A 144,179-nucleotide genomic window follows, 5' to 3' on the forward strand; every position below is an offset into this window, starting at 1 on the left:
TTGGTCAAGTCTCTTAGTGCAGGGGTTTGGATGGAGCCATCATGCTGAGAGTTTTTGCAGTTCTCAAGCCTCTCTGCACATGGTATCTCATCCTCCAACAGGCTCAGCCAGGGTAGTTCACATGGTGTCAGAGGATTCCCAAATAAAAGAGAAGGCAAGTTCCAGAGCATAAGCATATTTTAAACCTCTGCTTGCTTACTAATGTCTCATTGGCCAAAGAAAGTCAGATGGCCAATCTCAGATCCAAGGGGTGGAGAAATAGATTCCTCCTCTGGATGGGAGGGGCAGCAAAGTCACATTGCAGAGGTGCATGCATACGGGGGGGAGGAATCCTTGCAGCCATCTTTGCAAACAATCTACCCAAAATTTCAGTTTATCACCAATCTGACAATCTGACCTTTCTCCCAAGTCCCTATTCCTGTGTGTGTGTGTGTGTGTGTGTGTGTGTTACGCGGGCCTCACTGTTGTGGCCTCTCCCATTGCGGAGCACAGGCTCCAGACGCGCAGGCTCAGCGGTCATGGCTCACCGGCCCAGCCGCTCCGCGGCATGTGGGATCTTCCCGAACCGGGTTATGAACCTGTGTCCCCTGCATTGGCAGGTGGATTCTCAACCACTGCACCACCAGGGAAGCCCCCAAGTCCCTATTCTTTAAGCAGGAATAATACAAATTTTAATCTTATGGCTTTCTCAGCTTAATGCTTAGTGCATCCTGGTCATTGAAATAGCTCATTTAGGTAAACTGAGTTTCTCTGGAATCCAAATGCTCATAGGTAGCCTCTACTCCTCCTAATTCTAAGCTGATATCTGGGGGTAAGGAGGTAGTCAAGAAGAGGTGGGGGTCTAGCTGCTGTGGTCAGTCCATTTGTGTCTTGAACAAAGGGGCCTCAGTGTGCTTGGGGTGGGTGTTCTGTTCTAGCCCATGCCCTGCTTGCCAAGCCCTGACTGGCTGGAACTGCATCAGCCTAGAGAAGGGGCGATTCTTCCAGCTGAGCCTCTCAGAGGAGTGCCTTTTGCCTTGCCTCTGCCCATAAATGCACCTTATTCTAATATGCACAAAGTCACCATGCATGTTCACAGAGGCCCAGGAAACACGTTCTCCACTAGTCCCCTGGGTGGCATTCCTTAATTAGCTAGTTACATCCTGCTCTCCTGGCCCCTAGTCATCCCAAATGACACTGAAGCACCAGGATGCATAATTAGCTCCTGGGGGCTGGACCATCTTTTAAAGACCTACCAGGATCCAGGTTCCTGTGCAGGCTCAACTGTTTCTCACTAGGTTTGCTTAAAAGCACGACTCTGGCCTGAGACGGCAGCGTCGTGGGACCTGGGCCCTTCCTGCACTGGTGCTCCATAAGCACTGCATAAGGCCTGATAGGCCCACAGCCACTTCCCTCCCATACATGTTTCTGCAGGACAGAATTAGAAGAGTAGGAGGCAAATGAGTCATCATGGGACCATAATCTCCTCTCTGAATAACAGAAATCCCCTAGATTATGGTCTGACCTCCTTTTCTTGTATCACCCTTTGTCCTGAGAGAGACCTTTGCACAGAAGAGAGAGAAAGATCCTTTGTTTATTGCATTTGCCATTTGGGATCAGTTATTGAGAGGTGGTTTGTGAGTAGACAGTCACTAACAAGTAGCACTGTACTGATCCTCATCCCGAATGATCCAGCATTTTCCATGAGCAGAGTATGAGAATCTCTGAAGCAACAAATTAAAACAAGGCTCCACCTATGATCTCAATGAGAATGAACAAGTCCCTAGTTCCACTGATAATAAGGAAATTATTCACTTACGCGTGTCAGCCACTGAGAGAAGTGGACTTTCCTTGACAATTTGCATCTTATTTTCTGCTTGGAGGCTGGGGTTCTGGTACCCTGGATTCCCAGTATGGTAGTCATTCCCATTTGAGCAACAAACCTGCAATTGTGTCATGCTGCTATGAGAGTTGCCAAACTCTCCTTATTTGCATGAGTAATGCATTTTTCTCATTTGCATTTTTGAGCACAGTACAAGTCCTATATCCTAGTCCAATGTTTCGCAAACTTTATATTGGGCATCAGAATCTCCTGGAAGAATTGTTAAAACAGATTCCTGGGCCCTATCTCCAAAGATTCTGATTCAGTAGGTCTGATGTGGGGCCTGAAAATTTGCATTTCTATAAGCTCTCTGGTGATACAGACACTGCTTGTCCCTGGACCTCACTTATAGTAGCACTCCTCTAATATACCTTCCATCTCCCAGGAGAGAGGATGATGGAGATTTAAAAAAAGAGGGCAGTCGTAGTAAGCTTCCGCTATGCAAAGTACAATTATGTAACAAGACAGCAGTTTTACGACCTGCTGTTAGCACATAAAAACAAAAATCAAACTTGAAGCACTTAGCAGATATACTTGTCTATAGAATAGAGGGAATTGCCATAACCACCATGTAGACTTAGGTGGAATCAGAGAGTAAGGAGGATATGACATAGGGAAGCCTTGCCCATTATCAGACCCAGGGATTGTGTTACCATACCTAACTTGGGTCCATTTGCCTATGAGTAGCAAGGCCAATCTACTGATACTGGGTTGTGGTAAAGGAAAGTACAGCATTTATTGCAGGGCATCAAGTAAGGAGAACGGGTGGTCAGCTAATGTTCAAAAGACCCAAAATCCTCAATGGCTTTCAGGGAAGGATTTTAAAGTCAACATTTGGGGTAAGGGTTGAAGCTCATGAAATTTCTTCTGATTGGTTGGTGGTGAGGTAAAGGGTGATGTTTTGGGAATCTTAACCATCAGCCTTCTGGTTCCAACCAGTCTGGAGTCTTTGTGCTTGTGGTCTGCGTGCAGTCACCATCCTCCACCTGGGTGGGGGAGTCTTAGTTCTTGCCGAACAACTCAAAGACATGCATCAGAGTGTTATGTATATCCTCTGAGGAGGAAGTAGGACTATGTTTTATTACTGATCTATTGTTTAAGCTATTATTACTTTTCTTGTTTGATTGCTTTTCCTTTGTTTCTGCATTCCTTCACTTCCCTAATTAGTAACTGTTTGAGCTTGCTCTTTGGAACTCAGGGAAGGCTTAGGAGACTAAAGCATTTTTCGACAAATAAGAAACAAGGGACATGTAGGGGATTTTACCTGGGAGGGCACCACAGGGTCCGGTTCAGTTTCAGCTGTAGAAAGAAGTTGGGAATTGAGAGATATGTGTTGTTAAGAAGAAATAACTAGCTCAAAATGACATCATTTGTCCTCCCTCCCACACCCCCACTACAGCAAAGCAAGACAATTCCAGTTTCAACCCCTCCCAGAAATGTGACCTTTAAAACAGTGAATCTGAAATTTCTTGATCAACACTAGTGAGGTGATCTGCATGATAAAGATCCCTGCTGTTCCCTTCTCCCAAAAGATGATGGCCTGGCCTGGAATAATCCTTTCTTGTCTTTTGCTAATATTTTCTTGCCCCCCCCCCCTCTCTTTCTGCCTATAAAAACCTTCATTTTGTACAACCCCTCAGAGATGTGCCCTTCTAGTTGGTAAACGGGATGCTCCCTAATTGATAAATTGTTGAATAAAACCAATTAGGTCTTCATATTTACTCAGTTGAATTTTGTTTTTTAACAGTTGTGTCCCTGATTTCCCCTCTCTGAGCTCCAGACTAGAGTGTCGGATAAATTGAGGGGAGCACCCGAGGCAGGGAACATTTGTTTTTAAGGATGATGGGAAGAGCCCACTGGCAGGGGCCTGCCCTGAATTGTCTGGGGAGCAGCCACGTCAACTGGAAGCACACAATCATAGGTCGGGGTTCTGCTGTAGCACAGACGGGACACAGAAGTATCTGAGAGACTGGTCACCATAGCAGGGTCAACATAGCTCTTCAGAAAATACTATCCAGGATTGAGCAAAGGCCCAAGAAAGGTTCTAGTTCAAGATCATAGCCAGGCCTCAGAGAAGTCTTTAGTGCCTGCAAGAGGTGGTCGGGAGGGGTGGGGAGGAGGTGTACCCAATCAGGTCAGCACACGCTACTGGGTCCCACCAGGCTGCGAGAGGCTGGGTCATGAGCAGCTGTGTTCTCCAGCCATAGGGTTCCACTGCAAGGGCAGTGGTGTCCCCCAGAAGGCTGGGATGTGTAGGGCCCCACTATGGGAGGGGTTTGCAGCCCAGGGTAGCAGAGCAAGGTGAGAAAAGAGGGCAATGACAAAGAAAGAGGTCAAATTTGACAAGTCAAAACACAAGAGTCGGGGCCTGGTGCTGAAATACCATTAAACTCAGGGGAAATTTTAGAGGCCAGAGCAAGAGCCTCCAGGATCAGAGAAGCCAGAACCAAGGTTAGAAATGCAGAGAGAGGAGGAGACCTGTCAGCCAGAGGGAGGCCGGGGCCAGAGATAACAAGCTAACTCCTGTCCCAGATGATGGGCTGTGTGCCCTTGGGGGGTCTCGGGGAAACCCAGCTCTAAGAACATGCCTAGCTCCTCACACAAGTTCTGCCTCTGAATTTATCCTTTTCTTAGTTTGCTCTCTGACAATACGCTGTGTTCCTACTGCCAACTCATCTGTTTCACCACAAGAAGTCTTAGAACTTAGTGATGCAAAGCTCTTTAGCAGATCTGAAATGGAGGTAACCCACTGTCAGAGGCTGCTCCCAGCCAGCCGGTGCCAGGCAGAAGGGTGGTCCCAACACGGGATCTGTCTTAGGGTCAAGATTAGGGGAAAGACCTCCAGGGACGCTGCAGCTCTGCTGCTGGAGAGGCGTTCCCCAGAAAGGTGGTGCAGTGGTTAACAGCACATATTTGGAAGGCTAGGGAGGAAAGTGTACAAAGTATAACCCCTGTGTAGATGTGTCACTGCGCTGCAGGGTGACAGGTTGTGAAACATCAGTTTCAGGGGTGTGGCCGTATGCAGCACAGCCTTCCTGAGTCTCCTTAAAGGGAAGATGCTCTTTCTTGATTCAAAAGCTCTAGCAAACACTCCTGTTTTCTCTTCCATTCCCCTCAGTAGCCTAAGAATAGTGCAGTAAGCAAGGGAGCACTGTCTTACACATTGGCTAATAAAACAAGAAAGAAAACCAAGAAAGGCACTATTCCTAAATATTACTGCCAGGAAGCCTCCACAAATGACACAGAATCATTTCAGTGACAAAATGAAGTCTGCTCAAGGAGAAAGCACCCAGAGAAGCAGCAGGCTCTAAGTGCCTCTCACCTCCTGCACCCTCCCTCCCACGTGTAATGACTTTGCATGGCCCCCAGAACGTAAACAAGGCTAGCATTCCAGCCAGGATGCCAGGGAAAGCAAAGCAGACAGCTCTGACTCTTGGCAGGAAAACCTACATCAAATGTTTATCTAATATTTTTGTTTAGCTTTTCAGGAGCATTTAGGATCTATGCACAGAACCTCAGAGCTACAGACCAATTCAGCTAATGCAGTAAAAAAAAAAGGTATTAGTCTTGGGAAAAAGTAACCAAACCAATTATTTGATATACCACTAGGAAAACCATTAAAAATTTTTCTTTTTTACGTTTGCCAGCTAATCATTTCAATGTCTGCTTTAATATGACATCAGAACATAAAGGCACCTACCATACTTTTAAATGTAAAAATAGTTGTACCCACACAGTGGAATACTACTCTGTTATACAATTATGAGTGATAGTAGTATATTTGCAGATATAGGAAAACATTTACTTGGATATTATTAAATGCAAAAAGCAAATCACAAAATAGTTTGCATTATATGAACCCTTTGTAGGGAGAGACGGAAAGATTTACAAGGACACGAACTAGTGTATTAACCAGGCAGATAAGATTATGTTTCTTGTTTTCTTCCTTTTACTTGTTGACTTCTAATTTTTGTAAAAGATAATATACCCTTTTGTAAAGTTAAAAAAAATCATTTTTTAAATAGTCAAAGCTTCAGGGAGAGGGCTGCTGCAGCAGAATTTTTCACTCATGACAAGGTCCAGGATTGCTTCACAGGCCCAAGTCTCAACTATCAGCAGGCGTTCAGATATGAAAAACATTACTTCTGGAATAGCAGGAATACTTCTTGTGATAAGCCAGAAGCCCAAGGATCTCCGAGAAGCATTTGAGAAAGAGAGAGCCTGTGTTTTGAGAGAACTCTGACGTGCAGCATGTACTCTGAGAAATGCCATCCAAGCGGCACAGGAGGGAGCCTGCCTGCTACCTGTCACCCTCAGAAACGAACAGTGCCTGGACTCCTGGGACGTGCCCTCAGACAGTGTCGTTTTTTTTTTTTTTTTTTTTTTTGGTGATATGCGGGACTCTCACTGTTGTGGCCTCTCCCGTTGCGAAGCACAGGCTCCGGACGCGCAGGCTCAGCGGCCATGGCTCACGGGCCCAGCCGCTCCGCGGCATGTGGGATCTTCCCGGACCGGGGCACGAACCCGTGTCCCCTGCATCGGCAGGCGGTCTCTCAACCACTGCGCCACCAGGGAAGCCCCAGACAGTGTCTTATTCTTTTGGTCTGTTTCTGCTTCACTGTGGCAGTTCACTCTCATTGTTCTTAGGACTTCAACGAGACCAGTCCACCAGATGTGGAGCTAGAAGTGGCAACAGAACGGGCCCGGAGTGAACAAGAGCACCCGAGGGTGGACTGAGCCCCCTTCAGGGGCTGGGTCGGGCCCTGGGCCAGTCCTCTGCTTACATGTGTTTTTGGGCTTCATACTCTGTGATCCACATGGACCAGGATGGCTTTTGCTTCCCCATTCTATACTCAAGACCATAGAGGTGGGATTTTAAAATTGTAATGCATTATTGAAAAATACCTTGTAAACTGCTGAATGGAAAATTCTAGAAGTAGCTCAGAGATGGTATATCTGCCTTATAAGGATGTTGGGAGGATTAACTATTTCATATAAAGGATTTAGCATAGTACCTGACATATAATAAGTATTTTATAATAAATGCTAGCTGCTCATCATTTCTAACTCAATTTTCCCCTTTTTTAACATAAAATAAATGTGCTTGTATCCCAAATCCTATTTATTTTGAATAGTTAAAAAGTTAGTTTGATTAATTCTTGTCTTTTGGAGATAGAGAGAAAGAATTCTCAATCATCAACGAGAAGATGATGAAGCATCTCAATCGGGCCTAATTTGGTTCCGCAGGCATAGACGCCTTTCTTTTTCAAACTGATTACTCCACTTGATTTCATTCAGGGTTCAGAAATTTGAAGATTCCTTGCAGTGCTACCTGGCTCTGCCAATCTTAAAATGGGTCTTTTGTGTGCTAGGACCCAATGAGGTTCATTCTTAGTGCTTTTATTCTTTTAAATTTCCATTAGTGTCTTTATTCCTTTGGAGATCCTATAGTTGTATTCTACTGGATTATGCATATGAACCCAGGGAAGTTTGCTCCAGAAAAGAGCTGTGGCCGATGCTTTGCTCTCTTCTGACTGCTGAATGACAGAATGAAACTTCTAGGGACAACAGGGGAAGCTATAAAAAAAATCTGAGCAATTACCAGCATGGCAATCCATTCCAAAGGCGACTCCAAATGGCAGCTTTAGGCAGGTGATGGATATGTTTTTTGTTTGCTGAGATCTCTTGAGAGAAATATCCCACCCATTCTCCATCCTTATGGTTTAACCACATGTGACTTGGGTCCTTCCAGTGTTCTCCACACCCCACCACAGTTATTGTTACCTGGGATAAGTCAGAGCTTTACACTCGGCTTTTTCTGGAGCTAGTAAGAAAGAAGCACTCCTTGCTTCTTTCATTAGGATCCTTAACTGCAAGAATTATGTAAGCCTAGAGCTGCTGGCAACTCTCTTTGCCTTTACAGGGAGAGATGAGAGAAAGGTACCCACAAATAAAGCTGACATGGAGCTGAAAAATGGAAAGACAGTCCCCTGCGAGCATCTTCTGAGTCCCTGAGTCTGGCCCTTTCAGAAACATGCTGTGTCCCAGTCTTCACAGTTCTGTGAGCCCATAAAAGTAAGTTTAAATTGGCTTCTGTTGCTTGACAACTGAAGGAGACCCATCTACTGCAAAGCTTATTGAGCAATATTTATTGATCTCTTTATTTGTGCCAGGCACTGAGCTGTGCCCTGTCTTTTTTTTTTTTTTCTTTTTTTTTTTTTTTTGTGGTATGCGGGCCTCTCACTGTTGTGGCCTCTCCCGCTGCGGAGCACAGGCTCCGGACGTGCAGACTCACCGGCCATGGCTCACGGGCCCAGACGCTCCGCGGCATGTGGAATCTTCTTGGACCGGGGCACGAACCTGTGTCTCCTGCATCGGCCAGCGGACTCTCAACCACTGCGCCACCAGGGAAGCCCACTGTACCTTGTCTTGAGAGACTTTCATTCTCCTTTGAGGTAAATGAAACAGAAAATCTTCAACAGGAATGAGTCAGCTCCTAAGAGCCCATAGAACTCAGAAATATTGTTTGATGTAATCCTTGAATATTTAGTGAATCTTGAAATATTAAGGATGTACTTCTCATCAGCACCATCTTATTATTCAATTTTACCAAAAAAGAAAGTCACACCTGAAACATTGTTATTTCCACTGCAGAGCTTCTACACTATTGTACCACATTGGAGTTCCTTAAAGAATTCTTAGCTGACTCTGCTCCATTACCTTGGATATGAAGTTCTCCATTAAGCCATCTGTATTAGTTTCCTGGGAATGCCATAACAAATTAGCACAAGCTGAGTGACTTAAGACACCAGAAATTTATTCGCTTATAGTTCTGTGGGCTAGAAGTCTGAAATCAAGGCATCAGCAGAGCCATGCTCCCTCGGAAGGCTCTAGGGAGGAATCCTTCTTTGCCTCTTCCTAGCTTCTGGTAGCTCCCAGGGATCTTTGGTGTTCCTTGGCTTGTAGCTTCATCACTCCAATCTCTGCCGCTGTCTTCGCATGGCCTTCTTTCCTCTGCATATGTCTGTGTCTTTGCATGGCCTTCTTATAAGCATACCCACATTGGATTTAGGGCCCACCCCAATCCAGTATGACCTCATCTTTACTAACTACATCTTCAAAGACCCTATTTCCAAAAAGTCACATTCTAAAGTTCTAGGTGGATATGAATTTGGGGGTAAATATATTCAACCCAGTATACTAGCTTACAAAAGCTCTCTTGGAACCAAACTTTCAGAAATAATGGCCCCAGGAAAACTCCTTCTACTGAGATGATTTCTCTTCATGTCTCAAAAAGTAAAGGTAAAATTTCTAATAGAAATTCTATGCTTTTTAAAGTTCACTTTAAGTGAAGAAAGAACTTTAAAAAACTGGGCCAGCAGAATGCAAGAAATATAATGATACCTGCATCTAGTTTAGTTAAACTAACTCTGGTCAACCAACAAATAGTCTGCTTACAGATGTGGGAAAGAAAATATCATCCTGAAGGAGATTTTATTCCATAATTACTCATCAGGGAAATACAAATTAAAACCCCAATGAAGTACCATTACACACTAGACAGAATGGCTAAAACCAAAAGACTGACAGTACTAAGTGTTGTCAAGGATATGGAGCAACGAGAACTCTCAGTCACTACTAGGGGAAGTTGTAATGGTTCAACTATCTTGGAAAACTGCTTAGCAGTGTATACTAAAGTTAAACATATGTCTACCCTGTGACCCAGGAATTCTACCCTAGGTATATACCCCAAAGAAATGAATGTGTTGTCATCAAAAGACTCCTATAAGATACTTTACTCATTGTGACTAAAACTAGAAATGACTCAAATGTTTATATACAGGAAAATAGTACATAAATTGTGATATATTCACATAATAGAATATTATATACTAGTATAGGGGAAAAACATCTGGAGACATAGAAAAATATGGATGAATCTCAAAAACATTTATATTGAGTTTTTTAAAAAGCTGGACATAAAAGAGTATATATACTGTATATCTCCATTTACATGAAGTTCAAGAACAGGCAAAATTAACCTGTAGTTATATGTCAGAATACTGACTTGAAGTGACATTAAAAAACTTTCTGTAATGATGAAAATGGTCTATATCATGACCTAGGTGGTAGATATGTGGGTGTATATGCACATAAAAATTCATCAACCTGTGTACTTAAGATTTGTGTATTTTTATATAGGTAAGTAATACTTCAAAAACAGTACCAATAATAGTGAAGGATAAGTTTCCTGCCCTCTTGGAGCTTCCTGATGAGTTGGGGAGGTGAACATTAATGAATAAGCATTCAAACACATCATTAAAATTATAAATGCTCTGATAGGAAAGAATAATGTACTTTGAGAAAGTAACAGAAGAATACAATTTGAACTGGAGTGTTATTTTCCAAATAACTCATATGTTACTATTTCTATCTCAGATATCTACTGCAATCTCAGATGGAGTCAGTTATCTGTAAGCATAATAGGAAGTTATTGAAATCCAGCTGACCCCTGCCTGTTTATTGGATCCCAGGAATTCTGGATCTAAAATACAGGATCATTTCTAACAATGAGTCAGCATTTCATTCCAGGAAGTTGAAGAAATTTGCAAACAAGAATTTTACACCAGTTGTCACTGACCCATCTTCTCTCCTTGAGCAAAGGTTAGATAAGAGGGAAATGTCATTTGACTGAGAGCCATGATATGGACCTTTGGAGGAAACTGGAAGAAATTATTTCCATTATGCTCTTGTTAAACATGCTCATCTATACTCAACAAAAGGATTAACTTCCATTGAATCATTCATGGAGCAATATCTTAAGACTTAACTACTTCCAAGAGTATCCACGTTGCAGGGGATGAAATGGCCACTGACATACTTGACAAGAAGTTGTAGATTATTAACTACATTAAATGCTTAGGTGAAGAAATAAAAAGCACTACATAATTAAAGTTTTAAAAGGATACCTCCTCATAAAATGTATACAAAAAAAGAAACAAAAATACTAAAGCTAAAGAAGGACATATCCCTGTAAAGTGTTTGGCTAAAAGAAAAAGACATTTTAAAAATATCATATAGAGGGCTTCCCTGGTGGCGCAGTGGTTGAGAATCCGCCTGCCGATGCAGGGGTCACGGGTTCGTGCCCTGGTCCGGGAAGATCCCACATGCCGCGGAGCAACTGAGCCCGTGAGCCATGGCCGCTAGGCCTGCGCGTCCGGAGCCTGTGCTCCGCAACGGGAGAGGCCACAGCAGTGAGAGGCCCGCATACCGCAAAAAAAAAAAAAAAAAAAAAAAAAAAAAAAAAAAAAAAATATCATATAGAAAGTCCCAGAAGATGGGAGAAAATTTGGAAAATCCTGTAGGCATGACAGGTGAAATCTGTCTAAAAGAAGATACCCAATCCAAAAATGCTACTCTGATTATAATATCTGGAGTGGAAGCACTATGGAATCTCAGTCAAAAGTCTGTTATCTGATAACTTCAGTATCTCATAATCCCAGGTATTCTAAGGTGCCCCTTTGGATTTGGTGAGTAAATCCTGTGAATTAATCACAGTATATATTTGGTGTTAGCTTTAGAAATGGACGGTGTCCTTTTAAAATTTTGTGTAATCTCTTGTATATTTTTGAGAATACTGAAAAAAATGGTTATATATATATATGTGTGTGTGTAATGTATGAACACTTGTTATTACAAGTGTTCACTAATGGCATTAAGTGGGCACCCCAAGGGAAAGCTAATGAATCTGTGACATGGACTTTTGGGACCAAGAAAGATGCGTTCTGGATGGTATCTTGACTATAATACACTGCTTTTTATTTTTCTGCAGGTGTGAGGGTTTGCTCTCAATCACAGAGTTAGATTAAGAAAGAGGATTCTTGCCTCCACAACTAATACTGCTTGCTAGTGTTATACAAGTTCAGAACACTAATGATGACGTGATATCACCACACTGATCAACTTCAAAGGCGAGAGTGACCTGCCCACAGGAGAATCATTGAAAGCAACATATCTTGATGAGATTTCTGTTGGTTGGTTGGTATGTTTTGCTACATTTCAAAAGGCAGCAACAAATTTCTGAATACCTCTGTCTCTGTCACCTGGTATTTCTATGAAATTACTAGGATAACATCCATTTAATTAGAATGAAGTTTCCAATTAATAAAGTTGGTTGCACCTACCTCGTTTTCTACTTACCACATGTATAATTACTATAGTGTTGTCCTTGGCATAGACATATATGGCAGAACTTCCACCCACCCTGAAGGAAGGGTGAAATAAATAATAGTAGGCAAAGGGAAAGCAAAGACAGGTTGAGAGAAGAATACAACAAAAGCAATGAGACCAGAGGAAAGAGTGAAGGAATCTAGTGTGGGTGAAGAAGAGCACCTTCACCAGGGAGTTATTTTGTCATGCTGTTTTCCTTTACCCCCAAGTGGGAAATATGAAGAACGTGTCTTTTTTTTTTTTTTTTTTTTTTTTGTGGTACACAGGCCTCTCGCTGTTGTGGCCTCTCCCGTTGCGGAGCACAGGCTCCGGACGCGTAGGCTCAGCGGCCATGGCTCACGGGCCCAGCCGCTCCGGGCATGTGGGATCCTCCCGGACCGGGGCACGAACCCGTGTCCCCTGCTTCGGCAGGAGGACTCCCAACCACTGCGCCACCAGGGAAGCCCCAAGAACATGTCTTCTTGAGAACAGGCATTTGAGCAAGATGGCCTTGTAAAAAAAAATAACCCATTCTAGGCTTTGGAATGTTCTAATGTGGAAACTTATATCCAAGAATGAGCTATGACAAACAGTATCTTCACTATTTTTAGGAGCAAACCACCCTCTTTCTCTGAGTAGTAAGCCTAGTGCCCAGACTTATGACACAAGGACTATAGGCAAGTGAAAAACTATATCAGAATCATATTTTCAAAACAGTGTCCCTATTGTACTTGCAGTTTTGCTCAGAATAATTCTACCAAAAATGATATTGAGGATCACAAGCTCATGGTTCCATTGCTAGAAAGAGCTAGCAAATAAAGAGGAGGGAGGGCCCTGGGGGTGGTGGAGAAGGCCATGAGCTCACAGGCTACCGGGCCAAGCTCCTGCAACAACAGAATAACCTGTGAAGGGATAAAGACACAGACGTAGAATATGGACTGGAGGACAAGGGGAGGAGGAAGGGTAAGCTGGGACGAAGTGAGAGAGTGGCAGGGACATATACACACTACCAAATGTAAAACAGATAGCTAGTGGGAAGCAGCCGCATAGCACAGGGAGATCAGCTCGGTGCTTTGTGTCCACCTAGAGGGGTGGGATAGGGAGGGTGGGAGGGAGATGCAAGAGGGAGGGGGATATGGGGATATATGTATATGTATAGCTGATTCACTTTGTTATAAAGCAGAAACTAACACACCATTGTAAAGCAACTATACTCCAATAAAGATGTTAAAAAAAGAAAAAAAGAATAACCTGTGAGGACTGTGCCAGGCCCTCCGCTCCTCCAACACAGCAGCCACAGCAAGAAGCCTGAGGGGCTGCTTTGAAGACACCTGTGACCAACGTTGGTCCTAAGGAGAATTCTGTACAGTTGTGATTTGAAGGGTTTTGTGTCCCCTCTGTTTAAAAGTCTTGTCCTCACAGTTCTGCTTGATACCAGAAACTGCCACATTTGTAGTGTCTGTCTGATCACACATCTGGATCTTGAGGATGAAAGATCCAGGATAAAGAAGGTTTGACAGGAGAAGAAAGAAACAAAGAACAATACTAATGGGGAGCATTTATTAAGCACTCACTACCTGTGATACTGAGATATAATAAGTATGTATTTGGTCTTTGTCCCTGTTCCTGGTACAAAGCTCCTAATACCCTTGTAATTCCCTAAGTGATAAGTGCTCTAAAGGCTACAGGAGCATCATCTGTTATTCACAACAAGCCCCTTTAACCACATCTGAGTTTATGTTAACGAGGTGACTTTCAGAAAGCCCCTACCTATGGGGGCTGGCTGCTGAGGGAACCAGCTGAGTGATTAGAGGGTTGGAATTTTCAGCCTCACACCCCTCCACTTCTCAGTAGGTGAGGGGCTAGAGATTGAGTTTAATCACCAGTGGCCAATGATTTCATCAATCATGCCTGTGTAATGAAGCCTCCATAAAAATCCCTAAAGTATTGGGGTTCAGAGAGCTTCCCAGTTGCTGAACCCATGGAGGTGCAGGAAGGGTGGTGAGCCTGAGAGAAAAAGGAAACTCCATACCCCTTGCCTCATACATGACCCTACACATCTCTTCCACCTGGCTGTTCCTGAGTTGTATCCGTTTACAATAAACCAATAATTCATAGTAAGTAAACTGTTTTTCTGTGTTCTGTGAGCCACTCTAGCAAATTATCAACCGAAGGAGGGATCATGAGAACCTCCTATTTATGGCCCTTAGGCCAGAGGCACAGTGGATAACCTAGACTTGAGATTGGCATCTAAAGTGGGGAGTGGGGCAGTCTTCTGGGACTGAGCCCTTAACCTGTGGGATCTGATGCTATCTCCAGAGAGATAGTGTTGGGATCGAGTTCAATTTGTAGCACACCAAGTTTATGTCCGCTGAAATTTGGAGAATTGCTTGGTAAGGGAAAAATCCCTCCCTACACTTGGAGTACAGAGGCCTTCAGTGAATAGTGAGTTAAGGGAACAAGTGTTTTCCTTTTCATCATCTTATTTTCTTTAACTTTCACATATCCCTGGTAGCATCCTGGCAGGAGAAACTCTCGGTTGCCCACCCAGCATCCATTTTCCCCTTTCTTCTAACTGAATCACAGTTTTGTTCTTCCCCAGTGTAGCCTCAGGAAAGCCAAATGCATTCCCACACCAATGATAAGCTGGCTTCATTTCAGAGTAATCTTGTCTCCTTCCCAGAATTCTTCTGGATGTCCTATTATATAAGATAACCTTACTGCTTAAGCCAGCTTGAGTTGGATTGTTTTGCTACTTGCAGCCCAAAGCTGATACATTGCTATTATTTTTTTCCCCACTTGAAAATCGGGACTCAGACAGCTAACTAACTAGCTCAAAAGTTGGAGAACAGAGTTCAAAACAGGGTTTCTCTGACTCTGATGCCAAGGTCTAACCTGCTAACTAGTCTGAGAAGGGACCATTCATGGAGGGAAGGGGAGCCAAGGAAACAATGATCCAGACTCTCGTGGGGGATGCAACGTCATAAGGGAGTGAGTATAATTCTTCTTTGAATATTCCTCATCGGATGGGGGAGGGATAAGAGGCCAGAGTGGCATAACACCCTAGTCTTTTAATGGGGGTGGGGTGGGGAGGATGTGTAGAAGAGGACCCCGGAGGTCCCTTTAAAAGCATGAAATTTGTCCCTTGACCAATTTCACAGCATTAAAAATAATGTTTTCAGAGGTTTTCAGTGTACAAAGTGCATTTCTGATACATGATTTTAGTTGATTTGATTCTTTTAAGGATACTATTGAGGCAATACATTCACTTCCAGAGGAAACTGAGGCTTTGCGAAGTTACAGGACTTGCCCAAATTCTTTCAGCCAAGCGGTAGAGCTGGGGCTTGATCCAAAGTCCATCTGATTCTAAATCCATGCTCTTCCCATGTCACTGTGTTTGTCAATATGACTCTTGTTCCTGCAGGTGACACACTCAAGACCATTTACTTTTAAAAAAATGTGGCAGGACTTTGGGAATGGTAGCTTGCATGGTTTTTGCAATGACTGTTTGATTTAGAGGGAGGTCTATACTCTCACCCTTCTAGAGAGCACAAAAGGAGCCAACTGCCTTGAGAGTTCACAAGAAAAATTCAGCCCTGGAGCCAAGAATCCTTATCGTCTGGAAACAGAAGCCCTTTAGGGCAGGTCTCATAGACAAACCTCCCACAGGATTAAAATTCTGCAGTGCTCAACCTCTAGATGAAAAGTTCTTCGCCTTCCACTAGTACCCTTCCGTCATGAGAGAAGACATTCCCAGTATCTCTCTTGCTACCTGGCAAAAGAGTAATGCTGAGAAAAGCTATATCATAAATCAGTGGAGAAATTCAAGCTATTGGCCTCCTAATGTTACTTGCTGAGGATTTGGCTTGTTTATAAAGATGATTTGGTTATTTATAAAGATGATTATAAATTCGGTTTCCTCAAGCAAGCACACACCTACCCAAAACTATTCTGTTTTCCTTACCAGCAGCTGTGTGCACTGGGGGATTCTGTGTGGGGCCCCTCCCTGATGTTGCTATGAAACCACAGAAATGCAGCTCAGGGGGCTTCAAGGAGTTCCAGTTCTTTCTGTCTCAATGCAGAAAGAATTCAGCAAGAGGCAAAGTGATAGAAAAGAAGTGATTTATTAGAATAGGACACTTGTGAGGTTTACAAGCATGTAGGCAAGAGGGTGCCACCCCAAGAACTTAGTGGGCTACAGTTTTATCATCAGAGGAAAAGTGGTGGGGGGGGAGGGAGAAGACTACCTTCTTCCTCATTCTTGTGTAGACAAGCTTCCATTATCAGTTCTTCCTCCACATTGGGTGGGGGAGTTTTCTTGTCCCTATATGGTCAAACTGGGATTGTCGCGGTGCAACCAAGATGAACAAAAAGGCAAGTAACATATACTAAAATATGGTAAACCATCTCAGGCTTCAGTATAATGTCACCTTTTCCTTATATTTTTGTTTTTAGTGTGCACAGAGGAACATGTCCTAGGAATCATTAACTACTGACCTCACTGAGCACAATGTGCATCTCATTCCACCATTGTTTAAATGTTTCAGGGCATGTCTCATGCTTCTGTTGCATGGTTTTATTGCTAAGCAAGCCTACTTGGTTTTGTTGTTAAGCAAGCCTGCTTTCTTGAGTGATCATTAACTTACAGGGGTCTCACATACTTTTTTTTTTTAATTTATTATCCCTTAGTGGGATTAACTATTTAATCACCTACTTTGTCCCTTTACTCTGTCCCTATCAGCTATGGGATAATCTACTTGTGATTCTAGTTTCTTAAAACATTTATTGAGCACTGACCTAGTACCGAACACTAAGCATACCTTTAATCCTAACAACACTGTGACAGCAGGTATTCCCACTGAATAGACAAAGAGACTTGGTTCCATGCTGACTTGTTCAAAGACTCCCAGCTAGAAAGTAGTAGAGAAGACACTGATTCTGTGATGATCAGCTTCCATTGCAGGTGCATGCACTAACTCCATGACTAGCCCATAGCGACCAGGATGGCAAGAGCAGATTTCATGGCAGTTCTTGTTTATGAACCAACTATGCATACATATTATGCTATTACTTAGTGGAGTAAGTGTTGCCAAAGACCCGGTCTTCCATGAGCTTTCAGTTTATTGGAAACAGCTGTTGTAAAACAGACTTCCAGATGAAATCCAAAATTCATTCTCCCCTTCTCCTAGGAAAGAGAATGTTTATTTGGATACATTATAACCAAGCTAAACACTGTATTTCCCAGCCTCCCTTGTAGCTAGGAATGGCCCTATAACAAAGTTCTGGCCAATGGAATATTAGAAGAAGTGGTCTTCACAATTTCTTAGTTATGCCTTTAAAAAGAAGCGATGATGGCAAAGTAGAAAAACCCTGAACTCACCTCCTCTCACAGGCACACCAAAACCACAACTATTTGCAGAGCAACCATTGGTGAAAAAGACCATAACCTACCAGAAAAATATCTCCTACAACTAAAGATAACTAAAGGAACCACAAGAGATGGGTAGGAGGGTGGAATCACTATGTAGTCAAGTCCCATACTCTTGGGTGGGCAACCCACAAATGGGAAAATAATTACAATTGCAGAAATTCTCTCCAAGGAATGAGAGGTCCAAGACCCATGTCAGGTTCTACAGCCTGGGGAGTCCTGTGCCAGGAAGATGAACCCCCATAGCATTTGACTTTGAAGGCCAGTTGGGCTTGCTTTCAGGAGTCCCAGAGCTGGGGGAAATAGCGACGTCACTCTTAAAGGGCACATACTAAACCTCAAACGCTCTGGGACACAGGACAGAAGCAGTAGTTTGGTAGGATCCTGGGTCAGACCTTTCTGCTGATCTTGGGGAGTCTTCTGGACATGCAGGAGGCAACTGCAGCTCATCCTGGGGACATAGACCCAGGAATCTGTCATTTTGGGGAGCTCCTCTACCACGTGGACAATGGTGCTGGCAAATGTCATTTTGGAATCCTCCCTCTAGCTCATTAGTCCCAGGACCCAGCCCTGCCCTGGCCCATCGGTCTGTAGGTGTCAGTGTTGGGATGCCTCAGGCCAAGCAACTAAATGGGCATGGACACAACCCCACCCACCAGCAGACAGGCTGCCTTAAGACCCTCCGAGCCCACAGCTTTCTCTGGACATGACCCTGACCACCAAAGGGCCCAGGACCTGGCCACATGCACCAGTGCACAGGCACCAGACATGAGACCACACCCCCCCCACCACCAGGGCCCTCCAGCCAGAGACCCCAGGACAGAGCTCTACCCACCATCCTCAGTCCTCAGCCCTAGATCCCCTGGGTCCTGGTCCCACGCTCCAGGGAACCTGCTCTAGCCTTGGGACAAGCCTTACCAAGGGGCAGACACCAGCCACAAGAAAACTGCAGCCCTGCATTCTATGGATCTGTCCCACTGACCAGCAGGCCAGATCCTGCCCTGGGACCAACTGGGCCCTGGCCCCGCCCAGTAGCAAGGCAAAATAATCAACTTCAAAGAAACCCCTGCAAAAACACAAACACATGGAGTCTAAAAAGTGTGCTACTAAATAACCAATGGATCACTGAAGAAATCAAAGAGAAAATCAAAAAATACCAGGAGACAAATGAAAACACAATGATCCAAAATCTATGGGATGCAGCAAAAGCAGTTCTAAGAGGGAAGTGTATAGTGATATAGGCTTACCTCAGGAACTAAGAAAAATATCAAATAAACAACGTAACCTTACACCTAAAGGAGCTAGAAGAAGAAGAAACAAAACCCAAAATTAATAGAAGGAAAGATATCATAAAGAGCAGAACAGAAATAATAGAGACTAAAAAGCAATAGAAAAGATTAATGAAACTAAGGGCTGGTTCTTTGAAAAGATAAACAAAATTGATAAACCTTTAGCCAGAATCATCAAGAAAAAAAGAGAGAGGACCTAAGTCAATAAAATCAGAAATGAAAAAGCAGTTACAACCAACACCACAGAAATTCAAAGGATCATAAGAGACTACTACAAACAACTATTTGCCAATAAAATGGACAAACTAAAAGAAATTAACAAAGTCCTAGAAATGTACAGTCTCCCAAAACACAACCAGGAAGAAATACACAATATGACCAGACCAATTACCAGTACTGAAATTGATTCAGTAATAAAAAAAACCTCTCAACAACAGAAGTCCTGTACCAGATGGCTTCACAGGTTAATTCTACCAAACATTTAGAGAAGCATTAACACCAATCTTTCTCAAACTATTCCAAAAAATTGCAGAGGAAGGAACACTTCCAAATGTTCATTCTACAAGGCCAGCATCACCCTGTTACCAAAACCAGACAAAAATATCACAAAAAAAGAAAACTATGGGCCAATATCACTGATGAACATAGATGCAAAAATTCTCAACAAAATACTAGCACACCAAATCCAATAATACAGCGGTCTGCAACCTTTTTTGGCACCAGGGACCGGTTTCATGGAAGACAATTTTTCCATGGCCTGGGTTGGGGGGTGGTTCAGGCAGTAATGCCAGTGATGGGGAGCACCAGATGAAGCTTTGCACACTCGCCCACTGCTCACCACTTGCTGTGTGGCCCAGTTCCTAATAGGCTGCAGACTGGTAGCTGTCTGCAGCTCAGGGGTTGGGAACCCCTGCAATAATATATGAAAAGGATCATACACCATGAGTAAGTAGATTTACTCTGGGGATGCAAGGATATTTCAATATCTGCAAACTCAATCAGTATGATATAACCACATGAATAGATTGAAGAATAAAAACCATATGATCATCTCAAATGATTCAGAAAATGTTTTTGATTAAAAACTTGCCCAAAAAATGGGCACAGAGGGGATGTATCTTAACATAATAAAAGCCATATACAACAAACCCACAGCAAACATCATTCTCAATGGTGAAAAACTGAAAGCATTTCCTCTAAGATCAGGAAAAAGACAAGGATGTCCATTCTCACCACTATTATTCAACAGTTTTGGAAGTCCTAGCCACAGCAATCAGAGAAGACAAAGAAATAAAAGTAATCCAAATTGGAAAGGAAGAAGTAAAATTGTTACTGTTTACAAATGACATGATACTATACATAGAAAATCCTAAAGACACCATCAAAAAACTACTAGAGCTCATCAGTGAATTCAGTAAAGTCGCAGGATACAAAATTAATGTACAGAAATCTTTTGCATTCCTATACGTTAACAACGAACTCTCAGAAAGAGAAATTAAGGAAACAATCCCACTTACCATTGCATGAAAAAGAATAAAATACTTAGGAATAAACTGGCTAACGAGGTAAAAGATGTGTACTCAGAAAACTATAAGAGGCTCATGAAAGAAATTGAAGAAAACATAAACAGATGGAAAGATATACCATGTCCATGGATTGGAAGAATTAATACTGTAAAAATGCCCATAATACCCAAGGCAATCTACAGATTCATTGCAGTCCCTATCAAAATACCAGTGGCATTTTTCACAGAACTAGAACAAATAGTTTTAAAATTTGCATGGAAACACAAAAGACATTGAATAGCCAAAGCCATCTTGAGAAAGAAGAACAGAGGTAGAGGTATCATTCTCCCTGACTTCGGACAATACTACAAAGCTACAGTGATCAAAACAGTATGATGTTGGCACAGAAACACACACATAGATCAATGGAATAGAACAGAGAGCCCAGAAACAAACCCAGGCATTTATGGCCAATTAATCTATAACAAAGGAGGAAAGAAAATACAATGGAGAAGACAGTCTCTTCAATAAGTGGTTCTGAGAAAACTGAACAGCTACATGTAAAAGAATGAAATTAGAACATTTTCTCACACCATATACAAAAATAAACCCAAAATGGATTAAAGACCAAAATGTTAGACCCAAACCATAAAACTCCTAAAGGGAAATATAGGCAGAAAACTCTTTGATGTAAATCAAAGCAATCTTTTTTTGGATCTGTCTACGAAGGCAAAGGAAACAAAAGCAAAAATAAACAAGTGATACTGAATTAAACTTAAAAGCTTTTACACAGAAAAGACAAAACAAAAACACAACCTACTGAATGGGAAAAAATATTTACTTGCAAATGATAAGACTGATAAAGGTTAATATCCAATATATATAAACAGCTCACACAACTCAACATCATAAAAACAAACAAACCAATTTTAAAATGGGCAGAAGACCTGACTAGACATTTTGCCAAAGAAGACATACAGATGGTCAGCAGGCACATGAAGAGGTGCTCAACATTGTTAATCATCAGAGAAATGCAAATTAAAACCACAAAGAGATATCACCTCACAGCTGTCAGAATGACTGTCATCAAAAAGAATACAAATAACAAATGTTGGTGAGGATGTGGAGTGTACAACAACTCTTGTACACTGTTGTTGATGGGAATATAAATTGATGCAGCCACTGTGGAAAACAGTACAGAGGTTTTTCAAAAAACTAAAAAAGAACTACCATAAGATCCAGCAATTCCACTCTTGGGTGTATATCTGAAAAAAATAAAAACACTAACTCAAAAAGATACATGCAGTGATTAATATAAATAGCATTACAGGAATAATAAGAGGTACTGTTTATTGAGCACTTATGGTGGGTCATGCACATCAAATGAGACACGCTTTAAATCAATTTATGTCACTCAATCCTCACAGCAACTTTTGTGAGGCAGGTACTATTATTCATTTTTCACAGACAAGAAAACTGAGGGTAAGAGAGGCAAGTTGACTTGCCCATGCCTACAACCACTCACTAGCAGTCTGGCTCCAGAGCTCACTCTAAACCATTATCTTATTGTTTCTCAAAATATAGTCTGCATAAACCACCTGAATTAGAATCACTTCAGGTGCTTATAACAAACCGTTGCACCCCATGCTACCTTAGCTGAATCAGAATCTCAGAGAATTCAAGACATGGTCTCTGCCCTATAATACTTACAATTAAGAAGATTAAAGCACTTGAAGAAACTAGAGGACAGTTAAACATGTTAAACTGTGGGATGCTGACTTTAAGAGTAAGTAGTAAATAGGAATCTTGAGACAAGTGACTGAGAACCAGGAAAGGTTTAGCACCTTGTTTGGAGGGCTTCACTGTGACCAGGGACTGCTAATAGTAACATAAGTGTAGTACTACAACTGCAGGCACACCTAGTGTTATTGCACTTAGCTTTATTGTGCTTCAAAGATATTGCATTTTTTGTTGTTGTTGTTGTTACAAATTGAAGGTTTTTAGCAACCCTGCATTGAGCAAGTCTGTCAGCACAAGTTTTCCAACAGCATTTGCTCATTTCATATCTCTGTGTCACATTTTGGTAATTCTTGCAATATTTTAAACATTTTCATTATTATTATTATACTTATTATGGTGATCTGTGATCTTTGATGTTACTATTGTAATTGTTTTGGAATTTTTAGCAATAAAATATTTTAAAATTAAGAAAAAAAGATACATGCACCCCAATGTTCATAGCAGCATTGTTTATAATTGTCAGGATATGGAAGCAACCTAAGTGTCCATCAACTGATAAATGGATAAAAAGAGATGGTATGTATACACAATGGAATACTACTCAGCCATAAAAAATGAAATTTTGCCATTTGCAACAGCATGGATATATTGTACAACACAAGGAATATAGCCAATATTGTATAACTATAAATGGAATATAACCTTTAAAAATTGTGAGTAACTATGTTGTACATCTGAAACTTACCTAATATTGTACATCAACTATATCTCAATAAAAAAAAGTAAATATAACAAATAAATTTTAAAAAAGAAAAAGAAGCAATGTCCCCATTCTTTCCCCCTCCTTTTCCTTCCTGCTGCTTGGAATGCAGACATGATGGCAGGGGCAGGAGGTGCCATCTAGAATCATGACGTGGAAGCCACGTATTCAGGATGGCAGAGCAGCAACATAGAAGGAGCTAAGACTGTGATGATTATGTAGCTGCCATACCAGCCTTGGACTATCATCTCCCTGTACTTTTACCTGAGAGAGAAGTCAACTTATCATTTAAATCACTGTTATTTAGGTCTCTTTGTTAAAGACACCAACTAATAGAAATGTGAACACAAATACCTGTAAATCAGTGCCCAATAACTGGGAAAGCCCCGTTTGCGTAATGGTGTCCCCACTTACTCCTGGGAGCCCCAGAAGGTGCTTTACAAGTGGCCCACAACTAGTTTGTTAATGTGCACACTTCTTCTCTCCGTCCTTTTCTGCTCCCTGTCACCCACATTGCCTTCAGCCTGGCCTGCCTTGCCAGAGTCACAGCCCATCACAAGATGGCCACTACCCAGGCCAAGAGACTATTTCCCCCACTTCCAACCTCTCCAGCCTTCTGGGTAAAGAGCGGTGCCAAAGTTCTTTACAAAGGTAAGTAGAGACTCTTTTGCAACTCTGGCCACCTTGAGTCTCCTGGGACATCTGGGCAGCTCTACCCAGAACCCCTCCAGACATTGGAGGGCTCAGCTTCAGGCTCTCCCCCTTCACCGTGAGGCACACTCAGTCCATAAGGCCATCCCTTGAGGAAGAGACCAAATCATCCTTTCTAATGTCCTCCTCCTCCTCTTCTCCCTGCCCCCACCAAGGCTCCTCCTCCTCTACTGCTCACCAACCAAAAGCTCAGACACATATGAACAAAGGGGAATGGGCCCCAAGATGCAATCATGGTGTAGGCAGTCAAAGTTAAACCATATATATAGCCAAAGCTGACTGAAGAGTGTGTGTGTGTGTGTGTGTGTGTGTGTGTGTGTGCGCGCGTGCACACGCGTGTGTGTGTGTATGTTGAGTTTGAGGATCCTGTATTAGCAGGAGCAACCATGGAAGACTTCATGGAGGAAGCATTAGCTCCAGATCCTGGACAGTTACAGGAAGCTCAGAGAGACTTACAATTTGCCATTCACTCCAAGTTCCTAATAGATAGCCAGAGGACAGAGCTGATAGGAAAACTGATGGAGAAATTGAAGAGTGTATCTCTCCTTGATCCAATTGTCTTGGTTCATTTACCAAGAGTTCATAAAACAAAAGTACCTAGAGGGTCCATGAAGGAAATGTCAATGAGTGAAGTGGAAAACCGGGGACATGTGTCCTCCCCATGGTGACAGTGGATGCTCAGATCCTCTAAGTGTTGCCATATAGGAATAGGGACACAGATCAGATTAGATCAGATTTGTCAAAAAAATGACCAAAACATATGAATATTTGATGTGAAAAATCCCAATTTTAAAAAGCTGATTATTAAATCTTTTAAAGTAACTAAGTGGGACAAATTAAATTAAACTTTGGGCCACATTCAGACTTTGGGCCTGCATCCTGACATTGTGAGGCCATGTTTCTATCTGTGCTCATTGTTGCTAAATACTAGCTTTGAGCAGGGCACTGTATTAGCTCTAGGTTGTATGTGTATATATGTATGTGGAGAAAGAGATAAAAACAAAGTCACTGCACTCAAGGAAGTAATAATCTAGAACAGATACGACATAGACACATGCAATTGCAGGAAGGAGGAAGTCACATCTCATTTGGGGAAATCAGGGATAGACAGCTACCCCAAGGAAGCACCTCTGTCAGGAAGAGGAGCCAGAAGAAGGAAGAGAATTTCAGGAAGGGTGTGATGAGTAAACAACACAAAACAATACCGAGTACTTAAGGAGGACAAAAACCAGGGAAAGGTTGTTGACTTTGACAAGTAGGAGGTCATAGGTCATCAAGGAGAGGGTATTCTTAAAGGGAAATAAGACTGAGGCAGTGGTAAAGCTGAAACTACAAGTGATACCACTTGGTGAGAACTGATCACCGTGGGAAGGAAGTAAGAAGACAGCAGAGAGGGCGAGTGTGCTAAAGGGACAAGAGGTCAATGAGACTGTGGGAAGTGGGGACACTGGAGAGGGAGAGCTGGATGATGGTGGAAGAGAAGAGGAAGAGTAGACTCAAAGGGGAAGAAGGAGAGGAAGGAGCCAAGGGTGTGCACAGGAGGTCAGAGGGCAAGACCTCTGGGAAAGGAAGGAGTCATGTGTCTGAGAATATTGCAAATCACAAGATAGTTCCCAAAGGTCCCATTTCTAAAATATATCAGAACAGAAAGCTGTGTTGGAGAGTTGTAAAAAAGAAAGAAGAAAAAACCTTAGGGCTTCCCTGGTGGCGCTGTGGTTGAGAGTCCGCCTGCCGATGAAGGGGACACGGGTTCGTGCCCCGGTTCGGGAAGATCCCACATGCCGCGGAGCGGCTGAGCCCGTGAGCCATGGCTGCTGAGCCTGCGCGTCCGGAGCGTGTGCTCCGCAACGGGAGAGGCCACAGCGGTGAAAGGCCCGCGTACCGCAAAAAAAAAAAAAAAAAAAAAAAAAAACACCTTAAAATTAGTTCCATGAAGTTCATTAAGGAATAAATCTTTTGGGTTGCAGAAAAAATCTTTGAGAAAATAGCTCAGTGAATAGTTCTAAACTGGGTTGGAGGCGATACAAGTAAAGATGCATAAAATTCAGCTTGGCTAAAGATGAAATCAAGAGTGGATTAACATTAAGTATATCTTGGGGAATGGAAAAAATGTTCTAAGAGTCCATATTAATAGAAGGGGTTGTCTAGGGAGCAGAAAGATAGCCAGTGACTCTTTAATTATGAAATAGAAAAACAGAAGGATTAGATCACTGTAGATTATTTTGGAAAGAAGTGAGAATGTGTCTGTTACAGGGTTACCCACTTTACATTCTCTTATAGCTCCCCTGCCATTGTGAGAATTCAACATTTGTTTCTCTCCTAAGCTTGACTTTTGTTCTCCATTGACAATGGCTCTGTATCTGGTTTGTGCTGGCTGCTTCTCCCGAAAGGCTTCCAAGAAAACTATTACAACTGCCTTACCCAGCATGTTCCTATCCCACTAACTTGGTTTCCAATGAAAAGATTCAGTGCTTTTATTTGTGGTACTTTCCCTACTCGTGGCCTCCAATAGATTCCTATAATTGTTTCTAAGGTGACATCGTGGGCAAAAGGTGACCTAGAAATAACAACTAGCATTTATCATGGCACATACCTGCTACGTGCCAGGCAGGGCTTTACATACGTACATCATTGCATTCAGTCCTGACAGTCACCCTCTATCTAATCTCTGCCATTTACCAGCTCTGTGACCTCAGGAAAGTTCTTACCCTTCCTTGAATTTTTTTCAACATAAAATACAACAATGATAATAGAGTCTACGTCATAGAGTTGTGAAGATTACAGGAGTTTAACATACTTAATGTGCTTAAAATAGTGTTCTGTATGAAGTAAATGCTCAATAAATTTAATATTATTGTTATTATTATTATTATTATTGTGGGGCTATTATTATCCTTATTTTACATATGACAAAACTGAGACACAACTTGTTTTTCCCCAGTATCAACACAGCCGGCTGGTAAGTGGTGGAGCTGGGTGATGTCAGAGCCCTTCTTTTTATACAAGAAACCAATTAGACTAGCAAGCTAACAGAGCTCCATGCTTCAAGAAAGAAAGGTAAGGCACCATGGTTGTGTGTATTCCAGTCTTATTACCTTTCCTTTTCAACTGGAAGTGGCGCATGACTGTGGCTTGCTCTGTTTGCTTACGTGCCCAGTTGGTTTGCATGGATTTCCCTGGGCAGTTGCAGTCTTCTGAAATTCCATGAGCCCTCCTTTCCTCCAGCTGGATAGAGCACAAGCCATTTATGGGCAAAAATCTTCTCTGAACCTTGACCACAAATATCTGCTAAACAAGGAGTTATTCTGGGGGAACCCTGGTGGTTTGTCATGTAAAAAGAAACACGGATCATGGGATTTGCAGTGAATCACAGAGGCAAAGATTCCTTCATATGAAATATTGTCACAGGCTTCTGTTGGGGAAGCACTGAATGTGCTTAATTTACTTTTCCTGCTCCTCTTAGGAGCTGAGTCCTTCTTAGTATCAGCGCCTCTAAAAAATTTCAAGACTCTCCATGTTCATGCTGAAACCGATGCTTAGTGAAGTTTTATTATGCCACATGGAGAATCACAGCCTAGATTTAGCAATTCTGATGTGTAAAAAATTCCTGGATTGACATACTGTCTTTCTTTCTAGTGGCCAAAAGGGATTCTGAAGGCTCTTATTTGTTCCCTCTCTCAGCACTGTTTTTACTAGATAGCTATTATTGTTGTTGTTATTATTTTTATTAATCTATTGGTGTCAAAACTCAGGTTCACTGATGCTAAGTAATGGTTCTAAGATTTTGTAGCCAGTCAAGGGAAGAACTGAATGATGGCTCCCTTTTTGCCTTAGTTGTTTCCTTTGTTATGGGGGTATATAAATGTGCCCTAGTCTTCTTTGGTTAACACTGTGTTTAGTTGCAAGTAAATGAAAGCTCAACATCAACTGTTTAAATAAGTATTTTTCTCACATAACTACAATAAAAAATCAATAAGAAGGCCATTATTTCCATTACTGATTCAACAGCTAAAAGATGTTAGGACTACTGTCTCTGCAATTTCTCATTTGCAAGACGGCTGCTGAACTTTGTTTCCATTTATCAGGTGTTTCCCCCACCCTCTAGCAGACATCTGCTTATAACTCTTGCCAGATTGGTACATATGGCCACCTTTATTTAGCTGCAAGGGAGGCTTAGAAAATAAGCAAGAGGGAAGGGGACAGGCTGTTGAGTAAGCCACACGGTGCCTTCACATCTAAATCTTGAAGGTTAGGTTTATAAAACTCCTAAATAACTAACTCAAGTTGTTCAGCAACTCAATGAAAAATATTTGATTTGTTTGGTGGTGCAGCCATCAATTGCATTGTATATTTTATTATTTAATGGGTTATTTGGCTTTATTTGGACACCCTGATCTTGTTCAAATCTTCTGTAGTTTTGGTCCACTGATATATTTAGATAAAATCTGATCAAAACCAGTCATTTTCAATAGCATTCAGTTAATCAGTGCTAGGTTGTCTCCATAAGTATCACCTACTTATTCCTGAGTCAGTTTTGGTAATTTGAGTCTTTCAAGAATTTGTCCATTTTGTCTACATTTTTTAATTTGTTGGTATAAAGTTGCCCATAATATTACCTTATTATCATTTTAATGTCTATAAGATCTATAGTGATGTTCTTTCTTTCATTTCTGATATTGGTAATTTGTGTCTTCTCTCTCTCTCTCTCTCTGATCAGTCCAGCTAAATGTTTATCAGTTTCATTGACCTTTTCAAAGAATCAGCTTTTACATAAATTGATTTTTGCTATTTCTTTCCATTTTCTAATTTATTGTTTTCTGCTCTTTATTATTTTCTTCCTTCTGGTTACTTTAGGTTTAACTTACCCTTCTTTTTCTTGTTTTTTAAGGTGAAATTTTAGATCATTGATTTTGGCCCTCCTCTTTTATAATATAAGCTGTAGAGTTATAAAATTCCCTCTTAGGAGCTGCTTTAGCTGAATTCTACACATTTTATAGTTGTGTTTTAATTTTCATTTAAATCTAAATGTTTTCAAAATTTTTTGTAGTGGTGTCTCATTGATTTTTAATTTGCAATTCCCTAATGACATATGATGTTGACTATATTTTCATGTACTCTTTTTTCTGTATATCTTCTTTAGTGTGGTTTTTATTTAGGTCTTTTGCCCACTTTTAAATCAGGTTCATTTTCTTATTGTTCAGTTTTATGGGTTATTCACGTATTTTGGATAACCATCCCTTTTCATATATGTCTTTTGCAAGTATTTTTTCACAGTTTGTGACTTGTCTTTTCATTCTACTGAGTTGCTCATTTTTTATAGTCTTTTTTCTCTCTGCTTCAGTTTGTATAGATTCTATTGTTATGTCTTCAAATTCACTAATCTTTTCTTCTGTAGTGGCTAATTGGCTATTAATATCATCCAGTGAACTTTTTAAAATTTCAGATATTGTGGTTTTTATCTCTAGAATTTCCATTTGAGTTCTTATTTATAGCTTTACTGATCTCAATATTTTGTCTTTAAATACTCAAATACAGCTGTTTTACCATCCTTGTCTGCTAGTTCCTTGTAATGTAAAATTTTACATTTTAAATATCATTCTGCAATACTGTGAAGTTGTCATCCTTACCCAATCCCCAAGTTTCATCCCATCATCAACTCGTACCTGGAAATTAAGATCAAAGTGATCTAGGATGGGGGAGGATCAGAGTAGAAATATCCACTAATTTATTGGGTATATCAGTTGGTAATTTAAAAAAATAAACAGTAATTTTTCATTCTGATGAAGCAACAGAATACTGTGATCAAAACGGTTACATCAAAATACTTCCTATATCAAAATAACCACAACCAAATGGCTGTGTTAATCAATCCTGTTAAAATGTTTTTCTTCAGGTATTTTTTTTTCAAAAGAGAAAGTGACTTTAAAACACATCCCATTTTAAAAGATCACAATTTCTGAAGTATTTTGTTTTGGCTCTTAGTTATCTATTTTATTTAGTCAAAACAGTTTGGAATTTTCTAAATGGACCTTGAAGCAATAGGTGAAACCATGAATTGGGAGACTAAAGAGTAAATTGAATGTGAGAAGACATACATCTTCTTAGCTCAGTCATTTAGGAGGGATGTCTTCCATAGTTATCCTTAAGCCCATAGGGCCACCACTCTTTGCTGTTAGGTGAGAGAATGGCTACCCTGTGATCTTCAGCAATAGCATAGCAGTACTTCTTGAGACCAATGAAAATAATCCATGTCTATTAATACATATTCCTAACAGAGCAAGTGACTGCAGAAATGTGCTTGGGTACATATAGCTGCTGGCAGGCCTCAGGTCCACCCTGGCTATTGGCCAGAAACATTAGGGGTTTTGTCATGTGACTCTCTCCTTAGGACAGCTCACAACGTGGCAGCTGGCTTCCCCAGAAAAAGCAAATCAGAGAGTGAGAATGAGAGGGCAGCCCAAGAGAGAAGCCATAGTCTTTCCGCTACCTAACACCAGAAGTGACATCCATAACTTCTGCCAGATTCTATTATTAGGATTCTGTCACTAAATCCAGCCCACACTCCTGGTAGGGGATTATACAAGGGTGTGAATGCAGGAAGTTGGAGGTAGTGGTAAAGGCTGCCTACTTAATTGGTCTTATATGCAAATTGCAACTATCATCATCCAGGTTACCACTTTGTTATTAAATCCACTTGACACTTATCAGTCCAAGGCATCTCACTACATTTGATTTTGTCAACCACTTACTCCTTTTTATAATTTTCTTCTCTGATTTTTGTCAACGCTTTAGTCTGCCAGTTTTTGTCTTATTTTTTGACCTCTGTTTTTATCCTCTTTCATAGGGCTATCTTACTCTGCCAAACTTTAGGAGTTTTCACCTTATTCTCTTCATCAGATGTTATTTATCCATGTGTTTATGTATCAGTGAAATGAACATTACTGAACATCTACCACGTATGAAGTGTCCTGACATTAACCACTCTAATTGGCAGAACCATTTGAAGATTAAACTCCTTGGAATCAGTGGTCCAAGCTTATTCACATTCTTGGTGCTGAGGGCAGACATACTGGAGATTTCTTTGTATTAAATCTGAAATCACCTGCATAAGTCAGTGGGGGAACAGACCTTTCTGCTTTATTGTTTTCCATTTTACTTTTGGAACATATGATGCAGTTTAAAAGCTTGGTAATGTTTGCTCTGAATTGGCTCATCTGAAAGTGATTTCAGTTGAGTAATTTAATGATTGGAACATTTCAGAGCTTTTTCCAGGGCACCAAAGTTTTTAACATGGTTTATGAATTCTGCATCACTCTCTGGCTGACTGTTCCCAGCTGCTGGGGAGAATTTACCAAGTCTCTCTGTAATTCCATAGTTCTGCCCTCACAAAGGGATTTTACCTTTTATTTCTTTAAAATGTTTCCCAATTGATCTTAGGATCAGGCTCTGATTGTGGTGAAATACCAGAGATAGGAACAGTCCAAAGTGGGTAAATATTACTGCAAACATTTACTTAATAATTGCTTGGTGGAAGAGTCCTTGAACCCGGAGTCTGGGAACATCCACAATTCCTTCTGAAGACTTGACAGGGTTCTGTTGAATGAGAAGATTAATGGAGAGGAAACTGCATGAACAAAAGGTATAGGGGTTGTTACCACTGCTTCTGTCTGCTTCGTAGGAATAAAAAAGTAATAAATAGTCATTTGTGGATTAAGTGAATAATGCATGAATCTGAAGGAGATAATCCTTAGCTAAATTCAGAGTGTCCTAATTCAGGGAGCAAATGTCATGTCAATCATTGGGATGACTCTTTGGATAAGGCTTTCATTGACAGAGCAGTCTCATCATGCACTCTCAGGGTAAATGCTCACTCATCCTCAACAACTGCTTTTTTCCTTACTTTTCTCTCCTTTCCCTCACTCTGAGAATTTTTCCATGCTTCCTTTATATTCTAAACATGATTTTTATAAACAAACTATGAGCATTACTAATGTTAAGCTGTATTAAAGAGCTGGACATATGTCAAGAAGAAAACTATTCAGGGCACAGTTCCAGAAAACACATACCAAAATGACTTCATTCCTAGCTCCATTGCATGGTGTTGTCCTTGGCTGAAAAGTGGTGATTAATATTCCCTACAAATTCTGAAATAACCAGATGCTTTTTAAAGGGTTGAAGTTTATGGCAAAGAGTTTTACTTAAATTTTTAAATTGTTGTTCCATTATAGCAGAAAGTTATTTTAGTTCATTCTTCTGTATTCTTGTTCAATAATGTCTAATCTTGGGTAAGGCAAGGCTTCCCAAATTAAGTCACAGATCAATTAAAGCTAAAATGAGATTTCTGCTCTTTAATAGTCTTTGACAAGAAGGACACGAATTTGGTTTATATGGTTAACAGGCAACAACCTTGGGCTCAGGTGAACTGAGGCAACTTGCTCCGCTAAAAAGAGAACTGAACTTCTGGAAGGTCTTGGAACTCTTCAATTTAATTCAACATTTACGAAGAAACTTTTGTTAAAGATGCTTTGCTGGCAGCAGAGTTACAATGATAATAAGACATGGTCTTCTGCTCTCAGGAGGTGGGGTGAGGAGAGGTAAACACATCGATAAATAATAAAAATAAGACTTGATACTCTATAGACAGACATCTTTCTAGACATGTAAGATAAATAAGGCAAAACGTGTATAAAATGGTAACAAATCTTGACCTTCAAAATTTATGATGTGGAAATCCATGAAATTCAAAGTTGTACAAGTACAACTATTAAGAGAGTGAATCAAATGATGTGCTCTATTAGGTCTGTGTGAGTGGGTGGAGGGGGGACAGGAAGAGCTGACTGAAGACAACTGTAATTGTTGAGCTATATCTCTGCTTCTAAAATTCTTGAAGGGATTCTAAAATATGGCCATCTGAGGTCCTTTCTGGACATTGGGAATCACTTTGTTCATGATGCTCAAAGTGAGAACCGCATCCATAATGGTTTCCCCCAAACATCCTCATTCCTAGGCTGAGGAGCCATATGAGTGTTCAGTCTCAATGTTGTGTTTGGTCCCCGAAGGGAGTCCACCGAAGCAGTCTGGGGACAACTGGCCTCCATGCCTCTCACCCATGTTACAGTAAGTTGAAGGAGAGCTCAGGAGGTAAAGAAAGCTAGGGTGATCCCAGATACTGAAAATAAAGGTGCTTCAAAGCTGCAGGAAAGAGAAAACTATTTTTTATTCTCCCACAGACTGCATTATCTCCCCCAGCTGGTTTTTCTCCAAGGCCATCCCTAAGTCTCTGAATTCTGCCCACCCTGTTCAATGCTTGCGTCTCCTTGACAGTTTCCACCCACATCAACTCTCCATTCCTTGAGAAGTTCAGCAGCTATTTTCTGTATCATAGACGTACCTCTTGCCTCCATGATTAGATTCTAAGCTAAGCCATTCATCCATTCAAATAGGGAGTGTCTACTATATGCCAGCACAATGCTCAGTGCTGGGACACAACAGTGAACAAAATTTCTGCCCCCAAAGATGCAAACTCATAAAGGACATATCATACACTATGAAAAGTGCTAGGAGGAAAATTAACAGGTAGAAAATAACTGGCAGGACAGCTCAGAGGAGACCAACTTTACAGAGACCTAAAGCAAGAGAAAAGGCAAGCCATACAAAAGAGGCTGGAGCTGGGAGAATGTTCCAGACAAAGCACGCATAAAGGAATAAAATGGAAGGCATTCAGCTTCCTCAAGGAAGTGCCAGCTGGTCAGTGTGGCTAAAGCATGGTGAGCACGAGGAAGGAGGCAGGAGACCAGGTCAGAGTGCCACACCAGGTGGGCCTGCAAAGGGATTCAACGCTATACTTCTTTCATTCAACATTGGCTCTCAGGCCACGACTTCCTTCTACAGTCCCCTTAATGCCCGGAACAGACCTTTGCTCAGGATGAGATTTCAGCAGATACTTGATAGTTGAAATGACTGAGGTCCCAGTCTTGAGCAACCCTTCCAGAACCTCCCACCCATCAGTCATTCTCTGCCCAACTTCAGAGTCAGGTCTCCCAAAGGTCTCTCTTCAATCCTTGTGTTTGACAAAGTCCAGCCCTCACTCGCACTTATCCCAGGAAATGGAGAGCTCAGTGGATGAGAATGACTTTGGTGAGCATGTCTCATCACTAACTCTCTTCTTTTTCTTTTTCTTTTTTTCAGTATATTGAGATGTATAGTAATTGGCAAATAAAATTTGGTTGGCCAAAAAGTTCGTTCGAGTTTTCCTGTAAGATGTCACAAATGAACTTTTTGGCCAATCCAATATTCAAAAGTGTACAACGTGATGATTTGAGTTACGTACACATTATGAAAGGATTACTCCCATTGAACTATTTAAATTAACAGAATCATACCTCATATATTTACCTTTTGTATGTGTGTGTGTGTGAGAACATTGAAGTTCTACTGTCTTCCAAATTTCAGTTATACAGTACAGTGTTATCAGACTAATTTACTTCTGAGAGGCGGTCCAGCAGTGTGGTTAAAGTCTGAAACTTGGGAGTCAGGCTTCCGGAGATCCTTACCCTGGTAAATTTCCCTCTAGCTGTGCCCTGCGAGATGAATCTGAATCCGTTCACCTCCTTAGCCTCGGGTTTCTTCCTGACAAGAGTGCTTTCTCATCGAGTTGCTGTGGGGATTAAATGGGATGGTGCATAGAAAGCCCTTAGGCAGTGCCTGGCACACAGTGAGTGCTTAATGATTAGCTATTGCTATATTATTAGTATTAGCATTATCAACCATGGACCTTAAAATGCCCCAGATTTACCTTCTGTATTTGGAGAAACGCTAAGGCACAGCTGGGTGTCACTTCTGTGATGGGTTCCCAGACCCTCAGGCCAAAGTGAAGGTCTCTCTTCTCTCATCACCGCAGCAATCTGTGTGCTCCACCTTGGTGATACCTGATGCTCACCTCATTGCGTGATGACTGTTTAGGTTGTCTCTCCTGTGCAGTTGTGCAGCCCATGAGAACAGAGACAGTGCCTCTGTGTCAATTCAAGACTCACATTTTTTCACATTTGAACATCTCTGAAGTTGAGGATGCAATCATATAATGGTACAGCGAAGTTAACTGATAGTGTGCTCTTCTCTTTCTTAGTGTCACATAAAATAACAACACATCTTACAATATATGTTTCCATAGATTAGATGAAATATGGTAGCTTTGGGCATGGCCTTCAGAGTAAGACTTCTGGGATAGTTTATTTGTGACCTTGAGCAAGTTACATGCTTAAGCGTTCTCTATCACAGTTTCTGATCTGTACAATAGACATAATAATTGTATCTCACTCATACAGTTGTTCTAAGGATTCAATGACAATATATTTTGTAAGGCATTTAGAATAGTTCAGGGCACATTATAAATGTTGTAGAATTATTAGCTACTGCTCTTTGTGTTCCTAGTGACCAACTCAGTATCTGGCCATGATGCGGGTTTGATAAATATCTGACAAATAAGCAAAAGAGCAAAACAGCAAACTAACTATGACAGCCATGGGAGGGCAGGCTCAGACCTTCCCTCAAGAGGCCCCCACTGCAGGAGCTGGCTGATTACCATCTTCACCTTCAGGATCACACCCCTAGTCAACGACCTGGCAGAGTAGGGGTTCTAAGATCAGTGGTTTCTGCCCAACATGGGCTCCTCCATCAGTCTTTGCTTCGGGGCTCAGCTGCCACTTGGCCCAGGCTCTCTCAGAGCTGTATAATGGGCCTGAGGCTCTTCGCATCAATACCCCCTCCCTCCTTCTCTTCTTTTTTTTTTTTTTTTTTTTTTTTTTTTTTTTGTGGTACGCGGGCCTCTCACTGTTGTGGCCTCTCCCATTGCGGAGCGCAGGCTCCGGACGCTCAGGCTCAGCGGCCATGGCTCACGGGCCCAGCTGCTCTGCAGCATGTGGGATCTTCCCGGACCGGGGCACGAACCCGTGTCCCCTGCATCGGCAGGCGGATTCTCAACCACTGCGCCACCAGGGAAGCCCTCTCCTTCTCTTCTTTAACACCCGCCAACCTTCCATCACGGCTCAAGGTCAAAATCCCTGTGCTGGGATTTCTGCGAGCATACACCAAGCCATGTTTGCTTACTCAGAGGAATCCCTCCCCCTCGTAGGCCCCAGGAAGGCTGTCTGAGATCCCACCACAAAAGGCAAAACTCAGCAGGGAACCTCAGCTGGGGCGTCTCCCCTCCTGCCCCACAGTGGACCTTTCCCTGGTTCTTTGTGTCCACCGCCAACCAAGGCCATGGCTGACTCTGATTGTCCCAGAGCAGAGGCCCCGGAAACTCTGCCTCCGAGATCTCTTCTTGGTCAGGAGCCAAAGAGGCTCAGTTTAACTTCTGTTACTAAAAATACATTGTTTCCTCCCTTTCCTGTGCTTAATTCAAGAGACTAACTGAAATGCTGGGTACACACAGGGGCTATTTTTATTCCCACCTCCTTCTGCATACCCTCCTCCCCTTCCAAATGCAGCCCTCCAAATCCTGGACTTACCCTCAGCCCAAGTGCTGCAATGGAAAAAATGAGAACTCTTCCTCTCAATCAGATGAACACTTGTTTCCATAACCGGCCATTCCTCACACCTCTTCCTGTCCCACTGTGCACTCAATCGGCCCTTCCAGGATAAGGATCACATGAAAAATATATGGGAGTTTTGATTTCCATCCAAAGAAACCAATGACTGTTCGAGGCAAGTAACTTGTGGAGGCCTAAAGTGGGACTTGTGCTTCAGCCATCGGCATTGTTAGCCCTGGATTCCAGGGCAGCCCCTTACCTTTTAGAATTATCTACCATCTCAGGAGGCCGTCCTCCTTGTCTTAAGGGCCCAGATGGCTGACACATGACTAACACATAGCATATAGTCACTTTGAAATGTTGAATGGAGCCTGAACTATGCTAGGAGGTAAAAGTGGAAAACCAATAAAACGGGAAAAAATTGTTTGTATTATAAAAAAATGTTATTTATTTTTGTTAACACTGTCAGGAATTTCCCTTTAAGTAGCCAGTTCTCCAAGCACAAGCACAAGAAGATCACTTGACAGAAATGTGTGTTTTCACAGTAATTTTTGCTCTGGTCTACAAAGGGGCTACTCCCCTGCAGGTGAAACCAGCTTCTTTCTTCTTAGCTTCGTGGAGCTTAGGCTCCAATGTGCTGGCAAGGGTGACCTGGGTCTGGAACCACCAGGCTGCTCTTAGCTGAAGGATCTCTATGGGCCAAGAAATGACTCTCTTGACAGCAGCCCTTCCTACCTTCCCTGAACTCTGGGCATGGCCCATGTTTGCAGCTGACAAAGGGTCTAAGCAGGCCTGGTTAGGATTAAAGGTGCCCAGAAAGTTGAGAGGATTGGGAAGGTGATATTCTGAAGAAAGATGCTGATTCAGACCCTACAAAAAGATCATATTCCACACCAGACTGGTACTAACCCTTCTGGGGATTGTCTGGAATAAGGGATCTCAGCTGCGGTTGCACATTAGACTCACATGGAGATATTTTTTCAGAATATTAAAGCTAGGGCGCCCTTCCCAGACATGCTGACTCAGTTGGGGATAGGGCTCTGGAATGAGTATTTTTGAAAAAGTCCCCCAGATGTTTCCAACCTGCATCCATTGAGCACTCCTGTGGTAGAGAGCCGGGCATCCAACACCTGACCACAGTCTCGGGACTCAGTCAGAATGAGACAGGTTTTGGTGAGAAGAAATTTAGGAGCAATGAGTGATGTTTGGAGAACACACCTGCATTGTATATACATTGTACGGATATCTTCACAGGTGTGTAAAATGTATATTTAAGTATATACAATGTGTGACACGTTTGAATGCAACAAAATCAAAAATAGCATTAGTCTTGAGAGAGTCTCCTCATAAGATAACTTGTAGGTTTGAATGCTATTTTTTTCTCTCTTACTATTTTAAAACCTGTTTTAAACCATTGATATTATGAACAAATATTGTATGATTCCGTTTATACCTAGCGCACTCAAATTCATGGAGACAGAAGGTTAGAATAGTGGTTACCAGGGACTGGAGGTAGGAAGGAATGGGGAGTTCTTATTTAATGAGTAGAGTTTCATTTAAGAAGATGAAAAGGTTCTGGAGGTGGATGATCGTGGTGATTGCCCAAAAACGTGAATGGACTTAATGCAACTGAACTGTACATTTCAAAACAGTTTAAATTTTTAAAATCAAATTGTAAGATATTATATCTTTTCAGGTAACTTTTAAGGTTCCAAGTTTAACAAGTTCCCATGATGCATATGGCATTATACAGAATCTTGGAAACAAATTATTTCCTTCTTGCCCTAGATACTTCAGAGGTAATCTCAGCTTCCTGCTTGTGAGTTATCTAGACCATGGGCCAGCACCCTGAGATCTCTACTCTTAATTTACTGCTCTCCAGAACCCTTGAGACTTTCTACGTAGCTGCTCACAGGAGCTGTCCTTATACTTCCCATCCTCACCCTGAGACCCTCTCACTCTCCCTGCTATTTCTTAACCATCCAGAAATTCTTGAGGGCTTTGTCACTCACAGCTTCAATCACCACTGCATTCAGCTCTGAGGATGTTTGAACGGAGCATCAGAGTTTGTATGTAGGGAAACGGAGTGTAGTGAAGTGGGAGTTTAAGGCCTCTTTGAGGATATTGTAACTAAAAACAGAGAGTGGATTAGTTTCAATTTTGTCAAGTGGGTGGCTCTAAGATGATAGCAGTATAAGTGGCCTACATGAATCAGCTATTTCATGTATTCATTCTTCAAAAACTTATAGAGGAGCCACTATGAGCCAAGACTTGTCATAGAGACATTGAAGGGATTCCAAGAAGTCCCAGACTAGTTGGGGAGATCAAATGGGCTCTAATTGTAGAATATAAGGTCCATAAGCAAGGCACAAATGTGCACTCTTGGTTGCAAGGGCAGAAATATATTGAGCTTTAAGTAATAAGGAATGTACTGGCTCACAGGATAGGAAAGTCCAGGGCAAGGTTACCTTCAGACACAGCTGGATCCAGGCACTCAACATCTTCAGAATCTTCTCTCAACTCTCTGTGGTCCTTGTTCTGGGGTAGGCTTACCTTTTGTGGTAACTAGAATGCTCTGAGTTTACTTTCTACTAGTTTAGCAAATTCCACTTAAAGAGAGCTATTTTCTAAGAGTTTCAACAAAATTCTAGAAGTGAGAGATGGGGAGATGGGGGAAAAGAGGAAGTTGACTCTACTCAAACTATACAGACTAGGTGTGGAAGAGCCAGGTGAAGGGGAGGGGAAGATGTTTCCCAGTGGAAATGGAACCTTCTTTACCAGAAGAGGGAATAGATCCTAGAATTTTCCTCACCACAGTATAGAAGTTTAGATGAGGTAGTGGCCTGGGACCCTGTAGTTTCCTAAGAGAAGGCTTCCCAAAGGGACCAGTATATAAATTGGTCTTTAAGCCTTTAGGAATCTGGTCATGGAAGGAAGAGAAGGCTTAGAGGGAAGGCCCACCCAGAGGAAGAACAGCACAAAAATGTGAATACTAATCAGTGATTTTAGACGAGAAGGTTATGTGTGCTCAGTCTATTATTAGGTGATACAAGTTGGTCCAGAGAGAACAGCCCTGAACTGAGGCAGGAGGCATCCCTAAGCCCTCTGAGCAGACCTGTCTTGGGACTGCCTCAGTCTTTCAGGAATGATAAAGTGATTTCCAGAAAATAAGCAGGGCTAGCAATGATGCAATTTTAAGTGAACTAAATGTCATATCACAGTCACTCTCGGTCAAAAACACACAAGAAAATACCTATAGAAGTTGCTGAGAAAGTTAAACCATTCCTTAGGTTGGGATATAATTTGCTGTTGGTGCTCTTAGATTTTTGTTTTCTTGTTTTGTCTTTCAGCGTATGGTGAGACAAGAGAGAACCTCTCCCATTACGAGATTTCCGATGAGCCTTGTGTGGAAAAAAAAAAAAACAGGTAAAAGAGCTCAGCATTATCCTGAAACACAGGATAACATTGTATCAATACAAGAAAGTAATACTGAGGTCTTAGAAATAGAGTTTGGATATCTTCTTCTGTTTGACTTTTTTGCCTTTAAAAAATATAATAAAAGCCCACAAAGAGGATTATTTATGAAAAACAGAACTCCATGGCCTGCTTCAGCCATCATTGTAGGAGCGCCTTTTCAGATACAAGTTGTTTTCCCCAAAATTCTTGAAAATTCTGAGAGGCTGTGTAATGTTGAATGCTTTCAAGCCTCAAATCAGAAGCCAGAAAACAGCTCCAGGGCCTCGAAATGCTTCCAAATCTCTAAGGTTTTCTTATTTAAAATTTTAAAATTCCTAGTGTATCTGCCTTGAACACCCCAATCCACAGTCATGAGCACAGGGAATTTTTATTTCATTGTGCACCCCCTCTTAATGGGTTAATTCTACATGAGAGGCAATTTTGATAAATGATAGATAACCATGGTTATCTAGTCCTTCCCTCAACAAATGCAGAGAACCAGGAAGCAGAGACAAAGAGATCCAAGAAACAAAACCAAAGCCAATGTTTATTCTTGATTTTTGTCACTACATCTTTTGTGCTTCCTTATCGTCCTCTACTGTTAAATATATAATAACCGAAACTTAATTAATATACACATAAAGAAAACATGAGCAGCACGTGAGCATGGTAGGTAGTGAGTAAACACGGTGAGTGGCTGGTGTTTGCACCAGGGTTTATGAAGCAGGCCTCTGCGTGGTCTGCAGTGGGCTCATGAAGTTCCCAAGTGCAAAATCCTCCAACGAAAAGCAACATAAGCTACATGGGGCTAAAGGAGGCTAATAACAACAAAGAGTTTCTGCTCAAACTAAGGGACAGGTCTGTGCTTTAATTTTTTTCCTGAGACTTAGCTTTGTTCTTTCCTCCAACAAATGTTTTAAAATTAGTGAAATACCAAAGGAGATATGGAGGAAGGAGACACGGGATGGAATTAGAAAAAGCATAAATGGAATCCAGGATGTGCTATGATGGATGACTGATAGATCTCTTGATGAAGAAAAAATGAACAGAGTATTTCCTCAGCCTCTCTTTCCCTAAGAAGGAAAAGCACATACATTTTTGTGTTTGGATAAATAGCTAAGGCTTTTGCAGAGTGGAAAAGTATCATGAGAAAATGGAAAATATCTCTAATGTCTACAGCACATGAAATATCTAAGAGTAATAAAATAGTAAAGGGCAAGAGGGTATATCGTAAAAAATGATAGTGCACATGTTGGATGCAAAGCAAAATTATGGGGTTAAATGGTTGTGTTACTGAAATAGCACTTGGTACATAGACTCAAATATTCCTTTTCACATTCAGTTTCTCAGAGGCTTGACTTCAGATGCCTGAGCACTTTCAACATTATGTTGGCCTTTATTCTTCTTTATCTGGAAAAACACAACGGCTAAAATTATACCTAAAAGAGAAAATTCAGAGTCAAATAGATGGAGTCTTAAAATGTACTGTCACATTCATTTATAAAGCAGCACCTGCATAGGAAAAAATGATTCGTATAATTTCATTTTTGTTTGTGGTTCAACAAAGTTTCATTGTCCTGTTGATCAAGAGATTGCAGGCATGGGCTTTCTTGGATAAGTAAGCTTACCACTTATCTTGTTGTCAGTAAGTATGTAACAAGTCCCAAGTCATATCGAAGCTGGTGGCTATCGCTGGGTCTCTATCAAGGAATATAGGACCTAATGCCTACACGACCCTGAAGACTAAGTGTGTGAGCATCAGACAGAATTCCTGAGCTTCAGACACAGTCAGTAAATGTGGATTCCAGTTCTTCTTCCTCTTCCCTAGAGGAAGTAGTCCAATGAGAAAAACCAGAAAGCTGTTCTTAGACCAATTCACCTACCTAAAGCCTATTTTCACCATATCCACATCAAATATTGCATTTTCTTTGCTGTCTTCCTCATTGCTCCAGCTTGAGTAGACTACCTAACCTCCCTGGTTTCCCCCATCTTTGACCTACTACAAAATTACATTGTGCATTTTAGCACTAAATGTATACTATAAATCAGAGACTTATCTGGAAAAGTAAGTTGTTTTTAAGAAATTAACCTGGCAGTAAGTTTACAAGAGGAATCATGGCAAAAAAGACTGGATGCTCAGAAGCCCATTAAGAATCTTGCAATAATCCCAACCCTCCTATTTTGAAAAAAGTAAGGATATGAAACTACAAGATCCTATTACTTCTATCTTTAGATCACCAAACTCATCCAATCTTTAACTTGTGGTAAAATTATGAGAGTAAATGGTCATGTTAGAAAACCATGGCATAAAAACTCAAAAATCCTTTCAAGATGAGAGGACAAATAGAATAAGAAAAGGTACAGAGGTAGAGGGGAGTTTGATAAGTGAGTAAACCTCAAAAGCCAGCTCAATTAGTATAAAAGGTGTGCACCAAACTGTGGTTCTCAAAGAGAAATGATGGTCACCATGCAATATTAGGATGCGGAATGGTCATGTCACAAAGGCCCTTCTGTGTCATAATAATGAGGAATTCGAATGGAAGGGTATAAGGAAATGAGATCCCTTTAGAGCTGTGAATCAGAGTCCAATGTAGTAGACTGGATGGTGGCAGAAAAGACCAGATGCCAAGAGAGCAATTGAGAAGACTTAGAATAATCCCAGCTCTTCCTTTAAAACAGAAAGGATGTGGAACTGTATAAACCCCTTTACACAGGTGAATTGATGAAGTATCTACTTTTTATTTTTAATACATCTTTTTTGGAGTATAGTTGCTTCCCAATGCTGTGTTAGTTTCTGTTGTACAATAAAATGAATCAGCCATATGCATACATATATCCCCATATCCCCTCCCTCTTGCATCTCCCTCCCACCCTCCCTATGCCATCCCTCTAGGTGGTCACAAAGCACCGAGCTGATCTCCCTGTGCTATGCGGCTGCTTCCCACTAGCTATCTATTTTACATTTGGCAGTGTATATATGTCCACACCACTCTCTCACTTCGTCCCAGCTTCCCCTTCCCCCTCCTGTGTCCTCAAGTCCATCATCTGTGTCTACGTCTTTATTCCTACCCTGCCACTAGGTTCAACAGTACCATTTTTTTTTTTTTTTAGATTCCATATATATATGTTAACATACAGTATTTGTTTTACTCTTTCTGACTTGCTTCACTCTGTATGACAGACTCTAGGTCCATCCACATCACTACAAATAACTCAGTTTCCTTTCTTTTTATGGCTGAATAATATTCCATTGTATATATGTGCCACATCTTCTTTATCCATTCATCTGTTGATGGACACTTAGGTTGCTTCCATGTCCTGGCTATTGTACATAGAGCTGCAATGAACATTGTGGTACATGTCTCTTTTTGAGTTAGGGTTTTCTCAGGGTATATGCCCAGTAGTGGGATTGCTGGGTCGTATGGTAGTTCTATTTTTAGTTTGTTTTTTTTTTTGCGGTACACGGACTTCTCACTGCCACGGCCCCTCCCACTGTGGAGCACAGGCTCCGGACGCGCAGGCCCAGCGGCCACGGGCCACGGGCCCAGGCGCTCCACGGCACGCGGGACCCTCCCGGACCGGGGCACAAACCCGTGCTCCCCGCATCGGCAGGCGGGCTCCCAACCACTGCGCCACCAGGGAAGCCCCGGTAGTTCTATTTTTAGTTTCTTAAGGAACCTCCATACTGTTCTCCATAGTGGCTGTATCAATTTACATTTCCACCAACAGTGCAGGAGGGTTCCCTATTTACCACACTCTTTCCAGCATTTATTGCTTGCAGATTTTTTGATGATGGCCATTCTGACCCGTGTGAGGTGATACCTCATTGTAGTTTTGATTTGCATTTCTCTAATAATTAGTGATTTTGAGCATCTTTTCATGTGCCTCTTGGCCACCTATATGTCTTCTTTGGTGAAATACAAGTAGCTCATGGAGCTCAACAGCAAAAAACCAACAATTCAATTTAAAAATGGGCAGAAGAAGTATCTACTTCTAATACTTAACTTGTGGTGAGGACACCAGTTGAAAGAGGGTAAGGACTACAGTAGGCACTGAGCTGTTTACAAAAAAGAAGACAGGGAACTCTGCTGTCTAGCCAGCCCAGGGGCCATGGCAGAGTGAGGCCTGTGATGCGGTGGAATTATTCTGAGATTATAAAGAATCAAGGGCCACAGTCACGAACATAAAATGGGGAGTTCTGCAACATTTCAGGTATGCCAGCATCTCCACTGTAAGGCTAGCTTCTTCATATTCCAACAATGGCAGGCTAGACCATAAGCTCTGTGAGTAAAGGATCTGTGTATGTCTGTCACTGTGTTCCCCACCAAGCACAGTGCCTGACACATAGCAGAGGCACAGCTACTGCATTTCTTTCTCCTTCATCATGAAATCTTAGTAACTAGGCATAAAATACAATAATTTATTCTTTAAAGCCTCTTATGTTGTATTTCCCAAACTAACCAGCAAGGCAGTGATAGGTAGAGGGTGGTACTAAGGCAGTAGCTCCCAATCAGGAAAGTTGGATATGGTTTACTGGTGATCTATATTCTTGGTTATTGCCTAGATTGCCATTTGAGCAGCCCCAGACCAGTCCATGAAGTCAGACCCTGATGTGAGCTTATGTTTCCAAGGCCCAGAACAGAAATCCTTGAATCTGAGAAATCATACTCACCGATGACCAAAAAGGTGCTAAGGAGTATACCAACTGTCATGCCCACAGTGGGTATCCCAGGCATGTGACCTGCTGGCTGGAAACACCTATCTTCCACACACTTGCAGAAAGTAACTGAAAAACAGAACAATATTTTGTAGATAAATTTTCGAGCAAACAATTGCAGAATCCCATCTCAAAGACAAGAATTCCAACAAACTACCATATTGACACATTATCCCAAGTTGCCTGCAGCAAAATATCTACCTGCTAAAGAGACGGTCCCTTCCAAGGGTGGCCAACCACCATCACTGATGCGGACTGGGATGTGGTAAACTCTCTCTTCAAAGCCCGTGTGCTTGGTGGAGAGGCTGGCATGAGTTCCTGTCAGAATAGAGAAAAAATGACTGACATGAAAACACAACTGCAGGCCCCTGGATGAGCAGGAATAAAGCTCATCTCTGTATCATATAATACTAAAGTTGACTAGGAAATGGTTAGATATAAGTATGAGTTAAACTACCAAAAGTATTATCACTCCACAGGTACCCTCCATAATGTCAAAAAGGATGCTAAGCATCCTTCAAGTTCTCAATTCATGACTTCTCTGTAGAAATGAATACTAAGTAGGTTGTCATTACTCGTGGTAGTTATGTTCCATATAGTGGCTGCAAACACTGAATTAGAAAGAGAAAACATATTTGAAGAAATAACTGCTAACTTTTTTCCAAATTTGATGAAAAGTCTAAATCCTCAGATCCAGAAGACAGACAAATCTTAGGAAAAAGAAAAAATGAACAAAACTACACCAAGGCACACAATACTCAAATTACTTTAAACTAGTGAAAAAGAAAATCTTAAAGACATCCAGAGAAAAAAGACACATGACATTCAAAGGAACAAAGAAGAAACAATACAATCCAGAACACAATGGAGAAATACCTTTAAAGTACTGAAAGAAAAAAAGTATTCCAGTCAAATGTTCTCTGGTCACTATAGAATTAAATTAGAAATCAGTAACCAGGAATATGTGGGAAATCCCCACATATATGAGAACTAAATAACCCACTTCTAAATAACCCATGTGTCACAGGAGAAATCTAAAGGGAAATTAGAAAGTATTTGGAACTGAATGAAAATGAAAACATATCAAACTTTATAGAATACAGCTAACATGACACTAAGAGATAAATTTATAGCACCAAATGCCTATGTTAACAAAGAAAAAGTTCTCAATTGCCTCAGCTTCCAACTAAATAAAAATAGAACAAGCTAAATACAACATAAGAAGAATAAAGGAAATAACAAAGATCTGAACAATGAAATACAAAACAAAAAAATAGAGCAAAATCAATGAAACCAAAAGCTGGTTCATTGAGAATATATCAACAAAATTAATAACCTCTAGCCAGCTTGATCAGGACCAAAATAGAAGCAAAATTTTCCAATATCAGAATGAGGTGATATCACTACATATTCTGCAGATATTAAAAGAATAATAAAATAACATTATGAATAACTTGCGCCAATAAATTAGACAAATCAAATGAAATAGAGAAATTATTTGAAAGATACAAACGAACAAGCTCAACCAAAAATAAATCTATAACTTGAATAGCCCTATATCTATTAAAGAAATTGAATTTGTAGTTAACTTATGGTAAGGACACCAGTTGAAAGAGGGTAAGGACTACAGTAGGTACTGAGTCCTACTGTAGAAAACTTTGGGCCAGAAGCCTTCACTGGTGAATTCTATCAAACATTAAGGAAGAAATAAAAAACAATTTTATACAAACTTCCAGGTAATTGAAGACGTAGAACCCTTCCTAACTCATTCTATGAAGCCAGCATTACTTCTGATACCAAAATCAGATGAAGACACTGCAAGAAGAGAAAAATACAGACCAATATCCCTTATGAATATAGATAGAAATATCCTTAAAATTTTAGCAGATCAAATCCAACCGCATATAAAAATGCTAATATTTCACCACCAAGTAAGCTTTATCCCAGGAAGAGAAGACTGAATTAACATCCAAAAGTTGATTGATATACTTCTCCAATTAACAGACAAAAACAACAACAACCAAAACCCCAAATCAACCATACAATCATCTCAGTAGATGCAGGAAAAAAACACCTGAAATTTTTAGCACCCATTCCTAATTTTAAAAACTCAAAAAACACCTCTCATCAAGTTAAGAATAGAAGATAAATTCCTTAGTCTGATAAAGGGCATGTACAAAAAACCTATAGCTAACTTTTTACTTAATGGTGAAAGACTGTGAATGCCTTCTCCCTAAGATTAGGAACAAGCCAAGTTGTTTCTGCTCTCACTACCTTCATTCAACATTGTCCTGAAGATTTTAGCCACTAAGAAAGCAAACTAAAGATATAAAAGCCATCCAGACTGGAAAGGAAATAAAACCTATAATTCACACACAACATGACTGTCTATGTAGAAAATCTATGAAAACGTAAGAAAAAGAGGGAGAGAGAACTTACAAGTGAGGTCAGCAATGTTATAGGCTACAAGATCAATATACAAAAATCATCAATTATATTTCCACATCCTGGAATTACTTAAAAATTCAAAATTTTTAAATATTTAAAATAGCACAAGCATATGAAATGCTTAGGGGAAATTCTATAAGAACTATACATTGAAAATTAAAACACATTGCTCAGAGAAAGTAATGAAGACCTAAATAAGTGGAGACATAATCATATTCATGGATTAGAAAATTCAATTTTGTTAAGATGTAAATTCTCCCCCAAATTCAGCTATAGATTCACACAATCTCAATCACAATCTGCATAGGTTTTTTGGGTAGAAATAGACAAGCTCAATTCTAAAATTTATATAGAAATGCAAAATAAATGTTTTGAAAAAGAACAAAGTGAGGACATTTACACTACCTGATTTCAAGTCTTATTATTGAGCTGCAGTAATCAAAACATTGGAGTATTGCTATAAAGACAAAGAGATCAATGAAACAGAAAAGAAAGTCCAGAAATAGTCTCATATATATGTGGTCACTTGATTTTTGACAAAGCTGCCAAGACAATTCAATGTGAAAAGGATATTAAATAAATAAATAGTGTTTAAACAATTAGATAGCCGTAACTGTAAAAGCTAAAACTATAAGAACTCTGGGAGAAAAAAAATAGAAAAATTTAGTGACCTTGGCAAAAATTTCTTAAACAATACACAAAATAGTCACAAATTATAGAAGAAAAAAATCAGTAAACCAGATGTCATCAAAAAAAATTTAATTTGCTCTTCAAAAGGCACTGTTACAAAATAAAAATGTAAGCCATGGCCTGGGAAAAAATATTTATAAACATATATCTGACAAAGAACTTGAATCTAGACTATACAGAGAATGTTTATGACTCAACAACAGAAGCCAAACTGCTAAATATTTGAAGCAGGCACAATATTTGACCAGACACTACACCAGTGAAGATATATGGATGGCTAATAAGCATATGAAAAGATGTTCAACACCATTAGCCATTAAGAAAATATAAATTAAAACCATAATGACCCAGCAATCCCACTACTGGGCATATACCCTGAGAAAACCATAATTCAAAAAGAGTCATGTACCGAAATGTTCATTGCAGCTCTATTTACAATAGCCAGGATGTGGAAGCAACCTAGGTGTCCATTGACAGATGAATGGATAAAGAAGATGTGGCACATATATACAATGGAATATTACTCCGCCATAAAAAGAAACAAAATTGAGTTATTTGTAGTGAGGTGGATGGACCTAGAGTCTGTCATACAGAGTGAAGTAAGTCAGAAAGAGAAAAACAAATACCATAGGCTAACACATATATATGGAATCTAAGAAAAAAAAAGGTCATGAAGAACCTATGGGTAAGATGGGAATAAAGACACAGACCTACTAGAGAATGGACTTGAGGATATGGGGAGGGGGAAGGGTAAGCTGGGACAAAGTGAGAGAGTAGCATGGACATATATACACTACCAAACATAAAATACATAGCAAATGGGAAGCAGCCGCATAGCACAGGGAGATCAGTTCAGTGCTTTGTGACCACCTAGAGGGGTGGGATAGGGAGGGTGGGAGGGAGGGAGCCGCAAGAGGGAAGAGATATATGGGGACATATGTATATGTATAACTGATTCACTTTGTTATAAAGCAGAAACTAACACACCATTGTAAAGCAATTATACTCCAATAAAGATGTTAAAAAAAAAAACCAAGTTAATGAATATGTGAACAACTCATATAACCATGTATATATTAAAAAAACATAATGAAATACTACACTCCCACTACAATGGCTAAAATTAAAAAGACTGAGCATAGCAAGCATTGGGAAGAATACTAAGCAGCTAGATTTCTCATTCACTGGTGGGAATGTAAAACGTTACAGACTATTCGGGAAGCAATTTGATATTCTCTTACTGTATAGCTACCATATGATGACTTGTAGGTATTTAACCAAGAAAAATGAAAGCATAGCTCCTACAAAACACTTGCTCACAAATGTTCATAGCAGCTTTATTTGAAAAAGCAAAAATTGGAAGCAATTTAAGTAATAATTAATGTGTTAATGAATAATAAATCATGATATAGTCATACAATGGAATACTATGCTAGAATATAAAGGAGTGAAGTGTTGATATATGCAACAACATGGTGAAATTCCCAAATAAGTATACTAAGTGATATTCACCAAACAAAAAAAGAGTACATGCTGTTATTTTATTTAGATAAAATTCTTGAAAATGCAAACGAATCTATAGTGACATGAAGCAGATCAGTGATTACCTGGGGGTGAGGGATGGACAGTGTAGGGTGGAAAACAGGGATTGTAGCAGAGCATGAATAAAACTTTGGGGGTGGTGGAACTGTTCTTATCTGATTGAGCTGATGGCTTCAATGGTATATACATATATTGATTTTTATAAAATTGTATGCTTTAAATATGTGCTGTTAATTGTAAGTCAATTATACTTCAATAAAGCTCTTTTTAAAAATCATGATGAGCGGGTTTCCTTAGTGTGCAGTGGTTAAGAATCCACCTCCAATGCAGGGGACATGGGTTCAAGCCCTGGTCCGGGAAGATCCCACATGCCGTGGAGCAACTAAGCCCATGCGCCACACTACTGAGCCTGCACTCTAGAGCCTGCATGCCACAACTACTGAAGCCCTCATGCCTAGAGCCCAAGCTCAGCAACAAGAGAAGCCACAACAATGAGAAGCCCGCGCACCGCAACCAAGAGTAGCCCCCGCTCGCCGCAACTAGAGAAAGCGCGCGCGCAGCAACGAAGACCCAATGCAGCCAAAAATAAAAATAAATAAAATAAATAAATTTATTTTTAAAAAATCATGATGAAACCTGTTTCTCAGCTGCCATTGGAAATTTTGCAATGTTGCTCTGATTGTCCAACTATTCATGTACACTAAGAGAGATGTGTATTAACAATCTTTCTTTCCTCCAAACCCCGGGGGCTTTCAACCCTCTGGAGAGCTTGCCTGTGCAAGTTTCCATCCACAGCATGAACTTCCTTCCTGGAGCGTGGAAGAAAGCTCTGTGTTGAGTGCTGCATGCATACCAAAGCAAATAAAAACTCATTCTATCGCCCATCAGTGTTTTTCTCGGTTCTTTTGACAACTCACCATTGATTTTGGAAACTTCCCAGTCTTTTTGTAAGCTTTCACTGCCAAGGGAAAATGTAAAGTGTCGACCCCGTAATGACTGCTGATCATCATCAGTGGCCTCGAAAATGAGACTTCCGGGTGCTTTCAGGGGGTAGCAGAAGAACAAGCCTGTGTACTCCTCGACCAGCCGCGGCGGGTTGTCGTTCACATCCGTGAGGGTCAGGTGGAATTGCGCCGTGGAGCTCAAGGAGGATCCACCTAAGGAATTGAATCATTGAAATACGGTATCTGCTTTCTCATTCTCCTCTCAATAAGAAAGGATATTTCCTTTTCTTTAAAAAATAATTACAATTCAGACCTAGTTTCATTTTCTGCTTAGAAAGTCGTGATAATAATAAGAATTATGTGCTAATATTTTATATACATTACTTCAAAACAACACTGGTGTACATTTACAGATGAGAAGACTGAGGTTCAGAGAAGTTGTGTGACTTGCCCAAGGTCACATAGTGGTAGAGAGGCTTCCAACCCAGGGGATCTGACTCTAGAGCCCACACCTTTCATTGCTCAACACTGACTTAGGCATGTTCGTTACGTTTTCTCAGGCTCATTTCTTCAGCTGTAAAATGTGACTTTATGAGGATCTGACATGAATTCTTAGAAAATTGTACAGAGCTGTACAAATGTTATTTGCTGTTGTATCGTGGAGAAAATTTTGACCCCTGTAGCCTGAACAATTGGTAACTGTGTGACCATGGGCAAGTTACTTCTCAGTACCTTGGATTCTTCATACATCAAATACGGTCAATAATAGTACCTACCCCGTAGTGTTGTATGAGGGGTAAGTGCTTAGAACAGGACGGTCAGAAGAGCCTAAATACTTACTGTTCGCATTGTCCCTGATGTTTCTACAATTTCTGACTCCAACCTGCTTCAATTCCAGTAAACCCTATTTGCCTGCTTTTCTTGTCGGCTGTTCCCTAACCAAAGGAGGAAGTCATTTCATCAGTGTGTACCATTTCAGGGCCAAGAACTGCAAACAGAGCAGGGTTTTGAACGTGGTTTTGATTCATGAAACTTCTAAAATGTGAGAGGCCTTTAGGACACATCCAAAGTGGAGTGCTGACCCCACAGTGCATTTTAGCAGAAGGCACAGCACAAAGGCTTAGCCAGAAACTTCCTGCTGATAAAATCAGGAACTTTTAAATTGAGAGTTAAATTCATGGAGTGTGATAGTGGTATGTGCTAGAAGCACATGAACTAGGAGTAAGAGAGAGAGCCAGTCCCCGACCTGCCTCAGTGAGGCCCGTCGGCTCACACACCACCATTCCAAGTTCGACACACGCTTCTGCATGTCTACCCTCATCGGTTTAACGTGACTGCAGTACTTTTGTTTTTCTTCATCTTTTCACAGACAGGGACCATTTTCATGATTCCCACCTATTGGAATGTTCCGCGTTCCAGTTCCCAACCCTGGGCTTCACATTTTGAAAGTTTCCTTCTTTGGTATAAAACTATATTTATTTAGTCATAATTTGTTCAATTCTAATTTTTTGGTAAGCCAGGCAGATATATTTATTATCTCATTAAAGGCTCTGACCAGCATAAGATCAACAGAATCCCAACTCCAAGTTGAAAATTCCATTTAAACATAAAGAAACTCAGTGTTTTAATCACGAGCCTTATCACTGGTAAGCATAATATTCCTGTGCGTTTATTTTTATAGCTATATAAGATTCAGACATCCTTGGCTTATCTCTATAATAAATCTTTCCTTTCAAAAGTTCACCTGGTTTCATCAAAACAGATATCCAGGGCCACCCAAATCTACCAAATCAGAATCTGCAAGGTGAATTCCTATCTGTATTGAACAAGCTCCCGGGTGATTCTGGCAGTTATAAAGTTGAGAACATTGAACAAAACATTTTAAGTTTCAAAAGGATGAGACCTCGGTCACTGCAATTTAAGCCTGAAGGAGAAAGTAATAGTCTAGGTCAGCAGGGCAGTGGTTTGACCCTGCTCCCTGGAGAAACCCACAGCCACTTTGGAGGAAGGGAGGTAGCTCAGTGGGGACACAGGAACTTTCCTAGAAGCTGTGGTCCCTTCAGGACACCACAGAGTGAGCAGCAGCCCTGAAGTCTAGCCAGCCTCCAGGTGCATCCCTGCCTGAAAGAGCCCTGCTACCGGGCAGGGGGGTTCTCATCTTGAACAAAACCGAGAAGGTGTGAGCACTTCTCTCCACTTACGTACCCTTCTCATTTTTCCACCGTAAGATATTCTGACAATTTGACCCAGTTTCCCACCTACCTCACCCTCCTTCCCATTTCTACTGATGTAGCCCCTAATCATTTGTGTTACCTTTTATTTATTATTTTTAAAATTTATTTATCTATTTAGGCTCACCTACTTCTGTTGCCACCACTTGTACCTGATACAGACTTTCAGCTTCCCTGTCCAGCGGAGCCACACTAAAGATCTCGCCGGTGACGGGGTCAATTTTTAGCCAACCTCTCTTGTCACCTCTTAATGAATAACTTTAGTAAGAGAAAAGAGCAAAAGGAAGCCCACGTTACTCTGCATGAAAATGAAAAGATAGTTTATGCATCACTATGCTATTATATCAGCACCATCCCTTGCATATTACTGACAACATATTTAAAGAAGCATGATCTAATATTATTACTGCTTTATTTGCATACCATCTGCCTTCAAAGGGAGGATTTGTTCATCCTTAGAAAGCAGTTTTTGTACTTGTTTTAAAAGAAAAGGTATAGTCACAAACGCTAGCAGAAAAAAAAAGTTAAACTTTTCTGCCAATCAAAGAATTTCAATTAAAACAACCTGGAATTATCTATTAAAATTGATTAGCAAACCGCCCCCTCTCGGAAAACTTGAACACTCATTGATGGAAATGTGTGAATGGGTGGATACTCCGAGGCTTCTGGTGGGTGGCGCAGTGAATTCCTCATTCAGCAGACATCTACTGAGGCCTTAGCAAGGATCAGGCTGTGGACCAAGAGAGGAGATTACAAAAAGGGGTTCTAGGCCAGTGGAGGAGACAGACACAGAGACAGATAATTCCAGTAAAATGTGGTGAATACAAAGAGGCCATGTGGAATCCCAAATAAGTTAATGGGAATCAGAGAAGTCTTTCTGAAAGAGTAGATGTTAACTAAAGCAAGAAAAAGAAGGATGCTTTAAGCAGAAGGAATTGTACGAACTAAGGCTGAGAGGCCAAGGAGTAGCTTAGGGTGTGGAGGCATCAGACATTCCAGCAGAGGTGGGATAAAATATCAATAGGACGCAGTGGATGGCAAAAGATGAAACCAGAAGAATTGGAAAGAGCTGCATGAGAAGCAGTGGGCAGCCTTGCCTAAATGATCACTCAATGGGAGGCAAAACTTCCCTTAAATGTTTAGAGGCACTCAAGGAATTGTCATTCATAACCACATGCATGGGTTTTAAGTCATGCTAAAATATTTGTCATGCCATGGACAGTAGGACTGATGTTATACAATAGAAGCAAAAGATCTGGGTTCAAGTCCTATCTGTGTGCTTATTAACTAGATGATCTTAAAAAGTTTATAGATATTGATACAGATATGGATACATACACATACGTATGTTATCTTGGAAAAATTAATTATCATTGTACATATTTAAGGCAAACCTGTGTGGGTTCTATTGCACTGGAAAAAAAAAAAAAAAGATTGAGAATTGCTAAGATAGAAAGAGTTACACATCTTGTTTAACCTTCTCAGCCCATGTACTCATCTCTCCAGGGCTGAGTTCTGGAAGGAGTCTTGTTGCCCCAGACCTGCTCTCTGCAAAGCTAAGGATCCTGTACAACCCCCTTTGAGAAGATTCCCTTCACCCTGTCATGTGGCTGAGTCCGCCCAGTCAGGTTTTTGCTTTATTCTTCTGTTTAGAACTCCAGTCCGCCTTAGGGGCTGGAACTCTTCCCCAGACCCTGGTCCCATGATTGGTCCAGCCAGAGGGCCTAGCTTTGGACAGCCCAGTCTCTAGACCCCCACCTCCTGAACTCACCAGCTCTCAGCTGGGACCTGCAAGTAGGCAGGCTGGGGTGGAATCTGACCCGCTTCCCGCTTGCCTGAGCCTGGATTCTCACTGATGTCCCCCAGGGTACTGGCACCTGCCAGAACCAAGGGCAGATTCACCAAGTGCACTGGGACATGGCCTCAGATTGCTGGCTGCTCCCCTAGGGGAGAGTCCTGGAGTCAGGCCAGCTTCTCTGCCCCTCCCAGCCCTCCTTCCTCCCCAGCATCTGTGGTCACGGCACACGGCTAGGCCTGCCCAGCACTGATCTCCTCTACCTTATGTCCAGACCTTCCGGATCCTTGGCAGTCACGTTGCCCACTTTAGTGCCTTTAGCCACATCCTCACTGACTTTTGCTTGGTATACTTGTTGGGAAAATTGTGGTGCTTCATTCACATCTGTCACAATAAGTCTGAATGTAGCAGAAGAGCTGGCATTGTACTGTACACCAAGCGCCAGAGGCTCAGGATTTTCTGCTTGGAACACAATATTGTGAACGGCTACTGCTTCAAAATCAAGAGGCTGTGTAGGGAAAAAAAAGAAGGAAAATTTAATTGGGGGATAATTAGCTCTCTTAAGATTCATTCCCTATGTTCCTTGAAAAAAACGCTTACAGAGCAGCAGTTCTTAATCTAGGGTCAGCAAAAACTTACTTTTCAGGATAATAGAGGCATGGAAAAGTTTTTGCTGCAGGACTTCTCAGGACTTTTAATATGCTAATGTGTGTTCTGACTCTCCTAGAAGAGGAAATCAATGCAGCACTCCTCAAATTTATTAACCTTGGAGTAATTCATTCATTCAGCAGAAACTTACTGATTCTCTCAAGACGGTTCTCAGAGGTCACTGGGAAATGCTTATGCAGAGATTTTCACATTGGTGGAGGATGATTTCCCAGAAACCTCAGGACTCAAACCTCAAAATAAAAGACTTGAAACTCATGGAGGGTGGGAGAGGTTAGCAGAGACAATCAAGAGATCTATAGTCTGCTCTGGTTCAACCCTTGTCGGACAGGACCCGGAATGAAAATCAAGAAACTAATTTTGGTTTAGTCTGAGGAAGAATTTAACGGTTAGGGCTACCCAAGACAGAAAGAGTTGCTTCAAAAAGCGAGTTCCTAACTCTGGAAGCTTTCAAGAATAGGCTTAAACAATACATGTCAGGCTAGCATAAAAGGACTTAAGTATCATTTAAGCAATTGTTTTTTTTTAAAAAATATCACCCAAACGATTGGTTTACATTCTTTTAAGGTTCCTCCTCTCAAGGCAGAATCCATAATTCTATGGGGAAAAAGTCCTAATCCTAGAGACCTGCTGAGGAATGAGACAGACCCTAAAGTAGGTCTTCTAAAGGGGGAAAAAGGGGGTTTTCTGGAATCCATGAACTCCTAGAAACCAAAATCTAAATATTATATTGTTAAAAAGAAACAGGAGGCCCCAAACGGGGTCACTTGTGCTAAACCCCATGTCAACAAACCAAACTTAATACCTAACCTAATTACAGTCTCAACCCCTACCCAGAAATGTAACCTTTAACCAATCAACCTGGAATTACCTCATCAGAACCAGTGAGATAATCTGCCCCATAGGCCCTTTTGTTCCCTTTAGGAGGGCAACCTTGCCTGAAACAATGCATTCTTTGCTAATAATTTCCTTTCTCTGCCTCCTTTCTGCCTTTAATAACCTCTCCTTTTCTACAGCTTGGCGGAGGTTCTTTCTATTTGCTAGATTGCTAATGCCCGATCCATTAATTGTTTACTAGAGCCAATTGGATCCTTAAATTTCCTCAGTTGAATTTTTGTTAACAAATTTGGTGGCAGTGGTGGGATTGAAGGAGACTTACAACAGCTTTGAGGACAATGAGAAACACAGGTGTGGTACCCCTCAAAAACTCTAAGTTCACTGTCCTTCTTGCCATTTCCAAGAGCTGGGGGTAAACCCCGCTGAGCTCCACTCTCTTTGTGTTTAGCTCCTGATCCAATCAGCTTTCCAGTCCAGGGCTCAGTGGGTCAACTTGAGCTGGCAGATGGTTGCATGCAGAATCTGAGTCCCTAGCCCTTGGTTATGTCTGAAGTTCCCCTCGGCTGTATAGAATCCCTTTCCCTAGTTCCAGTCCACAGTCCCCATTTACTGGAGTCTGTTGACTTAATCCATGCTGGGAATTGCTGATGGTGTGCACAACCTTCTCTTGGTCAGTCTGCAGTAACATCTCTTGGTTACCTCTGGTGTGTTAAGGTGTACATGTTTGTTTGTCTTATTTTGTGTAGGTAAGGGCTATTGCTAGCAGAGATCTCAGAAGCCAAAAAAAAAAAAAAAAAAAGCTGCAAAATTTGGTAGGTACAGATGGAGCATTTAAGGGCTGTTAGAGTGCTCACCACCTAACTCAAAGACCCCCGTATTAGGATAAGTTGGTCATAGAACAGGTTAGATTGATACAGACCACCTGCCAACCTAAAGAAAATTTCTGTGCAACAAGATACAATACACGGTAAAACAATGTACAATCCCCAAGTCAGTGGCACAGCCCTTTTAGGTATTAGTTCAGTATAGCTAATGGGATCCATAAACTCTAAAGAGTTAAGTGTGCCACCTTCCAGCATACCTGCTTATTTTACGTCTAAAAACTATGTCTCAGGAGCTATAAATACCTACCAAAAAATGGTCAACATTTTACTGAAGACAACCTAGAATTTTGTGCATGAGAACTTGGCTTGGTAACCATCAGACTGAGGTCCAAAATATGGCTGAGCAGAAAGTAATGGAAGTTGAACTCCATTTGCTGCTAAGAGTCCCAGCAAACTGCTTCCAGCCCTCAGGGGAATGACAATGACCATCATGATGAATGTTCCAATTAGAGAAAAGCATTTAAGAATCGCACTTAAAATCAAGGCATACCTATTTTAATTGGCATGCAGAAGCCTCCAAAAGACTTAAAAATTCCAAAATAGTGTCATTGAAAATTTCATTGCAAAAGGCTAATAAAAAATTAGAGATATAAAAGGTACCTGAAAAAGACTATAGGGCTAACATAATTCCTACCTCTCCCCTCCATCCTCCTTTATTTGAATATTCATTCTGGTAATCTTCTGTCTGAATTGCCTCTCCACTCTGAAGAAACTATTAATTAGTTACATTTTATTAATAAAATAAGAGCTTGGCTTGGCTTTGCTTTCTCCCTACCTAGGGCAAGCAGGCTGTCAATTTTTTCCTTTCGCTATCTTTGGGAGGAACTCTGGATCCTGGAAGGGTAGTAACCTTTGCACCCTCTTTGAGGATACCTCTTGGATCCATGGAGTTCTTTAATACTGCCAGAAACATTTACCATTTAAACAGGCTGAAAACTGACAAGCTATTTATGATGTCATTTAGGTTTCAACCCAATTCCTTGAGGAATCAAGAGCAATTCTTTTCATCTTACAAATCTTTGCAAAACTAGATATGCAGCTCTAGAGGCGATTCAAAGTTCACCTATTCCTCTTACCAATCTCCAAACCTGCCTATTTTATCTTAAAAGGCTTATAACTTGCATTCTTTCCCTGTGCCTCTGAGATAAGTACAAACTTCAGGGAGGTAAGTTTTATCAGAAGAAAAACAAAAAGGGGAAAGGTCATTTGAAATTTAGGACCAAAAAAAGCAACTTAAATTCAACTCTTTTAATAACTAGTAAAACAGAAACGATAAGGTCTCTGCATCCGTCTGTATGTTCGTGTGTGTCTACATATACGTGTGTTGCAGATGTATGGTATTGCTAAAACCCATTTACAAAAGATTTCTATTTAGCTGGCTTAAACAAACAAGCATGTATATAAATTTAGTCTTCATAGAAAGTCTCAAAAATATAATAGAGGCTAATCCAAATGTTTTTCAGGTTTATATATTCTGGGAAAATATTTTATATCAAAGTTAACTTAAAGTTGCTGGTTTGATTAAAATAGAATGTGTCTAGAATTACACTGAATATAATACAGGCACACAAATTTTATTCTACATGGGTTTATTAGGCAAATAATCCATGCTATTTCTGTTAAAAAATTTGTCAGCCAAAAATTTTAAAAAAAAATAGCTTGGGGTGATGGCTGACTTTGTCTAATGTCTCATGAAGTTTTCATGGGTAATCTAAAATAATAGTTGGGAGCAAGTGATTTAGATAGATGTAACTGGGATAAGAGTTTTTAGGTAAACTTTTTTCTGCAATAATTATATTTTATGGTATGTGTACTTAGTCTCCCAAATCTCTTTAATAACTTATACCCTTAGCATTTTGTTAAATTAAATGATAGAAGTTCATTGAATATCTAGATCACTTCTAAATAATATAAAATACTAAAACATTAATTAGTGAACGTAGATTTTTACCTACTTTTGGTTTCCTTTTTCAGAGGAACTAAAGATATTTGGCTCTATTAGTATATATGGTTTGTGCCACATTAAAAATTTTACTATGAAGAAGCATGTATTTCTAAAAATTATGAAATGTATTCACAAATTTGCTAATCTAAAGAATGCTAGTATAATAGTTCACAACTGCTTACTAAGTTTTCACTATAAATTAAGGTTTCTAAGGGTTAAGAATTCTAATATACGCAATTTAAAATAATAAGAAACAACTCTGTATGCAAGGAAAATTGGATATGTTTTTTGTTTTGGAGTTGGTTTTTTTTTTTTTGGTTAAAAAGGGTATGAAGTATGGAGATACATTTTGTTGAGGGAAATAAAAGTGATTTTGCTCTGAAGTAAAATTAGTTATTTCAAAATAGGAAGAAAAAAAGGACAAACTATGGACATAGGAAGTTAAGAAGAATGAAAGAGAGAAAAAGAGAGGAAAAAAGAGGAAATCTTGTGTGGTCAAGTTGGCTAAAAATTAAATTGTTATTATAAGAGTTTTAAAATAAGCTTTAATACCAGTAGTATACTTACGTAAAACTAAAACTGAATTTTCTTTCCTCTGTGAAAAGGACAAAGTTTTATTAGATTTACTAATAAATGAGATCTACTCTTAATAAGAAATTTAAACAAAGATTTTTCTTTATCTTTAAAATAACCTTCCTGGAAAGCAAAGATTTTGTGTTTTATCAAAATAACTTTTTGTTTTTTATATCTTTATTATCAGGTCTTTGATTACTTAAGTAAACTGAGTCTTTTCAATATTAAAAGAGCAAAGTTTGGCTCAGAAGTATGTAACTTTTTTTTTTTTTTTTTTTTTGTGGTATGCGGGCCTCTCACTGTTGTGGCCTCTCCCGTTGCGGAGCACAGGCTCCGGACGCGCAGGCCTAGCGGCCATGGCTCACGGGCTTAGTTGCTCCGCGGCATGTGGGATCTTCCCGGACCAGGGCACGAACCCGTGTCTCCTGCATCGGCAGGCGGATTCTCAACCACTGCGCCACCAGGGAAGCCCGAAGTATGTAACTTATTGCATTTGCTCTTGAAACCTTTTATTGTCACTATGGATAATTAAGTGGATAATTAAGTATTGTTTCATAATGATCTGTGATCCTTTTTAGCCAAGTGTCCAAAACCTTTTGAATTTTTTGGCAAACTTCCCCAAATCAAATTCTAAGTGAAGTTTTTTTGACCTGGAAATAACTTTGGGATTTTCCAGAGGGCCTTTGGAAAAATCAGAAAAGATTTCTTCTTTCTCCTTATAAAAAGAGAGATGTTACACTAGTTAGGCTTATTTGATATGTTAAATTACATGGGAAAAATCATCAAACAAGTAATACCGAGCCTTCTTTATGTTATATTTGTATAGGTACATGTTGTAAGTGTTACAGAAATGGGATAAAATTCCTGGAAATCTATTATTTCCTGGTATGATGTTATCAGTCATAATTGTAATTATTATCTTAAACATTACATATTACAAAAATAACTAAATTTCCTTGTCAATTCCATTATAATGAATTCTCATCAGATCTTTAATAATGGCCATTTAAAGGATTTTGTCATTTACAGATAGTTAATTTTTTTATTCTAATGCTTTTGTAAAAATGTTCCTACAAAATTGCTTCATCTTCAGAGAAATCCATAAAAAGGACTCTGACAGGTATTCTAGAATACAGGTTTCTGCTCATTTTAAGATCATAAAACTAAACTAAGAATTTCCAGAACTAGTGGAAAAACTAGATTCAAATAGAGCAAGTATTAATTACATTGGATTAAATAAACTGAGGAGGATGATTGATTATAATTTGTATGACTTTTAAAACACTGCTGGTTTCTTAATGTTTTGGTTTTCCAGATTTAAAGAAATCTTTTCTCTTAAGCAATCAATCACTTACAGCAATTGATACACTATACCTTTGTAAACAAAAATGACATTTTTTTCTACATGATCTCTCCAGAATTCAGAAACTCTTAATGTATTCCTTTCATGTCAGTATAGGTAGTCATTCACATAAGTTCAATAAGAATCTGTTCTCCTTTAATGGAACACAACTGGAAACATTGACCATATTACCAAGGCTTGGACTGAATTGTCACATTTGAGAGAGATGTACATAGACTCAGAGAGTACCTTGCTTCAAGGTTCCAGCAAAGCAATCCTAAAAAGAGCTTATATAGTCAATCACTATTCTTGCTGCACTCATGTAAATAATCAAGGCAAACTTAATGCAAACAAATTAAGTTTTAGTGAGATTATCCTTAAAAAGAATTTTTTTAAAAGCAGGAATAACGGCTTAAATTTACGAACTGCTTAATAAATTATGTTTGCACTTTTATCTATATTAGATTCTAATCCTGCTAATTATCTTTAAGGATTTGTTATATACCTGTAAACTGGACTGGATCCTTAATTCTTCTACTTTCCTCAAATATCTGGCTACAACTTTCCAAACTAATGTTTCCAGTTTTCTCCCACTCTTCTGAATTGGAATCACTAAGAACAAAGACTGCCCTTGAATCTCCTTGAGGGACTATACCAGGTCCTCCTCACTACCCAGATGGCAGCCAAACTTCAGGGTCTTAAATGTTGGATACACATCTCACAGCTGAAGAAGACTCCACCTGACATCTGGTCTTATACAAATGCTGGAAATCTCCAAATCAAATTGACTGGGAAGAGAAGTAGCTGACACTGAGGTAGATGCTTCCTTCCAAGACACGACATCAAGACTTCACACTTCAACTGAACAATAAACTTTTTTTTTTTCTTTCCCTTTCTTTTACTCTGGCATTGGCCTGGAAAGGTAACACCATCATCTGTATCTTCCAGGCCATTGCTAAGGGAGGTAACCTCTAAAATTTAAAACAACTACTATTTCAGGCTAGGAGAAAACCTAACTTACATCTAGCTTGAACAGGCAAATGCAACTATCCCTGCAAGTGAATCTGTTAACAGTGCCACCTTGGTGGAAGTGATTTGTGTCCCGACGGGATTTATCTTTGTCTGTGGTGGTTGTCATTCTTCTTATGTACCTAGATGGCTGGTACATATCAGGCAATGTCTCTTAGGTTATCTAACTGTTCCCCTAACTGTTCACAAACTGAGACACCTCATTGGTTGACTCCCCTGGATTTACACCATTGAGTTAGAAAGGAATTATCAAGAGGTATTCATGACTCAGGATTCACTTCCTTTAGCTGGGCCATACTTCCCCGGTTCTTCCCCGGTTAAGAGTATATGTAAATGAGAGAAAGAAAAAAGAGTATATGTAAATGAGACTAGATCAGGAACTTTTCCTTAACTCTTGAAAATATTGAAAAATCCTCTGTTAGAGCAACAGCTGTCCAACAAAATATCTTTAGACTTTCTGGCCAAAGTTGTTCTTGATAATAATGTAGCCTTTGGTTCTCCTTTAGCTGAGCAAGGTGGTGTCTGCACTGTGGCCAAAACCACATGCTGTACCTGGAGTAACACTTCTGGGGAAGCTGAAATTCAGTTCCAAAAGATCACTGAGCAAGCCACTCCTCTTGGCTTAAAAGGGTGACTCCTGCAATGAAGTCTTTCTTTGACTTATTTGATTTGATTGGTTTGGGTCTTGGGGACCATGGCTCCAAAGTGCACTCCAAACATTGGGAATTACCCTGCTTGTTAGAATCAGAGTACTCTCCCTCATGTGCTGTATTCTCTCAAAAGCATTAAATGCATGCTCACAACTGCTAACTACCAAGTCTCCCTAAGACTAGAACATCAGAAAAGAGACAAAGAGAATGACCAACTTAAAAATTGTGAACCTGAAGCTGATGCCTGTGACTATCACAGAGATTAAGCAACAAAACATTATGACTTGTGAATACCACACAGAGGATCAATAAAAGCTGAGAGAACTACACAGAGGTATGTGATAGTGGCATTTAGTGCCTTAAATTTTGATCACATCTCTCAGATAAGCTGAGAGTCTGATCAAAAGGGGAAAATTGTTAAAAAGAAACAGCAGGCCCAAAATGGAGTCACTTGTGCTACACCCCATGTAAGCAAATCAAAACTTAATAACTAACCTATTGCAGTTTCAATTCTTGCTCCAGGAATGCAACCTTTAACCAGTCAGTCTTGAATTATCTGGTCAGCACTAGTGAGGTAATCCACCCCATAGGCCCTTTTGTTCCCCTTAAGGGGGCAACCTTGTCTGAAACAATGCATTCTTTGCTAATAATTTCCTTTGTCTGCCCCCTTTCTATCTTTAAAAAATCTTTTCTTTTCTACAGCTTGGTGGAGCTTTTTTCTATTTGCTAAATGGGATGACACTTGATTTATGAAGTATTTAATAAAGCCAATTTGATCCTTAAATTTACTCAATTGAATTTTTGTTGTTTAACAATACATATGTTCATATGTGAATCTTTTGGTAGGGAGAGGATATGTAGCTTTTGTCAGAGTCTCAAAGGTACCCATGACCTCAAAAAGATGAAGGAACCAAAGTAAAGCCCAAAAGGCACATTATAGATTATGGGAACTGCACTGTTTTATTCACTCTTCCAGGCCTGGAGGACCCAGGATCTCCTGGTGAGCTGTCAGCTCTTTAACTTGAGTTTATGTCAGTTTCTCATCAGTTAAACAAAAATGGTAGTATCCTTTCATGAAGAGAAAAAATGACACATGATTACATTAGCTTGGCCTGCCCTTCCCCAACATCTGAAATAATTCTGCCCCTCAGTCAAAAATTGGCTCAATGCTGTCCTCTCTGTATTGGCTTCCCTGGACCTTCCTCTCTATCCCCAAATGGGTGAGTTCCATGTCCTCTGTAATCTCATCGTATGTAACTCAGGATTCTAATTGTTTGGTTATGTATTCTAGATCCTTATTGACCATGAGCTCTCTGAGAAGAGGAATTGTGTTATATTCTTCTTTGCTTCTCATCACTTCCCTGACATGCAGTGCCCATAGTATATCCATTAGGATAGATTAAAATGAGAAGGCCTTGATCCTTCTCAAGCTCTTGCAGACTCCAGTGGGAAAGAGATTCTGGAGAAAATCCCCACTCTCTAGAAACCCTCTCCTCCATGTACACACAAACACATACAACATCACAACCCAATTTCTAGCTCAAAAGAAAGTATAATAGAAAGTTTGCCCATATGGAAGAGAAAGAATTATGTATGAAGACTCAAGGTCATTTGAGATAGAAAATAAGAATCAATTGACCTTTGTTAAAATACAGGATATAAAATTTCATAAGCTAGCTAAGATGTAAAAAAAGAGGTTTTTCATAGAGATAAGCACCCACTGCCTGCAGGGCACAACCCCATGATGACCTCTTGATCACTACCACATGGTCTGAAAGGGCCCCTCACCTGCGGGGTTGTGAGGAGGTGTGTGCAAGCTGGAGCTTCTGACTCCCAGGGACCCATTAATCATCTCAGGGGATAAGGGTAGGGGTGTCAAACTGAGAAGGTCTGGTTGATGGAACAGGAAGGCAGCGGCCCCCAGAGCAAGCCTGCTGTGTGGATAAAGGACACAGCACTCTGTTCCTTGTGGGTCCAGCCACACCCAAGCTCAGACAGGCAGCACAGCATTCTATGTGCTCAGGCAGAGGATGCACACCCCCCATTCTTACCATCAGGTCCTAAGTTCCCTCCCTGGCTTTTCCATCCCTTCATGTGGTCACCAGACGTGAGGGGTAAAGAAGTGAGATGGTACATCTGCAGATGAGGAGCAGCCTGTGTTACCAGAACAGAACATGTGAAGCTGAGAGAAGAGAGAGATGACAGATGCACATCAAGCTAAGAAGTTGGGAATTTATCCTTGATGAGCAGAGAGAGGAGGTGAGCACAAGACTGACAAGGGTGGGGGTTGCATTGTAGAAAGTTCACTCTAGGAGCAGCCATGGGAGGGATGGATTTGAACTTATCTGACCTGGGCAAGGAGACCAGTGTCCATCTCCTGGGAGTCACCCTCCTAGGAGAGGGTGTCAGTGCTCCTGAAACACTTACTGAATGGAAGAATCAGCCTGCCATCAATCAGTCTGCTTAACTTTCACACCAGGAAAAACACTGAACCAAATTTTCCAGGGATAAAATTAGAAATGGAAGATGCTAAATTTACAAATGATAATCAGCAGAGTTTAATCAAGGACAAGCCTTGTCAAACCACGTATACTGTCTTTCATGACATGGCAGGCCTGCAAAGCCAAGTCAAGAGACCCTCACGGCCTCTTGGGATTACCTCGGGCCCATCTGGGCAACTTACTCATCAGGTAAGCTGAAAATACATGCTCGTGCCACAATCCCTCTTCTGCATACAACTGCTCAAAAGGTCAAACCCCATGATTTAGACTCAACCTGGAAGCAGAGATGAAGTGCTGAAGGAAAAGAATTGAGACTGGGGATATTTAACATTTTCACCAATCATCAGTGATGAGAAAAAGGTGCACATTAGTTTCCCAGATGATACTCTGGCTGGTTAAAAGTAAGTCACGTACTAAGAATTAAAAAGGATCAGCCATAATGAAGAAGTGACAAAATTTGTATTAAAAAAATATTAAAGCCAAAACAAACCCCTGAATTTCAAGAAAGGGGGTGCCAGGAGAGTTATTGATGAGCCAGGCAGGGCTCAAAGAAATAGCCTTCCTGGCTCCTGACACCTGCTTGGTCCCAAGAGTATGATGATCTACCACATAACAGGTGAGAGCTTGGGGCAGCAGTAAACAGAGAGAGGACAGCACTTCTAAAACTTGCTTAATCCTAAACATCACTTGGGGCAAGTGAAACAATAAAAAATGTATATATTGGTCTCTGCCTCTGGTTCCTGACACTGAGCTCCTAAATCCCTTGGAATTTCCTGGATGATAGGAGCGCCTTTTATTCTAATGAGGTGACTCTTGGTGGCTCCTTGGATGGTTTCAGGATGGGGGCTGGTCACCAGAAAGACCAAGCCATGATTAGAAGCTTGGAACTTTCAGCCCCACCCCGCCCCACCCATGGAAAGGGAGAGGGGCTGGAGATTGAGTTAATGATCAATCATGTCTATATGAGGAAGCCTCAGTAAAAATCCCCGAAGTAAGGCCTTCAGAGAGCTTGTGGGTTAGTGAACACATCCATGTGCTGGGAAAGTGATACACATCCTAACTCCATGGGACAGAAGCTCCTGCTCTTGGGACTCCCCCAGACCTCGCCCTATGTATCTCCTCATCTGGCTGCTCATCTATATGCCTTATCATATCCTTTATTAAATAAAAATTGTTCAGTATGTTTCCCTGAGCTCTGTGAGCTGTTCTAGCAAGTGATCCAACCCAAGGAGAGAGTCAATGGGAACCTCTGATTTATAGCCAGTCAGTCAGAAGTACAGGTGACAACCTAGGACTTGCAATTGACTTTTGAAGTGGGGTGGGGGGAACCTTGTGGGACTGAGCCCTTAACCTGTGGGGTCTGATGCTATCTCCAGGTAGACAGTGTCAGAACTGAGTTAAATTGTAGGACTTCAGGCTGCTGTTGGATAATGGCTTGATGTGTGGAAAACCCACAAACCTGGTGTCAAAAGTGAAATGTGGTAGTAATGCAAGAGTAAAGGAGAAACACTTTGCAGGGCACTAAAATTACTGATTTCCAGGTCCTCCCATAGAGAGGCTGAGTCAGCAGTCATTTGACTCTTGGATTAGACAAGTTTGGTCCCCTTGGCAAGAAGCAAAAACACATCTATCCACAGGCAGAATCCTGGCTTCTGCCCTCACTCTAATTAATTAGAATTAAGATAATGCTGGACATTTATTAAATTGACTGCTACCTGCTGGGGGCTGTGTTAAGAGCTGTATATGTATTTTCACAGTGAATCCTCCAATGTCCTTATAAAGAAGGTGCTGCCATTTCACCAGTGTTTCAGATCAGAAAACTGAGGTCTGAGGTTACAACATGTGGTCAAGGTTGCAGAGCTAGTAAATGGCAATGCCAGGCCCCAACAGAAATCATTTCCTGAAGGGAGTCAGAAGCCTGGGGTCAAGTTCCCAACTCTGCCATCCCCGGGGGACTGACTGTATCTTGCTGTGGGCCTGAACCTCATCTGTACAGCGGGGCTATTTCTGCCTCCCTCAGAGTCGGCGTGAGAGGAAAAGGAGCATGTGCAGAAGTGCTTCATGAAGCACAAGGGGCCTCAGTTGTGGAGTGTGTGCTCCTCGGTGAATTTTACCTGCCGTTAGCACATTTGTAATTCAAATGAACAGGTGCTGATAGAATTCTGATTAAGAAAATATCAGGGAGAGGGCCTTCAAGATGGCGGAAGAGTAAGACGCGGAGATCCCCTTCCCCCCACAAATACATCAGAAATACATCTACATGGGGAACAACTCCTACAGAACACCTACTGAGCGCTGGCAGAAGACCTCAGACTTCCCAAAAGGCAAGAAACTCCCCACGTACCTGGGTAGGGCAAAAGAAAAAAGAGAGACAAAAGAATAGGGGCGGGACCTGCACCACTGGGAGGGAGCCGTGAAGGAGGAAAGGTTTCCATACACTAGAAGCCCCTTCACTGGGTGAGACGAGGGAGGGGCGGAGGGGGGGAGCTTCAGAGCCATGGAGGAGAGCACAGCAACAGGGGTGTGGAGGGAAAAGTGGAGAGATTCCCGCAGAGGATCGGTGCCGACCAGCACTCACCAGCCCAAAAGGCTTGTCTGCTCACCCGCCAGGACGGGCGAGGGCTGGGAGCTGAGGCTCGGGCTTCAGAGGTCGGATCCCAGGGAGAGGACTGGGGTTGGCTGTGTGAACACAGCCTGAAGGGGCTAGTGCACCACGGTTAGCCGGGAGGGACTCTGAGAAAAAGTCTGGACCTGCCTAAGAGGCAAGAGGCCATTGTTTCAGGGTGCGCGAGGAGAGGGGATTCAGAGCACTGCCTAAACAAGCTTCAGAGAGGGGCACGAGCCGCGGCTATCAGCGCAGACACCAGAGACAGGCATGAAACGCTAAGGCGGCTGCTGCAGCCACCAAGAAGCCAATGTACAAGCACAGGTCACTATCCACACCTCCCCTACCGGGACCCTATGCAGCCTGCCACTGCCAGGGTCCTGTGATCCAGGGACAACTTCCCTGGTAGAACACATGGCGTGCCTTGGCTGTTGCTACATCACACTGGCCTCTGCCACCACAGGCTCTCCCTGCATTCCATACCTTTCCCTCCCCCTGGCCTGAGTGAGCCACAGCCCCCTATTCAGCAGCTCCTTTAACCCCCTCCTGTCTGGGCGAAGAATAGACACCAGAGGATGGTGTCTACATGCAGAGGTGGGGCCAAATCCAAAGCTGAACCCCAGGAGCTGTGCAAACAAAGAAGAGAAAGTGAAATTTCTCTGTGCAGCCTCAGGAGCAGCAGATTAAATCTCCATAATCAACTTGATGTACCCTGCATCTGTGGAATACCTGAATAGACAATGAATCATCCCAAAATTGAGGTGGTGGCCTTTGGGAGCAACTGTAGATTTCGGGTTTGTTGTATGCGACTGATTAGTTTCTGATTTATATGGTTATCTTAGTTCAGTTTTTAGCACTTGTTATCATGGGTGGATTTGTTTATTGGTTTGGCTGCTCTCTTCCTTTTTAAATTTTTTTAATTTTAATAATTAAAAAATTTTTTTTAGTTTAATAATTTTATTTATTTTTCTTTCTTTCTATTTTTTCTCCCTTTTCTTCTGAGCTGTGTGGCTGGCAGGGTCTTGGTGCTCTGGCTGGGTGTCCAGCCTGAGCCTCTGAGGTGAGAGAGCTAACTTCAGGACATTGGGCCACCAGAGACCTCCTGGCTCCACATAATATCAATAAGCAAGAGCTCTCCCAGAGATCTCCATCTCAACGCTAATATCCAGCTCCACTCAATGACCAGCAAGCCCCAGTGCTGGATACCCCCTGCAGAACAACTAGCAAGGCAGGAACACAACTCCACCCATTAGCAGAGAGTTTGCCTAAAATCATAATAAGTTCACAGACACCCCAAAATACACCACTGGATGTGGTCCTGCCCACCAGAAAGACAAGATCCAGCCTCATCCACCACAACACAGGCACCAGTCCCCTTCACCAGGAAACTTACACAACCCACTGGGGGCAGACACCGAAAGCAACAGGAACTACAAACCTGCAGCCTGTGAAAAGGAGATGCCAAACACAGTAAGTTAAGCAAGAGAAGACAGAGAAATATGGAGCAAATGAAGGAGCAAGGTAAAAACCCACCAGACCCAACAAATGAATAGGAAATAGGCAGTCTACCTGAAAAAGAATTCAGAGTAATGATAGCAAAGATGATCCAAAACCATGGAAACAGAATGCAGAAAATAAAGAAAACTTTAACAAGGACCTAGAAGAACTAAAGAGCAAACAATGATAAACACCACAATAAATGAAATTTAAAATTCTCTAGAAGGAAACAATAGCAGAATAACTGAGGCAGAAGAACGGATAAGTGATCTGGAAGATAAAATAGTGGAAATAACTACTGCAGAGCAGAATAAAGAAAAAAGAATGAAAAGAGTTGAGGACAGTCTCAGAGACCTCTGGGACAACATTAAATGCACCAACATTTGAATTATAGGGGACCCAGAAGAAGAAGAGAAAAAGAAAGGGAGTGAGAAAATATTTGAAGAGATTATAGTTGAAAAGTTCCCTAATATGGGAAAGAAAATAGTCAATCAAGTCCAGGAAGCACAGAGAGTCCCATACAGGATAAATCCAAGGAGAAACACTCCAAGACACATATTAATCAAACGATCAACAATTAAATACAAAGAAAACATATTAAAAGCAGCAAGGGAAAAGCAACAAATAACATACAAGGGAATCCCCATAAGGTTAACAGCTGATCTTTCAGCAGAAACTCTGCAGCCAGAAGTGAGTGGCAGGACATATTTAAAGTGATGAAAGGGGAAAACCTACAACCAAGATTACTCTACCCAGCAAGAATCTCATTCAGATTCACTGAGAAAGTAAAATATTTACAGACAAGCAAAAGCTAAGAGAATTCAGCACCACCAAACCAGCCTTAAAACAAATGCTAAAGAAACTTCTCTAGGCAGGAAACACAAGAGAAGGAAAAGACCTACAATAACAAGCACAAAACAATTAAGAAAATGGTAATAGTAACATACATATCAACAATTACCTTAAACATAAATGGATTAAGAGCGCCAAACAAAAGTCATAGACTGGCTGAGTGGATATAAAAACAAGACCCATATGTATGCTGCCTACAAGAGACTCACTTCAGACCTAGGGACACATACAGACTGAAAGTGAGGGGATGGAAAAAGATATTCCATGCAAATGGAAATCGAAAGAAAGCTGGAGTAGTAATTCTCATATCAGACAAAACAGACTTTAAAATAAAGACTATTTCAAGAGACAAAGAAGAATGCTACATAATGATCAAGGGATCAATCCAAGAAGAAGATATAACAATTGTAAATCTTTATGCACCCAACATAGGAGCACCTCAATACATAAGGCAAATGCTAACAGCCATAAAAGGGGACAGTGACAGTAACACAATAATAGTAGGAGAATTTAACACCTCACTTTCACCAATGGACAGATCATCCAACATGAAAATAAATAAGGAAACACAAGCTTTAAATGATACATTAAACAAGATGGGCTTAATTGATATTTGTAGGATATTCCATCCAAAAGCAACAGAATACACTTTCTTCTCAAGTGCTCATGGAACATTCTCCAGGATAGATCACATCTTGGGTCACAATTGAAGCCTTGGTAAATTTAAGAAAATTGAAATCGTATCAACTATTTTTTCTGACCACAATGCTATGAGACTAGATATCAATTACAGGGAAAAGACTGTTAAAAAATACAAACACACAGAAGCTAAACAACATGCTACTAAATAAGCAAGAGATCACTCAAGAAATCAAAGAGGAAATTTAAAAATACCTAGAAACAAATGACAATGAATACTCGATGGCCCAAAACCTATGGGATGCAGCAAAAGCATTTCTAAGAGGGAAGTTTATAGCACTACAATCCTACCACAAGAAATAAGAAAAATCTCAAAAAAACTATGTAACCTTACATCTAAAGTAATTAGAGAAAGAAGAACAACAACAAAAAAAAACCCTAAGTTAGCAGAAAGAAAGAAATCATAAAGATCAGATCAGAAATAAATGAAAAAGAAATGAAGGAAATGATAGCAAAGATCAATAAAACTAAAAGCTGGTTATTTGAGAAGACAAACAAAATTGATAAACCATTAGCCAGACACATCAAGAAGAAAAGGGAGAAGACTCAAATCAACAGACTTAGAAATGAAAAAGGAGAAGTAACAACTGACACTGCAGAAATACAAAGGATCATGAGAGATTACTACAAGCAACTATATGCCAATAAAATGGACAAATTCTTAGAAAAGCACAACCTTCCGAGACTGAGACAGGAAGAAATTGAAAATATGAACAGACACATCACAAGCACTGAAATTGAAACTGTGATTAAAAATCTTCATCAAGGGCTTCCCTGGTGGTGCAGTGGTTGAGAGCCTGCCTGCCGATGCAGGGGTCACGGGTTCGTGCCCCGGTCCGGGAAGATCCCACATGCCGCGGAGCGGCTGGGCCCGTGAGCCATGGCCGCTGAGCCTGCGCGTCCGGAGCCTGTGCTCCGCAACGGGAGAGGCCACAACAGTGAGAGGCCCGCATACCGCAAAAAAAAAAAAAAAAAAAAAAAAAAAAAAAAAAAAAAAATCTTCATCAAACAAAATCCCAGGACCAGACTGATTCACAGGCGAATTCTATCAAACATTTAGAGCAGATATAACACCTATCCTTCTCAAACTCTTCCAAAATATAGCAGAGGGAGGATTACTCCCAAACTCATTCTACGAGGCCAACATCATCCTGATACCAAAACAAGACAAAGATGTTACAAAAAAAGAAAACTACAGGCCAATACCACTGATGAACATAGATGCAAAAAATCCTCAACAAAATACTAGCAAACAGAATCCAACAGCGCATTAAAAGGATCATACACCATGATCAAGTGAGGGTTATCCCAAGAATTCAAGGATTCTTCAATATATGCAAATCAATCAATGTGATACACCATATTAACAAATTGAAGGATGAAAACCATATGATAATCTCAATAGATGCAGAAAAAGCTTTCAACAAAATTCAACACCCATTTATGATAAAAACCCTCCAGAAAGTAGGCATAGAGGGAACTTACCTCCACATAATAAAGGCCATAGATGACAAACCCACAGCCAACATTGTTCTCAAAGGTGAAAAAACGAAACCATTTCCACTAAGATCAGGAACAAGACAAGGTTGCCCACTCTCACCATTATTATTCAACACACTTTTGGAAGTTTTAGCCATAGCAATCAGAGAAAAAAAAGAAATAAAAGGATTCCAAATTGGAAAAGAAGGAATAAAACTGTCACTGTTTTCAGGTGACATGATACTATACATAGAAAATCCTAAAGATGCTACCAGAAAACTACTAGAGCTAATCAATGAATTTGGTAAAGTTGCAGGATACAAAATTAATGCACAGAAATCTCTTGCATTCTTATAAACTAATTATGAAAAATCTGAAAGAGAAATTAAGGAAACACTCCCATTTACCATTTCAACAAAAAGAATAAAATACCTAAGAATAAACCTACCTAAGGAGTCAAAAGACCTATAGGCAGAAAACTATAAGACACTGATGAAAGAAATTAAAGACAACACAAACAGATGGAGAGATATACCATGTTCTTGGATTGGAAGAATCAACATTGTGAAAATGACTCTACTACCCAAAGCAATCTACAGATTCAATGCAATCCCTATCAAACTACCAAAGGCATGTTTCACAGAACTAGAACAAAAAAATTTCACAATTTGTATGGAAACACAAAAGACCCCAAGCAACAAAAGCAATCTTGAGAAAGAAAAACAGAGCTGGAGGAATCAGGCTCCCCAACTACAGACTATACTACAAAGCTACAGTAATCAAGACAATATGGTACTGGCACAAAAACAGAAATATAGATCAATGAAACAGGATAGAAAGTCCAGAGATAAACCCACGCACATATGGTCACCTTATCTTTGATAAAGGATGCAAGAATATACAATGGAGAAAAGACAGTCTCTTCAATAAGAGGTGCTGGGAAAACTGGACAGTTACATGTAAAAGAATGAAATTAGAACACTCCCTAACACCATACACAAAAATAAACTCAAAATGGATTAAAGACCTAAATGTAAGGCCAGACACTATAAAACTCTTAGAGAAAAACATAGGCCGAACACTCTATGACATAAATCACAGCAAGATGCTTTTTGACCCACCTCCTAGAGAAATGGAAATTTAAAAAAAAATAAACAAATGGGACCTAGTAAAACTTAAAAGCTTTTGCACAGCAAAGGAAACCATAAACAAGACAAAAGACAACCCTCAGAATGGAAGAAAATATTTGCAAATGAAACTAGTGACAAAGGATTAATTTCCAAAATATACAAGCAGCTCACGCAGCTCAATATCAATAAAACAAACAACCCAATCCCAAAATGGGCAGAAGATCTAAATAGACATTTCTCCAAAGAAGATATACAGATTGCCAACAAACACATGAAAAGATGCTCAACATCACTAATCATTAGACAAATGCAAATCAAAACTACAATGAGGTATCACCTCACCTGGGTCAGAATGGCCATCATCAAAAAATCTACAAACAAATGCTGGAGAGGGTGTGGAGAAAAGAGGACCCTCTTGCCCTGTTGGTGGGAATGTAAATTGATATAGCCACTACGGAGAACAGTATGGAGGTTCCTTAAAAAACTACAAATAGAACTACCATACGACCCAGCAATCCCACTACTGGGCATATACCCTGAGAAAACCATAATTCAAAAAGAGACATGTACCACAATAATCATTGCAGCACTTTTTACAACAGCCAGGACATGGAAGCCACCTAAATCCATCAACAGATGAATGGATAAATAAGATGTGGCACATATATACAATGGAATATTACTCAGCCATAAAAAGAAACAAAATTGTGTTATTTGTAGTGAGGTGGATGGACCTAGAGTCTGTCATACAGAGTGAAGTAAGTCAGAAAGAGAAAAACAAATACCATATGCTAACACATATATATGGATTCTAAAAAAAAAACAAAAAAACAATAGTTCTGAAGAACCTAGGGGCAGGACAGGAATAAAGATGCAGAAGTAGAGAATGGACTTGAGGACATGGGGAGGGGTAGAGTAAGCTGGGACAAAGTGAGAGAGTGGCATGGACATATATACACTACCAAATGTAAAATAGCTAGCTAGTGGGAAGCAGCCGCATAGCGCAAGATCAGCTCAGTGCTTTGTGACCACCTAGGGGGTGGGATAGTGAGGGTGGGAGGGAGATGCAAGAGGGAGGGGATATGGGGATACATGTATATGTAGAGCTGATTCACTTTGTTATACAGCAGCAAATAACAAAACAATGTAAAGCAATTATACTCCAATAAAGATATTTTTTAAAAAATAAAATATTAGGAAATAAAAGTAGTCTACATTGGGATTTTAAATTTTCAAAATATGATCAACACAAAGATTCTGAAGCAATGGATGGCTTAATGGGGAAGGAATTAGAAGTAAGGCTAAGCTACACACAAAAAAACCACATAATAGAGTCTAATTTATTTAAAATACTAAAAACTGTATGAACACAAACATCTGTCAATGTGAGTACACACATCCTAGGGGCAGTTGGCTAACATCTAGTGTATCCTCATGAAGAATCCACACCTCTGGGCTGGCTGTCACTTAGCATTTGACAGATCCTAATCAGAGATCCACACTCCAGAGGCAGCTACTATAGGCTTTGAGCTCACACTATCTCAAGCTGCACTAGAAGGTTTGTTAATTAGCAAAGTGATCTTACAAAGAGGTTTTGTGATATTAGTGGTATTCAAGACATGCAGTTTGGTTAAAAATATAGTATATCTCTTGATCATTAAATGAACAAGAGTGTAGCATCTGGCTAGTCCAGCAGCTTTTACCCTTCACAGTTCCAGGATGCCAGTTCTGTTGTGTCTATCAACACCTTTTCTGTGGACAGTCAGCTGAATCCTCTCACTAGAGTACTGTGCCCACAGTGCCTGAGGGACAGAGAGCTGGGACATCACAAGCCTAAAGCACAAGTTGGATCCCTGCTTGTTATTAATTGTACATGGCACAGAATTCAATTATTTATTCAATGCAACCAATATTTATTGAACCTCCACTATGTGCCAGGCAATATTCTGGACACTTGGAATATAACCACAAACAAAATAAGGATGTGACAAAGATTTTGGCCATAGGCCTGCTGTACTGTAACATACCTCCTCATGTCAAGAGCATGTGGGAGGATACTTACAGCCCTCACATACTGCTAATTATCAAGGTTACCAATTTTTCCCTATAGGTGCCTTTTAGCCACAAATGGTCCAATTAACTTAAGTTGATTCACAACAAGCCACCATGAAAAATTACTGACCTGTGGGACTCATTCATACTGAGATGGACAGGGCTTTATCTTCTCTTAGATGCCTAGAGAGCTCTGGGCCTGTGGGAGGATAGAAGCTATCTGCCCCGCCTCCTGCAAAAAGATCACGTATGTTGCCTGGACCACCCACTGCAAACTCTGAAAACTGGCCTTTCCTTCTGGGTTCTGTGTCTCCATGTAGGCAGCCATGAATAGAGGGGGAAGATGTTATGGCAGCTTTTCCAAATGTCAGACTCACACAAAATACTAATGGCTTGAGTAGGTCCACACAAAAACCTCGCAGCTAAAACCCAGCAAGGCCCTTTGTCAGAAGTGGGTTATATAGTCATAATGGTATCAGAATTCTGAGATTCTGCCCCAGGGCTTCCTTCAGCACTAGCACTTTTCTCCCTGTGCTTCTATCCATTTTCTGTGAAATTATTCTATTTTGTCTTCATTTTTAGCCTCTACTTCAGCTTTCCTTTATTCTGGGTCAAAACTTTCCTCCAGAGCTTTCTTTTGCATCCTCCAACACACTGCCCTACAAACCTTCAGCATTCAACCATGACCACAAAGTCTCTATTGCTGTAACTCTGACCCCTTTTAATTCTAACTACATTGGATGACAAGTGCTGCTTCCTATTGAGTCATCTGGTAAACGGTTTACATGCTCTAAAGCATAAATGAGGCAGCCATGGAGGAAAGGGTCAAACTTCAGCTGTACACAGTGGGGGATGGGAGTAGATTGAGAGAAGGATGGGAGGACCCTCTATTAAAAAGCAAGTATCATGGGCTTCCCTGGTGGCGCAGTGGTTGAGAGTCTGCCTGCTGATGCAGGGGACACGGACACGGGTTCATCCCCGGTCCGAGAAGATCCCACATGCCGTGGAGCGGCTGGGCCCGTGACCCATGGCCGCTGAGCCTGCACGTCCAGAGCCTGTGCTCTGCAACGGGAGAGGCCACAACAGTGAGAGGCCCACGTACAGCAAAAGAAAAAAAAAGCAAGTATCATGGTAATCAAGAGTTTGGCTCTAGACTACACAGTCCTTACAAAGGGAGAGACGAAGCAAGAGCCACTGGACTCAGTAATACCATAAAAGATGAAAGTAAGGGGTAGGCAGGGAAGAAGCCATGAAAGAATAAACTTGTTTATTAAGACTTGTCTATTAAAGGAGACCTACCAATTTCCAGTCATTATTAAAGAGGAGCCAATGGCTGGCCCATTAGAATAAAGAGTCTACAGCCTAAAGGGCTCATACCGTTCATCTAGTCTATCACCCCATACTTGCAAAGAGAGAAATAAAGCCTGGAGCACCACCTTGCCCAGGATTTAGCAAATAAAAATATAGAACAACTGGTTATATTGGAATTTCAGGTAAACAACAAGCAATTTTTTTAGTATAAGTATGTCCCCAGTATTTCATGGGACATATTTATACTAAAAAATTTTCTATCTTGTAGTTTATATATTTTATATGTCAATCCTACCTCACTATACAAAGGCTATTTGGTCAGTTAGTGACAGACCCAGAACAAGAATCCTGCCTTCTGTCTTTCGGGAGGATAGGAATGACTGAGAGTGTTCCAGGAGTCCATCACACACCCGAGAGGTCACTGCTGATATGTCACCTCTGCTTATAGGTCCTTGAATGGTCCTAAGTAAATTAACCTTTTTAAAAGACAAATTCTGGGCTTCCCTGGTGGCGCAGTGGTTGAGAGTCCGCCTGCCGATGCAGGAGACACGGGTTCGTGCCCTGGTCCGGGAAGATCCCACATGCCGCGGAGCGGCTGGGCCCGTGAGCCATGGCCGCTAGGCCTGTGCGTCCGGAGCCTGTGCTCCACAGCGGGAGAGGCCACAACAGTGAGAGGCCCGCATACCGCAAAAAAAAAATAAATAAATAAAAAATAATAATAAATAAAAGACAAATTCTATTCAATGTGCCATTTACCTTTTTAACCTTGACATATCCAGTATTGGTTTGGGGATCTGTTTCAATCTCCAAACATCCCTCACTGTCTCCCTGTGTAATTCGGTACAGGATTTTAGAACTTCCCGTATATGGTTCATCAGCATCGGTGGCCTGGATGGTTAAGATGACAGTTCCAATGGCTGTATCTTCAGGGAGAGTTAGGTTTCCATACTAAGAAGGAAACAGGGGAAGGAAACAATGAGAATGTCCATTGTCATCGAGTACAGTTGTCAAAGGGCAAACTTGTCTCCTTGGTCTCAGAATGGACACAAGTCACAGTTTGCATCAATACTTACCAAGCATGTTTTTTCTATTAATGAGTGGGTTACAGTTGATTTTGACATCAGTCATACTTGTAGACTGATATCCATTGTACCAGGAAACACAACGTCTCAGAGATCTACTGATAGGATTCTAAAACATATCCCTCCACTCACATCCAATATGTTTAATAACTGTTGAGACAAATAGATAGCTACTATGTATTGTGTACCTTCAATGTGGCAGGCACTCTACATTATTTTAATTAATTCTTAAATCAATCAGAGAATAGTGGTTAAGAGCCTGAACTTTGGAGTCAAATGGCCTGGGTAGGCCATTTGACAATCCTAGGCTTGTCACTTATGAGCTGGGTGAACTGAAATATGTTATCTAATTTTTTTAAAGTTGCAGGTTCATCATCTGTCCTTGGAGATGATGATGATGATAATAATAATAACAGAACCTGGCACATAATAAGTGCTCAATAAAGATAAGCAACAAAACAAAGTACCCTACTGAGTAGCTATATTATCATCTCCATTTGACAGAGGAGCAAAAGACTGGAGAGGTAAAACCCACCCAAGACCACACAGCTAGCTGGTCACAGAATTGGGATTCAAACCAATGTTTGTCCAACTCCAAAGCAGGTGCTCTTAATTAACACTGACCTAGACCATCTCCCACTCCTCCACTGAAAATCCCCCAGATCATGTCTCTTGGCATGATGGTCATGAAGATGGTAACAGGCAGGGTCCTGGAAAGGACCACGGCAATGAAAGAAGTGGACTTACCTTTCTAAGGCCCAGTTTGCCTTTCCAAGCTCTGAGATTCCCAAAGCAGGACTCTTACCCTCAAAATAAAAACACTGCCTAGATGTAATGCAAGGAAACTACAACACACAGAAAGGATCAAATGCCCAGGAGAATGGAGGCAGAGTAGAAACAAGCTCTTAGTCTCATGCTTGCTTAACCTCAGTGCCTACTATACAAGTTATATTGTCACACTTTTTACCTCCTCAAACCCTCCCATAAATCAATTCTTGTTCTTTGTCACTGCCTTATCCCTATTGTGATTTATGAAAATCGTCACAAGGCTCTGGGCCGCCTCATAAACTGACTTCAAAGATAACAATCTAGCCAAAAGGGCTTCTCTCTTCCCCAGAATAAATAAATAGATGCATCCATTTTAAGGGAAGCAATGATCAAACTACCCCCACATTAATAATAAGTTAACTTGAATTCTTCTTGATATACTCAACTGATCTTTTTACTCCTGCTCTTTTTTCCCAATTCTAATTGTTGCAGATGTCTTGGGCACATTTTTTGGCATAAACCAGAGATTAGTTTTTTCTTCCCCTTTTCTCTTATCCAATAATTACAAAATGAGTTTAAATGTCAATATTCAAAATTTTAAATTCTGACTACACATGCTTGTTTGAGACCTAGCAGTAATCTATTTATTGTCCTGCTACACACAAAATATATAGTGACAAACTGCAAGCAACCACTCAACTCTTTTCAATTGGACAAAGATTGTGGCTGTAGCTTCCAAGCAGTCCTTGAAATAAATGAGCTGTTGGCAGAAGTTTTTAATAAAAAAACCAGATGCTCCCAGATACTATAACAGTGAATGTTACTGTTCCCTGAAGATTTCCACTGAAGATGATGTTTGGTACCTCTGGCATTTTCCCTAACTACTGTTTGTGTCTTTATTCCAGAAGTAGGGGTCAGGTAGTATGAACAAAGTGAAGAAAAGCAAGGCGATAACGACTCACATCTGATTCTTCAAAGATGGGGATCTGATCATTGATATCAATAATGTTGATCTGCACAAAGCAGAGGGTCTTGAAATCTGAAAATCAAAGTCATATCACAAAAATTTTCACTGAAAATCATGCATTAAAATCAGAAATCTGCAAGAAAAACAGTTGGCAAGTAAAGTAACAGCCATAGCCACAATTTTACTACTGACATGCGATTTGTGTGGTGAGGGGATTCTCTGCTCCCCACCTGCACCCATGAGCAGGTCACCAAGGGCTGAAGAAAACACCACGAGAGGCTCCCCTGGGCTTCCCACTCCATCTACCTGCCCCCTCCTCAGTAAGGCTTGTCCCTGAGCAAGATGGCTTCTTTTCTGGCTAGTGAAACTTATGTAGCCTTCAAAGCCCAGTACAAAACTATCCTTCTAGAAGGACTTCTTTGAGCATCCCAGAGGGTTGTCTTTCCTACTCTGAACACTTCCAGAACTTACTGTCCTGTATCCCTTCTGCTCCCTTAAAGGGAAGGCCCAAGTGAGGGAGGAGAGGTATAATTAGCCCTCTTCAAAAGGTCTGGCTGCCCAGCCTACAGAGGCAGAAGAAGCTCATAGAACTCTGGGAGATGGCATAGGCTTTGAGGGGTGGGTTTGACAATTCAGAGACCTAGTCAGAGACAGCAGGTTCAACCTAGGTCCAAGATAAGCATGAAGTACAGGTGGGGATGGGGTCCCCAGGGAAATATCCACAGTGAGAACCAACATGATAGGTTTTTTGTTGGGGTTTCCATTGTTCTAGCTATGAAATAGCGTATTATACAAGGGCTGAGACTCTGGGCTTTGGAACCCCACTGTTCAAATTCTGTCTCTGCTATTTATCAGATGTGTGAGAGCTTGGGAATGTCACTCAAAATCTCTGTGCAGTAGTCAGTTTATCTAGAAAATGTAGATTGCAGCAGAGCCAAGCTTCTCGTCCTAACTGACATTGTTAGCACTCTCTGTAACAGGCATCATATTAAATGCTTTGCCTGCATGACTCATTTCATCTTCATTCTAACTCCGTGAGGTAGGTACAATTATCATTCTCATTGAGTTCCTAAATGAGGAAGCCAAAGGACAGAGAAGTTGGTGACCTGACCAAGGTCATACAACTAACTAGTGGTCAAGCGAGAATTCAAATCCATGCGTTCCTTTTCCCTCTCTGTCCACTCTCCGCCCTTCACCCCGCCTTGTGCCCTGGAGGTTGACCTTAGGAACGGCATCAGTGGGCATCCTGGCCCTCTGGGTAGAAGTTGGGTTCCACCAGTGGGAGCCCTGGCTGGAGATCTAAGGCAGGGCAGGAGGGACAGGATCAGGGTCCAGTTCCCCACGGCCAGCAGCCTCTTCTATAGTCACAGGAACAGGCCTTGCTCCTTCAGGAAATGTTACCTTCCCTCATCCCTCTCACCTTCAGGTAAGAAAGGCTGCCATTGTGCTTCACACCCCCTGTTGGTTTCCCATAACCCCTACCCCCAGCCTTTACAAATAATCCCCTGTCTAAACACTTTTTGGTTACTTCTTTTGAGGGGGCTGTCTGTTTCCTGCTGGGATCCTGACAAATACACTCACACAGCCTAGCTCTAAAGCTTGCGCTCGTCGCACTGGACACAAAGCCAGGCATGTAATCTAATAATAACAGTATTACGAATAAGTGGATGTTAACTCAAGTTGGGTCCAGTCCCCAGAACATCTGTAGACAGCAAGAATGGCTGAAGATTTCCAGAGGTCCCAGGGCCTGAACTCCCTGGCTTCCTGCTCTGCACAAACCTTATTTGGGCCAGCAGTGGACCTCCTGGCTCACAGATCTTCCCTGATTTTATGTAAAACTATGTTAATTACAGCCTACCGGTCTAATTTTCTATAGTACACAACTGGATGTTTAACTCAATCAATATACATACATAGTTATACATAAATATACTGTATAATCTGGTCCATCTAGTTTATAGATGTACTCGGGTACATAGACAATTTGTAATCTGACGCTCTTGCAGCCTCAAACTGCTTCAGGTCCCCATGCATTTTCACATGAGCTTTCTTCTCCTCTGTAAGCCTTTACACTATTTTGTAACTTGTCATATTCATCCGTTAAAATTCAGATCAATGACGCCTCTTCCAGAAAGCTTTATCAGCTCTCTCCCTCTCCACTGAGTCACTCATTGCCTTCATGAGCTACCTTGTACATATTTCTTACAATTTATTTATTCACATGTCCATCTCCTCTACTACGAATGCTCCTTGAGGACAGACACTGGGTCTTCTTCATTTGTGTATCCCCAGTACCTTGAATGGTGCCTCAATCATGGTAAATGCTCAATAACTGCTGAAAGAATGGCTGGCTAATGGTGTGAGATTGTCAGCTCATCGTGGACAAGGATGATTTATTATACCCACTTCTGTTGTACCTCTTAACATAATGCTAGACATTATGTTAGCCCCTCAATATTTGCCTAATCACTATGTCTCAAACATGCTGCTTCAGGGGCCTGCTAAACGCCAGCTCTCTTCAGTATCTCAGCAACTGTGTAATGAAAAAAAAAAATGTGAAGCACAGTATGAAATGGTCCTCTTTACTTCAGCACACCTGTATAATCTCCCTCTCTTGTAGCATAACAATTACTGAGCTATTTGGTAATCTAAGATTCAGTGCCAGTTAAAGAAAGATTCTCAACCTAGCAGTATTAATTATCTTAAAATAAGCCTGTCCCTGAGTTCATGTAAGTTTGTGTGTCTGTGCAATTTGTTGATAATGTGTACATTTGTTGAGGAATTCATAGTTTCCATCAGATTCTCAAAGGGTCTCATGACTTAACAAAGATTAAAAACCACTTGCTTTGAAATTGTATAAGGCGTTAAGGAAGAATGTCTCCAGATATCGTCAAATGGCCACCTAGAAGCTAATATAAGAAGACAAAACTTCCCAAATGATACATTTTTCCTTCACCGTCATAGGGTAGAATCCTTTGAGCCTGAAAGGGAGACTTGGGAAATACAACTAATTTTCTTGTTTGTGACCATGGTGGCCATGACAACGTGCCTTGCCAACCCCTAACACCAGGGATCTTAATTGACAACATGCCACCTTGCTCTGAAACCCATCACCACATTTGCACCAAGGCCTTGCTTCCCATTGGCTGCCCCAAGCCAGTGACAGAGCAAGGCCGGCAGGCTAAGGTAGGCCTTTTTTGGAGTTCACAGACTCCTCCCACGGCCAACTTTGGAGCCCTAATGACCGTGCTGAGCTTCCCTTTGACTGCTTAGTGGTCTATGTTACTCCCACCACTGCCTTTCCTTCTCTCCTTCACTCAGCGTCCGGCTTGTATTGAGGTCTGATGGCTCTCCCAGCCTTCTCTGTATCCCTCCCCAATTTTTCTCATAGGCAATTCCCCTAATAAAATCCTTATATATTTAATCCCCTCTTGGGCATCTTCTTCTCAGGGAACCAACATAATAACATTGCCTAAGCTGCAACTCTGGCCGTTACCATGTTGGACCTGCTGCCTCTGTGCTGTGTTTTACATAGGAAGCAAGAACTCTTAAACAACATCCTTCTGTAACACACCCAGGCATTAGAGCAGCCTAACAAATCACAACTAGAAAGAAAACAAGTGTTATCACTCTTGACACAGTGAAGGTGATACTAACCTTTGTCAGACACCTCTACTGTCAAGTTGTACTGCGGAGTGTCTCGCTTCCGCAAGGACTGCACAGCTAACTGGAACGTTCCCGAGTAGGTCTGGACAAGGAAGAGTCCATCTCTAGGAACTTTCGGGGTTTGATCCACAATTCTGTATCTTAAAACACTGTTCATAGTGTTTTCTTCATCCATGTCATGAGCCATAAGTGTTCCAATACTGCTCCCTGTAGAGAAGAAAAGAAGGAATCTCATCCATTATAGGCTCTTTTTACTCTATTAAAAAATGATTTCACTGAAGAATCAGGTTCCTAGAAAGCACTGGAAGTAACTTTGAGTAGCAGACTAAAGTTCTTAGATCGATGTTGGTTCTTCTAACCCTTTCAGTAGTGCAGTGTGTGGAGAAGTGTCGTAGTCTGCTAAGGGCACCATAACGAAGTACCACAAACTGGATGGCTTTAACAACAGAAACCAGGCTTCCCTGGTGGCGCAGTGGTTGGGAGTCCGCCTGCCGATGCAGGGGACACGGGTTCGTGCCCCGGTCCGGGAAGATCCCACATGCCACGGAGCGGCTGGGCCCGTGAGCCATGGCCGCTGAGCAGAAACTTATTTTCTCACAGTTTCTGGACACTAGAGGTCTGAGATCAAGGTGTCAGCAGGGTTGATTTCTTCTGAGACCTTTCTCCTTGGCTTGTAGATAGCTGTCTGGTACATGTGTTTTCACATGGTCTTTCCCCGTACTTGTATCTGTCCAGATTTTTTCTTCTTAGAAGGACACCAGTCATATTGGCTTAAGGCCCACACTAATGACATCATTTTAACTTAATTACCTCTTTAAAGGCCCTATCTCTAAATAATAGTCACCCTTTGGGGTGCTGGAGGTTAGGACTTCACCATAGAAATTCTGGGAGGACACAATTCAGGATCTTGAGAGGAAATCATCCTGGATTTGCTTTTTTTTTTAAATTTACTTTTGGCTATGTTGAGTCTTCTTGCTGTGCACAGGCTTTCTCTAGTTGTGGCAAGAGGGGGCTACTCTTTGTTGCAGTGTGTGGGCTTCTCATTGCGGCGGCTTCTCTTGTTGCTGAGCACAGGTTCTAGACACATGGGCTTCAATAGTTATGGCACACAGGCTCAGTAGTTGTGGTTCGTGGGCTCTAGAGCCCAAGCTCAGTAGTTATGGCACGCGGCTTCATTGCTCCATGGTATGTGGGATCTCCCTGGACCAGGGATCGAACCTGTGTCCCCTGCATTGGCAGGCGGATTCTTAACCACTGCACCACCAGGGAAGTCCCTCATCCTGGATTTGGAGTGGGCCTTAAATCCAGTGATGGGCATTCTTATAAGAGGAAGAGAGACACAGAGACGCCCAAAGAGGAGGAGGAGGCAATGTGAAGAGAGCTCAGAGACTGAAGCTGCCACAGTGTCTTAGTCTGATAAGGCTAAGTCTAAGTCTCCTTAGGCTGCCACAAGCAGCCAAGGAGCCACAAGAAGCCAGAAGAGGCAAGGAAGAATTCTCCCCTAGCTGGCACCCTGATTTCAGGCTTCTAGTCTCCAGAACTCTTAGCAAATAAATTTCTGTTGTTTTAAGTCACCAAGTCTGTGGTAATTTGTTACAGCCACCCTCAGACACTAATACACAAGGCAAATGGTAAAACTAAACAAGGACAAGCCAACCGTGGTTACTTCTGAGTAACTTTCTGGAAAAATGGCAGAGACTGACTCCACCCCAAAGACAAAGACAGGCACGGGACAGAGAGCAGGCAGACACCGTCTCTGCCTTGCTGCAGTTTATGGTCCTAAGTTTTATTTCTGTGGACATCTCAGTCCAGGGAGTTCCAGAAGTCCGGCTCTGACTCAGTGCTCCACCCAGGTCTGGGTGAGTTCTGAGAGGTGCTGGGTCATCTTGCTCTGTGAAATGGGAATTGTGGGTTTCTCTACACACAGCCAGAATCCCATGTGAGGGCTAAAACTTGAATATGTATTCCCCGCTTGTGGAGGTCGGTTTCATCCCCTCCCCCATGTTACTTTGCATCTACTGATTTACAGGGAGATTTGGAGGGTTTGTGAGGGGAGGAATGGAAGTACCTATATTATGTCTATAACGGAGCTGGCACGTGCAGACGTGTCTCATGGGCTGGGGAGGGGGCGCAACATGGGTAGCAGAAGAGCACACGTATCTAGTGTTGCAGCCGCTGCCACCTCTGCTTTCACAAACAACCGAGCCACCTTGGGAACATGCATCTGCCCTTGTAGGAAAAGCATCTGTGTGTTGGAATGAAAGAGTGTCTTGCTAACTTCTGTGATTATTTGGTGTCTGAGCAGCCCTGCTCTGGACCTTTCCCCCGGCAAGTGAGCATAACACAGAGGACACTGTCCTTCTCTCACCACAGAGGAAACCTCCAGCTGTCAGAGGCACCGTGAAGACTGTTGACGTCAGTGACAGGCAAATTCCAGTAGGAGACACCACTCAGTGGGAGTAGAGAACTTATGAATGAGCCAGGAGTCAAAGAAGTGCCATGTCCCTGAGTGGCAGTCCAGATTCATTCAGAGGCACATACAGCAACTCTTGGGGCACTCAGAAATACTTTAGGGAGGTGGGGCTTTTATGAGAGGATAAAGTTCCTGTATGAACACAAAGGTCTTGGTAGCAGGTGGGATTTCAGAATTAATGTTGTTATTGCTGAGACTTGGGGACATGAGTCCCACAAGATTCTGGCCAATATAAGACACCAAACAGGAGAATATAAATATACTAAGGAATAACTGAGCATTTTATTGAGCTAGACAGTAAGCCCCCAAAAGGCAGGGATATTTTTTGTACCCTTTTGGGCTACCTATAGAGAATAGACTCAATCTGTGTTGATTTATAAGAATTCCTGGTCCATTAAGTCCACAATTCAAGACTTTGTAAAATATTGTTACAAAATAAATTCTCACTTTTGGAGATGCAAAGAGCATGCTGCATCCCTGAACAATTTGTTTTACCAACAATGACATCCTCAGCAGCTTCAGAAAACTAGTACTGTCCTCCTCCCAAATAAGGCAGGCAGCCTCTACAGTGGCTCCCAGCTAGCCCCCCAACCCTGATATTGATGCCTTGGTATAACCTCCTCCTTTTGAGTGAGAACTGGGCCTAGTGACTCATTTCTAATGAATATGGCAAAAGTTATGGGATGTTACTTCCGAGATTAGTTATAAGAAGACTGACTTCCATCTTACTTGCCATTTTTTGAGCTCTCTCCCTTTCTCTTTCTCTCTCTCTCTGAATCAAAGGCACTCACCTCACATCCAGATTCTGAATCAAAGGCATGCACCCCATATCCAGATTCCTGACTCACAGAGACTGTGAGATAATAAACGTTTGCTGTTTTAAGCTGCTAAATTTTGAGACAATTTGTTATGCAACATAGATGACTAATACAGTAAATGTTAGGCCCTGTGCAAAGAGACTTGAGGAATCATCTACAAAGGTCTTCAGAGGTCTTTTGCCTTCATTCAGCATCACAGACCATCCCATATTTTCATAAAAGGTGATGCCATAAGTGTGTCTTGGTTATTGTCACACATTTCATTGTTACTCCACTGTCACTTTAGAAGATTCTTCCTTAAAATTAACTGAACTCCTTCAAACTATCAATTAATACTTCCTGTTGTAAGAATAACTGGAATAAATGAGAAAGAGAAGACCTAAGCAGGACACACTGACAACAGGTAGCCTACATATGACTCTTGACAGCAAGAAGGAAAAAAAGTGAGCACTGAGCAAGCAAGGCATGTGAGCAGCGTCCACCAAGACAGCGCCCACCGTGTGAAAAGTGTGTGGCAAGAAGAGTAAAGAGATCAAAAGAAAATGACGAGACTGCCGGTGAGGCTGGTGAGGATCTGCCTACCAGGGCAGCCGAGCCCTGGGAATGGTAGTGGCCAGAGCCTGCTCACCCTGGAAGCCCTGAAACGTACACGAAACAGACAAAAACATTTCAAGCAAGGCCAGCCTGCTCAGCCAATGGGCTCAACACCAAGCGGTAATAGACAATAGGTGTCCCAAATCCAGCAAAGTCATAAAACTCCCAGAAATCACAGTGATCTAATGGTAGTCGTCCCTGTCCAAAACTAAAGCTGTCCTGGCACAGTACAAGGAAACAAAACAGGTCAAGAACAAAAGGACAAAAACAGATAGGATTTGAACTTCATCTTCCAGCCTCATGAGCTATTATCAGCTTCCTAGAGAGGGACGATCAAGGGTCAATTGCAGGATATCTGACATTGGGTGTGAATGTTTGTTTAAATTATTTAGCAAGTTTGATGGGATTTTACCTGTCACTGAGTTTGTTGAAGGCAAATAAGAATCTATGGAAAAACCTTGCAGGGGCTTCCCTGGTGGCGCAGTGGTTAAGAATCCGCCTGCCAATGCGGGAGATGCAGGTTCGAGCCCTGGTCCAGGAGGATCCCACGTGCCGCGGAGCGGCTGGGCCCGTGTGCCACAACTACTGAAGCCCGTGAGCCTGGAGCCCGTGCTCCGCAACAAGAGAAGCCACCATGATAGGCATACGCACCACAACAAAGAGTGGCCCACGCTCTCCACAACTGGAGAGGGCCCGCGCACACCAACAGAGACCCAACGCAGCCAAAAATAAATAAAATAGATGAATTATTAAAAAAAAAAAAAAAAAAAAAAGGATCTGCCTGCCAATGCAGGGGACACGGGTTCGAGCCCTGGTCTGGGAAGATCCCACATGCCACAGAGCAACTAAGCCCGTGTGCCACAACTACTGAGCCTGCGCTCTTGAGCCCGTGCGCCACAACTACTGAAGCCCGTGTGCCACAACTACTGAAGCCTGCGTGCCTAGAGCCTGTGCTCCACAACAAGAGAAGCCACTGCAATGAAAAGCCCTTGCACCGCAATGAAGACTAGCCCCCACTCGCTGTAAGTAGAGAAAGCCGGCGCACAGCAACAGAAGACCCAATGCGGCCAATAAATAAATAAATAAATAGATAGATAAAATCTAAAAAAAAAAAAAAAAAAAAAAAACACCTTGCAAAGAGATAACCTTATACATGTATACGGGATACTGGTGTAAATGGTTACAGTGCTAGTGGTAGTGGTAAGGGTGGTAGTAGTAGTAGTAATAGTAATGGCAGTAACAGTGCTAGGAGTAGGGGTAGTAGTTATAAAATCTCCAATTTTAAAACACTTTCCAGATATTGCTTGAAATTAAATACTGTACCTATGTGAGTCCCAAAGTCTAGTCTACCTCGATGCTGTGCTGGGCAGGGACCACTGATCACCAATCAGGTTTACCTGCCCACCTTTTTACCTGACAAAGAGGAGAAAGGGATTACAGAGTCAACATAGGGAGGACAGATACATGGTTTCTTACCTATTTGTTCATCCTCCTGGACCTCAAGTACAGTCACTGTAGATGGACATGTAGGTGGATTGTCATTAATGTCTTTAACTTTCACTTGAATTTTCAGTGGAAATGCAAGTGGTTTTCCATGCTCATCCCTTGCAGCCGCATAAAAAACATACTACAACGAGATCAGAGTTAAGACATGAATCCTTCATCATCCCCTTTAAAAGGCAGAGAAAACAACTATTTCAATGCTATTGCATTTATCCCCTTATCATCAATCTGTTTAGAATTGGGAAATGAGAAAATATAAAGTGGGCTGAATTTGTGAGGGTATTATCATGTCTCTGAGAGCAATAATGCACTGAGGTTCAGAACACAGTTTGGGGGATATTGGTGGGGGGCTGGGTGTTAAGTAAAATTGTTTCTGCTCTCAGATATCCATGGGCCCAGGATCTCATCACCTGTGAAACTCCTCCTAATTTTACTCACTGCGTCCTTTTCTTCTCGGTCCAAGGGCTGAGTCACATATATATCTCCTTCCTGGTCGATTGAAAATGGGAATTGTGATGGCTTCTCTTTGTCCACTAATGAATATAGTGCATCTGGATCGTTCCACCGCACCTACAGGGCCCAAAGTGGATTGTTAGGAGAGATACATCCAGACAGAGAGAACCGGAAAGGAAATAAACAAATTTCTTGTTCTCGATTTGAAATTTCTGACAACCTTGTTTAGATGTCTGTGGTTTCTTATAACTACTAAATTACATTTTTTGTTTTCAGCTTAAAATAATCCCTCCCCTTTTTTCTCCTTTTTACTAAGTTATATTGCTCCAAATAAGCACATAGGGGTATTTTTCTTCTCTAAAGCAATTCTTCGTGAACTCTCTAAAGAGTTTGTGGGTTGTTCCTTTGAAAGTCCGAATGTGAAGACTTCATGTCATGAAACACCAATTTAAGAAACAAAATGTACTTAGTAGCGGCATTATCTGAGCACTAAGCCATGATGGACAACAAGCTCCCAGAACTCACCAGTGAAGATGATGAGACACTTTCAGTTCTTCACCATGCTATTATTTAAGCAAGACAAATGACACATAAATAAAGAACATTCCTCCCTTAAATCTTTAGTCTTAAAGACTTCAGGGATAAGAATATTTGCCAACAGACTTCACTGGTGGCACAGTGGTTAAGAATTCGCCTGCCAATGCAGGCGACATGGGTTTGATCCCTGGTGAGGGAAGATCCCACATGCCGCGGAGCAACTAAGCCCACGCACCACAACTACTGAGCCTGCACTCTAGATCCCGCAAGCCACAGCTACTGAAGCCCACGCACCTAGAGCCCATGCTCCACAACAAGAGACGCCACCGCAATGGGAAGCCCGCGCACTGCAACAAAGAGCAGCCCCCACTCACCGCAACTAGAGAAAAGCCCGCGTGCAGCAACGAAGACCCAACACAGCCAAAAAGAAATAAATTAACTAATTAATTACTTTTTTAAAACAAAGAATATCTGCCAACTCCTAGAGTTGTTTTGTAAACAACTTGGCAAAAAAAATCAATAAAGTGGTGCTGGGAAAACTGGACAACTACACGTAAAAGAATTAAATTAGAACACTTCCTAACACCATACACAAAAATAAAAAACTCAGGGCTTCCCTGGTGGCGCAGTGGTTGAGAATCCGCCTGCCGATGCAGGAGACACGGGTTCGTGCCCTGGTCCGGGAAGATCCCACATGCCGCGGAGCAACTAAGCCCGTGAGCCATGGCCGCCAGGCCTGCGCGTCCGGAGCCTGTGCTCCGCAATGGGAGAGGCCACAGCAGTGAGAGGCCCGCATACCGCAAAAAAAAAAAAAAAAAAAAAAAAAAAAAAAAAAAAAAAAAAAAAAAAAAAGAAAAAAGAAAAAACTCAAAGTGGATTAAAGACCTAAATGTATGGTCAGACACTATAAAACTCTTAGAGGAAAACATAGGCAGAATACTCTATGACATAAATCACAGAAAGATCCTTTCTGACTCACCTCCTAGAGAAATGGAAATAAAAACAAAAATAAACAAATGAGAAAGGAAACCATAAACAAGACGAAAAGACAACCCTCAGAATGGGAGAAAATATTGCAAACCAAGCAACTGACAAAGGATTAATCTCCAAAATATACAAGCAGCTCATGCAGCTCAATATCAAAAAAATAAACAACCCAATCTGAAAATGGGTAGAGGACCTAAATAGACATTTCTCCAAAGAAGATATACAGATTGCCAACAAACACATGAAAGGATGCTCAACATCACTAATCATTAGAGAAATGCAAATCAAAACCACAATGAGGTATCACCTCACACCAGTCAGAATGGCCATCATCAAAAACTCTACAAACAATAAATGCTGGAAAGGGTGTGGTGAAAAGGGAAACCTCCTGCATTGTTGGTAGGAATGTAAATTGATGGAGTCACTATGGAGAACACTATGGAGGTTCCTTAAAAAACTAAAAACAGAACTACCATATGACCCAGCAATCCCACTACTGGGCATATACCCTGAGAAAACCGTAATTCAAAAAGAGTCATGTACCAAAATGTTCATTGCAGCTCTACTTACAATAGCCAGGACATGGAAGCAACCCTAAGTGTCCATCGACAGATGAATGGGTAAAGAAGATGTGGCACATATATACAATGGAATATTACTCAGCCATGAAAAGAAATGAAATTGAGTTATTTGTAGTGAGATGGATAGACCTATAGTCTGTCATACAGAGTGAAGTCAGAAAGAGAAAAACAAATCCCATATGCTAACACATGTATATGGAATCTAAGAAAAAAATGGTTCTGATGAACCTAGGGACAGAAAAGGAATAAAGACACAGACATAGAGAATGGACTTGAGGACATGGGGAGGGGGAAGGGTAAGCTGGGACGAAGTGAGAGAGTAGCATGGACATATACACACTACTAAATGTAAAATAGATAGCTAGTGGGAAGCAGATGCATAGCACAGGGAGATCAGCTTAGTGCTCTGTGACCACGTAGAAGGGTGGGATAGGGAGGGTGGGAGGGAGGTGTAAGAGGGAGGGGATATGGGGATATAAGTGAATATGGCTGATTCACTTTGTTATACAGCAGAAACTAACACGACATTGTAAAGCAATTATACTCCAATAAAGATGTTTGAAAAAAAAATCAGTAAACTCAATAGTAAGACCTGTCTACTTGCTACAGACAGAGCCTCACCTATCTGATAGTCTACTACTAATAACAACACATATTGAGGGTTCCACTCCATTCCAGACATAATTCTAAACACTTTTATATGTTGTCTCATTAAATCCTCAAACAACCCCATGAGGTAGAGACTATTGTTATCCCCACCTTATAAATGGGGAAACTAGGGCACAAAAATTTAAGTGACTTGCCTGTATATAGTCTTACAGCCATTTGAAATTTCCACACTAAACTATTCTCTCAAATCAGCTTGGGAAGGGTATCCCTTTCTAGTTATTTAAGCACACCATCTGTCCAAGCCAAAGACCATGTTCTTAGTTGTAAGTGAGCTCCGTTTATGCTCTAAAAATTCAGCCTAAGTTCTTGTCTCTTGAGCTGTCCCCCTCCACTCTTCTTCAGTTTCAAGACACACAAAGTACCTTCCCCAGGCCTAGTTATTGGGTGTGGCTCTTTAGATTTTCTTTTCTTTGACAGCCCTAAGAGAAAACAAGTGTATGTGTTCTCTTTAGCATTTACAAATCCTTATGAAGGTAACCTAAAAAATAAACAGGAAGACTTTAGTAAAGGAACCCAATCTGAAATTCTCACGGTAAAGAGTCCTGACATAGTTTCTTAGCTGGTAAAGCAGAATATTTCTTGCTTTCATTCTTTTTTTTTTTTCCTCTGAAGTTGAAATTCATTAATTCAACATTTAATAAATAAAAATCCTTTTAAGTTAAACAATAGATATAGTGGGATAGGCCATTCCAGGACCCCTTAACAACAACAGTGTCATCTAAAAAAAATTAGGGTTACTACAGACTACAACTCCTTCATAACATTAATACCTTTTATTCACTTCCACAGACACTAATTAATTTCCACAACAACCCAAAGATCTGTTATTATCCCCATTTTATTGGTGAGAAGTTGGGGCTCATAACAGTTTATCTGTTTCCAAATCCAGTGCTCTCCCAATAACTCACAGCTTTTGTGTCAAGAAACTTCCTGATCTTCTTGAAAAGATCAGATCTGGGTGAACCCCAGAGTGGATTTCCAGGAGCTAAAGAAAGAGGAGGGGGCTCAGGATGAACACCAGCCATAGAGGTGGGAGTGGGGGAGGGTTTGAATGGAGGGGAGAGGTACCCACAGGAGATGGAGTTAGCAGGGGTGGGCTCCAAGGGTAAAGGTTGTCTACTCAGCTTTTACACTTGACCAGTCTTATCTCTGTTCCTCAGCCTGTGATGGGTTGAGTCTTTCGCATAGAGATTTTTCCCAAAGGAATAAGAAACAGCCTTTCAAAAATAATTTGCAGCCCCAAATTTGAATCATGTACATGTACCATATACAACCCACTCTAGGGCAGCCATATCCTACACTATTGACAGGGAACAACAGTATTATCTACTTGGAAGGTGAAGGTGAGTGAAGTTCTCTTTTAAAACTCATATATATACACATATATATATCTGAATCCAAGTTGTAAAGTCCAGAGTTTATCCATCATGGCAAACTCCAGAGACTTGGGGCCAGAGACATTGTCTACTTAGTTTGCTTCATAATGATGCTATGCAAAAATATCAGTGAAGACCATGAGGGTGGGCCCCTACAATGTGAGTGCTGATTGACTGGGAAGGCTCTAGGCATTCCTTGGGCACTACCTGAGTGATTTTAATGGGGTAAGGATTAGTTGAGTTTTCTTCAATCTCCACTGGTTCTGGTGTTTTCCAAATATTCTCCTTCACCATAATATCCACAGATGTGCTGTCACTAAAGGAATGCTCATTCTGGCCTCCCATGTCCTCCACTGAGACCACCAGCTTGTAGGAAGGATTCTTCAAAGGATCCAGTTCCTGGGATCCTATGGGAAGTAGGAGAGAAGAGAAAAGGAAATGTCTCTGAAGGTGATACAGATCTAGGTCCTTTTTACTGACTCAGAGAGTCATATGAGGGCATCACTTAACTTACCTTCTAGAGTAAGTGAAATTGCCCCCGTTTTGTTGTTGATCTGAAAGTACATGACGTTGTTGACCTTGGGAAGCTGCATGATAATTTGATAAATAAGCTCGCCATTGGGTGTGGCTGGATCATCTAAGTCTGTAGCATTGACATACATAAAGGGCTTTCCTGTTTAACAAAATGTACCCAGAAAAAAAAGATATTAATTGAAACCCAAACCAACCACAGACATATCTGCCTTCTAAGAGGCAGAAATAGAATGGAGGAAGGTGCCATAATTCATATCACTGGTGGAATAATTCTTTATTCTGTCCCTTTCCTCTAGGATGAGGTTTCTTAAAGTATGGTCCAGGGACCTCTAGAGGTCTTTGAGACTGTTTTTAGGGTCATACATATGTAAACGACCCATTCAAATCACAACAGAATTTGATGGATTTTAGCATAAAGGAGTATCCCCAAAAAGGCATTAATATGGTTTCAGATTCTACATTGCAACTAGCATTTAAGAAACCACCACTTGTTGAGTTTTGGTCTAGAATCAAAGAATATCCACAATTATCTGAAGCATTATTACACTATTAACACTGTGTAAGGAGAGTTTTTCTTTAAATGTTTCAACCAAAACAGCATATGGCAACAAAATGAATGCAGAAACAGAAATGAGAATCCAACTGTTCTCAATTAATCCAGACATTAAAGAGATGTGCAAAGATTAAAACAGTGCCATTCTTAACATTCCTTTTGTCTTTGAAAATCATTATTTTTATTAAAATATGCTTATTACTTTAAATCAATTAATAAATATTTTTTAATTTGTCAGTTTTAATTTCAAATACGATAAATATTGATAGATATAACCAGTGATGTATTGGAGTCAACTCGTGAGACCTAGCTGAATTTTCAGAAATTTTGTGAGCCAATTATTAACACCAGCGGTGGCTTAAAATAGGTTACGGTGAGAGTACTTATAGCACAGAAATTGACAAATTCTACAAATCAGGGTTTTTTCTCCCCAGAGAGACAGCCATTAAAATTTACCAGCACACCACTGGATATAACCAAAAGTTTCTTGGAGTCCACAATAGTTTTTATGAAAATACAAGGGCCCTGAGACCAAAAAGTTTGAGAATCACTGAATTAGAAAACCCTATTGGTAAAGAATAAGACCTGGAAGATTATTACTTGGCAGAGTTTAGTGGTGAGCCTTTGGTATGCAACCTCAGGGACAGAGACACGTGAAACTGCTCCACATAATAAAGTGGAAGGAATATTCTTCCTGAGTTATTGGAAGTGGGCATTGAAGAGTGAGAGCTAGCGATTAAGTGACACAGAGGGGAGCTTGACAGTGAGTTGATGGAAATGGCCAAAAGTCTTTCTGAGAACTCACAGTCTAATATTCATGTTTATTTTGTGCACTGTTATGACATGATGCTCCTTCATTCCTCTAAATCTTCAGTAAAGCCTGCCACACACACATATGCTTTGATGAGGGGCTTTTGTAGAAATGAAAAGTAAAAGAGTGAAGGGATGAGCCATAGGTAGGAGCTGAAGTCAGAGAAGATAAAGAACTGGAAGCCAGCAGTGACCATGAGAATGTGGATTTCTGGGAGGATGTGGGAGAGTAAGCTTACCTTTCCAGAGTGTTCTAGAGTGTTCTAAAGCTGTAAGGTGTTCTAAATTCTCACCCTAAAATGGTGATTCTTAACTAGGGGTGATTTTGTCTCCCAGAGGACATTTGGCGATGTCTGAAGACATCTTTGCTGCCACAATTTGGAAGGGAAGTGCTGCTCCTGGTATCTGGTGCATTGATAGATGTCAGGGATGCTGCCTAACATCCTATAATGCACAGAGCAGCCCCTAACAAAAAAAAGAATTATCAGGTCCAAGATGTCAATAGGGCCAACGTTGAGAAGTTGTGTCCTAGAGCAATGGGGATAATAAAATAACTCCCAGAGGATTGCTGTGAAGGTTAAATAAGATAAACAAAATTTAAATAAGATGGTAAGTACTTAATGAATGATATTTACACATGTTAGCCACACAAATCTGCCCCTCTGCCTGTTACACTTCCATCTTTCCACAGATATCTCCAGGCTCCTGCCTATTACCTGGGCGAGAATTCTGCCTTACTGAGCCTTCATACTTTGGCTGGAGAAACACAGGTCGATTGTCGTTGATGTCCTTCACTTCTATGGTGATGGGGACTGGGCCCTCCACTGTATTGCCATGAGCATCCAGGGCTGAGACCTGATGTTGACAGGAAAAGGAAACCTCCTTGGTGAGTCTGGACCTCATATCACACACTCAAAAATCACTTGAAGGAAATTAGAGCCCAAATAACCAATAACCTGGTCACTACAGGGGAGAAAGACACCCATAAGAGCCCAAATTGAGAGCTGCTAAAATAGAGGCCCTATCAGTTAAACCAATCTAATCATGACTGTGTTTTTCCAGCAGTGGGGTTGGCTGGACACTGGACATGCTTTTTTTCTAAATAGCTGGAATCAGTAAAATAAGAACACTTTGACCCTTGAGGGTATGAAAACATGTCGTTACAGAGGCATTTTCGTGGTTGATCTGCAGAGCCAGTAGTAAAATTTAAACAGAAAGCTTTTGTCTTGCTCTTTTCCCCACAATTAGCTCTCTATCATTCAGATAGAGATACAAACCATGAAAACTAAGGGGGCAAGAGAGAGAGAAGGGTCTCTCTAGGCAGCCTCTGACTTTGGTCATTGATTACTTCTGCTTCTTGCAAGGCTCAAAGGAGCTCCATCTAGTACCAGTGCTGCCTTCTTTGTGGGTCCAGAGCCCACCCAAGAGCCATAGGCAGACACCAGTGAAATATCAGAGAAGTACTGGCTAGTTTTGATCCAGGTGCCATCATTTTGATCCAGGTGCCATCCAGGTTTGCACTCATTTTGATGAGTAATGCCATCTAAGAGCCTTAGCAATATAAATTGGGTTCCTCTGGTCAAATAGCCTAAAAAAGAGGATACATTTGTCACACGCCTCTCTAGTTGTTAAAAAATAAAATAAAATTTTAAAAGACAAATGGAATTTGCAAAGCATGTCATTAGTGTCAGGAGAGCTGAAACAGGATTCTGTGCTAGGAAAGAAGGTGCCAGTGATACTTCCAGGACAAAGAGTGCTCAGAGAGATTAGAGTTAGTGTCCTTTGTCTGGTCTCAGTTCACCTGGAGTTTGTGAACAGCTCTTGTTTCCCTGTCCAGGGCTTTGCTGTGATACAGAAGTCCATCTGGTTGTATCTGAAATATGTCATCTGTCTCCCCAGTTAGTTTGAAAGTCACAGCAAGAGGACTGGCCTTAAACTGGGAAAAAGCAAACATTAGATTGGTTGTAAGGAAAACAAACATTAGATTAGGTTGTAAGGAAAAACAATGTTGTGGAATTTGTAGTAAGTCACCAATTTCAGGTAACGTTTTCATTTGTACAATCACTAAAGAAATTCTAAGCTTTTAAAGTGATACATTCTAAAAGTCTGCTTGAACGTTAGCTATGTACATTCAAAATACATTTTCCTCAAGAAACAATGTGTGACATAATTCAATACATTGACGAAAGCAAATAGATGATTTAAATTGTAGCTAAAGTTCGATGAGATTTTTCCGGGAATATCGGAAAGCTATAATACTACTAGCTTTTAAGTAACATTAAAAAGGGTAACTTCATTGCTAGGATAAAAAAGATGTCATTTAGTACTTCTAAAAATTGTGACAAAGATTAAAAGACATTTTAATATTAAGGAAAACAACTTAAAAGTGGCTTTAATTGATAAAGTTCTGTATGACAATCTCACTTACTGTTTCAGAAGTAAAGAAAATACCAATGATTATTCATGGGATAGCTATAATACTTTTAAGACCACAAGAATAGAAAATTCACATAAAATAAAGCAGACGTAAAAGTTGTTCAACCTCATTAATAATTTTTAATATATTTTTATATATTTAAAAAATAAAAACTAATAGTCAATGTTGTAAAGGATATAAATAAACACACATATTATTATTATTTTTTTTTCAGTACACAGGCCTCTCACCGTTGTGGCCTCTCCCGTTGTGGAGCACAGGCTCCGGACGTGCAGGCTCAGCGGCCATGGCTTACAGGCCCAGCCACTCCACAGCATGCGGGATCTTTCCGGACCGGGATATGAACCCGTGTCCCCTGCATCGGCAGGCGGACTCTCAACCACTGCACCACCAGCAAAGCCCAAACACACATATTATTGATGAAAATATAAATTAGCATAATCCTTTTGGAAATAACTTGAGGCATAAAATGTTTGTAGCCTTTGATAGCAAATATTACTAAACAGAATTTATTCTAAGGAAATATTTTTTAAACAATAAACTGCATGCTTGTAGTATAGTAGCCTACAGTACTGGTAAAGTTGAAAACTCCTAAATGGTCAAAAAAAGAAAGGTATAAAATTATATAACACATAAACTTAATGAATGTTAAGCATTAAAAGGTGTAAAGTAACAAAAGGAGAACATGAGTAAATCTAGACTATGATTGTAACAGTACCAAGTGTATTCATCATGTCAGTTGGCAAGAAATTGAATTTTTTAAAAAAAACAGCTGATGTGTTACATGGGTAGAACTGTGGATGAAGAGCTTTTTATGAGTGTTTGCTTGTTGATATTATGTTGTTTATATAATAAATGAAAGTGTTACTATTTTGCATTTTAATTAAAAAGCCTGGAAATCAGTGGAAAGGTGGAGTAAGGATCTACAAAAACTCCCCTCCATAAAAGTAATGAGAAACGGGCAAAAATTGTAAATATCAACTTTTTCAGAACCTTGGAAATTAACCAAATGTTTGCAAAATCCAAGGACTGTTGATTTAAGAAAATTACTGACTATCAGTTAGAACCAAGCTTTGTAGTTGCTTTGACTTGCCCTAATTCCATCATCCTTTCTCAGGATATGCAGTGGCCTTGAAAACCAACAGCCTTACAACCATGGTACTATGTAGGGGGTAGGAGGATTTTGGAGTTTCCCAGAAGTCCTGTCCCCAAAGAACTGATATTATCTAACCTATCTGGAAGCTCCCTGGAAACATCTACTCATGCAGCTTGTCTTTATTTGACCCAACTCAGAGCTCACTCACTGCAAACAATTTTCCTCCTGGGGAATTTGTTGAAAATAATCATCAGCAGTTTCTTAACACTGCAGCTGCCTGAGACAGTGACAACAGTTGATGCAAACAAGGCTCTAACTAAAACACTTAAAAGGTAAAGCTTGAGAATGAGATGTCCCTTGCAGGGGCCAGGGGAGCATCAAAAATCTCCAATAGATTTCTGGAAGTCTAAAAGGCCACATTCATAAGTAGAGTTGTGCACATGCCAAGGAAAAACCTTAGAAGGCCCTAATCTCTCACCTCTGACTGACCATGAGGCTCTGTGCAAGCAGGAAGTAAAGGCTAAGGCAGAGTTGTAAACTGTTTGCCACATCTTTGAAGATGTACCCAACAAGTACACAGAGCCTACTGGCAAAGGTTGGAAGACTTATTGATTCTAGGCTTATAAGGAAATCTTAATTCAATCATTACCTGAACACTATGCTAACCAAACAGACTTCAGTGGCTACATATGGCAAAGAATACAGACTTTACAGAATTAATTCAGGAAAGTCATTAAACAAACAAATAGCAACAACAACAAATCCTGGGAAGACAATGGGATATGATTTCTGGCGTTGCCACATCATATTATTTATAAATTCCAGTTTTCAACAAATGATTGTGAGACATGCAAATAAAAGAAAAGTAAGGCCCATATATAGGAAAAATAGCAGTCAACAGAAACTGTCCCCAAGGAAGTCTAGATGTTAGACCTACTAAATAGTATTTTAGATTAACTATTTTAAACAGGTTCAAAAACAAAAGGAAACTATCTCTAAAGAACTAAAGTATGATAACAATGTCTCGCCAAATAGAGAATATAAATAAAGATATGGAAATTATTTTTTTAAAAAAACAAATAAGAATTCTAGAGTTGACAAGCATAATAACTGAAATGAAAAATTCATTAGAAAAGGCCCAACAGTAAGTCTCAGCTAGCAGGAGAAGAATTTGTGAATTTGATAATAGATTAATTGAGGTTATCCATCCTGACAGAAAGGAAGAAGAAATATTAACAGAACCCTAGAGACAAATGGAACATCATCAAGCAAACATGCATAATGAGAGTAATAGAAGAAAAGGAAAGAGTGAAAGGGGCAGAAACATTATTTGAAGAAAGACTAATCTAAAACTTCCCAAATTTGAGAAAAACATTAATCTATGCTTCCAAGAAATTCACTGAACTCGAAATACAATAAACTCAAAGAGACTCAAACTTAGACTCATCATAATAAAACACAAAACAAACAAACAGGGACTTTTCTGGTGGTGTGGTGGCTAAGAATCCACCTGCTAATGCAGGGGACATGGGTTCGATCCTTGGTCCAGGAAGATCCCACGTGCCATGGAGCAACTAAGACCATGTGCCACAACTACTGAGCTTGTGCTCTAGAGCCTGCGAGCCACAACTACCGAGCTGCGTGACACAATTACTGAAGCCCGTGCACCTAGAGCCCATGCTCCACAACAAGAGAAGCCACTGCAATGAGAAACCCACACACTGCAACGAAGAGTAGCCCCCACTTGCCGCAACTAGAGGAAGCCCGCATACAGCAACAGAGACCCAATGAAACCAAAAATAAATAAATAAAAATAAATAAATTTATTTTTTAAAAAAAGAGAGAATTTGGAAGTGCAGGGACTCATCACATACAAAGGATCCTCAATAAACTGAACAGCTGATTTCTCATGGAAGCCAGAAGACAGTGAAATGACATATTCAACGTGCTGAAAGAAAAAGACTACCAACTAAGAACTGTATATGCAACAAAACTATCCTTCAAAATGAGGGTGAAATTAAGCTATACTACTATTAGAACAAACAAACTTTAAGATAAAAATTATTACTAGAGAAAAAAAGGATATTCTATACTGATACAAGGGTCAATCCATCAAGATTCTACAACAATTATAAACATATATGCACCTACCAACAGATCCCAAAATACATGAAGCAAAAACTGACAGAATTGAAGTTAAAATATACAATTCAACAATAATAGTTGGTGACTTGAAAACTTCACTTTCAATAATGAATATAACAAACAGACAGAAGATCAACAAGAAAATACAAGACTTGAACAACACTATAAACCAACTAGAAGCTAACAGACATCTATGGAACACTCCATCCAACAAAATCCTAACACACATTCTTCTTAAATATACATTAAACATTCTCTAGGCTAGATCATATGATAGATCCCAAAACAAGTCTCAATAAATTTAAAGCATTGAAATCATACAAAATATGTTCTCTAACCACAATGGAGAAACTAAAACCAAATAGCAGGAAATGTGGGAAAACACAAATATATGGAAATAACAATACACTCTAATAACCAATAGGTCAAAGAGGAAATTAAAAGGGAAATTAGAATATACTATTAGATGAATGAAAATGAAAACACAGCATACCAAATTTTATGGGATACAGATTAAGCAGTACATGGAGGCAAATCTACAGCTGTAATGCCTATAAAAGAAGAAAATCTCAAATCAATAATCTTCTAACGGGTTTCCCTGGTGGCGCAGTGGTTGAGAATCCGCCTGCCGATGCAGGGGACATGAGTTCATGCCCCGGTCCGGGAAGATCCCACATGCCGCAGAGTGGCTGGACCCGTGAGCCATGGCCGCTGAGCCTTTGCGTCCGGAGCCTGCGCTCCGCAATGGGGGAGGCCACAACAGTGAGAGGCCCGCATACCACAAAAAATAATAATAATAATAATAATAATAATCTTCTACCTTAAGAGACTAGAAGAAAATGAATAAACTAACCCAAAGCAAGCAGAAGGAAATAAAGTTTAGAGTGGAAATTAATAAAATGGAGAATACAAAAGCAAAGGAGAAAATCAGCAAAACCAAAAGTTGGTCTTTTGAAAAGATCAACAAAATGGACAAATCTTCAATTGGACTTACCAAGAAAAAAATAGACACAAGAGGGACTTCCCTGGTGGTCCAGTGGGTAAGACTCCCTGCTCCCAATGCAGAGGGCCTGGATTTGATCCCTGGTCAGGGAACTAGATCTCACATGCATGCCACTACTAAGAAGTCCACATGCCACAACTAAGAGGCCCACACACCACAACTAAAAAAAAAGATCCCGCATGCCAAAACTAAGACCCAGCACAGCCAAAATAAATAAATAAACAAATAAATATTTTTTTAAAAAACACAAGAATCAAACAACTAAAATCAGGAATGTAAGAGGGGACAGTACTACCAAACTTACAGAGATAAAAAGGATGAAATAGAATACTATAAGCAATTATTTTCCCACAAATCAGACAACCTAAGTGAAATGGATGAATTCTTAGATAAAAACTACCAAAATTGACCAAAGAATAAGTAGACAGTCTGACTAGAACTATAACAAGTAAAGAGCTTGAGTTAGTAATCAAAATAATTCCCACAAAGGAAAGCCCAGGACCAGGTAATTTCACTGGTGAATTCTACCTAACGAGTATGGGAGAATTAACATCAAACCTTCACAAATGCTTCCAAAAAGTAGAAGCGTATGGAATACTTCCCAACTTATTCTATGAGGCCAGTGTCATCCTTATATGCAAAACAGGAAAAAAAATAACACAATAAAACTACAGAGCAATATCTCATAAATATAGACAAAAGGTTATAGCAAAAGTTTTCAACAGAATACTAGCAAACTGAATCCAGCAACATATAAAAAGAATGATATATCATGACCAAGTGGAATTTATCTCAGAATACAAGGCTGGTTCAGCATATGAAAATCAATTAATTTAATACCCCATATTAATAGAATAAAGGACAAAACCAGATGAGTATCTCTATAGAGGCAGAAAATCATTTGACAAAATCCAGCATCCTTTCATGATAAAAAAAAATACACAACAAAGTAGGAATAGAAGGTAACTTCCTCAACCTGATAAAGGACATCTAAGAAAAACCCACAGCTAATATTATACATAATGGTGAAAGACTGAAAGCTTTCCCTATATGATCAGGCACAAGATAATGATGCTCAATCTTGTCACTTCTATATAACATTGTACTTGAAATCCTAGGCAAGAGAAAGAAATAAAAGTCATCCAGATTGGAAAGAAATGAGTAAAAGTATCTCTATTCACAGATGACATGATCTTACATATGGAAAATCCTAAGGCATCTAAAAAAGTTTTACAGCAACTAAACAAGTCCAGTAAGGTTGCAAGATATGAGATCAATATACAAAAAAAAAAATCAACTGTATTTCTATACAGTAGCAAAAAGAAATCTGAAAGTGATATTAAAAAAACAATGCCATTTACAATAGGATTAAAAGGAATAACATACTTCAGAATAAATTTAACCAAAGAAATATAAGATTTGTAAACTGAAAACTATGAAACATTGTTGAAAGAAATTAAAGAAGATCTAAATAAATGGAAAAACATCCCATGCTCAAAACTTGAAACACTTAATATTGTTAAGATAGTACTATTCTCCAAGTTGAGATACTAATTCAACACAATCCCTATCAAAATTACTTTTGTCTTGTTTGTAGAATTGACACGATGATCCTAAAATTTATATAAAAATGTGTAAGACCCAGAATAACCAAAATAATCTTGAAAAAGAAGAACAAAGTTGGGAGACTTAACACTGCCCGATTTCAAAATTTACTACAAAGCTACAGTATTCTAGAGAGTGTGGCACTGGCATAAGGACAGACATATAGATCAATGGATTCAAAATCAGGAGTACAGAAATAAACTTTTGTATTTATGGTCAAATTAATTTCTGACAAAGGTGCTAAGATAATTTCATAGGGAAAAAATAGTGTTTTCAACAAATGGTGCTGGAACAACTGGATATCCACATGCAAAAGAATGAAGTTAGATCCCTACCTCTCGTATCATGCACAAAAATTAACTGAAAACAGACCAAAGGCCTAAATGTTAAGAGTTAAAACTATAAAACTGGGAAGAAAACACAGGCATAGGGCTTCCCTGGTGGCGCAGTGGTTGAGAGTCCGCCTGCCGATGCAGGGGACACGGGTTCGTGCCCCGGTCTGGGAAAATCCCACATGCCGCGGAGCAGTTGGGCCCGTGAGCCGTGGCCACTGAGCCTGCGCGTCCGGAACCTGTGCTCCGCAACGGGAGAGGCCACAACAGTGAGAGGCCCGCGTACCACACACACACACACACACACACACACACACACACAAAAAAGAAAACACAGGCATAAATCTTTGTGACTCTGGATGAGGCAATAGTTTTTTAGATGTTATAGCAAAAGCACAAACAAAAAAGAAAATAAATTGAATTTCATCAAAATTAAAAGCTTTTGTGCTTCAAATGAACTATCAAGAAAGTGAAAAGTAACCTACAGAATGTGCGAAAATATTTGCAAATCATGTGTATGATAAGGAACTTTATGCAGAATATAAAAAGAGCTCTTACAACAATAAAAAGACAAATAATTCAATTTAAAAAGAGGTAAAGGATTGAACAGACAGTTCTCCAAAGAAGATATACAAATAGCCAATAAACACATTAAAAGATATTAACATTAGTCATTAGGGAAATGCAAACCCAAACCACAGAGAAATATCACTTTACTCCACTAGGATAGCTATCAATACAATAAAGAAACAGATAAGTAACAAGTGTTGGCAAGGATGTGGAGACAGAACACTTATTCAATGCTGGTGGGAATGTAAAATGGTTCAGTTGTTTTGCAAAACAGTTTTGCAGTTATTGAAAAAGTTAAAAATTGAATTAGCTATGTCCCAGAAATTTTACTCCTCGGTATATATCCAAGAGAATGGAAAACATATATCCTCACAAAAATTGTACATGAATGTCCATAATAGCATTATTTATAATAGCCATAAATGTCCATCAAATGATAGCTGGATATTCAAAATATATTATAGTCATACAATGGGACATTAATCAGCCATAAAAAAGGAACGAAGTACTAATACCTGCTACAATATGGACGAACCTTGAAAACATTATGCTAAGTAAAAGAAATTATACACAAAAGGTCACATGTTACATGATTCCATTTATATGAAATGCCTATAAAGGAAATCTCTAGAGACTGCAAGTCGATTAGTGTTTGCCAGGGGCTGGGAGGAGAGGAAAATAGGGAGTGACTGTTGTTGGTACAGGGTTTCTTTGAGGCTGGTGAAAGTGTTCTGGGATCAGATAGTGGTGATGGTTGTACATTTTTGTGATATATTAAAAACCACTGAATTGGACATTTTAAAATGGTAGATCTTGCGATATATAAGCTATATCTCACACATTACAAAGAAAAAAGAGGCCGTCCTACCTCGACGTCCTCCGCCCCTGCAGGTGAGTCGAGTCCCCCCAAACCACGGAGCTGCCGGCGTGGTCGCAGGCTGGAGGTGGGCCCGGGGCAGCGTCGCCGCCGGTCGCCCCCCGCTCCGGGCCCCGCCACCCACGGACGCTGGCCCCCCTGCCTGAGTCTCCCGGGGCCCTCAACGAGTCTCTCTGGTTACCCTTCGGCCCACGTGGGTCTGGGCCACTCCACACCAGAACCTGGGCGGGACCGCGCAGGGGGTCCCAGCGCCGGTGTCTCCCCAGACCTCGCACTACGACCTCCTCGGAGAGCCTCTGCCGCCCTAAAAGTGCCAACGGTGGTGCGTGCGCAGGACACAGACTGGGGCTCCGTTTGGCTGCCTGTTTATGAAACATTTCAGAAGCCAGAAGAAAATACATTGTTGAGAAAGCAGCGAAAGCAGCTTTTCTTGAAAAAAATGGACAGAAACATCCTGAGGTATCAGTGCTCAACATATTTTCTGATCAAGAGTGCAACAGGGGCTTCCCTGGTGGCGCAGTGGTTGAGGGTCCGCCTGCCGATGCAGGGGACACGGGTTCGTGCCCAGGTCTGGGAGGATCCCACATGCCGCGGAGCGGCTGGGCCCGTGAGCCATGGCCGCTGAGCCTGCGCGTCCCGAGCCTGCGCTCCGCAAGGGGAGAGGCCACAGCGGTGAGAGGCCCGTGTACCACAAAAAAAAAAAAAAAAAAAAAAAAAATAGTGCAACAGATCAGTCATTACAATAGCAGCTTCTCTTGCTGAGTTAGGCAATTCCGTTCTGGCTGCCTGCCTGGAGGCCTTCCCGTCAATTGATATGGAGGTTCAAGAGGGGATCCATCCTTGCCCAGGAGCAGTGGACCTGATTCCCGTTTACCCTCTCTCTGGTGTTGGAGTGGAAGAGTGTGGAGCTGTGGCTAGAAGCCTTGCTGAGAATCTGGTCCGACGTGTTCCTGGCTGCAGTGTGTTTCTCTTTGGTGAGGCTGACCTGCCTGAGAAGCGCACTCTTGTCCAGAGAAGGAAGCAACTGGGCTGGTTCACAAGGATGGATTTCAGTGTTCTTAAACCTGACCTGGGAGCTGCACCTGCCCGCAGATGTGGTTTAACAGCTTGCTTCAGGGCGTTGTGACAGTCGCGTTGGAATAAAATTGGAATTTTCAGCTTTGCAGCGAGGAGATTCATGCTGCCGCTAGAGCATCCGAGAGCCAATCTGCGGGAGGCAGGAGCTGAGCGAAACGGCAAACTGAGAAACAAACTTTCACATCAGGCATCGTAGCTAGCCCGTGTGTGATGAACTGTAATGTTACCAAAGATGATCTCAAGACTTGGCTCTGGGAAAAGAGATCGCTAGTGCCATTCGGGGCTCAAATGTGAATGGACTGAAGGGCGTTCAAACGATGGCTTTTCCTCACGAAGGGAAAATGGAGATAGTTTGCAATGTAGAGAGTTTTGAAGATCATGAAGTTACAGAAACCTCAGAAGGCTCTCAATACAAGGCTTACAGTGTCCTTGGGGACCAATTTTATTATGTATCTCCTCATTACATAGAAGCTCAAGTTAAAAAATTGACAAGTGATCAGGAAATTGGTACTACAGGGAGAGCATTAATTGGATTTACACCCCAAGAGTGCAAGAACTGTGCTGAATATGCTATTAAGGAAGGTATTGGGGAGTTCTGGAAGATACATGGAGGCATTTTCATGTGATCCAATCTAAGGCTTCATTGAGATTGTAAGGAAAAAATATCAGCCATTACAAAGTTTTCTTTTGGCCAGTGAAGACAAGTGGAAGGTCCGAGAGCTTGATTCCAGCTGTGAATTGGAAAACTGGAAGCCTTCTCTGTCCAGTGACAACAACAGGTGTTTATAGATTGTCCATAGTCACCTTATGATATTTCTAGTCGTTATTGAAACTTCGTGAAATCCTCCTCTGTATTAAGTGCATGCACTGGCATGTACTAGAAGCCCTCCTGAATGAGCTGCGTAAAATGGCCATCTTTGCTGAATCATCGTTAATTATCATGATCAAAACTAAAAACGGACTCAATTTATTTGGTATTCCTGACCTCTTTATTCCAAAGTCCTGTATTCAAATCTCATTTTTTTAATGTGCGCTTTAAAAAATCAAGTACTAAGTAACTAATAAATGGGGAGAATTATAAAATAAAATTACTCCTTTGAAGCAAAAAAATAAAAGAAGAAAAATAATGACCTATCTCTGAGATATGTATCATACTATCCTTAGATCTGGAAGCCCCTGAGAGTACAGAGCTGGGGATAGTTGAAAATCCTCAGTGAGAGAAGTCTGTAGGTGTTTAGTTCTTTTTTCTTTCTTTCTTTCTTTTGGAGGACATATTAATAACCCAAGGATCGATTTCAGAGGGCAGAAAGCTTACTTTGTTCCTCCCTGACTTCAGGTAAGAATATTTCAAGTGATACAGATGAGAGAACTGGGACAACGCCTTCCCACCACTGTAGTAAAGAGCTCAAAGTGCACCTTATCAAGGCTGCGTTTTCCACATTAGAAGATGGAGAAAGCATGGTATGCTATTTTTTTTTGTATATGCCAGATTTTACTTTATTCTTTTGCTATGTAACCTACTTTTTATTTTGGCCTTTTTAAAAATTGAAGTAGAGTTGATGTACAATACTACATAAATTATAGGTGTACAACATAGTGATTCACAATGTTTAAAGGTTATATTCCACTAATAGTTACTACAAAATACTGGCTGTAATCCTTGTGTTGTACAAGACATCCTTGTAGCTTATTTATTTTATACATAATGGTTTGTACCTCTTAATCCCCTACTCCTATCTTGCTCCTCTTGCCTGCACTGCCCCAACTGGTAACAACTAGTTTGTTTTCTGTATCTGTCTTTTCTTTTTTGTTATATTCACTAGTTTGTTTTATTTTTTAGATTCCACACGTAAGTGATATCATACAGTATTTATCTTTCTCTGTCTGACCTATTTCAGTAAGCATAATACCCTCCAAGTCCATCCATGTTGTTGCAAATGGCAAAATTTCATTCTTTTTTATGCTGAGTAGTATTTCATTGCATGTGTGTGCGCACACATATAGATAGATAGATAGATAGATTACATCTTCTTTATCCATTCATTCATTGATGGACACTTAGGTTGTTTCCATATCTTGGCAACTATAAATAATACTACTATGAATATTGGGGTGAATGTATTTTTTCAAATTAGTATTTTCATTTTTTTCAGATATATACTCCAGGAGTGGAATTGCTGGGTCATGTGGTAGCTCTATTTCTAGTTTTTTGAGAAAGCTCCACACTGTTTTCCTTGGCTGCACCAATATACACTCCCACCAACAGTGCATGAAGGTTCCCTTTTCTCCTCACCAACATTTGTTATTTGTGTTCTTTTTAGTGATCGCCATTTGACAGGTGCGAGGTGATATCTCATTGTGGTTTTAACTTGCCTTTCTCTGATGATTAACAATGTTGAACATCTTTTCATGTGCCTATTGGCCTTTTACATGTCCTCGTTGGAAAAATGTCTATTCAGGTCTTCTACCCATTTTTTAATTGGGTTGTTTGCTTTTTGGTGTTGAGTTGTATGAGCTCTTTCTATATTTTTGATATTAACCTCTTATCAGTCATATCATTTGCAAACATTTTTCTCCCATTCAGTAGTTTGTCTTTTCATTTTGTCCATGGTTTCCTTTGCTGTGCAAAAGTTTTCGAGTTTACTTAGTTTCCGTTTGTTTATTTTTGCTTTTATTTCCTTTGCCTTAGGAGACAGATCCAAAAAATATTCCTACAATTTATATCAAAGAGCGCTCTGCTTATGTGTTCTTCTAGGAGTTTTATGGTTTCGGTCTTACATTTGGGTCTTTAATCCATTTTGAGTTAACTTTTGTATATGGTGTTAAGTAGCATGATATGGTTGACTAGAACATGAGAATATCAGTGTTCTAATATCAGTTATGCCATTAACTTATTTAAGCCTCAGTTTCCCTATCTGTAAAACAAGCAGTTGGTACAAGACGTCTCTAAGGTCTTTTCTAGAACAAAGACTCTGAGATTCTAGAAGGAAGTCCCCTTCGTTGCCTCCACTCCTCCACTCCAACACACACACCCATAAACAAGACGCATTCAGCCATGGCAGTTGGTCTATCATTTTCTGTCAAGAAGAGACAAGCTTTGTAGTGTGGCTAATGGAAAAAGAACAGAAAGAGAAGTGGAGCAACCCAAGGAATGACTTTACTGGCTGGGCTCCTGAGAGACTGCGGAAGGATCCTACGAAGCAGTTTCCAGGTGTGTGACGTCTGTTAGCTGGACATTGCCTCTAGGTACAGTTCTGATTCTGTTCAGTGGCACGTGGACCTGTACTCACAGAACATCGACTCCATTCTACTCAAGAGTCTCCTCAAACACAGGTTGCAGAAGGAACCACAGACTCTCTGGCCCACAAATACATTTTGCTCAGATTATAAGATGACCTTTTTCTTTACTGTGCCAATATTCTTAGATCAGGAAATTTTACATAAATATAAAAATTTCTGACTTCTGTGGAAAAATCATAGAATCCAGTCATACTGTACACAAATTCTGACTTGTGAAATTGTCTGGAATTGAATTAAGGCTATACCCTTTGATGGATGTACCCTCCGCTTGTCACAGTCCGCACTATTCCCTGTGTCCCACGTGCTGGAGCCAAGGATCAGAAGACTTTGAATTTCACGTTTGCACAGTTGGGGGTTTTTCTACATCTGTTTTTTTGCCATTGCCTGTCTTATCCCGAGATAGCATCATTCATCACTTACCTGGCCCTTGTGGGCCATTGAGATACTCACTACAGATGGACGTTCACACCCAAGCACTGGGTTATCACCTGTGTGAGGAAGCCTCCCCAGTCTGTATCTCCAGACCCACATGGCCACTGTCTCCTCAACATCTCCTCCTAGCTAACCCCACATATTACCTTAAATTCAATAAGCCTAACGCTTATTTACCGACTTTCCCATAAATGTTGCCTCCCCTCCCCTCCCCTCCTTCTCTCTCTCTCTCCTTCCCTCTTTCTCTCTCTCTCTCTCTCTCTCTCTGAATGACACCACTAACCAGCCAGGCAAGCAAGCCAGAGACCTCAGAGTTACCCTAAACACCTCCTCTCGCCCCCTGCACTCATTCAGGAACCAATCCCAGAAGCTGTGACTTCCTTGCATTGTTCCTACCCCTCTTCTTCCCTCCACTCCCCCTTTATACTTACTTAAACCAGGCCTCCACCGCTTCCCACTGGTCTATGGCAAACTGTCCCAAGAGCCTTCCCCCCTCATCCCACACTTACAGTGATTACAGAGTAGGTCTGTGCAAGCACAGTGTATTTCCTTCACACCTTCTTTAACCCTCCACAGGTGCCCTGCAGCCTAACACAGGTGAAAGGGCCGGTCTGGACACCCACCCCCACCACCCAACCTCAGCAGCCTCGCCTTTGCACACCCTAAACCACCTGTTATCTTTCATTTTCTTGCTGAGTTGCACACCCCCGTGCTTTTCCCCATACTGTATGCAGGGCCTGCTTTCTGTCTGTGAGTGCCTGTTCAACTTTAAATACTCAGCTGAGGGGTCAGTGAAACCTTTTCTGTTCAACCACTACAGTCCACACTTAAAATCGAGCACTCTTTCTCCACCTGCGCTGGGTTCCCTCTGCAGCCCAGCAGACTCCAATCAGAACCCTTCACTACGTTGTTTGCTTACTTGTTTTAGCCTCCTTCTACTACCCTATGAGCTCACCGGGGGCAGGGATGGTGTTAAGGTCATCTTGTATCCTCAGTACCCAGCATAGTGCCTTATAAAAATAGGCACCATCAGGAACGAAACTGGGTCATTTGTAGAGACGTGGATGGACCTAGAGTCTGTCATACAGAGTGAAGTAAATCAGAAGGAGAAAAATAAAGATTGTATCTCAACGCATACATGTGGAATTTAGAAAAATGGTACAGATGAACCTATTTGCAACACAGGAATAGAGACACAGACGCAGACATAGAGAACTAACGTGTGGACACGGGGCGGGGGCGTAGGGGTGTAGGATGAATTGGGAGATTGGGAATGACATAAATACACTATATATACACTACCATGTGTAAAACCTGCTATACAGCGCAGGGAGCTCAGCTCAGTGCTCTGTTGTGACCTAGATGTGTGGGATGGGAGGGGGAGGTCCAAGAGGGAGGGGATATATGTATACGTATAGCTGATTCACTCTGTTGTACAGCAGAAACTAACGCAATATTGTAAAGCAACTATACCCCAATAAAAATAAATAAATACAAACATATCAAATTCAAAATAAAAAGATGGGGCTTCCCTGGTGGCGCAGTGGTTGAGAATCCGCCTGCCGATGCAGGAGACACGGGTTCGTGCCCTGGTCCGGGAAGATCCCACATGCCGCGGAGCAACTAAGCCCGTGAGCCATGGCCGCTAGGCCTGCGCGTCCGGAGCCTGTGCTCCGCAGCGGGAGAGGCCACAACAGTGAGAGGCCCGCCTACCGCAAAAAAAAAAAAAAAAAAAAAAAAAAAAAAAAAAAAAAAGATGAATGTGTGCCTAGCCCACAGCATTCTTACCAGTTTATGAAGCATAAAAATACACAAATGAACAGAATGGTTTTTTATTGGAGTATAGTTGTTCTACAATGTTGTGTAAGTTTCTACTGTACAGTGAAGTGGAGTTCCCTGTGCTACACAGTAGGTTCTCATCAGTTATCTATTTTATACATATCAGTGTATACATGTCAATCCCAATCTCCCAATTCTTCCCACCCCCCCTTTCCCCCCTTGGTGTCCATATGTTTGTTCTCTCCATCTTGAACAGAATTTTTTAAATGTAAACGAGATATCTATAACTAGGTGCTCCCTGGCAAGGGAGGGAAAGTTAGTTAACGAGATCACCTCTTGTGTGAGCCCTGCCATAGACTCCCAACCAGTTCCTTTGCAACCGCTTCCGTTTCCCATCCCCCTCCAGTTTGTAGCCCTGAATGGAAACTTGATTCAGGCCCGCTGCTTTGAGGAGAAAATCTAAGAGCCTTAGAAGTCAGGGCCCTTCCTGTCTCTGCAGCCTCCTCTCCTACCTTCTTCTTTAGGCTCTCTGCTGGCCTTCTGCCAAAACTCAGGGCATGCCCTGCCCTCTCCCAGCACAGGGCAGGTGTCCAAGCTGTGCCTTTGCTGGAACACTCTTCTCTTATTAGCCTCCAGCTCTCAAAGCATTTGTGCCTCGCTCAGTGCCAGCTTCCCTGACTGGAGAGGTCAAAGCCTCTAACATACCCACAGCGGGGCACAGAGATACACGTGCACCCCCAACAGCTCATACCATGGAGCCCCTTTGCACTAATTTGGTACTAAATGAGAGAAGGTAGGATGAGGCCGCTTTCAGTCTCTCCTCTGTGGAGAGGAACTGCCGAAACAAATGCTTGGACAGTTAATAGAAGGCATCCACCTTAGATGGTAGTTTAGCAACCCTCTGTTGCTCCCCCAGTGCACGGGATGGGAGATCATGGGCACCCAGAGGCTCATCAAAGCATCCTCAGCCACTCCAAGGCCAAGCAGGCTTCCCCAGGAGATTTCTGGTCAATGCAGTAGTATGTTTTTCTCCCTCTCTCCATTACATTTCTGGTATTATTTCAATGCCCTTAAAGCTGAAGTCTCTTGCAGTCCACCCGTCAATCTGATGCTTTTCTCAGTTAACTAACTAAATGAGATGACTGCCTCCCACTGTGCCTTGTCCAACCCATGGGTGAGGGCCCAGGGATGGGCTCAGAGGAGGAGATGAGGAAAGCAGGTCATTCCAGCGCTAATCCAGAGAACACGCATCTTCAAGTGCTCAAGCAGCCAGCTCATTGAACAGACAGATACTCAGATGGCCCTGCCACTCCAGAGACAGGTTCCCTTCCCACCCTGAAGGAAGAGGCGGAGTCTACAGGCACCAAGGTCTCCACCCCAGAGATGGGAATACTTGAGGAAGTCCGAATGAGGATGTCAGGTATAACGTCTTACAACACTGAAGCCACTCATCTCTGTGTTTAACTTAGCTTCTGAAATCATTCCTGATAATGAGATCTACTATGCCTATATTTTGTTTCTGGGTGTACAGTAGAAAAGGAGTAAAAGTCCACTGAGAGAGCCTGCAAAATCAAGATGACAGTGATCAAGAGTAGCCATTACCTGGAATATGATTTGACTCGGTCCTTGGCCTTCAAAAATAGAAAAAGTCATGGGCTTCAGGGGTCCACTAAACTTTCCCTCTTGGCCATATCCAGTTGTCTGTTAAAAAAAGAAAGAAAAAGAAAATTAGCATCACCATCTACTATGAATGTATATGTGTCACTTGCTGATTTTCTTATGGTTCCAGGACTGATACATGAAACCTAAGATTCTAACCTGGCTCAAAACAATGTGAAATCTAGTCAAAACAGGCAGGAAGGGGTCTAATATTTGTTGAGGCTCTACTATGTCAAAATGGTTTGCTTAGAGCCTAACACTGCTTTTCTCATTTAATCATTCAAGCAATCACCCTGTGGGGAGAAATTAACACTCCTGTTTTATAAAGGAGGCTCACTGAGGTTAGCTACTTGCCCAGAGTAAAACCCATAAGCAGTTGACATGGCACACACACTGGGTTCTAACTGAAGGAAAGCTCATGATCTTCCCACAATGCCACTAAGCTGTTAAATTCTACATGGTTTTGCATAGGCTTCTTCTTCTTCTTTTTTTTTTTTTTTTTTTTTTTTTTTTTTTTTTTTTTCATTTTTGGCTGCGTTGGGTCTTTGTTGCTGTGCACAGGCTTTCTCTAGTTGCGGCGAGCAGGGGCTATTCTTCGTTGTGGTGCCAGGGCTTCTCACTGCGGTGGCTCTCTTGTTGCAGAGCACGGGCTCTAGGCACATGGGCTTCAGTAGTTGCAGCACATGGGCTCAGTAGTTGTGGCTCGCGGGTCTAGAGCACAGGCTCAGTAGTTGTGGTGCACAGGCTTAGCTGCTCTGCGACGTGTGGGATCTTCCCGGACCAGGGCTCAAACCCCTATCCCCTGCATTGGCTGGTGGATTCTTAACCACTGCACCACCAGGGAAGCCCCCACACCAGCTTCTTAAAACCCCTCTATTCCACTCCTGTTAGCTATAAGGAAATCCATGGCAGATTCCCAGCACGTTAGAGTTCAGGCACCTCAAAGACAATTGAATTTTTAAGGGGAAAAAATATGTAGACGTGTTTAGTACAATGCTTGCCTGGCACCCAACAAGAAGAGCTCACACTTGCTAAGTTATCATATGCTGAGCTTTGTCCTAAACACCTTGAATCCCGACAACAACCCTACAGGGTAGATTATTATCGCCAGCTCTGTTTCACCGGTGATTAGACTGAGACGCAGAGAGGTTAAGTAATTTGCCCAGGTAAGGCAGGAAGCAGGATTCGAACCTGCAACTCCAGACCCGGCCCTCTTAGCCACTACCCCCACTACACAACAGCAAAAGCAGCCGAGACAGCCTGGGGTGGGGGGAGGGGGGGTGGGAAGCATGGGGATGTGCAAGAGGGTGCATTCAGCAGTAGTTCCTGCCATGCCTTCGTCTCCCACCAGGACTGGTCACTAACGGGAGTTGCGAGGTGGAGCGGAGCAGGCAGAACACAGGAAGGGACAGCCAGTCATAAACCTGCCACAGAGAGCACCCTCTGGAACAAAGGATGGAGCACCCACACCAATGCCAGTGCCCCCTCCTTCCCGAGTGGTTCCTCAGGTCTCCTACTTGTTATGGGAATCACGGGTGGGATAGGTTAGAATTAGAAGTATGATACGGAAAGTTAACAGTTTGGGGAACTGGACAGGTAAAACCAAAAAAGAAAGAAGAACTGGCGAGAAGAGAATTTATTTTCCATTTCTTTATGAGGAGCTAGTACACTCTTATCGTATAGAAACACTGGGAATAACCCAAAGACAATTAGGATGAAATCATGGGGAAAAAGGTCTTGTACTATATCCCTTGGTTCATTGAATCTTGATTCAGTTGATCTGGATTGTCCAACAAAAAAATAGTAACAAACAAGAACACAGAGGACTTTGGAATTTGGTCTCCTCTCCCTCAGAGTTGTGTCAGGCCCTTGGGTTAGCTGCCCCCAGCCATCGCCAGCCTCTCTCCCTTGGGAAGACAAGTGATCTCTTTCCCAGACTCCCTTGCAGCTAGGAGGGTGACCAAGTGACCCAGTTCTGGTTTGTGAAACAAAAGGTGGAGTGTGCTGTGTCTGGGTGGAGGTGGGGGAATGGTTCTGGTCAAGATTTTGTATTCCTGATTAAGAAAGACAGATGTGGCTGGCATCTGCCCTGTTCATCTTGCTCAAGAAATGGACCTCATGTCTGTAGCTGTGGCAGCCATCACGAAACCACAAGGGGACAAACCAGCTCAAACAACGGTGGAGCAAAGAGAAAGAAGCCCATATCTCTGATAACATCACAGAACTGCTAAAACTGCCCAGGACTGCCCATGACAGGCTTCTTGTTGTCTGAGAAAAATAAATCCCTATTGACTGGAGACACTCTAAAGTTGCTCGTAGCTAAAAGAATTCTTAACTGACACAATAATTATAGAGACTTCTAGCTCATCAGTTCCTCTCAAAGTGTATTTTCCTCTGGGGGCTCTTCCTCCCTTCCACTTCTTTCCACATCTTCTCCAGCTCCATCAGTTCCTCTGGAAGGCAGGACACAAGAAGTAGGTGCCATGGTTGGTACAGGACGAGGGCAGTGCTTTTTGAGGGGCTACTGCTTAACAGCAAACGGCTTCATCAACTTTCTGCTCACATCAGCAAGCAGTCCATCTTTCAGCTGATCACACCAGTGATGGCATCTATAGGAAAACTACATTAGTCAGGCAAACCTCACAAATAAGCCTGCATTTTTCCCAGGTAGACAAGCTGGCTCACCTATGAGAAATAAAGGTTAAGTCTCAGTTGCAATGTTCAAAGTTGGGTTGGGTTCTCTTATCAGGGCAACAAATCTCTCTTCCTGCTCATTAACCTGGCTATCTGAGCTATAAAGATTTCAAAATACATGGGCACATCATGAGTCATCAAGTCATACATCCATAACTGGGAAGAAGGCTATGGTAGAAATTTGTGAAAAGAATTGGAAGAATAAAACCCACCATCTTGCATAAAGAGGTGAAAAGTAGGAAGAGAATGGAACTGATATTTTTGAGTGTTTCCTGTATGGCAGCTGTGGAACTAGACCCTCCACACACATCATTTCTTCTGATCCTCAACAATATCAGGGAATCTCTGGAGAAGTCCCACAGCAGAGGCACATATAATTGGTGCTGCTGTGGGATGGTGCCAGCTCTGTTGGGCCACCAAGCCCCAACTCTGCACCACGTTGCTCCACTGCCTTCCAGGCCAGCAAAGGATGCGTGCTGTTATCAGATCTGCCTGCCTACTAGCCACCGTCATGGTACCTTCCAGCAAGAGTTCTCTGCATTGTTTATATAGTATGTATGTCAGCTCTTCTTCCTTCCGGAAGAAGCATAGTCCCAGGCAAAACTCCAAAATAGTTGGCTTCTCCTTGATTTCCCTGCCTTCCTACTCAACACTCTTTCCCAAACCCTCTCATCAGTGCCCTTACAATATATTCATGCAGTGTTTCTAACCCCCTATGAGAACCAGTTCTCAGGAAAGAACAGGAGAGCCACTCATAGTATAGAATAAATGACAGGCAATCATTTAAAATGGCTACCTCTGCTGAATAAAGCCTTATGCTGAAGGAAAGAAGCTCCAACTGAACTTCCAGCCTTCACAGGAGGGGGTCTGGGCAGAGGGGTCGGTGAAGGCAGAAGAGAAATGGCTCCATCCCAATACATCTGAAATCCCAGCACACAGGCCTCAGCCTCCCTCCTTCACCCAGAGACAGCTGGGCACATGGCTGTCTCCTGGGCAAGTCTTGCTGCCAGCAGTAGTTTGGGCAGTATTTCCTACTCCAGGTAGAAATCCCACTGGGGTGAGAGTAGGGAAAAAGGAAAACTTACTTTCATCCTTTATCTAGGAAGAAAAATGCATGTCCCCTTCTCAGACAAGAAGCTGATAAGCCTGCTAATGTCAAATTATCGTGACAGAATCTTCTCTCTCTCTTAGGTCTCACTGTTGTTTCCTAATATAAATCCGTAATTATGTATTTAATTTCTAACATGTTCCGGGCACTGTGCTATGTGCTGAGGCTGCAAAGATAGCTAAAACACAGTCCTCCTCATGGAGGTCAGAGTCCATTTGAGTGTAGACACTGAATATTTAAAATATGGTAGTAATAATAATTGCTAATATTTCTCAAGTCCTTAGACTGTGCCAGTCATTGATCCAAGGGCTTTATAAATGCATCATCTCATTTAATTGCCACATAAGGCAAGTACTATTATTAGACCCATTTCACAGGGCAGAAAACTGAGGTTCAGAGCTTAGTAACTCACCCAAGTTCCTGTCACCGATCAATAGCAGTGCCAAGTTTGAACTAGGCACTGACTTCACCACCATTCTGAGATAATATAGTTAGCAAAGGACATCTGAGAGGGTAGGAAGAGGAGAGAAGTCAAGTGGTGATGTTAGACCCAGTCCTTAGGCAGTCTTATCTACAAGATTCAAGCCCAGGTCTGTGAGGATGCACCTTGCTCATAAGGTTTGAACTGCAGATTTTCCCCCCAAGGGGAAAGCTCTGGTAGGTTTACAAGTTTGTCCGTATTTCACTCTAAATATTTTGAACTGTGTGGGCTCTCAAGGGCTCTCTGGAACTTGAAATTCAATATGTTATATTTGGGTTTTAGAAGAAAGGAACCAAGATTAGAGGTATGATGATTTAGTAGCTTCCTTCTAAGGAGAAAGCAAATGCTTCCCCATAATCTTGCTTCATAATACAGCAGATTTGGCAAATGTATAACCTTTATGAGCTTCATAAGGAAAGTGAAGACGGCATCCCTGTCACTACCCGAGGTTAAGGTCTGGTCTCCTCAGGTTCCATCCAGCTCCAACTTCTAGAAGCCCAAGTCGATAGGGTTAGCTCAACAAGTGACTAAGCACAAATTTGGTCAGAAAACTCCAAGCCATATACGGGAAGAAAAGTACAGAGCAGAGCAGGGTCAAAAATGGAGAAAATGCTTTTCTTAGTTTCGGTGGTAATTTCTCATGGTCAAAGTTAAAAACAAAAAAAAAAAGGCAAGATTAAGGGACATAGACTAACACATGTATCAGTATACTTTTCTATCCAGATTCCCTGAGTTGTATGCAATAGTCTAAAGCTAAGTAGATGGATTCGTTTAAACCTTGCCTGTGAAGTGGCATTGGCTTTCAAGAGCTGAGGAGAAAGCACATCTCTGGTTAAAGGTTGAACATATGACTTGTAGCTATTTCAACAAAAATAGTCCATCGGGGCAAAGTGTCCTTTTGCTCACAATGAGTTAATTTTGATAGACTTTTTTTTTTTTTTTTTTTTTTTTTTGCGGTACGCGGGCCTCTCACTGTTGTGGCCTCTCCCGTTGCGGAGCACAGGCTCCGGACGCGCAGGCTCAGCGGCCATGGCTCACGGGCCCAGCCGCTCCGCGGCACGTGGGATCTTCCCGGACCGGGGCACGAACCCGCGTCCCCTGCATCGGCAGGCGGACTCTCAACCACTGCGCCACCAGGGAAGCCCTAGACTATTTTTTAAATGATGATAGCCGCTGCTTCCCTGGTACGGGGTAGAAGGATGACTGGAAATATTCTACTAAATAAATAAAGAACATTCTCTTCTCTTACCAAGTAAAGTGTAAAGAGACACAAGCAGTGCAGTTGGGCTTGCAACATCATGGTTTTCTTTATTCAAAGTCCTGTGAATAAACCGGAGATAAGTTGATTAGTTGCCATCCTGTTAAAACCATGTTTCTCCAAGCATAAAGGATCATTGGATGATATTCATTTATAAACCTAGTAGAATGCATCCCTGAAGTTCAGCCTCTTCTCTGTGGAACAGCCTGGCCTTCCAGAAGCTTCCTGATACCTTGTCCACAGCAACCACAAGTCAACATCCAGAAACAAGTGTGTGCTAATTCCATCTTTACTAACAGCTTCACTTTATTAGTCTTCGTTTAAGAGTCTTAAATGATAGGCAATAAGTATAATTTTCACTCATTATATGTGTGGGGGATATATGTTTTGGCAAATGCCACAATAACTAGATACTAAAATTTTAGTGGTGCTGATTCAAAGCTGCAAATAGATGAGCTTCTTCAAGCAGGAAGAACCCAAGCATGTTCACGACCCTTCATTCAAAGACCTCACCAGCTGCCTCTTTGCTCTTCTAAACCTTGCTGTTGTTAACTATGCAATACATCTAAGGAAAAAATGTACTTCTTATTACTTCAAAAGCAACCCAGTAAAACTCCAAACTCTGCCCCTCTTCTATTCTGTTCAGTGTTATTTTTCCTTTTTCCTTGTGTCTTTGCATTTCACAGAAATTATAACTTTCACCCTAAGACACATCATGACTAACTGATTTTAAGATCTGAAATAAATTCTCCACATGGCCTGTAAGGCAGGGCTGTTGCCTATCATAATATTGGACTGCTAAAACAAAACAAAGCAAAAAACCAGGGAAATGAATAATGCATTCACTTCACTAAAATTCCAATTATTTTATTGCCTCTAGGGATTGTGGATGATCTTGGTTTATTTCTTTATCTTTTTCTTTATTTTTTAAAGTTTTCTACATTGAACTTATATCAATATAATCAGCATGGGAAAACGGTTATAAAATTCTAACAACTCTAAAAATTTAGACCCTGAAATTGTTTAATTCCTTACTTTTGGATAGCTTATATTTGAACTTTAAAAAGGTCAAAGTACTATCCCATTTTAGCTTCACAAATGCCCTGGGAGATAAAGATAGAAATGAGCATTTATTAAGCATCATTCTATAGGGTAGATTAGTGGAGGGACCTTTACAAACAGAATGACAGAGGTGCAGAAGGTCAACTCTGAGTCAGCCTGGACCGGAAACCCAGCTTGGCCTTTCATTAGCTGTGTGGCCATGGGTGTACTACTTAATCGCTCTGTGCCTCAGTTTCCTCAAATGGAAAATACATAGCAATTGCTCAGTAATAAATGAGTGTTCTTATGAGTTTCTCACAGACATAATGAGTTAGGAAATGTTACTCTTATTTTGTACATGAGGAACTTAAGGTTCAAAGTTAAGCCATTCACCTGAAGACACATAGCTAGCAAGTGATATTGCCGTGTTTCCAATCAGATCTGTCAGATGCCAAAGTCCAAAGAGTCTTTCGAGTCTTTCTGCTATACCCTACACAGTGTGATAGCTGAAGAGACATAGCTATAGGTGTAGAGATGTAGAGACATATAAAATGTACATATTGCTTGTACATGCTATATAAATGAAGCAACTTGTCCCAAGGATCTACAGCTATTTTAAGGAAGAGCTAGGACTACAACCCTTCAATGCAATTAGATCTGTAAATTTTGTGAAGGTTTAGAAATAAGCTTTTGCAACAGAATTAGTCTGGTCCATGTGTCCAAACATCATTTTAGAATTGGCTCCTTGTCAAACACAAGCAAGACATTTTTCTGCTGCTTTAGACTTCTCACAGGGTTTGGAAACACACAGAAACAAATAACAATCGCAGGTCCTAGCATATTGCAATACAAAATGTATCTAAATGAATACATTGGTATTCTTAAGTCTAACTAGCCTTTTTTTATATTAGCCAAATAAACATGATCAGTTATCAACCAATATTTGCTTAAGAGAAATAAAAATACAGACAATAATGACACATTTGAGGATCTTTCTCCTCAAACCCCTCAGCGTTCAAGAACTTTTATTTATTTGTATTTTTATTTTCTTGGCTGCGTTGGGTCTTCGCTGCTGCACGTGGGTCTTCTCTAGTTGCGGTGAGCGGGAGCTACTCTTCATTGCAGCGCGCGGGCTTCTCACTGCTGTGGCCCCCCACCCCCGTTGCGGAGCACGGCCTCCAGGCCCACAGGCCTCAGCAGTTGTGGCTCGCGGGCTCTAGAGCGCAGGCTCAGTAGTGGTGGCGCACGGGCTTAGTTGCTCCGCGGCACGTGGGATCCTCCCGGACCCGGGCTCGAACCCGTGCCCCCTACACTGGCAGGCAGGTTCCCAACCACTGCGGCACCAGGGAAGTCCCTCAAGATCCTTTAAATGCTGCTCCCTCTTTACTCTAATGGCCTTATCTCCCACACCCACCACACCCAGTAATGCTGAGCACCCCATGGACTTTGCACCAAGCTTCCCTGTCTCCACGCTTTGTCACTGGCTGTTCTCCCCACCCGGCACAGGGCCCCACCCGGAGTAAATGACAACTGATATTTTCTGAATCAAGCTGGAGTGAGATTATCCTTTCTCACTTCTACTTTTACTTCTCATACCCTACCATCTAAGACCAACTTATTCATTTATTTTAAAATCACTGAATTTAATAATTCTATTATGTGCCAAGGATGGGGATGACAAAATAAGGGGTACAGGGTCTGCTTCATGGAGCTAGAAGCTACGTCCTTCATGAAATCTCCCTGATTTCCAGCCAGAAACATCTTCCTCTCAAGGCCCCTCCTGCCTGCGTTTTATTTTCTATCACATATTTACACATCTGTGTTGCTGCCTCTACTAGAAGACAAAATCCTTCAAGACAGAGGCCTCATTTTAAAATTATATTTTTTTAACCTCTCATGGCTCTTCATAGTATGGCTTGAACATACTAAGCTCTCAACAGATGTTTGTTAAATTCTAAAACGCTTGTGACTGTCTAACATTGGTATTCTATGAATTTCTCCAATCTATAAGAGCTTTCTGAATAAACAGAAAATGTTAAAGGAAACAAATTTGAGATCTAAAGATTTATTTTGATGCAAAGTAATAAATTTTTATTGTTGACGAAGAGGATTATTTCTCTTTTAAATACATGAACAGATTTCTGTTCAGTAAATAGGTTAAGAACTGGTTGATATATATACCATCTCCACTTGATATGACTTTTTTAGCACTTTCAATCTTCCAAAGACATGTAAGTTGAATGGTAAAAAGCAAATAAAAATAAAATAAATGCCTTATTTCAGTCAGATGCTCAAACAGGCCACCGTCCGGGGTGTTTTAATGCAACCTAAACAGTAAACGTAGCATTACGCTCATCCTTTCTTTTGTCATTTACATTTAGTTTCATCCTTCACAGAGGGTTTCTGGTGGGAAACAGAGGTAATTGCTTTCTGCTCCCATGCCTAGGGTCTCGTGATTTCTTTGTGGACAAATCTATCATACCGTGTGGTTGTTAGATTGTCTGGTTTGGATCCTGGGTCCTTCACTGACTCATTTCTACTCATCTGTAAAGCAAGATAATAACAGTATCTACTTTTGAGAGTTATGGGACTCAATAAGTTAATATTTTGAACAGTGTTTGTCAAATAAAAATTCCTTCTGCCGCCCAAGTTTGCTTAGTCAGAAATTAAATATTGTCCCACAGGACAGCTCCTATCACAGTTCCCAGCTTTCAATAGCCCTGGCCATAAGGATACTCAAGAAGCACCCTTCACAGCAACACCTTCACAGCCAAATGAAGTGGCCAGGCAAAGCCTTCGTCTGAATGATCCAAGGCAAACTACACCACTGCTAGGATTATTCCAGAAGAGGACTTCAGCCTCTCAAACAAGTCTTGCCTATATTTCCTCTTTTTATAGACATAATTTCACTAATGAATACCACATCCCGGATCATAATGATGCCGGAGGGAAACCATGGTTTATAACTGAAATTGCCTAAAATCACCAAGCCATACACACTTGATAGATTATTTCACAAACCCCACCTGGCAAAGGATTGGAGTAGATTTCCAGATAATTCAGTGACATTTCGTCTGAACTACCTGAAATAGTTGATCCAACCATCTGCTGGGAATTTTTGCTATTTGTCAGGGTTTCCTCAGGTACAAAGACTAAATTCAGACAGTTTCTATGGCAACTATCTGAGACGGCAAGTACATCCTTAGCAACAGAGGCCAAAGGTTTAGGGGGAGTTTTGAAAAGCCACCACCACTTGCTTTAATCTTGGACCATTTACAAATGCAGAATCAGTGCTGCTGGACTTGCAGATTAGGGCCAAAGGCTTCGTTTGATTCACCGTAGCCTAGAAAACACTGAAACCCTCCATATCCTGAACCTGTGTCCAGCCAGGATAACAACACAAACAAAAATAAAAAACACACAAAAAAATAACATCTACTAGAAGCCCTTTGTCTCAGCACGTGCTGAGAGATTTATATGAATTATCTTATTGACTTTTCATAAGAACCCTATGAAGCAGGTACTGTTAAAATTTCTCTCTCAAAGATCAAAAATCAAGAGGTGAGGGTCAAAAAAGTTACCAGACTTGTCCAAGATCACACTGCCTTGGCTAATTTCACACCTATACTCTTATGCATATATTATTCTCTCTATGAAAGCACAAGCAAGCATCCTGATAAATAAGACATCTAGCTGCACTGAATCTATTACACATCTTTCCAAAAATTCAAAAAGGTTTTTTTCACTCCAGAGCTGCTCTACTTCTTCAGATGCTGACATGAGTCTGCCTTCTCAGAGGGCCGTTAGTCTAAGAGATTTGGCTCCTACAGCACATCTATTTCTGATTGGTACCCTCTCTCCTTCTCATTTCCTTCTGAACTTCACCTCAGCAGTCTCTTATTTTTTAACCAAGCCAAGTGTTATGGGTTGAATGGTGTCCCCTGCCTCAACATTCATGTTGGAGCCTAACCCTCAAATACCTCAGAACGGGATCTTATTTGGAGACAGGGTCTTTACAGAGGCAATGAAGTTAGAACTAAGTCATTAGGGTAGACCCTAATCCAATATGACTGGTGTCCTCATCAAAAGGGAAAACTTGGATGTGGAGACACACATAGAGGAAGGACAACATGAGGACACATGGGGAAGACAGCCGTCTGAGAGCCAAGGAGAAAGGCCTCAAACCAATTCTTATGGCCCTCAGAAGGAACCTTCACTTTGGACTTCGAACCTCCAGAACTGTGACACAATAAATTTCTATTGCTTAAGCCACTCCGTCTGTGGTACTTTGTTACAGCAGCCCTAGCAAACTAATATATCAAGGGACTCTAGTTTTGACTGATAAAGGCACTGCCGTCCCAGGATAGGGTGGCCTCAGATGGGGCTTTATCCAGTTATTATACATGCAGTGCCCACGGCATCCCAGGGGGTCCACTCCAAGCTTGATTGAATCTCCTGCTGGGCTCCAGAGACTCCAAGAGGCATTTTTAGACACTCCTGTCATTTCCCTATTTATCTGCGTAAGGACAGGAAATTTCTAGGTCCCAGTCCTCAAAATCCGCAAGTCAATCAATACATAAGCATTGATTTTTTTTCCCCCTTACAAAAGCTAAGTGATAGGCAAACCTTAAATCGAGTCAGTCATGGCTTATCCTTTTTGTTAAAAAACAAAAAAGTTAAGGGTTTTGAATTAGAACACTGCACCACGCTCTAAGGCTAAACCACACATTTCCAAAGAACAAAGAAGGTACAGAGGAGAGGACTGCAAAATTTGTTTTCAAATATCATAGGTGATGTGGACAGGAAAGAATGTGACTAGAATTCATTACATCACCAGAACCAAACGGCAGCAAATATCCTATGTGCCATTTAGTTTCCCTCTGCATTGTATATTGCTAAGAGCAGCATAAATTATACAGCAAGGCCAGATATGAATAAAGATCAGATAAAAAGCTTGCTCACACCATTGTTCATCAAGTAATGTTCAGATCAATCATGCCCATCTTTGTGTTCTCACTCACAAATCTCTGGCACCAATTACATCACTTAAGGTTTAGAGAAAATCACAGGAGGATCGGACCAATTTGCACCCTCGGCAAATTAAGGACCCAATGAAAGTGACCATTAATTAGCTAGAAACAAACAGGCAGGCATAAAATCTGGGCTGCTGCCTTGCACTTCAGACTGATTAGGAGGGAGGAAGGAAGGACCAAGGCAGGAAAAGGAAGGGTGGATTGCCCCCTCCCCACCCAACATACACAGAAGTGTAAGCACTTTGTTCTCTCACTACACTTTGCAATAAGTATGCCAATCTTTCAGCATATGAAAATCTGGATTTACACATATGCAAAATAGAGGGTGCTTTCTTACTTAATCCATAGGCTCATGATGAGGTAAATAGTCTTATGAGAGGATAGATGGCTCCTCTTAAAATATTGTAAATTTCTATGATTGACTTACATACAAATTACAAGCATAATTATTAAAGAAATAACAATGAGTTCTAAGGAATATTTTGGGAGGTGTGCTCACTCTTACTCCCAGCTGGCTATTGTCCCAGCATGAGTAAGGGGAGGGGCAGGATGGGTGAGGAGGTCAGAGAGGGAAGGGAGGCCCCCCACATGGGGACACAGATGGCGACCCCCCCCCCACCCCGTGGCGCTTCTCTGATGTCTTAAGCAGGTTGGCAGTGAGGATGTCAGTGTTGAGTTCTCTGAGGCGCACAGGTCTCCACCCCAGAAACTCTACAAGGGAGACAGAGGGTGGACTTTCTTTCTTCCATATCTAGCAGAACAACATCACCAGGGTCTTTTCTGGCCTAAAAAGGAGGGTAGACCTCACTATTTCTCAAAAAAGTGGCTTAGTTCTTTTTGACAGTTGCTTCATGCATAATACAACATTTCTTTGTGTATTATAAAGTGCACAGATGCGTATTTTGTCAAGATAATAATACTACACATTCTGGCCTTAGAAATTCATCACGAGGTAAATCTCAACTAGATCCCATCCCATATGGTTTAAACACTGAGATTTAAAACAAAACACAAAAGACTTGCTATAATACTAGCTCATTTATGAGGTGACCTTGAGGCGAGGACTCTAATGACAAAAATGCACAGTCATGCTCGAGTGTAGTAAGCTACCTTCCTGATTTCTGTAATTAAATCATAATTGACAGCTGGGAAGGGTAAGAGAGTAAGGCAGAAATAAATTTAGTTCTGTCTTCAGAAAGCACGTCGTAGGGCTTCCCTGGTGGCGCAGTGGTTGAGAATCCGCCTGCCGATGCAGGAGACACGGGTTCGTGCCCCGGTCCGGGAAGATCCCACATGCCGCGGAGCAACTAAGCCCGTGAGCCATGGCCGCTGAGCCTGCGCGTCCGGAGCCTGTGCTCCGCAACGGGAGAGGCCACAACAGTGAGAGGCCCGCATACCGCCAAAAAAAAAAAAAAAAAGAAAAGAAAGCACGTCGTACCACTATGAAATCTCACTGAGTAGCTAGTCTTTTTTAATAACTGAAAGTTTAAAAAACTAGCATTTAATGAACATTTACTAAGGTAAGTACTTCGGAAGACTTATTTCATTTAAGTTTCACAACAATCTTATGGGCAGGTCCTGCTGTCATCCCACAGGGCAGGAAACAGCTCAGCGAGATTGAGGAAAGGGTGTCAGTCTGACTGCAGAGACCAAGCACAGACCCTCTGGGTGAGGAAGATGTGCTCATCCTTAGTTTAAATATTCTTTAAGGGCATACATCTACCTCTCTGATTTCTCTTTATCTCTTACTCAGAAACACAAGTCCTAATGTTTTAAAATAATTAACATACGGTAAGAAATCATTGATTCAGAATATCATGGATGAGAGAACTCAGTGTCAGTCTTACAGAATATTTTAAGAGAAATTAAGTTTTCTTTGTGTCACATACACAATAACCAAGGATAGCTTCGTCTGTTATATATGCATAAGTGAAAAAATCATCTTGAGTATGGTTGAAACCTCAACCACTAGGTGAATGTCTGCTTTTATTAAGTTAATATTTCTTCTACCTAAATAAACATTCATGTGTGTTCTCACAAGCAACAAATATATCGATAGATATTCCCCTAACGAAATTCAGTACTCTTTCCTTGTTTAATCATCGGGGAGACCACAGAACAACTAGCCCCTTCTAAATTCAACACCAGAGCTTTCTGAAGGAATACAATTTGATGCCAACAAATAAATATGTATATTTCTATCTGTGTAAACTAACAGCCATAAAAGCACTTATTTGTCAGCGTTTGGTGAAAGGGACACAGTGGTGCTCAGCTTTCCTTCTCAGAGTCATCTCTCTTGACCTGGAAGAAAAGTGAGAGCACACTCTCCAGAGAGTTCCTCTGACAAAGGAATATGAAGTCGAGTTGCTGCCAGGATATATTTGCCTTTCATAAAAGAATGGAGGAGGTACCAGAAATGCAATCCTCACCTTGATCCCAGGGGACATCTTAGCAAGTTTCAAAGGATGCCACGCCCACACCTCACCAGAAGGCTTACAGTGAAACATCAGAGGGGCTTTAAAATGCCTCATTAATATTGTCCCAGAGGTCTCTGAAACTGTCCTCAATTTTTTTCATTCTTTTTTCTTTAATTTGCTCTGCAGTAGTTATTTCCACTATTTTATCTTCCAGGTCACTTATCCGTTCTTCAACCTCAGTTATTCTGCTATTGATTCCTTCTAGAGAATTTTAAATTTCATTTATTGTGTTGTTCATCATTGTTTGTTTGCTCTTTAGTTCTTCTAGGTCCTTGTTAAACGTTTCTTGTATTTTCTCCAGTCTATTTCCAAGATTTTGGATCATCTTTACTATCATTATTCTGAATTCTTTCTCAGGTAGACTGACTTTGCTCTTCATTTGTTAGGTCTGGTGGGTTTTTACCTTACTCCTTCATCTACTGTGTGTTTCTCTGTCTTCTCATTTTGCTTAACTTACTGTGTTTGGGGTCTCCTTTTCGCAGGCTGCAGGTTTCGTAGTTCCCGTTGTTTTTGGTGTCTACCCCCAGTGGCTAAGGTTGGTTCAGTGGGTTGTGTAGGCTTCCTGGTGGAAGGGACTAGTGCCTGTGTTCTGGTGGATGAGGCTGGATCTTGTCTTTCTGGTGGGCAGGTCCAATACTGGAGAGGGTGTGGAGAAAAGGGAACCCTCTTGCACTGTTGGTGGGAATGTAAATTGATACAGCCACTATGGAGAATAGTATGGAGGTTCCTTAAAAACCTAAAAATAGAACTACAATATGACCCAGCAATCCCACTCCTGGGCATATACCCTGAGAAAACCATAATTCAAAAAGAGTCATGTACCATAATGTTCATTGCAGATCTATTTACAATAGCCAGGACATGGAAGCAACCTAAGTGTCCATCGACAGATGAATGGATAAAGAAGATGTGGCACATATATACAATGGAATATTACTCAGCCACAAAAAGAAACAAAATTGAGTTATTTGTAGTGAGGTGGATGGACCTACAGTCTGTCATACAGAGTGAAGTAAGTCAGAAAGAGAAAAACAAATACCATATGTTAACACATATATATGGAATCTAAAAAAAAATGGTTATGAAGAACCCAGGGGCAGGACAGGAATAAAGACGCAGACTAGAGAATGGACTTGAGGATACGGGGAGGGGGAAGGGTAAGCTGGGACAAAGTGAGAGAGTGGCATGGACATATATACACTACCAAACGTAAAATAGATAGCTAGTGGGAAGCAGCCGCATAGCACAGGGAGATCAGTTCGGTGCTTTGTGACCACCTAGAGGGGTGGGATAGGGAGGGTGAGAGGGAGGGAGATGCAAGAGGGAAGAGATATGGGGACATATGTATGTGTATAACTGATTCACTTTGTTATAAAGCAGAAACTAACACACCATTATAAAGCAATTATACTCTAATAAAGATGCTTTAAAAACCCCCCAAAAACCTCAAAAGTAAATAAATAAAATAAAATGCCTCGTTTTAAAAAAAAAAAGCAAAACTCAAGTGTTTTCTCATCCTCTCATATTATTGGACCCCACTTCTTTGGCATAGAATTGGTTTCTCCCTTGCACAATGGACGATGTAGTTATTGCAGCATTACTCGTTTTTACCCCTAGAGAATGAAACAGAAACTTCCCAGTTTGACCTGCGTCACCTGCTTGAACTTTCTCATGGAAAGAAAAATTAATATTCATTGAACGTCTGTTGGGTGTCAGACAAGGTACTGAGTTCTTTACGTGCTGATCTAACTTACTCTCACAATCACTTGTTTAGGCAAATATCTCCATTTTGTAGATGAGAAAATTAAGGTACAGTGAGCTTAAGCAATCTGTTCAGTGCTTGCTGGCTGGTAAATGATGAAACTGGCCTAACCCATCTGCCAAACCCTGAAGACTCATAAACTATATACCCAACAATCCATGATAAACTCTCACTCACTCTGTAGTCCATGATCAACCCTCACTCAGTAAGACTCATTTGTTTCCTGGTGAGAGCTGAATGCTCTCATTTCCCATCCTCCTGAAGGGCTTTAACATTTCTTGTAGTGGAGATTGGCTGGGAAGGAATTCTTTAAGGTTCTGAATGTCTGAAAAGTAGTAAATACTGTAGTGTTACACGATTTCCAGTTGCTTGAATCCACGGATATGGAACTGTAGATACAGAACCACAGATATGGAGGAACAGCCTATATAAAGGGCCAACTAGGATAGTAGAAAATGAGAAAATTAATGCAGAAAAGTCATCAGAACAGCAAGTGGATCTCCAGTCTGCCAACTCGTGCCTATCTGGATGAGACAGTTGTGTCTGTCTTATTACAAGGACTTGCTGTGCTTGCAAAGGAAAGACCACAAAATCCCATTGAATTTCTAGCATCCTATCTTTTAAAAAACAAGGCACAGTTTGAAGATCGAAACTGACTTATTGGGAAGAACAGAAAAACTTGGTTTCCACTGTAGATTTACAATGATTAAGAGGCAACTTTAATTGCCATGATTCCCCCCCCCCCCCATTTTGGAAGTATACGAATCATCAGGACAGCAGAACTTATTTTGGAGTTGCAGAAGAAGACATATCTCCCTTATTGATTTAATCACATACTTATTTAATGAGTGTATTCTGTGCAATTTTTTCTCAGATTGTCTTTAACTTTGTTTTTAAAGTGACCTTTTACTCCTAAACATATGCTCTCTTCTTTCAAATTATTCCTCTCTTGCTATCTAAGTTTTTTGAAGAAAAATAAAGACAAGAAAATATTAGAGAATACTTTGCTCTTCCAATCTCCTGTTTGGTATCCCCCATCACAGAGGGCATCTGTTCCCAGAAAGTCACTCACAATGAAGAAAATAACTGAGACAGAGGCAGGGGCTGGACCTTTGAAGACACCAATATGCTGTACATGTCTTGACATCTCAAAATAATCACACATTAGTTGATGTTACGGCTGCCAATGGGGCCGAAAGAATGACCAGAATCTGACCAACATACACACCAGCCTTGCTTTCCCAATTGGGAAGGCAGATCTGTCTGTTTTCAAATCTTATTCCACTTCTTTTAAAAAAGGGCTTTTTTCCTCCTATGACTTTCCCCTTCCCTGCTGTGTCCTGGGCAGTCAGTCCTAAGAATCCTAAATTGAATCTCACTCTCTGAGAAGTAAAGAGAATGCTCAGTTTTGGAAGACCACATCTGAGAGATGACACTTCGTGAAAATGAGATTCCAACCCTGATTTGTAGAGTATAAGAGCCCCAGGGCATCTCAGGGCTAGGACATTTTTTTATATTTTAATTACAAAGAATGGGTGTAATCCACATTTAAACATCCAAGAGTTTATTCTTTTCTTTAATGCCACTACAAAGCTAGATTCAAGCCAAACCACTTCATCAAATGAATTTATAAAAGATATAGACTAATAAAAAGAAACCGCGAACGAAATTATGCTCGGTAAGCAAAACTTACCACACTAGGAATAAACTTTCCTTCCCAACAAATGATACATAGCACCCCTCAAGGAATAAATTTGTTCAGCAACTTAAGTAATCCCTCCACCATGTATTCTGTCATTCTTAAAGAAATACGCTATCGACATAGTTAAGACATGTCAACGCTTACCTTTCTGTAAGTAACAAAATGGTTGTTAAAAGTTATTTTCTTCCATTCAACTGTTGAGACTCTTGCTGAGACTTGAGTATCTTCCCCAGAGGACACCTCCTCTGCCCTGCTCTGCTTCCCCAGCCTCTCCCTTCACCTCAGTCAAACATTAACCATCGACTGGCTTTATTGATTTTCAGGAACCATCAGATGTCGTAAAAAGTATTGTACTCCAGGAAAGAAATGCGTTTGTACCAAAAGAAGTTAATTCACATCTAATACGTCTCAAAACAGGTTTCTGAATTTTGGAATGTAGGTTTAATAAATGAGAAGACAAGAAGAAGTTAAAGTGGAAAAACTCTCTGTGCATTCAACTGTCTGTAGAGTGTGAGGTCCATGACGTCCAAGAGTTGCATCCATATTTTGCTCCCCCACCACTTAGCACAGAAGACTCAGCTGACATATATTTGTGTAGATTCCGTCTTAAACACAGAATGGGTGTAAGCACCCATTCTGTCTTAAGCACAGGGTGCCATGTCTGAGCAGTGACTCAGTTCATCGATAACCAGCCACGAGAGCCATGGGAAATGACTCAGAAGATACAGCCAATGATGTAAACGGGCTGCACCTGCTTCTGAAACCCAAGGGTCCTCTTCAAAGTCTGCATGAAACAACCAGCAGTAGCCTTCCCGCAAAACACAAACCAAGTCCTTTTTCCCACCACTCTGAGAATGGATTTGCCTGAGAGCAAGTTACTACTTTTTTTCACTCAGAATGAGGTTTCCAATTAAACAACACGGCCCCAGATTTCTTAAGTCAAGGGCTCTTTTAGACAGGTTACTGATTCCCACCCATCAGCCTCTCTTGGAATCTACACTAAAGATGAGAAGCAAGGTCACCTTGGTGTCAAATTTGATATCCATTCTGATATTCATTTCTGGGCACCTCCTGAGCTGTGTTGTGTTTTCCATCTGCCTCTAGGTGTGAATCTAGCACAATGAAAGCACGAGAGCACAGCCCACTGTCTAGATGGGCTTCTTGCTTCCCAGATCCCCTTGCGAAGACTTAGTGATTGCTCTAAGCCTCGTTTCTCTTGGGGACCGTGAAGTGAAACCACCTAGTTGCGTGCCAGTGGTTAGAATACTCAGTGGACCAGCAGGCCCAGGAAAGATCCTTCTTCCTCTGTCTCACAGGCAAGATAACTACATTTAGGGAAATGAGGTCAGTGAGGCTAAGCAGCTCTCACATTCTTTTTTTTTTTTTTTTTTTTTTTTTTTTTTTTTTTTTTTTTTTTTTTTTGCGTTATGCGGGCCTCTCACTGTTGTGGCCTCTCCCGTTGCGGAGCACAGGCTCCGGACGTGCAGGCTCAGCGGCCACGGCTCACGGGCTTAGTTGCTCCGCGGCATGTGGGATCTTCCCGGACCGGGGCACGAACCCGTGTCTCCTGCATCGGCAGGCGGATTCTCAACCACTGCGCCACCGGGGAAGCCCAGCTCTCACATTCTTAACACCTGTGCCCTCCCCTGAGCTGAGTGAAATGACCTTGTTCCACAAAATCAGATAGCATCCTCTTGTATGTTTCACCTCCCGAATCAATGACAAAAATCTCACGGCATTTCTCTGAAAGGAATTTGCTTCTTCTTTGGAAATTTTTGGTACTTTTTAATAAGGTATGCAAAAAGTACGTTTAAATCTCTAAAGTTTTCTGTAAAAGAATGTATATATGTGTATCACTTTTAATCCTTGTTTCGTAGCAGTATTATACAGCTATGTTCATAAAATATGTTAAAAAAGATGTTTTCTTGTTTAGTCTTTACAACATGGCCTGAAGTGGATTCCATCTTATAAACAGAAAACAAAGGCACAGAGGGGTTTTATCTCTTGCCCAAGTCACACAGCCTGTGATTACAAAATCGGGACTCCAGCCTTCGTCTGTCTGAGTCAAAGCCCAACCTATTCACCACAAATGTTGAATTTGCCATATTATTTTCCTTCTGGCTCCAAGTAATAAAAAATCTACAGGAAGAAATCCCTGTATGTGAGGCCGTTACTGACGGGAGATGGCCAAGTTCCTGAACTGGGCTTTCCTGTATATTTTATGCTACCTCTAGGCTGTAGCTTCCAAGTCAGAGAATCAGATTGATTAAACTCTAAAAAAGCCATCAGAGAAATAAACAGGTGATTGCATCTCTGAATTATAAAGACTTTTCCTGTGCTCTCCATGATAACAGGTTAGCATGGCTCTCAGAGCTGTGTGTTTCATCGTTTATGTATTAAATTATAAATTTATAAAATTATCTGGATTTTATCATGCTAGATTAAATCCAAAGATTAAGAGCATGAATGTTTTGCCCTGTGTTTCAGAGTGAACAGCATTGCACTTTAGGAACCCATTTTCACACAAAAATGAGGCATTTCTAGTTCCGTAGTTTAATACTGACTCAGTAATAATAGGAATAATAAGGAAAATCTAATTGATGAACATTACTAATTACCTGTATCAGAGCAAAGTAGACATACATTATGTATATGATGGAAACAAGTGAACAAATGGAAAGATTTGGGCAAATACTTCTGACTAACAGCTTCATGGTATTAAAACATATTAGCACTTCTGTCTATAATAATGTTTTAACCATTCCTCAAACATTAGCCCTAGAAAATATGTAAGTAATATTTAATTTATGGACAGTGCTAGTCAGCAATGAATAAAGTTTGGATAGCCTCCCACATAAAAACTTTATGAAATTTGGAATGATTCTTAAAATTCAAAGTATGTTACGTTTTTAATATTCCTATTATTTAAAACTCATGGTAAACAAAGTCTACAAATGCTAAATTTTTCCATTTTTCATGCACTTGCACTTTAACACGGACTTTATTTGCATTACATATCATGTGTCTTGAGAATATTTTATCATGGGCCTATCAACATACAACTTCACCTGACAGAAGTTGTATAATACATACATACGTAACAATAATATTTTTAAATTACTCGATATCTGTCTCTTAAGGTAACTTAAGGATGGCAGAAACTTTGTCTTCCATTAGCACTCAGTAAATACTTTTTAGAATTGAACTCCTTTCAGTTGTTTAATTCCATAATTCCAAATAGGATTGCAGGCAGTCTCAGTCAAGGCTGATGGGAACCCAGACAAGTGAATGATTTTGTACCCCCTCAAACCAATATTTTACATCTTTTGTTCCATATTTATTTAGTGGGATGAGGTGAAACTAATTTTCTGCTAGTGAATGTTTGAGGCTGAAGCAGAATTTTCCCTAATTCCTTTCACTGGCCAGGACATTGTCCGTTTAAATATAAGCAATACACCCCCTACTTTTACAGCTCTTATACTTGTCTGTGGGTCTGTTTGAGTTTGGGATTCTTTTGATGTTGTTGTTTTGGGCAATTTTCCAAACCAGGACACTTTAAGGAATTATTAAATGATTTAAGACTTAGATAAGAAAATAAATCACTAATGCCATGAAACACCGAACCATACATAATGCAGTTGCAAAATCTTAGCTAAGAGTCACCTGTGTTCAACCTAAAAATATTCAAAAAAGGCAGTTTGAGGCTAATAAAGAGGTTTTTTCCCCTGCTATCTATTTTGACAGAAGTAGATCCGGTTTGCAGTTGTTTATTTCAGGAATATTTTTAATCCACCTATAGATGATTGCTCCAGCCAATTAGGTGAGGTCCTTAATCTGGCGCTAGTTACCCATGTCAGGAAACTGCTAGAGAATCCTATGACTGGAATGGTTAGTAAATATCCACATCAGCCATACATTGCGCAAATGCCTTCTAGAGCTTTCTAAATCTGGAGAGTTTATTAAAACTGGGCCTTATATCATGAGATCCTGGTTCAGTAGGTCTGGGATGCATCCCAGGGATCAACATTTTTAAAGCCCTTTGTGGATTTCTTATGTGGGTAATCACATGGTCCCTTCTCTGAGAAACACAGCTTAAGGATTCTGTGCTTTATCCACCAGTAAATATTCCTTAGCAAGGCCTGTGCTTGATATTAATTCCCCCCATCATTTAGGATCCATTTCTGCAGGATCTGTCTCATACAACACTGCAGTTGGCTTGATGTTGTACATGAAGACTGAATCTGGCAGACACAAAGATGTTCATCTTGCCTCAGACATTTTTGTTCACTGTCTACTGAATGTTTTATTTGACCTCAGTTTTTTTCTTAATTCCAAGAAATTACAACAATCTTGTTGGTTTTCTGAGACTATCTCTGTCTCTCTTATCAGATTTCACCAGCATGGGTCATTCCTCACAACCAGTTCACTGCCCAGACCATTGCATCTTGTTTCCACCTCCTGTACCCCCACTGAAACTGCCCTCACCAAGGTGATAACACCCCCTCGTGATAATCAGAGACGCTCTCCAGGCTGCACCTTCCCAGACCTCTTAAAACATCTGACACTATCCACAGCTCTCCCTGAATTGCCCTTTACCCTTGGTTTGTTTGCCAGTACTCGGTCTTGGTTTTTCTTCTAACTCTCGAGCCAGTCCCTGGTAGTCCCATTTGTAGCCTCACCAGACTCCTGGGGTCAATCCCAAGTTCTCTGGCCTCATCACTCATTCTAGGAGGCTGGATCTGTTCCCATCTGTACACCAAAGTCTCAAGGCTCTCTCACCAGCCCAGATCTCTCTCTTGGTCCGGCCTTCAGTCTTTTTAGTCCAACCAGTTATTGCCAGAGCACCATCTACACTTCCCAAATGCACAACGAACCCAACATATCCAAAATTAACTGCACGGTTTTAATTCCTCCCAAACTGATCCTCCTGGAACACCACCGTTTCATGATAGCCCTGGTAGCATGTGTGCTGTGATTGATTAGTAATTCCTGTCATGGGTACAAATGGGAGACTGGCAATGGATATGCCTGGAAATCACCATCCTTGTCCAGGAGGACTCTGTGACTTGGATATTGAGGGCTCAATAAACATTGGTTTTCCTTCTCTGCTTATGAGTCTCTCACTAGACAACAAAACATTGGGACTGCCTCTGAAAATGTTGTTCTTAAGAAGTATTTCCTGGGAAAAAAATAGCCTTTTCAACAAATGGTGTTGAAACAACTGCATATCCACATGCAAAGGAATGAAGTCAAACTCCTACCTCACACCATCTAGAAAAATTACCTCAGAATGGATTAAAGACTTAAGTGTAAGAACTCTGTAAAACCCTTAGAAGAAAACAATGGTAAATCTGTATGTCCTTGGATTTGGCAATGGTTTCTTAGATATAACAGCAAATGCACAAACAATAGAAAAAGCAAACTGGACTTCATCAAAATTAAGAATCTGTGCTTCAAAGAATACTATTGAAAAAGTGAAAAGACAACCCACAGGATGGGAGAAAATATTGCAAATCACATATCTGAGAAGGGAATTGTAGCTAGAAGACATTAAAAAACTCTTACAATTCAAAAATAAATACATAAAAATCTAATAAAAAACAGACAAAGGGAAAGAATAGACGTTATTAAAGAAGGTATACAAATAGCTAACAAATATATGAAAAGATGGTCAACATGATTAGGCATAAGCAAAATGTAAATCAAAACCACAATAAGATACTACTTTACACCCATTAAGATAGCTATAATAAAAAGGACACACATAATAACAAGTATTGGAGAGGACGTAGAGAAATCAGAATCCTCATACACTTCTGGTGGGAATGTAAAATGATACAGACACTTTGGAAAAAAAATCTGGAAGTTTCCTCAAAAACTTAAACCATTGGACCTAGCAATTTCATTCTTAGGTATGTATCTAAGAAAAATGAAAACATATGTTCAAACAAAAACTTGTATGTGAATGTTCCTGGCAGCATTATTCATAATAACCAAAAGTAAAAACAACCAAATGTCCATTCATCTGACAAATGGATAAACAAAATGTGGTATATCCACATAATAGGATATTTTTCAGCCATCAAAAGGCACGAAATACTGGCATATGCTACAACATGGATGAAGCAAAAGTAGCCAGACAAAAAAAGGCCAAGTACTGTATGATTCTATTCATGTGAAATGTCCAGGACAGGCAAGTTCATAGAGCTAGAAAGTAGATTAATGGTTGCCTGAGGTCAGGCATTAGGGGGATGGGGTGGAGGGTTATAGTTAAAGGATATGGGGTTTCTTTCTGTGCTGATGAAAATGTTCTAAAATTCATTGTGATGATGGTTGCACAATTCTGTAAATATACTAAAAACTATATAATTCTATACTTTAAATGGGTGCATTTTATGTGCATTAATTTCATCTCAATAAAGCTGTTAACAAAAAAAGGAAGAGGTAAGTCCTGCAGCCAAACCCACCCTGATATGAAATACAAGACACAGGCTACATACACATTTGCAGTTATCTCAGACCAGGCATTTCAGAACAAATTCATTGTGTTCTATTATCATAGATGTTTTAATCATTTTATTTTCACTTAAATATACTCGTTTTACTTATTTTACTTATTATTTGATCTCCTCTTTTATGTTTTACTTTTAAAAATGTGAATAAGAACATTTCAGTACTTGAAGATTATCTTTGCCCTGAGCAAAGAAGGAAGGAGAAGACAGTGTGACCACAGGCCCTTCGGTCTCTCTCCTAGTGTTTCAGGTCAGGCAGTTCAACACTAGAGAAACCCTTCAAACTCACTGCCCACCCAAAAGGGAAGACAATTTTCTTTCTACGTGACCACACCTAGCAACTCAGAAGAAAAAGGAGAAATTTTTTTCTCCCTTTGGTCTTTCCACTCAGGGTAATATTAAGCCTAGTGTCAGTAACAACCCAGGAGAATTTCTGGAAAACCTCTGTTATCTTAAGCCTGAAATTTTCCAGTTGCTACCTGAGAAAATCCAGGCACTGAAATCTCACACCTGCGATCCACTTAGTCCGCCTGCCTCTGCCAGAGTCCTCAGGAGCTTCTCTCAGTGCAGAGGAAGGAGGAGGGGAGCAGGGGAGGAGGGGAGCCACTGGGGAGATTCTCGGGGGTCACCAATGAACGCTCAGGAAACGCCAGGTCTCCCTCACAAAGCATGGGGGAGGCCCTGCAGAGCATCTTTAATTAAACTGCTAGAATCTCACTCACCCCCATGCCCCTAATTTAAACCTGATGAGCTTGACCAGTGTGTCACAGAGGCGGCGCTCCAGAGACTATTTTTACTCCCATATCCTCCCAAATCTGCTCCCTAAACATGAGAAACAAAGGGGGTTGCCTAGGACCAGAACCATATCCAAACAGACTTACAAGACAGAGGCGGGTGTACCGTCCCTAAGTTACAAATACAAAAGAAAACTAATAACAGTTAACAACACAGGACTTGACTAAAAGTTAACCAAAACCCACCACTCTTTTCTAACCCTTGAAAGAGTTTTCTGAAGACAAATAATAAATTTTCAGGACTGAGGTTCTTAGCCCTGGCTGCATGGAACCATAGGGATTCTGATAGGATTGGTGTTTGATGACCTGACAGTAACCACCTCTAGGTTCTCCTTGGTACCAAAGGCACAGCTCAGATTGACACCCACTGATCTAATGCCTGCCTTTACCGGGCACTTTCTTAACTGGTCTCAGCATAGTATCTCATTTAATCCTCACAACAAAACTGTGAGGAACAAAGAAGATAAAAATGGACTCTCCAAGGCTTGAATCCAGGTGTGAATTTTAAAAAAATAAAAAATAAAAGCACTTCACAGCTGCCCTGGGCTGAGCTCCTGTAGAATGCGTCTCCTGTGCAGCTCTACTTACCTACCAGGCACGACAATCAGATGCGCAGCTCAGTCCGCTAGGCAGATGCATCAGCTCACAGAGCCACAGCCAAAACATCAACACTTCCACCCTAGCAGCATTCTCACCAGCTGTCCCTCCACTCCACCTTTTCTGAGAGTTACTTCACTGGAAATCCTGCCCCGGCTGTGAAACCTGCCCGGGTGTCATTTCCATTCACTGGTAACACCAACCACTTTATCCCATAGAGCACTTTCTACCCAGATCTCTTCCCCAGCTGTATCCTCTTAGATGTCCCCCCGACCTCCCTTGTCATGGAGGAAGAGCATCACCTGGGTGACTTGGATCCAGTCTCTCTCTCTCAACTGGTCTGGAGGAAGGTCACCCTCTCTCAGAGCTAATGAGGAAGTGGTTAGCTTTACCGGAGCTCAGCTCAGACCAGGCCTAGCAGCAAATATTGTTCAAAGAATTAGATGTGACGCCAGGTGCACCTTGCCCCCAGCAGTAACTCAAGTACCCCTCACTCAGTGAGCTTTCTACATGTACCCTCCCCTTAGTGACTGAACATTCTCTCCATTACTGGAGTATCATGTGGCTCCCAGTGCAGCAATGCCAACGTGCTGACCTTCCTTCTGGAATTTAACAGGAACCTTGGACTTGGAAAATTAATTTTCTTCTGTCTTTAGAATACAGGACTCTTTGGTCCTTTTGTTGTTGTTGATCATGAGGGAAAGAATGAAGGGAAAATTACCAGGGAGCCAGTCCCAGGGGATCTCAGTGTTGATGACACATTTTATGAGACTGACACAGGCAATGAGAACTTATTTCTCCCTGTATTTATTTAGCTCCCTAATAAACAAGTCTACTATTCTTTGAGTCAGTGTGTTCAAGACAACAGATTTTGGGTACTGGCAAATTAGGATCTGAATCCCAATTCCAATGCTATTCTTTGACTTCTGTATTTATCACCAACATGGATTTGGAAATCTTAGATTAGACCCTCCATACCTCAGCCCATAGTCTGTTTGTGCTCATAACTGCAGTGGCCCAAGGGGGTGAAAAACTAAGATGCATTAGGGGTGTTTGTAGGGAGCTCTGAAGTCTGCCTAAAAATGGTACCAAGATATTTAAGAATATATCAACGGTAGAAAGAGGAAATCCCAGCATCTTTCATTAATTACTTTTCTAAACAGCCTTTCAACTCTACTCCACCTGCCTTGAGAGTGTTTTTGTCATCTGCCTCCCAAGCCCAGACCAGAAAACCAACAGCAATTAGCCTCATCTGTCACAAGCCTGGGAGGCTTTTATCACCCTATCTTGTTGTATTACAAAGCCTGCTAGAAACTAAAATTGGTGTCGTTAACATAGCAAGCCAAATACAAAGGAAGCCACAGAAAGTTCAGTTCAAATCCTCATACAAGTTTCTATTTAACAAGTTAAAATGCAGCAATCGTCAGTGAGAAAGCTTGAAATGAGTCATTAGACATCACAGTGAACACAATTTGGACATGTTTCTCACCAAATGACTTCTGGAATTGCGGTGGGAACTCTGATTTCTATTGGTCGCTGACTAGAGAGTTGCCCTGACTTTATAACCCTGTAGCATATTTTTTATATCCTGCAGCATATTCTTTATAACCCTACCTTCATATTCTGTGGAGCCTGCAACTCTCCCCAGCAGGAACCTTGCACAGTTTTCAAATGTAGCCCATCTGATTGCTCCAGAAGTTGTTTTGCCACTTAAAGTGTTCATCTACTGAATTTAGGGATGGTCCCCAGTTCCTGCTTAACTGTGTAGTCTGATCATTAAGCAGTTCCTTTGTTTTTCTTCCATTTACTTGTTTATGCTTTCTCTTTTTTTCCTCCAAACTCCCAGTCCCTCCCTCCCCCACCCCACGTCCCTCTTGGAAATCACAAGTCTGTTCTCTATGTCTGTGAGCCTGTTTCTGTTTCACAGATAAGTTCATTTGTGTCATATTTTAGATTCTACATATAAGTGATATCGTACGGTATTTGTCTTTCTCTTTCTGAATTACTTCTAAACAGTTACTTTGATGATGTCTATTTAGCAAGTGTCTCTTCTGTGCCAGGCACTGGGCAAAGTGCTTGGCTTATGTTATCTCTAATGTACACAAGTCTGAAAGTTAGGTCACGATCTCCAACCCCACTTACAGTTGAGGAAAATGAGGTTCAGAGAAGTCAAATACCTTGCTAAGGGACACATAGCTGGTAGGTTACAGAGCTAGGATTTGAACTCAGATGTACTGACTCAAGATCTTTGTCACTGTGAACGTTGCTCCTGATTTATAGAGATGTCCTAGTCACAGCTTCTACCCTGGACACTGTGACCCCTCACTCTTTCTCTCATCACTTGGGCTTGAGTGACTCCTCCAATCAGGAGAGGCCTTAGTATACAACGAACTTTGTTTTACATAGTCTTAAAAAAAGTTCTGGAGAATTTATGTCAAAACTAAAATTGCTGCTTTGGGGAAACTCACTAATGTTCAAGCAGGCAATATTAAACAAGCCCTATTAATTCGTCTACTTCTATAGTCCCTCCCGGACATATTTATATGAATTCATCCAGATCGCTCTGTCCAAATGCCATGCTCTCCATTTCAGAAGCCTCCTGGGCTCACTAAGGCTCTCCTGAGGATGAGGAAGGTGGTAACTTCTCTTTTCCTCTTGTATTGGTTAGGTCCTTGGAGGCTTTTTCCAAGTCTATTTGTACTCAAGTCTGAAGAGGCACCATGCAAATTACTCTTAACATCACCCATTTGTTGTAGACAATTTGAGGAATTTTGCTCTCTTAATCACAGAAGTTGGTGAGTTCTGCCTCTTAACTAGGAGTTCATGAGTTCTGACTTTGAACACAGAAGTTCATGAGTTGAACAAATGATCTATAGCTGCCTCCAATCAACAACTTAGAAAAACGGACTTCCAGGCTCTAACCAGCTTCTAACCAGCTGAGTCTTGCCTGGCTGCTGCTACCCAGTTCTGATCCAAAACCTGAATGAATATGGGGAAGATTGAATGCTCACACACCAGGATGCTCACACCAGGATAAATTTCAGGTAGAACACAGATTGAATTTTTTAAAGGAAACATACAAGTACCAGAAGAAAACATGGCTGAATTCCTCTACAATCAGGAAACGGAAAAACTTTCCTAACTCAAAATCCAGAAGCAACAATGAAAAGACTAATAAACTTAATAATATTAATTTCTAAAATTTTGCATGGAAATGAACACTAAGAACAACGTATCAAGATATGATAAACTAGGAAAAAAACACATGCAACATATAACAGAGAAAGACTTGAACTATTTCATGTATAAGAGCTTCTAAAAATAGAAACAGGGCTTCCCTGGTGGCGCAGTGGTTGAGAATCCGCCTGCCAATGCAGGGGACACGGGTTCATGCCCCGGTCCAGGAAGATCCCACATGCCGCAGAGCGGCTGGACCCGTGAGCCGTGGCCGCTGAGCCTGCGCGTCCGGAGCCTGTGCTCCGCAACGGGAGAGGCCACAACAGTGAGAGGCCCGCGTACCGCAAAAATAAATAAATAAATAAATAAATAAAGTAAGCTTCTAAAAATAAATAAATAAATAAAAATAGAAACAAAAAAGACGCAAAAGAGTAGACAAATGGACAAGTAATATGAACACTAGTTTACAGGAAAGAAATGCGAATAGCCCTAAAACTTATGAGAAAAACACTGTACCTCACTAAAAATAAAAAAAAAATTGTAAGTTAAAGGCTATTTCTTAACTATCAGATTAATTAAAACCTAAAATACAAGTCCTGTTGGAGAGGCTATGGAGAAAGAACTACTCTCATACACTGCTAGTGGGAGCAGCAGAGATGAGAAATGGTATTAACAACGCTGTGGATGGGAATTTGGCAATATTAGCAAAATTACATTTACCCTTTGTCTTAGAAATCTCACTTGTAGGAATATATCCCATAGATACACTGGAAAAATTATCCAAACATGTATGTATAAGGTTATTTATTTCAGCACTAGTTATTACCAAAACCCCAAAAAACTAGAAGCAACCAAAGTATCCACAATAAGGTTCTGGTTGAATAAAATGTGGTGCAACCACTCAATTTGCAGTTAAAAGGAACAAGGATGATTTCTATATACCATTAGGGAGCAATCTCTAGGATAACGATTAAGTGAAAAAAGCAAGATTGAAAAAAGTATATATAGTATGATACCATTTATCTAATAATGAAGAAGGGGAAGATACAAATTTATATATTTGTATGTATATAAAATTATGTACACATATAAACACATGTAAGTGTGCATTTGCTTATACTTCAGAAAATTGAAGGATAAACCATATTTGTTTAATAGTTACCTTAGGGGAAGAGAGGGATCAAAGTGGAGAGAATAAGAACAGAAGCTAGAACTTCTCTGAATGTAACTGACTGTATAGATTTGACTTTGGAACCATGTAAATTCTTTACATAACTACAAAACAACATTAAATCAAAATGAAGAGAAGCTATTCCTAAAAATAGAAAGCAAATTAAACAAATAAACTTCGCTGTGTATTGAGTCAGAAGCATAACCCGAGAGGAACTAATCCAAGTAATTTAAGAACAGTAATATCAGGCTTCCTGGTGGCACAGTGGTTTGGAGTCCGCCTAACAATGCAGGGGACATGGGTTCAAGCCCTGGTCCAGGAGGATCTCCCATGCTGTGGAGCGTCTAGGCCAATGCGCCACAACTACTACCTGGGCTCTAGAGCCTTCAAGCCACAACTGCTGAGCCCGCGTGCCACAACTACTGAAGCCTGCGAGCCACCACTACTGAAGCCCATGCTCCTGGAGTCTGTGCTCCGCAATAGGAGAGGACACCGCAATGAGAAGCCCGCGCACCACAGCAAGGAGTGGCCCAAGCTTGCTGCAACTGGAGAAAGCCCGCGCGCAGCCCAACACAACCAAAAATAAATTAAAGTAAAACAAAATTTTTAAAAGAAAAAAAAACAAAAAGTAATATTTCTGTGAACCCTAGTGGGTTAGAACCTAAGGACAAAAATCACTTTAAAAATCTTGAACTGTTTTCAGAAATCATTCTGTTAGCAATTATGTTAATATCATCATTCTGAAATGTAGACAGTAAAGTCAAAAGTAATTATGTTAATATTGCTTGGAATCAAGATTTTAGGCAGAAGAGTGGAAATATACAAATACAAAATCAAAGAAGTTAAAGTCCTGCAGTACTTAGTTCAAATACAAAATATTAGCAGCAACTCATGATGTATTTTCTCCTAAATATTTTTTATCATTCTGTCCACTGAAACAGCCTAGAAACAATGACCGACTCATATGCAGTGAGGAGCCCTAAAGCCAGCTTGTGATCTTTAAATATTTCACAGAAGGAACTAAGCCTCCTTGGAGAAATTGCTGATTCTAGGTCTGGAGCAGGAAATGTACAAAATGTACTTAGAACATTTGTCATAATAGACAGCAAGGAAGTTATCAAAAAATACTGGGGTTGCATCAAAGGATACAGAAGCAAACAGAAAGAGGTTCTCAGAGGCAAAAGGTGGAAATTTTTGAAAACCAAGAAGAATAATGACTGCAATGAAGTGAAACACATCAAATATGTTAAAATCCATGAGGTTGTAATTATACTTGACAACAAAAACTCATTGATCACCTTTGGAGGATGACTGAGAACCAATTCATTATTCTGAACACGTCAGAATCAAGGATTTAACCTGCCCTTGCCAAACAAACTGTATCTCAGGGTAACCAAATAGTTCTAAGGAAAAGTTTCTCTTTCTAGAAGTCTTCCAGTGAATAAATGAAGGAATGATAGAATTAGAATATTACCATTTTGCAATCCCTACTGAAAAATCGGATCTACTCAAAGATGATGAACTACAACAAACAGACAACTGGTCTCCCAGTTTGCCTCCTGAAAGAAGTATGCAATACCACTTATGAAGAATTCTTGATGGAAAATTATACTGAAATCAGATCAAACCTTCCATTCTAGACTGTAGGGCCAAAGAATTACTCTATAGGAAACGTTGGTCAGAGGAGCAAGTTACAGATGATATGACACTCAGGGCTGCAAAATACAAAACGTGAGAAACTACAGAACAGATGACTCTGTTTCTTCCATGTATAAATTGAA

At 41.1% G+C, this 144,179-nt stretch overlaps 1 protein-coding gene and 1 pseudogene across 6 annotated transcripts; one reads left to right on the forward strand and one right to left on the reverse strand.

Annotated features, from left to right (window-relative positions):
- Nucleotides 1-40,827: 40,827 nt before the first annotated feature.
- CDH17 (cadherin 17) lies at nt 40,828-118,174 on the reverse strand. Of its 6 annotated transcripts, XM_059042872.2 has the most exons (17): nt 118,124-118,174; nt 112,535-112,633; nt 96,081-96,215; nt 94,996-95,134; nt 92,897-93,055; nt 92,590-92,789; nt 88,218-88,349; nt 87,753-87,903; nt 82,383-82,598; nt 78,721-78,797; nt 76,665-76,856; nt 54,120-54,364; nt 52,189-52,319; nt 49,804-50,043; nt 44,408-44,524; nt 44,162-44,275; nt 40,828-40,928 (listed from the first exon to the last, which is right to left on the reverse strand). In XM_059042872.2, the coding sequence occupies exons 1-17, from the start codon at nt 118,172-118,174 to the stop codon at nt 40,828-40,830; spliced, it is 2,499 nt and encodes an 832-aa protein (XP_058898855.1). The 6 variants fall into 6 exon arrangements, with proteins under 6 accessions (XP_058898855.1, XP_066873155.1, XP_066873154.1 ...); XM_067017054.1 differs by lacking the exon at nt 92,897-93,055; XM_067017053.1 differs by lacking the exon at nt 88,218-88,349.
- LOC131744181 (formiminotransferase N-terminal subdomain-containing protein-like) lies at nt 101,498-105,470 on the forward strand (annotated as a pseudogene).
- Nucleotides 118,175-144,179: the final 26,005 nt, after the last annotated feature.

Source organism: Kogia breviceps, chromosome 17 (assembly GCF_026419965.1).
Source record: "Kogia breviceps isolate mKogBre1 chromosome 17, mKogBre1 haplotype 1, whole genome shotgun sequence".
Taxonomy (NCBI): domain Eukaryota; kingdom Metazoa; phylum Chordata; class Mammalia; order Artiodactyla; family Physeteridae; genus Kogia; species Kogia breviceps.

Coding starts and splice junctions, on each gene's coding strand:
- CDH17 (XM_059042872.2), bottom strand. CDS start 118,174: ATGATGTTGCAAGCCCAACTGCACTGCTTGTGTCTCTTTACACTTTAC. Junction 96,216..112,534: donor CGAGTCAAATCATATTCCAG/GTAATGGCTACT, acceptor GCTTTTTCCCAG/TTTAAGGCCAGTCCTCTTGC. Junction 92,790..92,896: donor AATTTCACTTACTCTAGAAG/GTAAGTTAAGTG, acceptor TACTTCCCATAG/GATCCCAGGAACTGGATCCT.